The sequence below is a fragment of the Fringilla coelebs genome (genome assembly GCF_963513975.1).
Source record: "Fringilla coelebs genome assembly, chromosome: 1".
In the NCBI taxonomy this organism is placed as follows: Eukaryota; Metazoa; Chordata; class Aves; order Passeriformes; family Fringillidae; genus Fringilla; species Fringilla coelebs.
Window position 1 is genome coordinate 67661602 of NC_140028.1, and position 121896 is coordinate 67783497.

General features: G+C 39.0%; 2 protein-coding genes across 2 annotated transcripts; one reads left to right on the forward strand and one right to left on the reverse strand.

Annotated features, from left to right (window-relative positions):
- Positions 1 to 52612: 52612 nt before the first annotated feature.
- Positions 52613 to 58386, forward strand: RMP24 (ribonuclease MRP subunit p24). Its single transcript, XM_084226753.1, has 5 exons — positions 52613 to 52714; positions 52830 to 52852; positions 53622 to 53821; positions 56762 to 56970; positions 57377 to 58386. Exons 1-5 carry the CDS (start codon positions 52641 to 52643, stop codon positions 57528 to 57530), a joined length of 660 nt encoding a protein of 219 aa, XP_084082879.1. The 5' UTR covers positions 52613 to 52640; the 3' UTR covers positions 57531 to 58386.
- Positions 58387 to 59848: 1462 nt separating this feature from the next.
- On the reverse strand, positions 59849 to 103214 carry RPRD1A (regulation of nuclear pre-mRNA domain containing 1A). The gene is made up of 7 exons (XM_084217483.1): positions 102967 to 103214; positions 93466 to 93595; positions 92682 to 92788; positions 92505 to 92599; positions 91461 to 91587; positions 91187 to 91362; positions 59849 to 64458 (listed from the first exon to the last, which is right to left on the reverse strand). The coding sequence occupies exons 1-7, from the start codon at positions 103115 to 103117 to the stop codon at positions 64309 to 64311; spliced, it is 936 nt and encodes a 311-aa protein (XP_084073609.1). The 5' UTR covers positions 103118 to 103214; the 3' UTR covers positions 59849 to 64308.
- Between the last annotated feature and the right edge of the window lie 18682 nt (positions 103215 to 121896).

The following is a 121896-nucleotide window of genomic DNA, read 5'->3' on the forward strand; positions in this document are numbered from 1 at the left end:
CCAGCAGCAAGAGATTAGGTTAAGACTGCAAATAATGAAAGCATGACAAAAGCATGTGTTTTCTGCCCTTGATCCCTTTATTATTTTTCCTGGTATAAAAACTATAACCTGCCTGCTTCCAGCATTATCATTATTTTTAGAAGAGCTAGAGTCCTGCCCTGAATTTTGAGAGGATGACTTTGCAGTAAAGAGCCAAGGGGTTTATGCAGACCTCTTGAGGCTCACTGGAAAGGTCAGGAGGAGAGGTCTGTGTAAACCCATGAGGCTCAGGGTGGTAGGCCAGCAAGCTGGAGCTGAGAAGTACGTGCTGAGGTAGTCTTGTAAACATACCCATAAAGCAAAACAAAACAGGAGCAGAGCTGGAGTCACTTTGTTGAAAGAAGTGTAAGTGAAAATATTTTGCCAAACTGTGTGGGACTGCCAAACCCACAAATGATTAGAGACTCCCTCCCACTGCAGGGCTTGGAAAATGTATTCTGTGTTAAGAGCTACATGTGCTCCTAGAAGCCCATAGTTTAGCCTAAAAATCAGTCTGATAAATTCACACGCAGGCTAGGTGGGAGCAACAGAATAGAGATGGGGAAAAAAAGAAACTAATTAAGGCAAAATACACTTGGGACTTCTGTGGTGGTGGAGATACTGGGTGCTATTAACAGTCAGTGAGATTGATACTGGGGCGCCTTTAGAAAAGTCAGCAGATAATAAGAAACAGCATTAAGAACAAATTGAGGTGGGTAAAATTTACTGCAGTCTCCATTGAGACTGTAAATGGAAAATTTGGAGAGAGCTGGTGAAAATGCTAAAAGAGGCCAAACAAACAAATTCCACTAGCACCAGCAGAGTGATTTTAAATCATGTCCTTTAATAATCTACCATTCGCATTACTGTAACATGTCATTGCATTATTCTGGTCTGCAAACAATTGTTGAGTTCCCAACTTCTGCTGCTGGAAAAAATGATGACCTGGGGGAAGGAATTTTTGTAGTAAATACCTCAGCATGAATAATAAGATGAGGTTATTTAAGCGACTGCTCCTTGAAAAATTAGCCTAACTGTACTACATAGCTTAAAGAAATCTAATTTTATCTCTGCCTCCCACACAGTAAATCTCCCTATCAAATTCTTTCCTTGCTTCATTGCTATTTCTTTGCTTAATAATCACGTACTTAAAAGATCGGGGACAATATTAATAATGGGCAAATTAGATACACAGAAAAACAATGTTTTCTGTACTTTCAGAGATACCCAGCATGACTGTCATTAAACCAAAAGCAAGGCTTGAGGAGGGAGCACAGAATCGTAGGCAGGCAGCAGTGGAACAGGGCAAGGACTCTGGCTAACTTAGTGTTGAGCAGACAACATTAGTCAGCGTTGCAATGCTGAAATATTTAACAACGGGAGCGGCTCTCCCCTTCAGCATTTTTCTCCCATAAACTAATTAGGCTATAATATTATGAGCACTTCCTTTGAGGCTAGGCTTTCCTCTTAGCATGACTCTTGGCAGGCTGGGCAAAGCTGGGTTATCACTGTGATGAAAAAACCGGCACTACATTTTGCCTCAGTCTCCTTTATTATTTTTTTTCAAAGTTCTATACAAAGCCACTCACATGCCCAATGGCTCAATCTCACTTCCAATTAAGTCAATGATAAAACTCACATTGACTTAAATGGAAGCAGGTTTGCATCCCAAAGGCTAACAGTCAAGGCTTTTAACAGTCAGACTACTAATGGGGAAAGTAGAAAGAGTTAGAAAATGTCATCATCTCTTTTCTTAGGAGCAGTAATTCAAAGTGAATAGAGTAGGCATGTTCGATTCGAAATTATTTTCAGGGAAAAAAAAAACCGTGGTGAGTCTATTTATAATGCAGTGATTCAGCTCTTCTTATAATACTTGGGGATGGTTCCATGGCAGAGAAGAAGGCAGCACATTATTGACTCTCCCTTTAAATAGTTTGCAAGGACTTTCTTAGCCCTTACTATATTCAGCCCTTACTATATCACCTAGCCTGTGCACTGCTAATAAGAGGTTTTGGCCAATTAACTTGGTTATATTGGAGTTCACTGCTGAAAAAAGAGCAAAGACCCGGAGCGCCTCAGATGTTTCCTCAGCACTGGCTTCTGCAATGGACAGAGACCATATGAGGCCAGGGAAAAACATAATTTTGTTTTTCTTTTTATAACATTGGCAAAATTAAGCAAGAGGAAGATATCAGATTAACAATGGTTGCATTAATGTTAATTTTCTTGCTTGAACAAACATACTTTTGGAGCAGGAAAGGTAATCTATAAGTAAAAAAGCCTTTGAAGACAGCCAGGCAGAGATACCCAGCATTTAAATTTCCCACAAACCTTTCAAAGGCCAATAAATCCACTCAGCCTCCCCAGCCTCAGTGCGATTCCCGCTCCTCACAGAGGGCACAGGCACCCACACAAAAGTGCAGCCCTCTGGGAGCAGTGGTTTCAGTAGTGAAACCAACTTCTCATGCCTTCTCCCTTCTCCCCCATCCTGCAGAGGATGAGGGATGCAGGGGTCAGAGTGACTAGGCTGCAGTCCCCAGCACACAGGGGCTTCTGCTGGCAGGGAGTGAAAAGGGAGGACATTGCCACCAGGTCAGTGTGCTGCAGTGAGTCAGTCCCCGAAGGAGACTTAGCTCAATTCCAGCATGCCTGCAGCTGGACAGCTGCCACAGGAGCCCTGCAGCTCCCTGCCTGGCACTGCCCCAGTACACACAATGGAGGCATTCTGGGGAGGATGACACCATGGAAAGTTTGGCCAGCTAGATTTGGTGTTTCTTTAGGACACCCATGAAAGCCAGTTGTATCTGCACACTGTGTGTTAGAACAGGGAAGCCTGGCCTGGCCTGCCCTGCCACAGTGTTGAAAGTATTTTCTCATTATTCTGGGTATTGTTTGCTTGTCAGCTGGTGGATGTGTTCCACCTGTAGCTGTGTCTTTCATCTCAGTGCCTCTTCTACTCCTTGCTTTTCCCCTGCTAGCAGAGTAGAAGGAAATATGTTTGTCTTTTGCAATGTTTATTATCAAATTCAAACAGAAAACACTGAACTGTAGCGCTGCCTGAATAACCTGGTGTGATACACCCATGCAGGAGGGAGAGGTAAAGAGAACAGCGTTTGTGAATGACATTCAGGTTAAACTTGCAGGTTTGCAACTCTTCTGAAAAACTGAAATTACTCCTGCAGCAAAGACAGTGAGCAAAGTTTCATGACCCATTCCTTTCCAGGGAAGCCAGGTGGCTCAGCAGAATTTGACGGAGTTGCTCTGGAGGAACACAAGGGAAACCGGCGTCTCTGACATCGGGTCCCAAACATTTGCACCTCTTCTCTTCTCAGCCCATGATCTGGAGAGTACACCTGCACACACACACACACACACACACACACACACACTCTGTTTTTGTCTCCTTTTCTACACCACTCTCCATTTCAAACCTTTTTTTATTGTCATGGCTTCAAAATTCAAAATAGTCCCAGCCTCCTTCTGCAAATAAAGCAGAGATTGTGGCTTTGCATTTCTGTGCCAAATGCTGAAGGCCAATGGTATTCCAAACGTCCATAAAGTTGAAATAGTAGGTCAGTACAAGTACACACTGCAAAATCTGGAAGAGGAGGCAGTGCAGTCTTGCAGGATGTGGTTTTGGGTCTCCTCCTCTTCCTCTGTCCCTCCCTCCGCCTCTGACTCTTCCTCCTTCATTCTCAGCCCCCTTAGAGAAGAATGACTGACACTGGTAGCCTTTGCCCACTCACATGATGCCCTAATAGGATACCCTAATCCCAGCCTGATTCCATCCTGCTCCAGCTACACCACACAACCTACAGACCCCTCTGGGTCCATGCAGCTCAGAGCTCTTCCCAGCACAGTGATGGTGAGGAAAACGTACCAATGGCATTGTGCAGAAAATCCCAATTCTCTCTTCTGCTGCCAACTCCATCAGCAGTTTCTTTCTCCTTGGAGAGCAGAATCAAGGGAGAAAAGCATCAAAGGTGCAGTGAGGCCAGACAGGAGCCCGTGCTTGAGGTGAGAGCACCCAGCAATTGGCACAGCCTGGCACTAAGAGCATGAAGATCAGCAATGCTGCCACAGTGTCACTGCTCCAGCCAGGAGGAGGATGCATGAGGGTTCAGCACACGGCTTGTACTGCCACGAAAGCCGCTCTGTCTTTAATAAGGTGGGCAACTTTGAAGAATGTCCTCTCACAGCTAACTGGCTTTGCAGGCCAATGTGAAGAGGGGAAAAAAAACCTCCTTATTTTCCTGCTGCCACAGGCACCAGTCACTCACCCCATCAGTCCCACTGGGATTCTGTGTCAACCCTCTGTCGGATTTTCAGGATTTCTCTGGCAGACCTTGCCTTGCTGCCTTCCTTTGCCTGCAGGGAGGAGGCACGTACCCACAAGTGGCCTGCCTTGCCTGGCCTAGCCCCATTCAAGGAGCACCACATGATTGCCATGCCTTTTTGGCAAGGCTTAATTTACAGGAACAATCTCTTTTCTGACTACTGCAAGTTCACCCAAGGCTCTTAATGGATGTTTCCCCTGAATCATGACTACTGGTAAACATTCTTCATTAAAGTACAAAATTAATCTCTGCTGAATATATGTGATGCAGCCTGAAGCCCACCTCAATCTCCATTAACTGCGTTGTTCTTGCAGCTGAGATAAATAAGATTTATTTTAGCCAGTAAAGTGAACAAACACCACCTGTGAACCACTCAGGAAGCTGACCTGAGCTAGAAGATGACATTTTTACTGTTCCTTTTCGACTATAACGAAGGCTAATGGTACATGGATTATTATGTTTCCAGCAAAGCTGCCTTTTTCAGTTGAAAATGAGGTTTTTGTCAATTAAATACTCAGTGCATCAAAGACACATAGACCATACATATGATAATTCAATTTAAAAATACTGAAAAGAGCTTTAAAGAATGGCACTGTAAATGACAGATAAGATTTTTCTGTGGTTTGAGTAATTGCCACTTTTGTTCTCATGCTCTATATAGTGATCACAGACCAATTCAGCCTGCAAATATAAACAGGTTCCTTTGCTTTCCAGGAAAGTCGATGGCTGAAGTAACTTATACAATGCCACTGCTTTACAGATAAACAGGCTAAGTCAGTTCCTTACCCTGTCAATATGGAGCTCTGACAATCAGGAAGTTCCATGTTTTGAAGACAGATGGAGAAATTCTTTCAGTGAATTGCATGGGACTTTCAAAGCATAAGTAGAGCTCAAATGAAGACAAGGGAGGCTTTTTATTGCATGTCTTTTTCACAGTAAATGCAACTCCTTCAAAGTCCAGAGCCTGTAGAGTGCAGGTCTTTTCCACGGATGTTGCCAAGCAGGTTTCTGCCAGCAAAGTCAAACATGTATGTGCCAAGGAGACAATGCCTTCCTGCTTTGTCCTTCAGGATATACTGTGCTGGATTTCCTGCACATGGATGACAGTTAAAAATATAGCCAAGAATTACGTACTAGACCTTGCATTCTGCTCTGCCCTCTCTCTCCTGGGACTGTCTGAGGGTGTCTGAGCCTTAACAGAGCTTAATGACTTTAGCGCTCATTAAATCAGAGTATTCTGAGAGTATTTAGAGAAGGAGGAATAGGAGAACAGGAAGCAGAGAACAGATGAAATCACAAAAGGTTGAGGCATGGATAGGATAGGATAGGATAGGATAGGATAGGATAGGATAGGATAGGATAGGATAGGATAGGATAGGATAGGACAGGACAGGACAGGACAGGACAGGACAGGACAGGACAGGATAGGATAGGATAGGATAGGATAGGATAGGATAGGATAGGATAGGATAAACCTTTAGATTTTATGTTCCTCACTTGGTCTCCTTCTCTCACTGCCTGAGAACAGAAGATGAAATCAGAGCCATATGGGGAGAACTGGGATGATCCTGTTGACTTGTGCTGATCTGTGCAAGGAGTCAAACCAAATAGAAATCAAGAGATTCAAAACCCAAAGGAGGAGAGGAGAGGAGAGGAGAGGAGAGGAGAGGAGAGGAGAGGAGAGGAGAGGAGAGGAGAGGAGAGGAGAGGAGAGGAGAGGAGAGGAGAGGAGAGGAGAGGAGAGGAGAGGAGAGGAGAGGAGAGGAGAGGAGAGGAGAGGAGAGGAGAGGAGAGGAGAGGAGAGGATAGGAGAGGAGAGGAGAGGAGAGGAGAGGAGAGGAGAGGAGAGGAGAGGAGAGGAGAGGAGAGGAGAGGAGAGGAGAGGAGAGGAGAGGAGAGGAGAGGAGAGGAGAGGAGAGGAGAGGCTTTTAAAAGAGGTACTTTAGGTCTGTGCAGGACTAACAAATCTTGTGAAGCAGATAAATTATAGACAGTAAGATTAATGCTGTAGTGAGGATTGCTGTCAAAGGCACCTAACTCCTTCAGATTCCCTGGAAAATCCCTGCACTGCTGCATGTTTCACTGATGGAACTGAATATGGGCTCTGACTAGTGCAGGAAGAAATAGCACCCACCATTTCCATGCTTTATCCATGGTTTCCATAGCAGATTTGGCAACACCTCAAAGCTTCCTCAGCCCTATACCTATTATCAGTTACGTTATGTTACAGTGCTGCATTTTAATTGCTGGTTTTTCGGAGACAGAGGGAGCTGAATCTAAATATATCTCAAGCGCCAGCAGTGATATTTAGCACAGCTAGTGTAATCAAGCATTCAGCCACCGCCAACAAATAAAACTTCTCACTTGAGCAAATAGGTTCTCTGAAAAACACCTGAATGTTAGACAAAATTTCTTTTTCTGTTATTTTAATATCATTAGGAGGCTTCAGCTTTCTTGACTGGCAGGGTGTGCATGTAAACTGCCAAGAAATTACCCATTTTCAATCACAGCTCTTTTCCTTTTCTGAATGCAGACACTGACAGCTCTAACAAAGATGCTCAGCTAGGAAGCTTTTTCTCCAGTAAGAGAAATGAAATATTGCTGAGTTAAACCCACTAATTACAGTTAATAATAACAATACTTCTGGGGAAAAAAAATTAAACTATACTTAACTGCTGGGTTTTTTCTTTAAACTAGGGGTTTGGCTACAATCTGCTGGCTAACTACTTGTAAAACTCTACTCAGCTGGTACAGTCTAGTTGGCAGACTCCAGAGCAAAAAACTACACCTCTCCCACAGTATAGGCATATTTTTCTGTCAAACCATTTGCTTTGTAATTCAAGTGCAAAACATAATGTATGCAATAGGAAGCAAAGTATTTGAATAAAGATCACTGAAAAAACCCTGAAGTACGTCCTTCATTTTGAGTATTTTAAGAAGCTCTTGGAATTTTTGCAAGTCCATATGGGAGATTTTAGAAAGGGAAAAAAACACTAGGTAAAGTGCTTAGGCTGTAGTAAACTTTGCAGTTGCAGAAATTTAGATCCAGAGTTCTGTTCTTCTATCCCAGTGCATGAGCTCCTGTTCTCTCCTGAAGTGTTGACACCTCCAAGGCCTTCAACTGGGACAGGAAAGTTTTTCTCACCCCCTTTCCCCTCAGAAGATGTCCAAATGTGACTTGCATTTGAGAATACTGAAAGATGGGGCTGCTCTACCAAAATTTTTCAATTTTATCAGGTTTTATCCTTCAGGACTGAAAGAAGTGCTGGAGACAGACACACACACACTGATGCAAGAACTGGGCTTTTCAATGCAGTGGGAATCAGTGGGAAAATATATGGCATTGGACTATTGGTCTCTTGTGGGTTATTTTGCTAATTCATTCTGCTGACTTGCACCAAAGCTCAGGAGATCAAATAGAAAAGTATAAACGGCATTGAAAAGTCAGCCAGTGACTCAGGAGGCTACTTTCTTAATGAAAGCACTGTCTCTCATTTAAATGATAACAACACAAAGTGTGCAGGAAACACTGAGTCTGATCACAGACATGAAGGTGAGAATATTTATTTACACTTCTTAAAAGAACCCTTTTTTTCCCCCTGGGAAATAGTAATCCAAAATGGAGTACAAAAATAGAGTATTTTCCTGGTAAGACACTCTTCAAAAACCCTGTCTTGTGATGACCCAAGATTTACCTCCTGCTATTCTTAGCTCCTTGATCAGAGCTTTGTTTTGTGTGTCTTGTCACTGAAATCAGTCAACAGAGAATGGGACAAAGTCTGAGTGACCAGAGACAGTCTGGAACCATATTCTAAATTATTCAGTTTTTACATCAAAATCTAAATGTGTCTATTGACACATGAGGAGATATGTCTTTGCAGCTTCCTAAAAGATGTCAAAATGGAAGGACTGGAACACAAATATTTTTAATCACCCTAATTATGTTATTTTAATAGCTCAAAATACAAATCCATAATCTTCTTCTGAGTATTTCAGTATTTCAATATATATTTTAATCCATATATTTAAAACATTATATCCCAGTGTGTCCGATATAATGCAGCATTAAAAAGCATTTCAGTTGAGTACACTTTACTGCAGGGGACAAAAGGGCATGCAATGTTTTAAACAAGTGGCAAAGGTAAGCCAAAACAAAGAAATTGTGTTGCTGCTCCTACCCAAAATGAGGCACACTCTGAAGTCAGCTGCTGAAAAAAGTGAAAAATTTGTCCCAGTGAGAAATAAAAAGTTCAGTGCTAATCACAGGCATGCACTCTCTGCTTAAAATATGCAAGGATACTCATTCTAGCTCTATTTCTATGGAAAGCTCATACCTACAACAGCTGAAGTACAGATGCAAAACAGCTGGGTTTTCAAAAGGACATATCATGAGATAATTGCAAACTGTTTAGTGTTTAATTCAGCGATCCTAGTCAAATTTGCAGAAAAACTCTCCCAAAAAAATAGCAGTGTCAGTGGTATTGCAAGTACAGTAACTTTTACTACCTGATTCAGAACTTTCAATCTGCATTCAAGATCAGATAGAAATCTGACATCTCCTCTGGATCTAGGAGAAAGCTTCAAAGGTTAATGCCAAGGATAACATTCCTGTGTCTGCTTCTTTAGATGTTCAGTGAAGTCCCGTGCCTGTACCCGTCTCTCACTTTCTCTTTACATCTCTTTCACGTTGGTTTCTTCTCCTTATCTCAGACTGCTGAAAAGATGTGCCCCTCTGGCTGCAACACAAGACACGAGGGTTCAGAAAAGCTCCCATGTCCTGTGTTGTAGCCGGAGGTCTCACAATAGTTTAGAGCAAACCCTCTGGTGTGCAGGTTCCTTTCGCAGCCAAAGCTCTTTTCCTGCACTTTTCAATTCAACCTATGTGTCAATCTGTGAAAGAAAAGTGGAGAAGAATGGAAATCAGGTGCACAGATAACACTGTGTGCTGTTGGTACTGTTAACACAGCAAATGGAAAAAGCACCCGAGCAGCTGCCAACCTGAGGCAGAAAAGCCAAGTTCTGACCTGGAATCTAAAGCTGCCATTTAGTTGACCTCAGCAAAGACACACCAGCTCACAGCAGTTGGAATCAGCCCTACTGACTTTGCAGCATGATCTCCAGATCTTGATGGCTGAAAGTATTTCTGTGGCAACTTTGTCAGCACCTGTTCTTTCCATAGTAGATAAAGCTAAGCGAATAATTAGCAACTAATCATGTAGAAACAAATGCTGCCTTTTGTTTCTTGTTTGCAAATTGCCCTTACACGGATCACAACATTTCCAAATTTGTTATGCAGAATTATTTATGAATGCCTTCATAATTAATAATTCCAGGTCTGCAGATCACTCATAAGGAGTTGTGAACATTTGTAAATCACACTGCATTTCTAAATTATATAAGCCATGTAAACCTTATTACTGATGAGGTTAGTTGTCTCATTAACTAACTGACATTGTGGATATGCAGCTCAAGAAACCACTTTTGGTGAATATTCAAACTCACAAATTTAAAGGGTAGACATTTCTGAGAGCAGTTTCTGCTAATAAAGTTCAGTACCAAATATCCACAGCAAACAGCCCCTTGAAAGGGTTCAAAGAGTTAAATTGAAATTCACTTGTGAATCCAAGTGGATATTCACACGACAGCATCTTTTTTTACTGTTTGCTCAATTCAAGTCATAAATTAATGCTAACGAAAATATTCAGAGCTGTTGTTGAATTTCTTATGAGCACAGTATTTACTTCTATGTGTTCTTTTCCCTGTGGACTTACATTTTGTTCCCAACTGAAATGGTTTGAAAAGCAGAGCTTGAAAATCCCTTCATATACTTATGAATATATCTATATCTATATCTATCTTTATCTAAATTTATATCTATATACCTATATATCTATATAGTGTCAATCCAGTACAATGTATTGCTATGCCTTCTAATAAAGATCAGCACTTTGAAGCCAGGTGCACATGACAACATTATTGCTATCTCAGTTAAAAAAATCTTTGGCAGATTTATTGCTTTTTTGTGTCTGACTCTCCAATATTACTTTTATGTTGTTGCTACTTTAATTGGTACTTTTGCTTCTCCAGACAAACTTGAAGAAGCGGGCAAGGAAACAAAGTGTACTTGGCTGCTATTTTTATGAAGATGACCGACTGAATGCCTGTTCAGGCACTCTGTTGATAAGTACTCACATTAACAAAATTAAGCAAATTACATAAGCTGTTTGCTCTAAAATGTCAAACTTCTGTTCAAAAGATTTTTTTTTTAAGCTTTCCTATCTACTTCAAATAGAAGTATAAAAGTCACAGCTATCAGTTTCCTCATTTTCAGATTTATCTTGCATGGAATAAAGTACAGTTCAACTAGTCAGACCTCAGATTAGGCAAAGGACAAAGCTATGAATTAAAAGGTCTTTCCCTAAGAGGGCATCAAAAGGAACGCCATCAGTATTTTTGACAGCAACATGACTCTTAATGTTGCCTAATGATGAGTGCAACAGCTTTTAGCTATTAGTCTGCAACTTGAAGAATCCCCAAATCTTTTCATGCATGTATTCTAAGATTTTGCTACAAATTATATAGTTTATCTAGAAATTAGCTATTTCCAGCCATTTGCCTTTCATATCTCAGCTGCATAGTAAAAAAAATACCCAACCACTTTTACATTCAGTGTGAAAAAAAAATCACGTTAACCAAGCTCCATCTGTTTTACCAATTCCCTAAACTGTGCCTATATAGGCACTATAAGGAAATCAAAACACAGAGTACTAGAAACTTGGGACCCAGAATTAATCTGCTTTTTACAGAAAAAGTATGTTCAGATAAAACTAAATGATTCACGCTATCCCATTTCCACAGCAAGGAAATTCAAGGTTAGAGCTGAAATTGCATCCTTAAAGATTTGCTCATGCCCTGTGGAAAAAGCATGAAAATATTCTGAGTTAGAGAAGATTCTGCTTAATTATTCTGCACTTCCTCCTTTTGTGTTTCCTTGCTTTTGTTCACTGAAGGCATTTCTGAGAGAAGTTAGTATGAGCCCACAAGGCTCTGTGGAAGGGTCTCATTGTCTGCTCTGTGTGACACCTCAGACAGGAAGCAGGATGTATTAGCAAGCAACCTGCTGTACACAGAGCATCCTTTTACCTGTTTTTTACCACCAACAAGGATAAGTTGATTTATGGATAAATGGGAAACCTGCTCATTCCTCAGGGTTCCTTTTCCTAGTCTGACAGGGCAATCATCTTTCACTCCACGGCTATAAACTTTGAGTCATGATGAATACCGACGGAATGGAGGCAGAGATTTGCAAATCACCTCTTGCCTGGTGTTTCACTCCCCTCTTCCCCAGCGTGAGAGGAAGCTGGAAGCTGCAGTGAATGATCATTGAAATCTGGCCTCTCAGCTAAGCTGGCCAGTGTAATCCTCACAGCGAGTCATTCAAGAGCCATCGCTGGCAGATATCATTAGCCAGGCAGTCATTACTTCTGTGGTTTGCATAAGGAGCAAGAACATAATGTGTTCGTATGACCTCAGAGGTGCCCAAGGGGTTCTTACCCCAGGATGAGGAGATGCCATTCCATACCTGGTCATCAAATCAAACCCCTAAACTGGGGGTCTGAGAAGAGTTCTGACTTCCACCACCATGTCCGCACATAAAATTCGGTGGTGTGGCTGGGCCCAAAGTGAGAAGAAAATTATTTTCCAGTTTCAGAAACACATTACAGGAATACTGAAGCCACAGAATATGAATTTGAACTCAAGCCAGGGTGATTTTTCCTCATCTTCAAGCCATTAAATATAAACCAGCACTTTCCCTTGGATCTGATACTTTCTTCTCAGCCCATTTCTATCATTAGTTAAGAGAGAAATTTCTTGCCACTGTTGAAATCAATTTTTTTTTCCCAGCCTCCATGCTTTGTAACAATTTTTGAGTTTGTGACAAACACCCTTTAGTTCTAATTAAATTTCACATCTCTTTCACACCAATTCACGCTTTTCTTTGAAAAGGACATTTTTGCTGGGGCACACTAAAAATTTTGGTCATTTTATAGAAAAACAGATGTGAGTATGTGCTACAATTTATCTAACCACTGTGAATTAATTTGCTGTTTAAAGTGACACTGTGCTAATTACATATCAGCACATTAATGTAGCTGCAGGCTGTAATCATTTCCCTTTGAATGAACAGTACATGCTTCCAGCAAAGTCCTCAAGAACTGTTTTAAAATTCAAGAAAGCAATAATCAATTCTCTTATGCTGCTACTTCAATATAAAGCAAAGAACTGGCTAACTTTATCTTTAAGTAGATCAATCTCTATTTATTAGCAGTAAAACGATTTTGACAAACTCTGCCCTTTCATGAACACAAACCCTTGTGGTACTCAATAGGTACATGTCACCTGAGGCAGAATTTGGCCCTCGGTGATCTTAAGCACTCCATTAGCCTCATCTTCTTCTGATCTCTATCCACAGGAGGTTTCCCCTCATTCCAGACTCCAAAGTCTATAAGCATGCAGCTTGGGACAAGGCCTCTGTGGGTCATGCAGCAGTTCTGAGTTGACATCGCCATACAGAAGCATTTATCAGTGATACTGTTAAACTTTAACTAGCATAATTTGAGAGAGCAAAAGAAAGGAATTTTCTTTTAAATGTGGAAAGCTTTATATGATATTTTCTGAATTAAAGACCACAATTTAAAATAATCCTGTAAATTGAAAATCTATATCTGATGTGGCTGAAGAGGGACTTCTAAACCTAACTGTCTTAAATATAGATTTTAAATCAATATGAGTAGTTTTGGAGCATTACTGTTCAAGGATTTTGTGCCACTGCTGTAAAAGTATTATTAATTCATGCTCTTATCTTTTTCATTTCATAAAGTGTACGAGGGTTTTTTTCCTGCAAGTCTATTAATGTAGGAACTATAATCCATCTTTTTCTATTTTGCCTTGGTATTGTCTCCCCAGATCAAAGTTAGATTATAACACAGAGTGAATTTCATAAATTATTTTGAATTATTTTAGAGAAAAAGAAGGAAAGGGGAAAAAAAAGCAGGTTAAAGTCAGAAACACATCACATATCACACAATTTACCAAGAAGCAGTCAAGGCTGCTTGAGATAATCTGCTAAAACTCAGCAATAAAAAGTTTGTTTAATTTCTAAAGATGGCAGATGTCATAAAAAAATAGGCTGATGCAAAAATAAAGCCTCTGAGTCTGGCAGTTCTGTTTGGATGTCAATAAAAGATAATGTAACCTGTCAAATTTGCAAGCGTGTTTTATCCAACCATCATATTCTACCCTCACCACTCAAGCATTACCTTCCAAGAAACATCCGCATCTGCCTGATTATCCTAAAGTAATTCTGATGAAGAGAGCAGGCTGCAAATTAAAAGTGTCTTCCTCTGACTAGTTTTCTCTATCTCCCCTCTCCCCACTTTTTAATCCTTCATTTTTTACAGTTCAGCTAATTTTTTCTTGAAAGGTTAAGGAGTTAGCAATTATTTCAATGGCTCTTGCAGCTTTAAGCTAAGTGTCTCATCTGGCCTTTATTTTAAGGAGCTTCCCTTCATTCTTCATCCTCAACGTCTCTCAGGGAGCACTGAGATTACTGCAGAGTTGTGTAACTTGGAGCTTCTCTGCCTCTTCCTAGCAGAGCATACAAACTGTGGTATGGAGATGGCCTGTTGTGCTTCACACTCCATTGAGCTGGGGTTGCATCACCAGGCAAAATTCGAAGGGCTTCTTCTTGTTTTATGCTGATTTAGACTTATTCTCTCTTGGGATTTTTTTTTTAATCCCTATATCCACTAAGAATTGTCCAAACATTTTAATTTGTCTTCTATTAGCCAGCCTTCACTTTCTTTTACCATCAGTTCATACATCGTGACTTTGCACAGGTTCAGAGGTGCTTAACTTTTTCCACTATACATGATCAGTTCTGGAAAGAGGCTCAAAAAATTGCACAATCTCAACAAATTGAGGATTTATTTTGAGGCTTCTGCTTCCAGTCCTCATCACTGAACTGAGAAAGTTCATATCATATCCCCATGATATCTCCTCATGTTATGCTTGATAGACCCAATCACCCCGACCACTGTGTTTCTGGAGAATCTGTCCAAATTCTGCATCAATCCCTAAAGAAAGCCTGCAAGTCTAAAGCTCTGTTGCTTGTTTTCCAGCTGCAATGCATAAAATGTATGATTCAATTACAATCACAGCTATTTCAAGAGCTCAGAAGGATGGAGCACTGGGTCAAGGTGAAAATGTTTCACCTTGAATCATGTGCCATGATTCTCTGGCATCAGTTCTTAGCAATCCCTGTACAAGCATTCTCTCCTTAGGCAGAGCTAGTTTATGCTATGAGGGGGCTGCAGTTCATTCTCTAGAAGCTCGGGTGGCACAGAGAAAACTCATCTCCACAGACAAAACCAAAACTGAGTCAGGCATTTATTCCTAAAGAAAAAGTGTGTTTTTCCCAAATCAAGGAAAAGAGAGTGAAGCTGGCCCAGCACTCCCCCTCAGCACAGAAGAAAACCCACTTTCACCCCAGGATTGGCATCAGTTTGGGAGGAAGGCCATTGGCACAAGCTCTTGTCAGGCAGAGCTGTCCTCCCACAGCCTGTACAGCCATGCTCTCCTTGCTGGATATCCCCTGGCACGTGCTGCACACCCTGCAGTAGGGATGCTGTGGCTTGCACAGTTCAGGCTCCTTTGCCTCCCTGTCCTTGTGGGGTAAGGATGTCCAAGGAGACTGTCATGGTCATTGTGACAGGCCATAATTTTTTTTCCACTTCTTATTCAGCTGTGATTTGAGCTGTCCTTTTCCCATAGAAATGAGCTTGTGTAACAGCATTTGTGTCCTGCTTGTGAGTACTTAACATCATCTTTTCACTGCTTTTCAGGCACCAATTTACAAAGCAGAGTCAGGCAGTTATTAGAACGGACCTAATGAATTAAATGAAATAGTACCAAGGGAAGGCATGTGGACCGATACAAAAGTTTCATCTAGTGGTACCCTTCACAGATACAGCGACCCTCAGGCCAGTGTCTCCATGGGCTGGAGACAGTGCCACTGAATGTTGCTTCCTGGAGAACTGAGCAGCTATTGCAGGTACTTTACATCTGGGAGCTCTGCCACTCCCTGGCTTCTCTACAGCTATATGGAAAGTGTGGGCCAGAATTAACAGTGAAAACAAGATTTTAAAGGTGGAACTGAACAGGCATCTGCTGATATATATAAAAAACCTTGGCAGGTTTAGAGCTGGTGTCCAGAAGGCACCAGAAAATAAGGTTGGACACAGCGTGACTGGTGTGTCACACTGACACAGAAACGAGCCTCCCAGACACCATCAGGCACACACAGCACTTACCACACAGCTCCTCCCAGCCAGCCCTTGGAAAGCCTCTAACTTCAGCTTTGCAGAAACTGATTTTCATATTTACTGTTAAGCCACCATCAGTGTTGTCTGAGGTATGTAACTAAAACATGCCAGAGAATGGAGCTGATGATGGATTTAAAGATGATCTAAATTTGCCAGTCTGTAGGTGGTTTTGTCCACTGCTACTTCCTTCCAGTACTAAGAACTGACTATTGCTTCCAGAATTAAACACTCTATATGAAGAAATTTTTCCCACAGCACAACTGACAGAAATTTGAAATGAAATTATAATAATGTACCGTCCACTTGCTGTCTAATGTGTGTGTGGGATTGAATAGTACTTTGCAATACATTCCCTTCTTCCTGAATTACTCTAACTTCAAACTGAATTAAAGCACTTAGCTGTCACTTAGTTGTCACTACATCATTAAACTTTGATAGCTGGATGCATTCCAAAAGCTGCGACTGCAGTTGCTTTTCTTGCAGAAATTCACAAATAAGGGGAAAAGATTTATTAAAAAAGAGGGAAAAAAAGATAAAAGAAGCTTATTCCTCTGCTTCATTCACCAGTCTGGAATGTACAATTAGGATGTGAAGCATGTATCAGGTGGAAACACCCCACCCAGGTGAGGGTTGGCTGTGGAAGTGCTCCCAGTCTCTTTCCCTGCAGTAGCAGAGCTCCAGCTCTGGCTGAAGCTGTGTGTTTAGCTGTGCACCAATCGATACACTCAAGAACAGCATCTCTACTGGTAACTTCTGCAAAACCATGTGAATACCTACTACTGAATTCAGTGCAACAGCTTCCCACACTTAGCTTGTGTCCCTCTCCCATTACTACCAGTTATGCTGAATTGTGTGGGAACACACCAAACTATGGATTATAAAAATTTATACTAAATTCTTGCACTATACAAATATTGCACCTAGAATCCTACTTCCAGAGAACTGGTTAGCACCAGCTTAGCTGCTGCTTAGGCAACATAGGCTGTAGCTCTGCTGCTTCTGAGTCATGCACTCGGGCACAGCCATTTACTAAAGCATCTACACTCCAGCATTTGCTTTAGAATGGGTCCCACTGTACCACAGTGGTGAAGGAGCAAAGTCAGTAAGAAACTGCACTCACCAGGTCTGGTGCCTGTCTGCACAGCACAGACTTCCTGCTCTTGTTGCATTTGCCTGGTAGTGAAAGAGGTAGGCAGATAGACAGCCTGATGAAACTGGCTACCAGGGAATCATCCTGGCTGTGTTCTCTGTGTCTTTGATTACTCTTTAATTCAGGGAAAATTTTGTGCAAAGTCCTTCTGACTCTCAACAAGCATATGTATGTCCATTCCAGTTTTTACAAACATGAAAGACTATAAAAGATTATGTTACCATCCTGTACACAAATGCCCTTCTGCTACCCAGCCTCCACAGAGAACAAGTGCTTTCACTTATGGAAGGAATAACACACAAGGCATTTTTTGAAGTTCAGACTATTGAAGTACAATTTTTGAGCATTACTTCAATGACTATTCTTGCAGCTAACTGGAAAAGAAAAAGGACAGACGCCCAAAAATAGTAAGTAACTAGTCTGAGGTCAAACACGCTGTGACTACAGTGTCTGGCAAGGGTAGGATCAAAGCTTAAATATTCTCAAAACACAACATGTCCACTGTACAGGGGTGAGCCTGAAAGCACATCAGTTGTTACAGCTGAGGAACACCCTCCAGAGCATGTGCCCTCGCAAGACCAGCACATCAGTGCACGGCTTTCACAGCCTGCTCACACACATCCTCCACTGCCTGCCTCCAAGGCAGCTGCTGCAAGGACATGAGGGAGGAGGCAAAGCACATCACCCTAGCACCTACTCTGGACACAAACCCTTCAAAGGGCTCTACATTTATCCAAGACACTGGACTTGAATATGATTTAATGCTTTCGCTGTTTCCTCAGGGGCAAAGGTGCTTTAGGAAAATCACAAATTTTGGGCGACTTTGGAGCATCACAGTCAACACTGGAAATGAAGTGAAGAGATAACAGAACAGAAGGTTCCCACAGATAGCTATGGGGGTGAAAATGGGAGGAGGGAAACAGAAAACAAAAGAATCAAGCATTTATGCATTTATGACTGGAATCATTTGGTAGTATAGCCTTTGGTTACTCCAGATGCCAACAGCCCTTCTGCAATGTTGTTCATGAAAAGCAGCATACAAAAAGTACTTTGGCTAGATTTTGTATTTAATTAAAATTGCTTAGATTGATCAGTAAAATGCATTTACACAGAGTGCATGTGCCATCTGGGTAAAGTGTGTCTAAGTAAATCTAGATTAGAGTTTGTGGTCTGATTTTAATTCAAGTGAATCATCTATAAATTAATTTAAATACAATAAATGGTGACTAGAGCATGCTAAGGATACTTGGTCCAGTGTGAGTTGAGCTTCAGAAAAGATGCTGTCCAGTGATAGCAAACACAGCTGGATTGAATGCCAAAGGACATCAGGGAAGTTTTTGGTGGGACACGACATAAACTTGGAATGCTGAACAGTTTCTAAAGTCAGGCAGGTGAGAGGAGAGAGCTGGAGGAGGTACAAAGGCATGCACATTGATAGTGAGAGTCACTGGCAGTTTTCAGTGAGCTGCTTGCAGCAGTCTGGACTCTCTGTGTGTGGGAAGCAGCACGAGAGGACCAGAGCAGGTTGTGGTATGTGTGGTACAGGAGGGGAATGTGGTGCTGAGCGCTGATCCTTGGGATGGAGCTGGTTGGGACCTACACTGCCTTCATTTTGCCAGCACTCCAGTGCTAAAATCCACTGAGCACCAACCCCCTGCCAGCTTCAGCAAAAGAATATGTGCTTAAATTATCTTTGAGGATTTGTGTATCAAATGGTATTACTGCTGTCAGCCGTCAATCCACCCAGAGAATTCTTCATCTTCAGCTTGGAAAATGCTGATTAACAGAGGTAGGAGAAGGTAGAGGTCTGGGAAATTTGTAAAATAATATATTTGTATATGCAAAAAAAAAAAAAAAAAGAAAAAGGAATACTAGCATTCAGTAAATTAATTTTCTGAGATTCTTAAGGAGAAGTTTATTTCTCCTTAAGAGGACACAGACAGGTAGAATTATCCCCTGCAGACGTTTTAGTATTCAGACAGACAGATTACCTTTGTAGTCCTGCATAAAAGAATTCAGGTAAAGCAAAAAATAACTATTGAATAAAAACCCTTTCTGGTGTTCAAATGTTCAAAAATTTCTCCTCTGGTAAACACTGTTTTTGCAGCTCAACTCCAGGTCAAAAAAAAAAAGAAGAAAGAAAAGCAATCTCTATCACTCCGAATTATGCTCATTTAAGAAACATATACAGAGAAGATGCTCTACAACAAATCTCTGTGTCTTGTTATAAGCAAGGAGGCATCAAAATCCATAGTAACAGCATTTATAAGAGAAAGATCAATATGGCATCTGGTATTTCAAAGGCAGAAAATGATTCTATTAAATTTCTACTGGTAGAAAATGCACTAACAAAATATCTAAAACCCATGGTGCGTTTTAGCCTCTCACACTGTGCCACTGGATAGATCATAGGGAAACCATCAAAAATTCTTTGTAAAAGATGCAGTAGGATCTGCTTTACCTGCTTCAGATTGAAACAGCAGGTCTCCAAGCGAATATTGTGGCTCAAGACATCACTGACATCCTCCAGTGTGCATCTTACCAGAGCATCTCTGTTGTTACTGGGATGTGGGGGTAAAGCTTAAGATTTGAGGGGTTTTGCTTTGGGTGCCACTGTTCTAATATTGTCTCTCTCCCTGTGTGTAACTAATTCAGTTGTACTGCTGGAAAAACAATAAAAATAGTAACAAAGAATGAAATACTCTGATTTTGATTCCCATTTTAGATACACAAAAGCAAAACCTAATAAAGACTGCAGGGGGTTAGACCAAAGGTCTGTCCACTCCAGCAGAGTATCCCGTTTTTACAGAATTGACATTAGGAGATGTCTGAGCACAGTTTTTGCTCCTGGGACTGTTGACAATGTCTTGTTCTGATGTTTCAATGAAAAATACTGCACAAAGTATGGCCGTAAGTGGATGGTTATGGAATCATAAGAACAGGACAACCATATGTTAAAACTTGCTAATAATCTCTCTGCCTTTAATGATTTTACCACAGAACCATATTTCTCTGAATGTGGGCTTCAAGTATTTTGCAATGCTGAGTGGATTTATTTTCATGAGCTTCAGTCATCCCCTGTAAAATTTTAGAATCTACCATGTCCTTTGGTGAGGACTGTCACAAGTGATCTACCTGTCATGGGAAGATGGGAACAAGAGAGCCCTAGCCAGTGGGAAGTTACAGTGTCAGCCCACTGGCTGTCAGTGTTGTAATGTGCTCTGCTGGGGACTCACAAATGGATCTACAGAGCAAAACAGTTCTGAAGTGTGATGAAGAAGTAGATGTTGTTGGATATATGCAGAGGGGAGTCCCTCAGCATGAGAGACATCAGAGGAGAAAGCATGAAAGAGGCTGCTTGGGTGGCGTGGGAAGGACCAACCTAATGGGTTTCCTAGAGGGAGATGGTGCTCACGGCAGCCTCAGATTTTGCTGTGAATATTGTACTGAAGAAGAGCTCAGAAGAGCAATATAGAGTCACACTCTCCTTAAAATACAACACAAGACAGACACTAATAGGCCAGGAAGAATTCTAGAAAGTTGTATCTTTGTTCCTTAACTTTTATCTAAGTGATCAATCATACAGTTCATTCATTCTCCATGTGGAATGACTGCATTCAGAGAGGAGGTTAGACTAAAGCACCTGCTCCCCTCTTCCCCTTGGAACCTTTGTGAAGGCCCATTTGCTGCAATCACTGACCCTTTTTTCAATCAAACACAAATACGTCTATTCACGAGACCTGGAATCAGCTTCAGCTTAGAGTAACACTGGGTGCTGAAGATGGTGACAATTAAATCAAGCTAGAGACTGGATTTTTAGATGCATCTGAGATAAAAGCATAGTAACTGGTACAGGGCCTTAGGAATTTTTACATTGGTAGTAATTAATACCAGTCATTAACCTGGGAGCTACAAGGGCTGGTGGTGTCTGAAGGCCTCCAGTGGTTGCTAATAAATCCAGGCTTTTATAAAAGGAACAGAGCAGTTATGGATAAAAGCAGTAGGATGGATGTGACAACCAGCAATTTTAACTTATCACCTTGTAGCTTTATTTTTGAAAGCTTTTACTTCCCACTGATTGCAGGCTTCCAATTTTGTGTTGTCATGTAATAAATTACAAAAATTATCTTTTTTTTTTGAGTAGTTTTTTGAATAGACAAAGTGTAGAAAAAGCTTATTTTTCCAACAAAATGAGTTAAGTATTGCTGCCATGGTGATTATAAGAAGAAATCAGCCCCAAAAAGTAGCCTGGAAATCTAGATACAAATTAAAAATTCTCAGAAGCCAGGGTATTTTGGTTTAGTCTTTTCTAACAGGAAGATTTTGCTGTGTGCATGAGGGGAATGGGGGTCATTTTGAAAAGCAGATCTTTAACCCTTTTCCTGAAAGCAGAGGACTGTCTAACTTAATGATATATCTGTAGGAGACCTGAAGGATATCATGGCAGGGAAATGAACAGCCACCTCTCATCAGGGGTGTGAAGGAGAAGGCATCATCATCCCTGAGGTGGCTGTAAGGGTAACACCAATGTTAAGCTGATCACTTAAAAGCTTTCCCGTTTAATCAGGAACTGCCCTATTTAGCACTAGGGTAGTCTTGACTCTAACATTTATTAACATTCACTGCCACATTTACTGCTCACTGAATTCAAATTCTAAATAAGTATTCTAGACCAAAAGGTCTACCTGTCTCCTTTGTTGACAGTTCATATGCTGTGATCATAACCATCACAAAATGTCAGTAATGGATGCAAAGAGAAATTGTGAAGCTAGTAAATATGTTTTCAATATTTAAGTAATTATCTCCTATGCATTACCCACAAGAAGATGACAAAGGTGTTGGGGGTTAATTAGAGACCCAAGAGAACAAAGAAATAAAAAAATGCTTTACTCAAACCAGCAATTTTTCTACAGCAGACGTAAAACCAAAAATAGGCTGTAAGCACCTGACTAAAAGGTAAAGTCCTTGCATCAGAAAAGGCCACTGAAATCAAAGATGCAAGGGTTTTGCCATTAATGTCCCCCTATGGCTGGCTTGCAAAGAGAGTTGAGGGACAGCTCAAAGATCTCTTCCAGGGACACAGAGCTGGTCAATTCCAACTGCTCTGTTCCCTATCGGGTGCGGCATTTGAGATAGGTCACATTTTACAGCCAGTGACATTAAACCATTTCACAGTGATCCATACGCTATAAGTTATATTACTCAGAATATTTTAATCACCTAAAGTTCCGGGACCTCAAAGCACATATTAATTAATGCCTTTTTTAATTAGCTCTGCCTCAGAGAGAGGAAGAGACAAAACTGCGCAGCCTTATTAGCACTACACTCCAGATCTGTAATTAAATCCAGAACACACAATATAATAAGCATAAAGACTTAAAGCAGTGGAATATTGGTCACCACCAATATTCCAGCAGCCTCCCACTGTTATATTTTTTTTTCCTTAACATTATACTTCTTTCTTCCAGTTTCCACAAGGGAAAAGGCAAAAGCGTTCTGCTCCTCATGGGCCAAACTCAGCTCTGTTCTTGCAGTAACAACATCATCTTTTGTGGAATTATTCTATATTCCATTGTACTCAGAAGAAAAAACTATTATTATGAGGAAAAATCTTTTTGGCTACCAGCCACTGTGTATCTGTCTGCAGGCACAGAAACCTCTGTTTTGCTGCTTTCAAGCATTTTTGCCTCTTACACTGTCCAAGAATTGCTGAAGATGCTTTATTTTAAATTTCACAGCTGCTGGATTCTAAAAGGAAAAAAATGGGTTCTTCTTATTTTCTGTCTCTTCATGATAAATTAACTGTGGGCTGAATGGGCAAGTCAGTGTTCAAAGGTCATCCAGCCAATCAGTGGAAAAGCATCAATGCAACACCTAGCACTACCAATCTCTAGCCTTCTAGCCTTGCCAAATGACCAAGCTAGGAAATTCCAATTACTGTTATTTAAGCACCTTCTTATGCACATTAAAGACCCTAAAGACAAACAAAACTCCAATAAACTGAAATTCTAAGTCCCTCAAAGTCAGTAATGGTATTCCTGTTGACTCCAAGTCTTTTAGAATAAGACCTTCAGAGCCTAATTACAATACTGGGGAAAAAAAAATTATCTAGTTCTGTACTGGTACTATCACATAGCATTAGTTTGCTACTTTGTTTTGTTTGCAGCTCCTTAAAATTTACCAAATAGGCTTGATTTTCTTAGCAAAGTTCTACAGACACCCTCAGAGTGGTTCTCACACTCTCAGACAGGTATGGGTCATGCATTGGAAACATCTACTAAGGGGAAGCAAATGACATTTGTGTAAAAAATCCTAAAACTTTACCAGTAACTAAATACAGGAAAGTTTCGTTTTCTTTTTCTTATTTTGTAGTAATTAACAATATTTTTTTACTTCAAATTGCAATAAATCCCCTCAATTTCATTCCTCCTGCTCCATTCCATGGAATTTATCCAAAAATAATAATGAAGTTGAATAGTTCTGTTTGCAGAAATTGCTATTACTTTATCAATGCCTGAGCCAACAAAAGAATTTATCATGCACCTGCACAAAAGAGAAGGAACTGAACAGCTTTCAAGAAATGTGCTATATTTCAATATGTCCTAGTGACAGGCAGAAGTATATCTACAATTCTGAAAATAGTAGAGATGGAAGAATGGGTGGAGAGGGAAATTTTGACACTCATGCTTCTTTGTAATGAATTCACCATTATTAGAACAAATAATGCTGCTGTGCTCCAGGAACAGTTCTTGGCCAATAAATTTTGCATCCAATTTTAAAACATCATTTTAGTAATTTCTTAAATGCAAACCAATGCTAATTTTTCAGTATATTTTACATTAAAATGTAATATTTCACTTTATTATTTCTTTATTTGCATTTGTTCTTATTTTGATTTACTCTATTCTAATTTATTTTGCAATTTAAAACAATTTTTGGATATATTTAGTGTTTCATGAATTCTGATGGTTTTGTTAACTGAACACGACAGCATGTTTAGTGGATTGTAGCAGGTTTCCATCTACTCCTCAGCATCAAACTGTAGAGACATTAATGGATGCCCAAATTAGACCAAAGCAGCAAGTGAGTATAGACAGGTTTAACCTTCCCCAAAGTTTTAGAGGAGCTCATTAATGTTGCTCTGCACAGCATCTATAGTCTTATAATGAAGACATGATGCAATATTGCTTTGATACTTTCTTGCCAAGCTCCCAACACCTTGCAAGCAATTGACTTTTTATGCCCTGTTATTCTTACACTTACCAGGTTTTTTCATCACAATTCTTAACTTTGATCCCTCCTGTAAAGGCTCCTGAAGTCCTCCTTATATTTTGCAGGTTTATTAGAAGGACCAAGAAGAAAGGGGGAAACAAAAGGCCAGGGTGTCACTACCCTTATTCACGCCTATGAATAATGCTTTACTCCATAAATAATGAACTGAACTCACAGCATAAGGTACAGGTGTTTGTTTGCCAGAGTTCATAATATGTTCATAATATATTCATGAATATTTGGGAATTGGGAGAAGACTTGCTTTTAATTTGAAATTTACAAAAGTCAACCAATATTTTATGAAAACTGTTTACAATGAAAAAATACGCAGTTACATTAGTGCTTCAGTAGCTGAACTCCAGCCTCAGGACTCAGCTTGAGACAAAATCTCATCTCAGAATGCCTTGAATTTGGACAGATGCAAAACTTAACAGGTTCATGGAGACATCTTTAAATAGAGCATAACAGAGTGTTCAGTTTACTGGGGGCAAATGTTACAGACAAATTTCATTGAAAATCTACTTCATTTTTTTGCCCAGCTTCTGCTTTCTTGTTAATGCATATCCATGAAAAGATTGTGAAAGCCTAATGAAGATTTTAAAGAGAAAATCAAAGAGAAAACAAAACAAAACAGGTTCAATTCTCTCTGCAGAGCATTTGCAGAAAGACATCAGCCTAGATACTTTTCAGTTAGAGAAGAGCAGGGGAATGGACACAAAGACTGACTTTCCACAGAAAGCTGACAGTTGTTTTGGAAATACAGAAAAAAAAGTAATTATTTTTCCTCTCTGCCTCCAGCTTCTTTCTTCTTTTTATTCCTCAAAGAATTAACTTTTTTTTTTAACCATGAACCCCAGTGCATTGGGGTAACTTAACTTCAATAAATTAAGAAACAGCTGTTCCTTTTAGAATTCCAGTTGTAAAAATTGATTAACTATTAAATATGTCATCAATAAATTTACTTCCTGAATGTGTGCCTGCTGGAATGCAAAATGCTGGACCCACTTTTTTAGCTTTCTACACTCAGATGTTAGAGCCAGAAGTGGAAAACAAATGGAACATGGCAGATGGGTAGTCTGCTGCTTCAAAGAAGTCTCTGGAGCTGTAAAAGGTAATTCAGTCCAGCTTCTGTAAACTATGCTTCAGTCAAGATGACTAATAGGAATAATCATGAAATCAGCAATATAAAGGAAAATATAACTTCCTTCAATAAAATGAGAAAGGTGTTCAAAGACAGAGACAAACTGGGAGGTTGACTTTGCAACACCTTGTGGTAATGAGCAGTGATCAAGATTACAAAGAAGAGATTTGTGCCTGAAAGCTGGCCTGCTTCTTTCAAGCATAGCAGCTGATCTAATAAAAGATAGTATCTCCTCTAAAACTTTGCCTCTCTTAGATTTTTGATCAATTCTTATTAGACAAAATAGTGCTATTTCATTTTTCATTGGGGATTTTAAAGAGCTTTACAAAGAGGTTTATAGGTATCACTGGGATTCCTGATGCATGAAGTACAATGGAGTACATCCTCAGAGGCAGTCCATGGTGCTTTGACACTCCATATCCTGACTCAGACACTGATGTGCCGTTAGATGGGGACAGCCAGGTGCCTCAGCATGGAACACCTGGAAGGCCGATCTGATGAAGCTGGTTGAGTGATGCTGCTGGAGATGGAGGTGCCCCTCTTTCCCCCCCACCTCCCCAACACAGGTGCTATCCTGAGCTGGGACTTGCACAATTCACCATTATGTAGCGTCTCCTGAAGATGGACACTTAAGCCATCCCTTACTCACAAAATACAGACAACATCCTCTCCAAACATCATGGAGCTCTCACTTGGAATATCAAATTCCAGTTTCAAACACTTTAAATATGTGAAAATGTTTGGCCCCTTCTTCCCTATCTCTTGGTACAGTTCATTCATTCTCCACCTGGCATCCCACAATCCAATGAACATTTAATCACCTCCTTGAAACTGGAACAGCTTGAAACAAGGGAAGGACAATTTTGACTCCCTGTCCCATCACCCTTTCTCAAAGCTTACTCTGAGCCTGTTATTTAAGGTGCTTCCCCTGAGATGCAGAAAATGCAAATTCATATATACTTAGGCAGAGATGGGACTTGAAGTGGGAAGAAGTGGGATCTCCCAACTGCTGGATGAATGCAACTAGACCAGAACTGAGAGTACCAGCACCATACCACTGAATCTTGCATCCATTTCTAAGTTTGAAATCCTGACAGGTCTGAGGTACAAGACATGCTGAAGTGCTCAGCAGTCTCCAGGCTGGAGACACACTGGGCATGTTGAGGCTATAAGACACATCAGGAACACCTTAAAATTAGATGTTTACCTGATAGCCAGAGATGAGTGGTTCTGCCCATATGCGGTCCCAAGCCCTCTATATTTTCTTTTCTTGGAAATAAATACCGTTGCACTTCAGGAATGCCCAAGCACCACCACCTTCCAAATCTAGAACACAGAGCAGCAGACTATGAACAGAAGAGACATCTATAGTACAGTAATCCCAGCTTTTTTAATTAATAGCTGACTGGCTCAATAAGAGCTTGGATACTGTAGAAAGAGAGTGAAACCTGATGATGGTATGAAGGTGTGCTAGGACCAAGAAAATGTGGATAAAGCACTGCATACCTGGAGTCAAACTTTCCAAGCTGTCTCAGTAAAGTTCTGATTTTTTTCATATGGCAGTTTCACATGTGCACATTACCTGTGCAGCTGAGCACAGCTGGGAATGACTTCATTTGAATCCATTCCCATTCAAACTGCAGGCACAAACCCTGTGAAGACCATGAATTACACCCTGGACTATGCACAAATTTCTCTGTGTGAGATATCTTACATTCCTACAAAAGCAGGCTTTTAATATCCTTTGCCAGACAGCTACTGAAATTTCATGGGTGTATGAGACGGACACATTTCGTGACCCTTTAACTAATTATTGTGCCGTTACTACCTTCAGTGCTTTCTACATTTACTGACCTCAGACTAAACTTACATACCTCTCTTCACATGATTTCAGACTGAGTATGACTTTCCTCTCATATCCATTTTCATTTAACTCTGATCTGTCCCTTTTATGAAATTCTGAGTTGGTTCTCATAGAAATCTTATCTGAAATCAAAGCTCTGTTTCTATGTAATGCTTTGGGATACAACCTTATCTCAAGCCATTATTAAAAACAGAAAGCTCTTCTATTCAGGTACATTTTTGACCTCTGCTCTTCTCTATCTGGAACAAAACCTTCAGCTTCACGGCCAAGAATAGAAGCAGCATCATTCAGTTCCCAATTCTACACCTTAACTGCTAGATGATGCTTCCTGTGAGTATATAATATTTCATTTAAATGCAAAATCTCATAATGTTTGCTTACACTAACAATGTGTTAATATTACTTTTTATATCCTGCCTTTCCTTCACCTCCCTAGTCCTCCAGGGCTTAGCAGATTTTCAAGGTCCATTACAACAGTGGAAGAAGGTTTATGTGACTACTTGTCACTCAGCGTCTATGTTAAAGGTTCCCATAAAACAGCTGGGGACATTTATTACACCATAGTCAGCACTGTTTGAACAAAGGACTCCATGTCTCTGTGTGAACAAAATTTCTCACAATGCAGATATTTTAGGAAACAAGCAGAAAAATTTTGAGGATACTACCACCAGCCAGGCACTCGTATTATCCAAGAGTTCAGCACTTTCAATAAGTGATGAAATATCGAAAAGTCCTTTTTTTTGCAACCACATGTATAGAATGAGATGCATTCTGCTTAAACAGAGGATACTATATTTGTATAAAAATAGTGTTAGGACAGCCTCAATCCTAGCCCACCATAATTACAGTAAAAGAAAAACAACATGTGGTTCTGTAGATAAAGTTACCAGGTAACAGGATAAAGAGGTGTTGTTAGTATACAGTACTCTGCCAAGAAATTATGACTAACAAGCCATTAAGAAACAAGTAGAATTTAATAAAATGTTCAATAAAAGTGGCTATGTTGCAAATCAATCTATTGCAAAAGCTTTTAATAGTAAAAACTATGACTTTTTTGTGACTCTGGCTTATTATGTAGGTTGTGAAGATGCTTTCTGAGAAGGAAGGTAGAAAAACATTCTACGCTCTACAAAAGCTTGGGTTCCATTTAAAATTTTTTTCAACCAGAAATGGAGTATCTGAAGAAGAGCAATTGTAATAAGTCTCATTATCCTCTGAAAAACCAAGGCATCACAGACAATGTATTTGTCCAACAATACAACCATATGTTCATGTTCTTTTGATCAGCAGTAATATTAGCCAGCTAAGCTCCAAATCTGAGCAGCCCTTTAGTACCCAGTTTTTCACTGAGTTGGCAAACAGTCACAGTGAATGAAGTACTCAGTGCACTGAGAGATGGTCAAAATTGGAATTTCTGTTGTGCAGAAAATTCTGACCCTTCAAAATTTGATGATGCTCTAAATCAGAAAGAATGCCACTACTTCAGAATTTCCCATTAAACAAATGGCTTGAAGAAAAGATATTCAGGAATCCAAAACAAAAGCATTTTGGTAATGACAAAACAATTTATTTTGATATGATTAATGGTTTTAGTTTGATATGGTAAAAAGCTTTGCATCAATTGTATCTAAATGCTGTCTAAACCATACGGATTACATTTGACGTCATCAAAGTAACATGGTTAACATTAATACACAATGTAGAAGGACAAAATAAAAAGCTGAAAATACTAAACCTGAAGATTTTTATAGAACTGGAATAATTATTTCTGACAGTTCTCCATGAATATCTCCACTATATCTGTTATAAAATCTTAACACATGACTACCTTTCATTCACCAGTAATAAATAGAACAATCCTCCCTTTTCTTGCCCCAAAACAACTCGATTGAAAAATATGATTAGGTATGGCCTTTCTGAAGTGAGTGGGAGTTCTGGCACTGACATCAATTAAGTCAAGACTTTTTTCACTTATTTCAGAAGTACTACTTGTGTACTTGAAAACATGCGAACATAAATCCTGTATTGATCTGGAACCTTAACAATAAAATTTCAAAGGAAATGATCCCATCTAAATCCCAGCTGAGAGCATAGGGCAAGACTCTTAAACATAGTGCATAGACTCTCAAAAAAAGCAAAAGCATTGTCTAGCCAGATTCTGAGACCATTTTCCATTAATTTACATCATCTGGAACAACAGCAAAAATAGATTATTTCAAAATCAGTATGACCAGTCCACCAATTTTAAAGCGTCTTCAACCACAAGAAAAGACTGGCACTATTTTTATCACACACTTAGAAAAAAAAATCATTACTGTTACTGCATTATTAAAATCTGCATACTTATAAATAAGGTAGTGATTTCCAACATGAAGAAGATACTGTTCTCAACAGTCAATATAATAAAACTAAATCATGTGGTAAGATAAACAAGAGATTTCACCAAATGTGGACAAATATGCCTCAGGCACCATCTATTATGTGCACATCTGCCCACAGAGCAGATTGCTATCATCTAGCGTTATCAAAAGGCTCCATGTATTTCTCAGGAAACAAGCACAAACACTCTCAATAAATCATGGCGCTAAATACATGTTCCTCCGTCAGTAAGACATTGTCTTCCACCTTGGTTGTGCCTGAGAGAAAATGTTTCTTTTTTTTTTTGTGTGTGTGTGAATTCAGATAAAAAGAAGAGTGATTCTCTTCTTCCCTCCTGCCTAATCCCTTGAGCATGTGCTTTACTGCAGACTTGAAAGGTCTTGTGAGGCCCTTTTGTCATGGTACAGGCAGGACCTCATTGCCAAGCCCATCTACTTTGCCTGCCCCTTTTCTGATGGTACCTAGGAGACAAATTTCTTTGGATGTCCGCTGGCCTGGATAAAACATGAAGCTAAGATCCTTACAGATCCTTGTAAAGATCCTTACACAATTTTTGACCAGTATAGCCTAAAATATATCCCCCCTGCTGCAGCTGATGAAAGACTAACAACCATCTTCATCTACCTCCAAAATCAGCTGGTGCAAAGTAAAAGGTGTCTTAATTTCCAACAATAGACAAGCATATTTAAGGAAAGTAGAAAACAATATTTCAAACACAAATCATGCGACAAAAATTTTTGCCAAAAGGCATTGAAAATTTCAGAATGATCACTTAAAAGCCTCTTTGTTTTCTTTAGATGAATGTTAATTTTTGGTAAATTAACTCAGTATTTTTGGTATTAGTAGGTGGAATGCATATTTTAATTTAAACTTCCTAAGAATACTAGCCACAGCTTTGCAACTGCATTCATCTAAATAGATGACTGTATTTAATACTGCAGTATAACCTTGCTCAGTTTTCAAAATAAATATACAAAGGGAGTGGACTACTCTGAGGATAATCAATGTGATCGGGAGGGTTTTTTTTAACCTTGATGTTGTTATTTGAAACTAACTAAACCAAATTTGTTACCTTAAGTAACCTGGGAAACCAAATGGAATTTGAACCCTTCTTCCAGGTACAGCAATACAGTAGGAAACAAAGCTGTGCCACAAAGCAGATTAAGCAAAGAAAGTAGTTCTGTGAACCCTATTAAAACTGGCCAGAGTGACTGAACTGTGTTCCCAGACCGAATACACCACAGAGATGGAAAAGAAGCAGTGATCTCCCAAGTACCAACGTCTTTATTACAAATCCCAACCATTACTATGGAAGAACTTGCGTGGATCCCATTGCAAGCAGTCATTAGAACTATGGCAGTCACAAAAAAGACAAAACAGAGATGGGGAAAAAGTAGGCATCCACTGAAACATGAGGCTAAGGACCACCTCTCTGTGTTGACAGATGTGATATGCACCATTTGGACAATGCAATTCCACTGAGGTTCTTTAATTCCCATTTAAGTATTTTTGGATATTGTTAGCGAGTTTTCCACATGTTTCAAATGATCAAGGAATGATCAAGCACCTTGCTCTATCAATGCAAATTTTTATCTATTTATTAATTTATTATATTATTTATTAATTATGTTTATCAACAGCAAAAGCATGTAAGGTGTTTAACAGTGAGGAGAATTAATGGGAGGAGAATGTGCAAAAGGTTCACTAGAAACCCATGGCTAATGGCCAGAAGTCAACATTACCACAAGCATAAAACTAGAGTAACTGCAAGAATAATTCCAGGCAAATTAAGGTTCAGTAAACATTCAGCATCTGTGGGTTCCTAATGGTTTTTATTAAACCAGAATGAAAGCTTTATGCACATAATTCTGTACCATTTTTTTCCTTTATGCTTAAAATAAGAAGCTTCTCCCTAAAGGTCTCCCAAGGTCTGAATCTTTCACTACATTTAATCACTTTTGTTATCTTTCCTTCTTCTTGGCAGCAATTTTGCCTTAGTACTCCTGGGACTGGTGTTGCATTACAGATTCATCAATGATTTGCTGCTTACTCTACATTATCCCACAAGTGCTGAGGCAAACAGTTCCTTGCCAGGATCAAATGATCCTCTATATTTGCCTGCAGTTTAAAATCTTGTTAATGTTGACACATCTGACGAAAGCTTCACATTGACACTGGAATGTGTGAAACCCACAGGCTTTGGTGACTGCCACATAAACAGGTACCCAGGGCACAATGCTTTTCCTAGGTCCTCTATTTGCCCACAGGGACATAATCAACTTAAGCAACATCCTTACCAGAAACAACATCAAATAGAACAGCTAACACAGCCTGTCTTTCTGGAGGTGATGCTGCTGATGGGTAACAGAGAGACTGCTTGCTAAACCAGCATGTCTGAGGATTTTGCTCTAAAGTCAATTAACTTTAAGGGTAAGACTCCAAATTGCTTCAATGATCTTTGGACCAAGCTCAATAAGAACTAATTAGGTCTCCATTCCAAAGGTTAGCTGTCAGAATTATTAATGGATTTTTGTTTATTTGTTTTTAATATTGGACAAGAGGGTCTTTTTTAGTTATTTAGAGGAACTGACATAATTCAGAAAGTCTTAAATTAAAATACAGGTGCCAGAATTAAAAGAAATAATTTCATGTAAACAGACAAGTACAAAAATTTTACACCCTGTGCAAATGTGGTCCACTTCGTAGAGACAAAGGAAACACAAACTAAAGTTAGTGACACCTGTAATTTAGTTCTGTAGTATTTACTACACTTCACAGCCTTACCAAACTTTGCATGTGTTTAACATGAGTACAGCTAGGTTTACTGTCTATAGCTTCCAGTTCTGACAACAAAGTCTAGGACCAGGGCTGGACTTTTTCAGAACTCATCTCACTCCCTCTACGGAAAACTCTTGACACAGGAGAAGATTGTATGTTTAAAAAACTTACCAGAGGCGAGAACATACTTGAAGAAAGACTGTGATGGAAGTTCCTCATGTGGGAGTGATATCACAGCAAATGCAGTCTTGGCACTTTCCATGATTTATTTATTCTGTCAGTAGATCATCACCTGCAAATCAAATTAAGAAATACTCAAAATCTGAAAGTTACAAATTAGACCAAAGTAATTTATGTCATGATTTTCCTCCTACTTTTCCTTCCTTTCTTTTCCTGGAAACTGCAGGAAATACTTGAAGTTCAAAGTACAATAAATATAATCTAATCAAATTGCATTTATAGCATACAAGACAGGAAACAGAGATGTAGTTCTTCACTATGAATTGGTCAGAAAACAAAATGATTTAACTTGAAACACAGTGCTCAAAAAAAGACCTAAATTCAGTCTTTGGATACTGGAGTCCAATCCTCTCTGGCACTAACAAAATGTCATGTCATTTTCTGGAAGAACAAGGTCTGCACTTTTGCTGCTGAGCTCTGAAAACCTAGTTATAGGAGGAGAGCAGCGTCTGTCTTTACCGTACGGTGGAGGGGGTGAGAGAAAAGTCATAGTTCACCCCCTCACATGGTGCGTACAAAGGCAGAGACCCAAAAACCTCTTCCTGGAGACAGGGACTGCCCTTCCTTTTCCCTGATAGGGACTAACCCCTCTGAAATACAAGCGAGTAAAGGAGGAGGGTTGCTGCCTTCTGCTCCATCTCCCATCCACCTTGCAGTCACGAAAGGAATAAGTTCAAATGAATTCTGGCACAGAGGTTCTCCACAGGCTTCCCCGCCTGCCCCTTTGCCAGAGGCCTTGTCAGCTGAAACATGTGCCTGCTCTGTACCTGCTCCAAGTCAAGGTCACTCACTGTCTTTTAGCAGATGAGACACCAGGATACAATTATGATGTGCTGAAGGTTACTGGATGGAAGTCAGGGTGGGCACAGGAATATGCACACACATCACTTGTTCTGTGCTTGGACACAAACCCTTGGCAAACAGGTTTGGTCTGATGTGACAGGCTGAGGGCTGGGCTGCAGTTCACAGTCTCTTGCAGAGATTTAGGCTGACTGTGTTGCTCTGGTGTTTAGAAGCAGTGACACTTGACTTGAGCTGAAGACAATGAAGATGTGGGCAAACAGCTTTTCTGAAAATCTGTTTCTCAACAGTCACAGTCATAGACCATAGAATGGTTTGGGTTGGAAGGCACCTTAAAAATCATCAAGTTTCAATCCCTCTGACATGGGCAGAAACATCTTCCAGTAGACCAGGCTTCTCTAAGCCCCCATCTAACCTGGCTTTGAACTTTTCCAGGAATGGGGCATTCAAAACTTCTCTGGGCAAGGTCTTGTAATACCACTGAGCAACAGTTACTCAGATTTCAAATTAACAGACAGACAATAAAAATATTTTGGATTAATATGAAGAAAAATTGGAAGAGTTTAGATGCACTATATCTCTGTGCCAAGTCCAGACTAAAGTCTCAATCAGGATGTGTAAGCATCTTTGCAACCTGTGTGAAAAAAACCCAAAACTGGCATTAAACTATGCCCAGTCAATCAGAATGATCCACAATGTGGAAGTTTTTAACAAGCTGCTGCCCAACATATTTGACATGTTTTAAAACAACCCATCCTGATCAGCCCTGTAGAGGGGAGTGCTTCTAAACTTAATGATTCTCCAAAGAGGAGAAGGCATAAAGATTTAGCAACTCAGTAGACATGAGCTGCTAAACTCATATTTAGCAACTCATGTCTACTGCCATGAGTTGCTGCCAGCTTGGAAATGACAAATGATTTGTTAATAGAGAAGCTTTCTCTTTGTATTATTTTTTGCCAATGAAGTGAAAACAGAGCATTGATTAAGCAATCCAAGCTGAGAAAATACCATCCAAATTGGATGAGAGCTTTCAGACCAGCAGCTTCAGACAGGTTTCAAGGCCTTGAAATACAACTTCTGCTTGTTGCTGATGCTTAAAGATACCTATCCTGGAGCCACAGACAGTAATTGATGTCAAGCTGACACTGTAGTTCACAGATGAATTTCAGTCGTATGGGCCATGCCACATGCACAAGACTTGTGCGAAAAAATGCTTTCTGTCTCAAATGCTACGAACTGAGAGAGAGGATTAATAGAGACATCAACCAAAAAGTTCTCTGCACAAATAGAGTATGGCTGAAGAATACCAATAGCCCAGCATGCTCCTGACTCAGAATCATCCTTCTCTTCCACCTGACAGATGAAATAATTTGTACAAAAATTCAGACTGAGCTTTTCACTCACAGTACTAAGTTTCTGCACAGCTAAAATTCTAAACTTATATCCTGTGGAATAATTTTACCAAAATCACTGTATGTATTCAACAGTAAATAAAAACTAGCTGTCTAGAGGTAATTAAAAATATTTTCAGATTTTTTCTCTTGTAGAAAAGAATTAAATTTTCCAGGGGAGCTTTAAATACAAGCTTTGGTGCTCACAGATATTAAAGTTTGAGTGACTCGTATTCTCATTCCCTTGTGTAGCTACATTACTAGACTGTATTTCCCTCAATTCATCACAGAATAGGCTATGTACACAGCCATAAAGCAGAGATAGTAGCATGTCATGGAGCACTAAGTCCAAACAGGAAAACAGACCCCTATGTAGAACAGGAGCAATAAGCATCTAAATTGTCTTACTCAGAAGGCACTATGGAGACTTATTCAAATTAAAATATGTAATAAATGTTTAAGTTGACTGTTTGGTGTCTGGGGAGGAGGGGTTATTAAAATAAACCTGCAAAAAATGCCCTTTCACTAAAAATATTCTAACACAGCCATAGAAAACTGCTGCAATGAAAAATTTTCACCTTAATCAGGTCAGTTTATCTGGACAACTGCTGAGTAAATAGCTATGCCATTCTATTTGTATTGCAGCTCATGCTCCAGAGCTCGGAAAAATCAACATAGGCATATAAGCCAAGTCAAAAATGTGCTTTTTTTTTTTAACAGACAAGCATTGAAAAAATGGTATGAGGTTTTTTTTCAACTAGTGGTCTGTATATTTTACACATCCAAAAATTAAACCAGTTATTTTTGTGTCTCTGGATTTTAAATCAACACCCATCAATTTACAGCCTGTTAACAAATGGATTGTTCCTGATATAGCAGAATTACTTTCCTGAAAAGTTTATTCAGGACTACAAATCCTAAGGCTAAGATCCTTTTTTCTGAAAATATTGTTCAGAAAACAAGATACACAGATACAGGAAGGAGCAAATTTCCTTTACCATGAATTATCAGCCCTATTTAACCTATCTCCACATTCTTGATTGAAAAGTTTCCAATTGTTTGAATACCTTCTTCTTCCCTGAAAAACAAAACAAAACAAAACAAAACAAAACAAAACAAAACAAAACAAAACAAAACAAAACAAAAAACAAACCTCAAAACACTAAGAATAAGAGAACAAAGATTTGTGTTGATTTTTTTAGAAAAGAAACTGAGGAAAAAACATTATCAGTGATAAAATTATTTGCATTTTTTTGTTGCTGTTGAGATGAATTACTGAGTACAAGATTTGTTGGGTGAGTAACTGCAACACTGGTGCCAGGAGAGACCTTCTTGTAGGACTCTCTGCAACACTGTGGTGATACCTGAAATTCTATTCACAGTCTGAGTATCATCTTGATCAGATTTTCCTTGACATTCCTTAATATAACATTATGCAAGCACTTTAATACGATTTGTTGTTCTTCTTTTTGTAAATCATAGAATCATAGAATGAATCATAGAATGATCTGTGTTGGAAGGGATCTTAAAGATCATGTAGTCCCAACCCCCCTTGCCCTGGACAGGAACACCTCTGACTAGACAAGGCTGCTGAAGGCCTTGAACACTGCCATGTTTGTACTGCCCTGGACAACCTGTTCCAGTGTCTCACCACCCTGACAGCAAGGAATTTCTTCATAATTACAATTATACAAAAAACTATTTCTTCCTAAATAGATTACATCGTTTCACTGCCTGAGAGGGAAGTAATAGCTCTATATATACATGAAATGACACACTTCAAAACAGAATTCTGCTTCCATTTTTTTCTATGACCCAGGATCCTGCTTTGATAAGAAGATGATATATCATGCAAGTACTGCAACACATACAGATTCCTCATTAACCTCTCCTGAATCCTTCTGACACACACTCACAGAAGTGACATTCCAGCTGACTTTTATCGGTCAAGCTTAGATTCACTGATGCTGCTGAAGTAAATGGATGAAGTTACATATGAAAGAGATTTGAAGAAGGTTTTTTTTCATTCTCACAGAAAAAAGTAACACTACTCAAAGTAGTTGTGTCCATTAAAAATACCCTCTTTTTTCATTAACTCATTATTTTATATATATTTCATAATTTATTTGTAGTGGAAAAAGGATTTATAAGTAGGAACCACAGGAGAGTCATAATTCAGGTCACATTTGTGCAGCTCACCAGCTAATCTGAAAATCTAAATCTACTGAGACTTTCTGATACCTTCTCAGAATTGTGTATCATATTACTTATGAATAGACTCAATTCAAAAGATTTTAAAATACCAAAAAAAAATTTCTTCATTGTCATCTACTTCTTTGTTCAGCCTGTTCATCTCTTTTGCTCAATATTTGCAAATTAACAGCCAAATTGGGTTTTGACCCATCTACTACCTCCTCCCTGTAACAGATTAATGGCTAATGCATAATCCCTCTGGATTGGCTACAAAATGCAATGGCTGCAGTGGAGAACATACCACACTTTCTACTTTTACCAATTGTTTTGTGCACGGCAACAGATTATTAAAGTGAAACAGCAGGAAGATAAATGAAATTTTGTCTCCAGCATCCTACTGAAATTTCCTACTTCTACTAACAGCTGTAGTGGATAAAAATAGGAAAAACCATTCCTGCAGCTGAGAGATTGAGAAATCAAAGGGACTGGGTGCAGCAAGTGGTTGTGCCCCAGATGAGTGGCACTGGCTTCTTTCCTACCTTTCACAGTAACCATGAAAATGATGTTTGCTTCCTTTGGTGCTGAATGTATTTTACATATTTCAGCTGCAAGCTCTTTGGGGCACAGTCAGCTGCTAAATATGCTTTTCTACTGTTAGTGCAACACAGCCATGACACATCTTGAGACCTTACAAAAATCCAAGCAATAAGTTGTTACCAAAGATTTTTTCATGGAACAATTTAGTTCTGTGAAAGACCATTTTCCCAAGCACTCAGAACAGTACTTGTACATTTGCAAGTCACCAGCGTGCCAAAAGAAAATCTAATAATACTTAAAAGACAGAAATAAAACATGAGTCGATTGGCAAAAAGGCTATTATAGAAATACTGGGCACCTGAACAAATCCCTGCATTCTTCAGTTTTCAAGCAGTTTCATCTTCCAAAACATTTTGCATTCCTTTTGATACTGCATGTGTATTTCTTAAACAGCTTTTACACCACAGCTAAAAAAGCCACCACTGTGAAAAAATGCTGTACCTGGTGAAAGTACTTCAAGGAATGTAGACCCTAATCTGCAACCCTTTTCTCTCACAAATAATCTTCATTGCTTTGATTCTGACATGAGTAGGATTATTCATATAAGAGAGAAGAAAGGTAGGCATGGGAACTTAAGAATCGCACTAACATAGTAAAGCATTGTAAAATGACAATAAAAATGGCATTTAAACTCTCTCAAGTTATGCCTATTCTGTAGTATAGAAAAGAGACAGTAAATTGAACAAGTAGCTTTTACAAAACTGCAGCCAGAAGCCAAAAAAAAATGGAGGTACTGGAAATAAGCAGAGTTCACACAATGCCAAAAGTACTGTTCACAAGCTAGAAATGTCTGAGAAATCAGGAAGTACAAAGATAAAATTTGAACTCCCGTGAACTTAACTGACTTCTGTCCTGCAAAGAATATTAAAGCACATAGTAAAAGGCTCTTTGGTAGTATAAATAGGGGAAAAAAACTCACAAGGAAAAATGCTGTGCCACTACGGAGGAAGGATGGAAAAGAGATTAAAGACAACACAAGGAAGGCCTCAACTAAGCATATTCCCCCAGTTTTCAATCAGAAATTTTTAGGTTAAATTTACAGACAAAGATAAGGTGAACAATAAGAATGTGGATATGCAAATGGAAACTACCACAGCTAGCAAAAAATTCAATTCAAAGAGTTAAATGCTGGAAGTCTGATTAATCACCATCTCACACTTCTAAAAATTTCTCTCATGTGTAATGCTGGTCCAGTGACAAATATTTTTAATTGCACCATCTAGTTGGGATTGAAACTGAAAAATAGTAGATATGCTTTCTTTACTTACAAAAAAATCTGTGAAGAAAAATAAGAGGAGATGGCAGTTGAGAAATTACAAGCTATTTCATTGGACCTCATTAGTATGAAAGGCTTTAAAATACATTTTGAGAGAGACAATATATAAAGACACAGAGGTAAATGAAAAATGGGATAAAGTGCAACAGCAATTTAGCAAGAGGACACCATACAAATTATCCATATAGTTTTCTTAGATAAGGTAAAAGATTTTGTGAACAAATTAAGTGTAATAGGTCTCATCTTTCAGGATTTTAGTAATGCATTTGACATCGTGTTATATGCTATTAAGGAATCTGAGGACTAAGACATTTTGCATAGTTAAATAACAGCCAAAGGAGAAGCAACAGCAAGTAAGGGCCATTCAGAAGGGATGTATTGAATCAATTAAGATTAGCAGTGGGTCTTCAGGATCCATTCTGGAGCTACTGTTGTCCTTCCATAGCTCTTGACTACTGTGACCAAGGTAGAAGAGTACCTGCACATTCTAATGTCAGTAGAGTAGTGAAGCAATGCAAGTGGAGCGGCTTGAAGATGTGAGCCAAAGAAATGGGGTAGGCAACAAGGCCCTGGGCAGAAAATGAAAATGTAACCGGGGAGATGACCCAGTAAGGACAAATGAGGACTAGAGTTGTCAATGAGAGAGTGACAAAACATGATGAAAAAGTCAAGTGAGGCCGTATAACATGAGAGTGGGGATTTCCAGTAGAACCTGGGAGACAAGGAGATTTCCCATCCAAAGACACTAACAGAGCTGAGCTGTTTAGCAAAGCAAGAGCAGAACTAACTAAGCACATAACTGCTCCCTAGAAATGCCTTGAGGAAGATACCTCCAAGCAGAAGGTAGTATTCCCTAATTAAAGGAGCAACAAGAGCAATGCAAGGGAAGGCAGTGTACATGCCACACACTCATCTAGGCGGTACAGAATGGAAGTAGCTATGAGTTTCTCAAGCACTCTTCCAGATAGGAGAGTGGGAGCAAAATTACAGCCTTGGAGTTAGAGGTTAATACACAGCTGGAAGTATCACATGCAGTAACACCCTCTACAACTGCCTGGACCCACTGCTTGCATCCACTGGTCACAGAGTGTCCTTTAGCTCTTCCATCGTTAGTGTGGTACTGATATTATCACTGCTTTTATGTTACTGGTTTCATTTTGGGGGACATATCCAACACACCATTCCATTTTTCACATACACTTTTCATTACAAAATCCATGTAAAAGTAATTACACAGATAAAGGCTTTTACGATAATGCAGGCTACTTGCAAGTGAAAATAAATAGAAGAATGCAGAGCCCAAGATTATTTGAATTGCTAGGGCTCACACAAATATGATGTTAATAAAAATTAAGTATTTTGTTAAATAATTAATTGATAAGAATTGTTTTATGAAATAATTCACGGCAAACTGCAGAATTGTTCTTAAATTATTAGCTGCTTAGAAGAAGTATGTCATGGGTGCTCTAAAGGGAAATTTAACAGAAACTGTATTTTTAGAACTTGTGTAGAGATGCATTTCTCCTGAAGAGAGTGAAAATTTGGCACTTCATATGAGCAGAGATGATCTGGCCCAAACATTCATGTTTGCAGATGATGACTACTATATTATTCACTTTGTCTTGGCACAGTCAGTCAATAGAGAGAATGCAGCAGAATAAAAAGGCCTTTTCTCTATTTGCTGATAACATTTTTAGCACATTTCAGGAGAAATCTGAAGAACCATAGTGATTTCTACACCCTAGAAAATGTGTTGAGCAGAGAGAAAAGGACAGCGAGGACATCAGTAGTTGCAAAATACAAAACAAAACACAGAAAAATGTCTCCAAAAAGGGAATGTGAAGTAATAACCCTTAAAATACATTATAAGAATGTATTTGAAAGTACCTTTCCAGGAAATAGCATCTGTTTATACCCATTAAGTTTACACTTACTTGAAAACGAATCAGTGGATATAATACTAGGGAGGAATCTAATCCTTGTATCCAAAATAATAAATTCAAGCGATAAGCCAGGACAACAGCATTTTTATCAAAGAGAATTCATTTGTATCCATCCTCACATTACCAGAAAAGTAGCTCTCTCCTAATTAGCAGATCTTGAACATTAACCTTTTGTCTTGACTGCAATCACTTCGATTAGTGGTAATGTTCAGCCTCCTCAAAACTTCTTCGTTCATAAATTGACTATTCCCATGGTAACAGCTGCTACTTTCATTCTACAAACACCAAGAAAATGTGATTTCCCTGATATCAGTTGGCTAGGCTGGGGGTGCAACTTTGGCCTTTGTCAATGCTTTTTTCAGATAAAACTGTTTATTCCAGAAGAAGAGGAAACAGGTGCAAGCACAATTCAGGAAACTGTTGTTGACTAATCCACGAAGCAGGTTTGGCAATCCTTTGAAAGGAAGCTGTCAGACAGCCTACCTGCAATGCCAATATGTTCTGTGGCTGCATGAGGGAAGGACAAGTACATTCAACAAAAATAAATCAGTATTTTCCATGGGTTGTTGTTTGGATGGCATTTTTTTTCCTTTTTGCTTGTTTCTTTGGTGGCTCCACAAACAGTAGCAAGATATCAGCTTAATACCCCCGCATGAACAGTTGAGAAACGTAAATCAAGGATTTTCATTCAAAGAACATTGAATTTTAGCCAAAAAGAACATCAATTCATTGCTGAGACGCTGACACAGCTTTAATGATTGGTGTCTTCATCTTCAATGCTCACACAGGTCTATAAACAAAGTCCTAATCTCAGCTGAAGTGAATTCCCAAAGTAGCATCAACTTCGGTGGGACCAGCAAACATTCATAATAAAGGTACTTTTTCCCCAGCAACTTTTCTGAAAGTTTATCAAATCTGAGGCTTTTTCCAGAAAACCCATCTGTTGCATATGAACTCATCTGATACCTTTACCTTCTTTGAAACTGATGGTTTCCAAGTCAATCTGTCAGGGTGAGAATGCATAAAGTGAGATTCACATGTACTTCTCCAGCAATTCACTGAAATAATCAAGTTTTCCCTTAGTCACAAATGTAAGATTCTGTCAGAAAATAGAACTGTAATTTTCCAAACTTAGAATTGCATGTTCAGTTTCTTAAATTGGTCTGTAAAATGCATTTTTAATTTTTTTATGAAATTTTTAGCATTCACATAAAGGACTGGCAGACAGCAAAGAGACTGAAAAATTAAACAAAACTCTAGAAGCCTTTATTTTTTCCGTCTCCTTAATTCCTCATTAACACTTTCAGCACCAGACCAGGTGATTTGCTTTCCTTGCCTTACATACTTTTCATTCCAGGCATAACCAATCCCTGTTAGACACTTTGAAAATCTGAATACCTTTTGTCATCAGGCCTACTTTTTCAGCCAAAACGATCAAATGTTTGAGGACAGAAAAATCATGGATCTGCTTTTATGAAAGTGAACAGTTGCTGAAATTGTGCAACCCACATAAACTCTGCTCATTCCAGCAGATGTTAAGATTGCTTGGAAATGGACTAATTTCTCACCCTCATGTCTAACCATTTATCATGCTCCTACACCTGCAGGATTTGTAGCCATCAGAAGGTACCAAACCCAATTCCAACAGTAAAGGCCACAGCTTCTCCCACTGTAGCCTAAGAAGAAAATGTCACTAGGAATGAATAGGAGGCTGTAAACATATTACAAGCATTAAGCCGCTGTATTTATATTTACATGAGTATCACACTGCATGCCATTCAGACTAAAAACCTCACTGACACAAGATCATAATCTAAAAGGGGCCAAATTAAATCCCTCAGCTCTGGGCACACATAGGGGAACTCTGGGTTTGAGTTGGTACCCAGCATGTCAAGCTCATGTTTATTTTCACTCCAGCTCCAAAAAAATATTGGTGAATAATACAGAGCTGCTCATCCAGGAAAGATTCCAAAGGCTTGCCAAGTTCCAGACTACAGTCCATGGAAAAAACCAAGTGCACAGATTTGTTGGCAAAAGATGTCTCTATCCATGCTCAATTTGCACATGTTCTAGAGTGGTTCTCAAAAACTGAACAACCTTGGGAAAAGAAGTATGAAAGAATTAATTGAACCCGGCCTGTGAACACTATGAATACCCCTCAACTTTAATTCAAAGGAACACTAAAAAATAATTCAAGGTAAGCAAAGAAACCAAAAGTATTTAAAATAACCAAAAAAAGTAACCACAAAATTACTGCAGATCAATGAGAAGGAGGAAATGATTGGCCGGAAGGGTTGCCTGTAGGACTGGCAATATCATGGTGACAAAATAATTTTAAAGGACAACTCGTGTTCTGATGCCACAGCCCAGTTTTGCAGTCATGCTACGGGCCCAGGATTTTTAAGGTATTACACCTACATCCCACAATACTAGTCCACACCCTGTTTGGTGCCTTTCTCTGCAGTCTGGCCCATCTTCCCCCAAGGAGAGGGATGTGACTGTACCTGCATTGGCCCTGGAGTCAGGAGAGGCAGAGGAAGAAAGCAGTGCTCATTTTCCACTTTCCTCAAGGTTTGTTCTTTCTCTGCAGCAAAGCAACAGAGCAGAGCAGCTGGATCGGTATGTTTTACAAGGATTTGTGGATCACAGGGAGTTCAAGGACTGGGTAGCCCCAAGCTGGAAAGTCCCATACTGCAGAAGGATAGATAGAGAGAAGGGGATCCCAACTACAAGGCTTTCCAAATTAAATCCTTAGAGGGTAAGTCCCGGCTTCTCTCCCACCATCCCTGCAACAACATCAGCTTAGATCTCACAGGAAGCAGGCTAGGGAAGCGACCACTGTCCTGACCCACAAGTCCTATAAATCTCACTCACTCTTTTGGCTCAGGATTATTAATACAATTGCTATATTTAGTGTCTTTATTACACTTAAGAAAAATAAATCATTAATGTGGGGGATTCAGTATGTTGGTTTGTCTTCCCACTTCTTTTAAGTGTCTCCAGCTCCTGCAAAGCAGTGCATCACAGGCCCTTCTGACCTCATGCCAGGGAAAGATAAAAAGCACCCCTGCATTGCTCTTTGAGTTTTGAGGTTTTTTGCATGCTTTTACCATCTATTAATGAAACTTGTGCCACACCAATTGGTGAGCTAACTGCTGTCAAAGCAGATGGTAAGACACTCCTGAAAAAAAAAAAAATTGGCATCTTTATTTCATGTGAGGGGAATGTAAGAGGAAAATTATGTATTTTCCATTTCCTGACAGCTGAAACAAAAGTTAAAGCAAGCTTTTCTGATCGGCAGAATTTGAGGAACAATTACCCAGCTCCAGTGGATGAATACCTTGCATCTAGTTCTATCTACTTCCCTCTTCTGTGGTTTATTTGCCTCGTGGGCATGCCACGTGCTGGGGGCTCACTGACTGACAGCATGATATCGAATCTGCTCCAGGCACCAGTGCTCAGAGAGCACCATTGTGAAGTAATTCAAGATACCAAAACCAGGAGCAAATTCATAAGGTACTCATGATAAGGAGGTAACATTTTTTTCTATATTCCCCGCAGTTATCTTGGAGGGATGCTGAGTAACATCCTCAGTGGGAAACTGCTCCTCAGTGCTGACTTCCCAGTGTTGGCCACCTTACATATTCAAATAGAGATATAAATAGCACAGCATTATAAAAATTATCAACAGCACCAGAGGTCTGTATGAGGATCAGACCTCAAAACCTGACACTGCGGAAGAGATGCTGCATTGGAGCTATTCAGGCAGAAGGCTCCGCATTTGGAGAAGGAAGAAGAGCTTGCCAGTTGGCATTCCAGCAGTTAGTTGCTGGCCAAGATTTTCAAGGTTGAACTTTATACCCGTAGCTTCACAAAGGTCACACTTAGCAAACTGTTGGGGCTTAACAGAGCAAGGAGGCATTTGGCTCTTATTCCAAGGGCCTTTCCTTGATATTAATATTGATGACAGTGGAACAAACAGCTCAATAGCTGCACAGAAAGGCCAATGCACAAATGTGCTATACTCAACATATGGAAGAAGTCTGAAGCCTTTCAAACCACTTAATGAGAAAGCTGTGGATATCAACAGCAGAAGGAAAAATCTAAAATGAGAGGAAAAAGCCTGTATCCTACCATGCTAATTTATATTGTTTGAGAGGAAAGTACACAGCAATGTTAACTATGCTGAGGATTTTCAAAAGTTGCATTTATTTTTGGTTTTATTTCAAAAATAGTGTTTCAATGAATATGCATCATGCTGGGTTTGTGGCACTGGTAGTGTGTTGATCACCATGGCACCTGAGCACTCAAGCCAATGATTAACCAGCAGAGCAAATGAAACAGAAGCTGAGAGCCAAAATGCACAGTGACAAGCTCTTCACGGACCTTATGTATGCCACAGCATCTCTGTCTAGAATTCCTTTAGGCTTTCCACTGTCTTCCCGGCTCTTAGGATAACCAGATCTTTTTTCTAAACAGTGCTAAGGGATACAGAGATCTCAGACTGGCTCAGGAGAAAGAAGGAGATAAAAACACCCAACAAACAAACCAGAAAAACCAATACATAAATATTTTCATCAGGAAAACATTGCTTAAGCACACAATAAGGAAAAAAATAATTTTCATTTCCATAAATTGATTATGAATTGACAAACTTTGTTATGTCTGCCCAGCTATCAACCTAGTCTTTAAAACTACTGTCCTGAAGAAGGAAAACAAATCTTTGCTCACTAAGGAAATGACCTTTGAAGGGACCAATGCAGATTATACTTGAACACCGCTGTTAGCTTTATCTAATAATAATGAAAAGAATACATAAAAACATATGGCTATGGGCTTTCTTGAAAAAGACCAGCGATTGCATCAGCCCCTCTCCACACTCCAAATAAGCAACAAGTTAACACAACTCTGATGATGCTTGTTTAACATATGTGCATACAACTAGTGTGAGCTTTTTATAGCTTGGGATGTTTAAGCAGAGGCCTCTGGATTTAAAAAAAAAAGAAATCTTCTGCTGAATTACCTACCCCTGCTGTTTTGTTTTCTGCACAAAGTCTGTGAGGGGCACAGGAAAGCCAAGGGCCTTGCATGCCAACTTGACAAAGGTTAAATCCTTTCACTACTGCAGAATTGTGCAGCTATAATACAACCCTCACTGAAGAAGTTTCCTGTTTTCCATCACTAATCAAGGCAATGATACTGCATTCTAATTAAATTGATGCTGCGTGGAGTTTTTCCTCTTTACTGTATCTGGTTCACATTTAGAAGGTAGTTACATCCAGTTTATCCTTCAAAAGAGGAGTAGGTTTTGGGGACAAGGCCCCATTACCAGCAATGAAAATCCAAGTGCTCACTTCCTAGTGCTGTCACAATATGTTGTGCCTCAGCAACAGCAGCAGTTTTGAAGAAGATACGAACGAAGCACTGCACCATCCACCTATATTTGACTGTGAAACTCTGGATTAAAGCTCACTCTAAGCATCAGCCTGATTTTTTTATCTCTCCTGTGTCTAAATCATATCCATCACTGTCATCTCTAAAGATTCAGATCCTCTGTGCACTTCATCAGGCATTATAATCGAAGCTAATGAAAGACATGTTTGTTTAGCTGTTGTAAATGGCTTTGAAGATCTTGGTTTCAGCCAGGGTGATGAATTAAGGATGTCAGCTTGGCAAACAGTATAATTTGGAATGAATTTAGCTAAAATGGATTACTGAAAAAGAAATATGGATTTTTAAAATTAATATTATTTCACATACTTTAGCAGTAAATATTTCACTCCTTCTTACCATCTGAGTCACCAGGCACAGAACTGGAAGAATCAGCAATGACACCAGCTTCTCAAACATAAGACCAACTTAGGATACTATAAACAGGTGTGAAAAACCACTTTTCAACTGCAGCAGGGAGTACAGCCCTCTAACAGTTTATTCCTCAGCTGACTTCATTTCTGCCTAATAGCAATTCTGCTAAGTAGCCTGAACATGGTAATTAAAGCATTTTACAACAAAACTCAGAAACCAACAACTGCAAAGAACTATTCCATAACATTATTATTTATTAGAAGTACCTGGCTTTTATTTTCCCTGGTGCATTTTCAAATGAATAAAAATAATAACTTAAGGGGAAAGAAAATTGTCTTTAAATAGTGGCGGGTTTTTTTTTTCCTCTCCCAGGTAATTTGGAGTCAGAAGGAATCCAAAATAACAGCATGATTGTTGAAAATTACAGGGTAAGGTTGGAAACCTCTAGAGGTCATCTAGTCCACCATCATGCTCAAACTAGTGCCACCTTAGAACAGATCATTCAGACTCAGAAGGGAAAGGAAATAATTTAAAGCAAAAAGAAAAGAAAAATTAAGTCTTCCTCTACCCCTTTTTGCACCAGAAGGAAAAAAAAATGCAAGGAAATATTTTCTAGAAACATGTAGTTCTTCCGTGTTTTTGTAAGTATGACCAACCTGGAAAACAGATTAAAGCTGCCACCTTTGGTTGACCTAGTTCCCTTTCTGCCTTGATGCAGGGAACATTTAGCACAACGTGTGGCAAGCTCTGACTCAGTTGCCAGCACTGCTCTGCCACACTGCTGGCCAGAAAAGGCTGGGAACGCTGCATGTTCAGCTCCAGTGACAGGGAAAATGCTCCATATCATTCATTAGCAGTCTGCTCCAAGTTAATTAAGGAATGGCGCTGACAGCTGCTGAAGCAGGTTCCACCCCATCTTTTCCTGAGAAAGCGAGGCCTCCAGGGCAGGGCCTGGACTCCACAGCAAAGAAGAATAGGGTGGGGGAACCTTGCAGGATCGCAGCGAAACCCAGATGACTCATCAGAAAGTAAAATGTTTCTATTTTGGCAAGAGGCTGAAATAGCAGCCCTGGGTTGTGCTGCAGCGCAGCAATAAATGACCCTAAGTGCCTGGGACAAACTCCTGTGCACACTGATATTCCTAACAGCAGGGGCTATTTCACGTCTCATTAAGCAAAGGGGTTTACATGACAATCAACACATTAATTAGCAGCATCTTTTTCACAGGTGAAACTTTGGCTTGAGATTTCAACATTTTTAGACAACTGTTCTGTGAGTGAAAATTAAGGAATGGTTTATTATGACTCAAGGTAACAAGGACTTACCGGCAGAATTGGCACAGGAGTATGTTTGTCTGTGTACTGAAGGACACTGCAACCTGGCAATGGCCTTTCCCATAAGCTGCATGGAAGTAGAGCCTCCTTGTACAATCTGCACCCTGCCACTCGAAGCCTAACCCTTGGCATGGGCAAGGTGCCAGGATGGCCACTTCATGAGCTGACCATAAACAAGCCTAATGTACCACAAAGTCACACAGGGAAAAAGCAAGGCCTGGACTTCGAGGAGCAGCACCTTCCATTCCTCAGCCCCAGCCGCTGGCCTGTGTGGCTTCCCACTACAAAACTTCCTTTGACTGTATTTGTAGAGATATTACACCACACAGCAACCCTGCTAATTTCACTGAAAATAGGTATCAGTTATAAGGAAATGTTTACTGCCCTACAGCTTCACATCCTAGATACAGAGTTAATAGTTTCTACCAGAGACCACTTTAAAGAAGAGTTGGCACTATTAAGCTGCATGAATATTTCTCTTTGAGGTTTTTGTTCAATACCATCTTTAATTTCTATTATCTTTTGAGATAATGGATTTACAAGTATTCAAGAAGATATAGAGTACTGGAAATTGAATGAAAGGAAGAAAAAATTGAAAGCTGGAACTTGCAGCTTTCAAGATCAGGTGGATTCTGATAGTCATTTGGGTCCATTCCCTATCAAATGGATGTTGCCAACCCACAGAATATAGTGGCATGCTTTGTATACGTTATCTTTCACCTCCCTCACGTACATACTGCAAGGAAGCTTGTTCTAAACAATGTATAAACTAACAAAAACCACACTAATCTTTTACATGCTTTGGCACTCAAAGCATAGATAAATCACTGTGTCATAGCCTTACCTATGGTACCACTTACAAAATAAATCCAAGCTCAGGAGGAATACCAGATAACTTGTCATTCAATTACCTTTTAAAAGCTGATGGTTTGTTTCAGAATATGATTTATTTATTTTATTTATCGGCTTGCCTTGTTTTAAATGGGTACTGTCTGACTGACCTCTAGATACCCTTGCATTTGCTCTGTGATATCCTCAGAATGTCAATGCTTTGATTCTTCATCTTTCATTTCCCAAACATTTCTCATTGGTCACTTCTGGGAGTGGTGGCAGCTGAAGTGGAAGTTTATCTTCTGATAATCTGTACTGCTTTAATGGTTCCCGGCATCCTGAGGATATTTTCCAAGTGTTATGGTGACACCAGCTGAGATCTTGGCAATAGAAAAGTGTTTCACATGTTTATTTTCTAACTTAGTCTCTTGTATTTTTTTTTTTTTGCTTTCCCAGCCCTCTTCCACCCCCTTGATTTCAATGGCTTAACACCTTTTGTTATTACTGTGTTCTTAGTTATCACTTCTCAATATCTTTCTGACTAAAAAGCCTTTGAGAAACCTGAGGACATTCCCACTATGCATCCAAAAATCTCTTAATAAATTTCTCCAAACCTTCAAATCACATTTCTCTAAAAGCTGAGCAAAAAGCCCCTCTAAAAGGAGTAACAATAGTCACATTTTTAATATATTTCTCTGTAAACTAGAGTCTAGGAACTATAGCACATAAACCTTGTAAAACGATGAGCATGTTTCAAACAGTTCTAATACAAAATATGACACATAAAACAGGTCACTGGTTTTAGCATGTCTTCAAAATAACATATGCTTGGAAATGCTTATCCTTGTAGCATCACTATTCTCTTTTTTCAGTGAGGAAATGAATCATGCAGAAGCATGCCTGAAAAAGCAAAATTCTCATATAATTTCTATCACTCACTCAGTGTGTTCATGACTTTTATACAGCTGACTGAACATTTATTATCTCACGTGAAAGAGAAGCTGTGAGTTTGCTCACCTTTGTCACCTGCAGGATCTTTGAAATGCCTCCTCTCCTGTTTCTTCCAAAGAGTACGTTTCCGCATCTCCCAGTCCATTCCCGAGTCCACTGAACATGCAGACATCAATAAGTTCTGGCTAAGTTATCCTACGTAACTCTGAAGAAAAAAGGACAGACTTGCAGGTGCTGCAGAAGGTCTTCTCTACTCTCTTTGAAAATTTTGTTTTCTTGGTGGTCTGTCACAGTCAGGTCTCCGGTAGTAAACTGAACAACCTATCCTCCTGGCTCTTCTTTTCTTCTTTTTCTTTTCTGTAAACACATAATCAGGGCTTCAAATCCTTTAGGCATCACAAACTGTATTTCTCTATTGCCCTCTACTGACTGCTGGCTCACGCCGCCTTTCCGGAGAAGAGGCGAGCAACAGATACGCGGTACGCGCTCCCCGCCGCCCTCCCCCGGATCGATAATGATACACGATGACCAAAAGTCAACACAAATCATTCTATTTTTTCCTTTGTTACAAAACACCAGGCAAGATTTACAGCCTGTTGGCCAGCCGCGGTAGCTACAAACCGCTAAACAACAGAAGCGGGAAGCAGTTTGTAACATGGCTCTGCTAACGTGGGCTTTTTTTTTTTGGTGAACAAAAGCCAGGAAAAAGTAGAGACGAATGCGTTCTGCCTTGAAATGCAGATGAATTCATCCTACTGATGCCATAAATACTGTGCCGGGGATCTGAGGGTTGTCTGGTTTTAAGGATTTGGTCCTGCCAGCACTGGATGCACAGAAATACTGCCTTTTGATGGGAGTTCTGCAGGAAGGGGCTGGTAGAGAGCCATGAATTTGAGGCCATGGTTTGGTCCATTTCGCCTTTATCTCTAGTGCTTTGTTTAGCACATTCAGCACCTCACCTAACATGGGAAAGCCTCGTGTGACAGGATCCGGGACGAGGCACTGTGTGTGGATGGCACTGGGAGTGGCTGTCTGCCCTGCTTTTTGGACAAAGATGATCTATAATGCAAAGAGAATCTAGCCAACTAAGATTAAAAAAAAAGGAATGGCCCAGTGTTGTCTCAGGAGCAGAAGGAGAGAAACGTGTACAAGCATTTCAGGCAGACTGGAAGACACTGAGGGAGAAAAAAGCAGGGATATAAAGAGTGTAAAAGTGAAGGAGGAGGGGGGGGGCAAATGGAAATTAATCCTTTGCATTGTGTTAGTCATTGCCTAATAAGTACAGCCCACAATGGTTAATCAGGTCGCTCAGGCACTTGTTCTCACAAGAAAAAGTGAATCCATGGTGCTGCTGCAGATGCTCTGGCCCACCTGCACCACTCCAGGGGCAGGGAGGAGTCAGGTTCCAGCTCCAGGCAAAAGAAGAAATCCCAAGCACATTTCCCTTTATCTAGGCAGCAGCTGGGAAAGCACTATCTTGCCTCACCATTCTTCCTCCACAACCAACTTCCCTAGGGAACAAACGCGCTTAAAAAATTATAGACACAGATCCACACCTCAAAAAAGTGTTGGAATTATTTTTGCTTCCTTGTGTTTCATTTTCCCTCGCCAGTATTAATAAGTGGGAATATTTAATTTGCCAAAACATCTGTTGACTGATGGACACTGGTTGTGTTTTGAAGGGATATTACATAACATCTCTGCTCTTCCACTCAGAAAAGGTTGGAGTTCACTCAAAAGTTAGGATCAAAAAAGTCAGCAATAAAGAAACAAAAATATAACATTGAAAGGTAATTGAAAAAATTCGTTTCATTAAAAAAATAGAGTCAACAGAGGCCCTAATTGTACCTATTATGAACATTTCATTAACAAGTCAAGATTTACTGACTGTGCAGTAAAGCTGTCTTAAAGGAAGCCTTGAAATTTCTTTTTCCCTTTGCTTTTCTATTTTTAAAGCCTTTGGCTACTCCGTGTCAGAAAATAAGAAATAATTATATTTATTCAAATTCCTTTATCGAAGCCTGCTCAGCTGAATACCTTTCCTAAATGAACACCATTACCAACAGATCAAAGGATAAAAACGTCTAGCAAATGAGCATGGCTGAGGGAATTAATAAAACACGCATCAAACGGTGAAAAGCTGAGGGTTTGGTTTTGGGGCTTTTTTGGGGGGTTGTGGGGGTGGTCTTTTTTTTTTTTTTGTGTGGTTTTGGTAGGGTTTTTGTTTATGGTTTTGTTTGTTTGGTCTTTGGGGTTTTTTTGTTTGTTTCTTCGTTTGTTTAATGGGAGCTTATTTGCAGAGTGATAAAGTCTGCAGTCGCCAAAACCCTCGGAAAAGGCACCTCCAATAGAGAGCGTGACAGATGAAGTTCAGCACCGCTGAGCATCAGGCGGATTTCTGGAGCTGCTGCTGCAGATCTTTCACCTGACAAGCCCTCACAGAGAGATGTGTGGGGTTTGGGGGTTTGTTTTTTTTTTCTCCCACGGAATCACAAAAAATTCGAAAGGACCTCTGGAAATCATCCATCCAGGGTGCCCGGGAGCAGGTGACACAGGAACGCATCCAGGTGGGACTGAAATGTCTCCAGAGGACATTCCACGACCTCTCTGAGCCAGCGTAAGCGCTCTGCCGCCCTCAACGTAAGGCACCTCTTCCTCGCGGTTTTTTTTCCCTAAGGTAAAAGTTTCCTTCCCTACCGGAGGAACTCTCACACTGCCGGGGACACAAGCGGCTCCCCCAGGCGGGTGCCGCGCTCCGAGCGGGCTCGGCCCCCCCGCCCGGGCCCCGCGGCCCAGCAGCGCCAGCCCCGGCCCTGCCCGCGCCCGGGGCCCGCCCCAGCCCGGTACCCCGGCGCTGCGGCCGCGGTGCCGCCGGGGCTCGGCCAAGCGCTGCACATCGCCCGCCTTCCCTTCCCTTCCCACCCCATCCTTCCGGCGGGGCGGGCGCTCGGCGCCATGGGGCGGCGGCGGCTGCTGGCGGCGGCGGAGCAGCTGGCGGGGTCCTGCCCGGGACAGGCGCGATTCCTGCTGTAAGGAACCGCGGCGGGGCCGGGACGGGCGGTGCGAGAGCCCGGCGGTGACGCGCGGGATGTCCCCGCCCGTGGCGGCGGCCGTGCCCTGACGCTTTCCCTCTCTCCCGCGCAGGTGGATGCTCCGCAACTCCCGAGGCGAGTGAGGGGCCCCGGGCGCAGGCGGTGGAGCCGGGGCCGGAGGAGGGGGCTCCGGAGCCGGGCGCCCCGTGAGCCCGGCGCGCTCCAGCGGAGGCTGGTGCCGTGGGAGAGCAGCGCAAGGACAGGAGCATGGGAATGAAGGGATGGATGGATGGATGGATGGATGGATGGATGAATGCCGGCACGCCCTTCCCCTGCCTTTTCCCCTTGCCCCTGCGCTGCCCCCGCAGGGCCGTGTCTCGGGGCTGCCGGCAGAAAGCGGGGCCAGGTGGCCCTCGGGGGTTTAGGGAGAGACGCCCGAGTCCAGCTCCGGCAGCAGGAGATAATGAGGCGGATGCCAGGAGCGAGTCTCTTGTTGGGTCTGAAATTTATCTCAAAGCCTTTCTTCGTTCTAGCCTGAGATCGTGTCATCTTCTCACACTTAAAATGGGCAAAGAGCTTTCCGAGGCTTTGGTGTCCCTAATCTGGAAGAAGATTGTGCATACATGGCAGAATTGTGAGCCTCCTTTGCTAAAGAATTTTAGGAAGGAATTGCATTTTTTCAAGAAAATCTACAGTTATGTATCATGTAAACTTGTGCCACGCATTAACTTATTGTGAATTGTGCTCAGCTGAGCACATTTTGGTGCTCAGCTTCCTCTTGTGTTCTAGTGGTATCTTAAACACAGAAACATATACCGTGGTAATGTTAAAATTGAAACACACCATTTTAAAGTTTGCTTATAAAACATAGTTATTTCATTCTTTTGCCTTTATTTATCTGTAGGTAATGAACGTGGCTTAGAAAAGATATGTCCTTACTGCTTCCAGTTCCTGGTTCCTGATGGCTACCGAGTGCGCCTCAAACCAAAGATGAAAGTGACTCCACAGATAGAGAAGGTTCTTAAACGAGAGGCAAAGAATCATAAGCTTAACATGAAACAGACAAAGCTTTTGAGAAAGTACAGGGAGTCAAGAAGCATTCTGGTAAGGACAGTTATTTGAAACTGACATGTACATGATATTTCCCTAAATTTCATGTCCCTGTTTCAGTGGCAAAAAGAAGATACAGAAACCTTTCTCATAGAAGAGGAGCCCACACATTTCTTTTTCATGAGCATAAGACTCTTCCTTTCTTTTTGGAATAACTTCTGCGCATAAATGACATTTTTAAAATCTACCTTCCACAACAGATAGATCATGAACACAAGACCAGTAAGCTTTTCTGTCAAAAAAAATAGCTTGTGATCGCACATGTTAGAGAAGCTACACAAACATCTCATGTACTGCCTTTGTTTCAATTTATCACTTGTTGAGCACATATGTTTTGACACAACCTTTACTTCATGTATTTCACTAGCCTCTCATGGCTACATCAGATTAAAATTGCCATCTGTATTAATAGAATTTTTTAATTTGTCTGAATAATTATTGTTTATAGAAACTTTTATAACTAAACTATAGAGGTAATTTCAACAAGTTGATGTTTTTCTTGAGGCCTTAATTATTTTTCCTAAAAGTACTCAGGAATGTGACATTTAATTACTATTGGAAGAATAATAGTAAACATTTAATCTAGTGTTGTCAAAGTATGTAGTGTTTTTAAAACAGGTTATGTGAATGGTTGCTGTAATAAATGAGACAGCAGCTTATTGTGCCCAGTAGTTGCTGGCACACTTGGAATTTTCTTGGATAAGAGTCTTGTGGTTATAGGACTAAATTTTGTGAAACCAAAAATTATTAAAGAGTCAACGAAAATTTTTTAACTGAGGAATATATCACCAAGGTTTTTGGCTGTCAGGGCAAAATCAGATGCTTCATAAAGGCACTCCCCCCCAAATTGTAGATCCAAGTTGTGCTTCAGAAAGGACATCTGAAAAGGCTCTTCACCCAGAGGGTGGTTGGGCACTGGAACAGGCTCCCCAGGGAAGGGGTGACAGCACCAAGGCTGACAGGAGTTTAGGAAGCATTGGGACAACACTCTCAGGCACATGCTGTGATTCTGTATGTCCTGTGCTGGGCCTGGAGCTGAAATTTGATGATGCATGTGGGTCCCTTCCAGCTCAAGATGCTCTGTGATTCTTCAAGCTGAAATATTTGCTTTATTTTTCTGGTATTGCAAATGTTGAGGGTACATTAAGAAGTGTCCCTTTAAGCAACTGATGAACAGAGCAGTGTCCTATTAATTGATGATGGGCTCTTAGACTTACTGTGTAGCTGGAGAGTGTTTGTTAGGGACACACTGTGCATTTATATGAGTAGTTTAAAATTCAGTTTAAATAGGTCCAGTTTAAACTCTGGGTAATATTTTGATCTTGGTATGTAATTACAGTCTGCTGTACTTGTGTTTTGTGCAGTTTAAATTTGTCCTGTGGATTATGATTTAAGTGTTTCTTGTCTTAAGTCTTTAAAAATGCTGTCAGCAACTGGCAGCTTTCAAAATTAGCAATGTAGATCCCTGTAATCTAATACCTGAGACTTGTGCAAATGAAAATTCCAGTGTGGTTGGAAATTAATGCAAGCAGTAATGTGACAGGTTGAACCTCTGAGAACATTCTTAGGAAGTAGAACTTGATTTTAGATTGCTTCTGGCATAAAAAGGCATATAACATAGGGACTGTTTCAAGGCTTTAAAATTTTTTGGAGTTAACTGCTGATCCATATCAGGGAATGGAAGTTAGCTGTGAAGTGCTATGATTAATCCAGTAATTCCTGCATTGTAAAGTGGTCACCTCCATTTATATTCCATGCAGTGCTAAGTCACCATGAAATGCTGAGTTTGTTTCCCACCTGAATTTCATTTAGAAGAACTAAAAATATGTCAGTACCTGAGCACTAAAATAGTTAATGCTATTTCTTTCTTTGTTTTTAGTTTGTTAGGCTGACAAAATAGAATGTCTAGAGGAAGTCAAAACACTTAACTAAAAATGTTTCATTTCAGCATCTCTAAATGTAATTTTTAATAAACTGTCTGAATTTACACACTTTGAAATGAAGAATGATTTGGTGTAGATGTTTTCAAAACTGCTTAGACATTTTTGTGACAGTCTTTTGAGTATGTTATTTTTAACCAGAAGCGTCATGTAACTGTTTTTCTGTCAGTCTAATTGGTGCCTCACAAAGCTGTCTGGCTGTATTACTTTCATATATCTTAGTATGAGTAGTTGCCATGGCAGTAAGGGATATCAGGAATGCCTGACAGCCTCTGACTGGGTGATGTGATCAGTTCTGATGCACCTCTCAGCCTGGTGTGCTGCTGAAGTTCCCTGCAGCCTAGAGGTACAGAGAGAGAAGAGCAAGTGCTCTTTGTTTAGAACATCCTCCTTATTGTAGTAAGTACTTTTGCCCTAATACAAAGCCTTGTCTTTGTTCACTGAGACTTGCTGTTTTTAGTAAAATGGATGACTGGGTTTGAGAGTTTGGTACTTCAAATATTTTATCCCAAGATTCTCTGAAAAGTGTGCTGTATAATTTCATTGGGGGTAGAATATGCTAATAACTTTAGATGACACAGAATGTCATATTTTTTAGTCAAATTCCCAATGTGTAAGAGTATTCCAGTATACTCAGTGTATCTTGTACACTCAAAATATGATATGACTAGTTCAGGTGCTGTTTCATGTCTTGACAGGGTTCTCTGAATATCACTTACAATACAACATTCAGCAGTATGGGTCCTCTGAAATTAGTTTGTAGGGAATTGGAGTAATTTCTAGATAAACCCAAAGGATGTATTTGGCTTAAGAAGCCTGAATTAAAGTATGAGTTACAAAGTGTATCTTTGTACTTTTTAGTATCTCATGTTTCACTTAAGCAAATATTTAATTTGTGTCATGGTATTTGGAGAACAGTTTGGATAATTCTTCTAATGGCTTTATAACATAAAGACTGAAAGACAGCTTGATACTTCCTTTCTTCTCTCCATAGCTCGTTACTTGCAAATCTTGCAACAAAACAACAAGATATTATGGTAAAAGCAGGGATTTTCTGGCAGCCAAAACGCAAAATTGTGGCACTCCAGGTACCAAATCTAGCCTGAAGACACCAGATGTAAAAATTCAGTCTGCAAAGAAAATGACACCTGTAAGCTGCAGTAGGTTGGGATCTAAAGGGAACAGTCCCTCATCACTTTCCAGGTACCTGTTTCTTTCCTATTTGAAGCAGCCCTCTGCCAAGTAGAGTGTATTAAATCTTGTTGATTCTAGTTCAGCCATTTTAAAAAGTTTAAATTGATAACTTAGTGTATTTCTCAGTTGGTATGGTTGAGGAGATCAATTTTAACTTTTCAACTTTTAAAATCAAAGATTCTCATGAAAAGCCACTGTGTGCAAAGAATACCCAGTCACATTTGTGTCTTTAATGCAAAATGTCTGTCCTAAAATTTGCATGAGAAAGTACCGCTTCTGACTGCTCACTTGCACATAAAAATACACTATTTCTCTTGGATATTTTCCAGTCAAATTATACATGTGTGCTTTCACAGTTACTTTATGCTAATTCTGATTTCTCCCCTTTAAGACATTTGAATCTTTTGTTTTTCAGGACACATGGATCTGGACAGACAACAACCAACTCTGCTTCCAAGACTCCCCGAAATTCCAAATTTCACTTTTCTAAGCTAAAACGGATGCTTGACCTAGAAGAAAAAGAGAAAAACCAGAAGGCAGATTTCAGAACCTTCTTGACTTTACTTTAGTTATATATTATTTCAAGCTAATAAAGATTACAGCAATAAATATTGCTCCAGTTTTAGTAAATCAACAAAATGATTTCTTTAAAACTCAAGCTAACATCCTTGTGGAAGCATCGACCATGTTTTGTAGAAGGAAGGTCTGTTTCTAAAGGGGAGTGATGGTCTGCCAGAGGAGGATGTAAAGATAGCCAGTTTAATATGCTTGGGAATCTTGAACATGTTTTGCAGCTTCTGATGCCCCAAGAATTAAAAGCCAGGATTTATCCTTTGAGGAAGCTGATGATGGCCCCATCAGGACCATTTAATTGTCAACATTAAAGATTTTCAATTTATGTTTGGCACAGAGATGAGAAAGTATAAAGTCACTGTTCAGGACTGAGGTTATAGCCTGTCCGGTATACAGTCTGCAGTGAAAGTTCTGCACGTGGTGCTTCACATTCCCCCCTAAAAAAGAGAGCCAGTTAGTTAAAAGCATTTACTTTCTTGGATGTAAAGGTCTATATTTTCCTTTTCTTTTGCTAGTTTAATGAATAGTTTAAGTGCCTTCAGACTCAGTGAACACTGCTTAAGAAATAGGACCAGCAAATAACTTGGTGGACTGGGAAGCAGTCCAGGGCAGGGGAGAAGAGTTTGTTGTAAACTGTACTTAAGAGTCTCAGAGATTGGCATGTAACCTTTTTATATCTCCTGTACACTTGCACAATAACTGAAGGATTCACTGCTCATTGCCTCTTATGTATGCAGGATAAAATGAACTGCCACTCTTTAAATCAAAATACAAACCTTGGAGTGTTGCCTTTTCCAGTGTAGAACTTGGCATTAATTGACCTGTTGCTGTAATTACAATCCAATCCTCTGGAAAAAATACTTCATTTTGTTGATGGAAAATGTTCATTGCACAAAAGTATTTGAAAATACAAATTTTGCAATAAATTTTCTTACTAAAAGTGCACACATTAGGTATTGCTGTGCTTCCCATGAGGCCAGTGTGAAACCAGCACAGGCATCTGCTGTGTTTTAAGGTGCCCCAATGTTAATGTGTTTGTTAGATCAGAGCACGTTTCCCTGTAGTCCCTGTTTACAGTGCTTCTTACACAACGTCTTGCTGTCTCAAGAGTGCATTCTTTTTGCATAAAACTACAGAGAAGAGATAAAAGACCTGAAGGGGGGAGCACAACCAGTGTCCAGAGAAACCAATGGGTGATTATCCATAGGGTCAGAGGAGAGCTTGTCTAAACTGTGCAATTCAAAAAATGTTTTGTGGGTGGTAGGCACTGAGCTACAGGCATTCTGCACACCGAGTGTTACCTTTGCAGCACACTATTTGCTCCAAACATTTTTCTTTAGAATTACCAGAGTTGTCAGCTACACCTAGATGTGTTGTTAAAAGGGATTGTTATTGTGAGCTGTTAGACTTTATTCTGGGAACAGAGCGAAAGAAGTCATTCAGTACGTGCCTTTTCTTGTTTTACAAGTGTGCTTCAAAATGCTATGTAGAAATAATCTCCAATGCTTTTGTATTACTCCTAAGCCTTTAATAGTGTTTTTTCTGTTAACTGGACTTAAACAGAATTGGTGTATTGAAAGACACACATATGCATAAAAATATCTCTATACATAATATATATTGGTATATACATACTGACACATCAGAGGCTTACATGCAAACACATACTACACACATACATGCAAGTCCTGCACTCTTCCCTTCAGGACACATTACCTTCCTGTACTTGATCAAACACTGAAGGCTTTTGGCTGTGAGAGACTTGCTGAGTTCCCCTCAAAACCACTGCCAGGCCACATTACTGGCTTGTGTTTGAAGAGCTGGAAGAACAACTCGAGAGAGGAAATGTCTTCACTGATTTCAGAGAGACTTTGTAAAATGAGAGCAAGAAGCATACAGCCCTGCAAAGTGGCATTTGAATAGGGAGTGGGAGTTATTTCCCAGCTCACACAAATTCTACTGGGCAATGGTATCTATATCACTGGCAGTACTTGTACCACGTTGAAAATGTTACAAAAGTGTGTCTAAAAATAACCAGCTCAACTAAATTTACAGTTCTAGAGATAGAACCTCAGACCCTTTAACACACTGCTATCTCACCAAAAATTGTCACACAAAATACAAGGAGTAATAAACCTCAAAATTAGTATCAAGCATTTCCTCAGCATCATCACTGAGATGAGATCCCTATCCTGAGTATAGGGAGCAGCTGACGTTAAAGCCATTTCCCACCATGACTGAGAAGGCAAACAGGGAACAGTAATTTTCAAAGATGTTTTTACAACAATCTTTTATTAAATATGAAAGAGCGTACATACAGGTGTAATTCTGAGGACATAAATTACACAAGGATTACAGGTTCTGTCAGAAAAGCACAATAATGAAACATCTTTACATTTCAAACTTTTCTTGTTAGCTTTTAACAAATAAGTCTATTTCTGTTGCAAACCAGTAATGAGTGCTATTGAACTTTTTCAAATTCCCACAAAAACATCATGCTTAGTAGGATACTTCAACTATTGTAAATATGAAGTCAGAATTAGATTCCTAAAAAACACGATGGAAGAGATTTACTACTTAATCAAGATAAATGACACACTGAAAGAGGAGCTGAGACAAAATTGGTCATTCATTTGAAAAAAAATTCCACTTCAGACACTATGTTTGAGTCTGCTTTCTTTACTTGCAGGAATAATCACTGTGATTAAATGTAATGAGCAGAACTGGCCTAAATATTTGTAAATGTAACCATCAAATTTTAGATGTGCTGGTTTTCACTGATTTTCCCACTGAAAAAAACCCACACCCTCAGTTCTATTTCCTTACATTTCAAAAGGCTCTTTTGCAGAGGGCCAACCAAGCCTATGTATGATTTCCACATCCTCCATGGTCATCTGCACTGCTGGCTACTGCATCCACATACGTGTTTAGAGTCATCATCAAAGTACCAGACTGAGTTACCACTGAGATGTGAGAGCAGAACTAGTCTGTGCAAGTCTTAACACAATGGGTTTTTTTAAACTTCAGGTAAGCAGGAATGTATTTCATCATAATGAAAGCTCTCAATTTGACACTCAGAAGACTACTTGGATAAAATACATAATAAGCATGTGGTTTGGGTTGTGTTGCTAGGGATTAACAGAGGTGCTTTAATATATTAATACAAACATTAACAGAGTGAATCAGACAAGCTAGTATTACTGCAGGCTGTAGTGTAATTTCCAAAATAAGTCATGAAACATAATTTCTAAGAATGGCAATTTTTGTAACTAAGGTCTTCACATTTATTTTTAAAACCACAAAAGTGGGGTAGTATTCCTGATATCTTTCAAAACATTCTGCAAAAAACACAGTTTGAGCCTGCAAACACTAGAATATACATACAAGCAGTCCTAGTGACCTCCAAGGTAAGCATTCTCATATGGCAAAGTGCTGCAGGAATATCTTTGCTTTTTTTCAGAGAATGCTTAATAAAAGTGCAATATAGTGAAGCAAATAATCTAATTATAATGCCTTTATTATTAGATGAAAAATATTCAGATATTTTATAATTGTGCCTTTTGTAGGGCAGGCATTTGCATTGCCTAGAGCCAGACCACATTAGAAGAGGTAGGCAGGATATGCCCACACATTTTCTTTCCCAGGATGGCAACACCCCAAAGCAGTTCTGTGGTACAACCCCACCTACAGATAAAACATTGTGCTGCCCAGTCTCACACTTATTTCTGTTTTGACAGAAGTTGACATGTGGTTTGCTTTACTTTTCCACCCAGGCATGTTCCCCCTTTTGTCTCTTCGTCACCCTTCCCCACCCAGCCTATTTTCTTCCTGAGACGTCTGAAGTACGTACATTAAGCTTTGGAACCTGAGAATTTGGAGGTATTTTTTGACACTACAGGGCTGCATCTCTACTGTACCATTCTATCTCCTGCAATACTACTACAGTTACAGTATAAATCTCCTAACTACTTGATACCCAATGCCTTTCCCACATAAATAAAAAAACCCCAGCGTACCATTCGGCCATTGATATATGACACTAGCTCTAAGGGTGACCTTTGTCTTTCACATGCCCTCTTTTCCAAATAAATATTGAGGGATCATTTCCAAAACCCCAGCTATGAAAAACTCCTTGAAGTAAACAATTTGACAGTAAAATAAGGAAAAATATATCTAGAAAATAACACTCTCTCAAAATTAAAACTTATATACAGCAAGAAAAAGTTGAGGTTTTTTCCTCACTCTTTTATCAGTTCTACATTACCTATAGATAAGCAATGTTATCACTAGGAGTTTATGAATAGGAAAAACAAATCCAGTGAAGTAAATGTCATGGGTTTTTTTAAACCTTTGAGAGATCAATAAAATTCAGCAGTCAACTTTATTATTTTAACTAGTTCAATTCAGGCAGCAAAAGACTGTTTAAGCTTAATTCCCTATGATTCTGAGTATCCAATATAGATCTTCCAGCACAGTCTAATAAGCCTTGTCACTGCACTTATAATCACCTCTGGGCACAAATTAAGTTTTCTATGGATGGAATTCAACCATGAACTCACTGTTTATGCCTCTTGTTTTATGATTTGTTTTAGAATTCCTAATAGATTAAGCTGGTTTAATATTTACCACAAATTTGGTGCTATTCTTCAGCAAAACTGAGCTTTAACTGTAACTGCAATGCACATAAATGTGTGTAAGAATTTATGTGATGAGTTTAACATACTAGAACAGAAATATTTAAAACATTAAATTTGTATAAGCATAGTTTCTTATCAAGAATCTACACTGAAAAGATGTCAGTAAGTGTTATTTAATTTTGCATATTATACTTAAACTAAAGAAACTAAATCCTCTGGGTTCAATATAGCCAGGCTTTTTTTTCCTATGGAATGGAAAATTGCCACTCAAAACTATGAAATTTTTGGACCTGTAGTGAGCTCTGATAACTATTTTGCATGCTCCTATTTATCAGTCAGAATTTTTTAGGAAATCAGTATTCTACATTGCGTGCTATGGACTGCTATGTCAATAGCTTGTATTTCTATCTTTTCAGGCTTTTTCCCTACTTAACTGAGGTCTAATTCATGGTAGCTTCCATGAGAAAAGGTAAGTGGATTGAGATGCCTATGTCCAAGTGTATCTATTTTAAAGAGAGTGGTTATTCTCCATTCACATCCTACAACTATTCTAGTGATTAGCCCTGTAGAAGCCAGTACCAAGTGACAGATAACTACCTTGAGCAATTTCACTCCAGGACTATTTTGAATTGTTGTGGGTTTTGAAAAGAAAGAACAGCTTTTTGTAAAAAAATTTGATTTCATGTGGGGTGTATTTAACTTGTAAACTGTGAACTGAACTGGTACAAAACAATGCCTGCCAAGTGCAAAATCATGAACAAAATGCAATCATAAAACAGTCCTATGATATATCCAGCTCAAAACACTTGCAGCCCAGGTTTTGTAGGTCATGAAAATGCCAAAGGTACAGGTAGGTATTTTTTAAAATCACTCAATGATTACAGGGCTCATTCTGGTGAATTGAAAAGCTGTAACTTTCTGGCAATGTGCTAAATGCCTATCTGTATCTTTAAGTTTTTAAGTGAACTTAAAAGCTGATGCATAGTATGGAAATAAGGATTCTTCACAAATTCAGCTGTTCCCAGACAAATACCACATTTATGCCATGCGACAGAGTTTTTTTAACTGGGCAATAGTTTTCTGCTGTTTGAGTTATACATAGGCCTGAAGAGTCTCCTCCTGTTGCGTAAGGAAAAGACAATCGAGCTTTAGAAATATTTGCTGGAGCAGGTGAAGGTGGGGAGGTGGTAGCCCATGTGGGCCTCCAAGGTTTCTCAGTGGAAGAGGATGTACAGTACAGCTGTATCACCAGTTTGCTGCATGTATTGCTGGTACATTGTTCAAATTTTAATAATGGGCACTTAGCAACTGAGACAGTTTAGAGAATGACCTTTCAATTTAATTAAAACTGTAAAATGGCTTCACATTTCTGGGATTAACCTTTTTAGATGGAAACAGATGTTCCAGAACGGGATTAGATTGCAAATGAATGGTCCCTTGATTTAGAAACTAAGCAGCTGTAAAAAGCTACAATTTCAAAACATAATTAAACTGGTCAATTTTATAGTTTCTACATGCTGACTTCTAATGATACAAAAATATTGTAGTATTTTGAGTCATTTGAAGATCTGCTCGGTGTAACATGATTAATATTTTCCAATAGAAAATTGGTTGTTAGCATTTACTTCAAAAAAACCCACATTGTTTTGAGAGTGGGTAATTTAAATGTAATGGACAGTAAGATCACTTTTAACTTTTAACTTTGCATTAAATTGCATTGGCCTTCTTGCAAACATAAGCCTGTGATTTTCACGTTTCACTCTCTCACTAGCAACGGAAATGTCTCAAGTTAGAATTATGTTTGGATTATATATTGATCTACATTAAATACAGGGTACCATAAGAAAAATCTTAGCATGTTTTTTTACAGGGCACCCAACTAAAATCTTTACAAAAGATAATTATTCATTCTTCCATGTAACAGACAGAGATGCCACTTTTATAAATGTACCCTTATGTCCACTCACCAATAAAATAGTAAACAAATCAACTTTTTAAACCATTTTTTATAAATTATTAAAGTATTTTTACTGACACTCTGCAACAATATACAAAAATAATACTACAAGAGTACCGATCGGTCTGGCCTACCCCTCATTCCACAGAAAAGCAGAGGTTATGGGGGGATGTTTGGTAATCAATCATCGCTGTAGATGTCTCCTGCAAACGGTAGGTGTACGTGGCTGCCCGTGACGTTGGGAAGTCGAGAGAGATCAGGCAGGTTCTGGATGCGTGACCTGAGTTCTTTCCGTACTTGGGACACTCTGGCTAACTTGCGTTTGTACTCCTGTAATGCAGAAGAATTCAATATGAGGTTTCATTGCTATTACCATCCCTACTACTTACTGCACCTGTGATTTTCTAAACTAAGTATTCCTTCTGCAACTTAGGTAAATAGTCTTTAACAGGTGAGAACCCAGAGATTTGGGTATTTAGGCAAAGGTATCAGCTCTAGCATTTTCCCAGGAATGGACTTCAAAAACATAGACATGGGATTATTTTGCTTTAAATTCAAAGAACATAAATGCAAAACATGGAAGACAATCCCAGCTAACACAACCACAGGCTTTTCTCCATGTAACTAGGAGAATAAGATTGTTCTTAAAACTTAATTAAGGATAGTTGTTACACATATTCTACTATCAATAACAAAGGCTGGAGGGATAAACTTACTGATGTCAAAGAAGTTACTTTCATCTCACTCTGCTGAAATAATAAAAACCAACCTAATACCCCCTAACTAGTTCTAATAGGTCCCACCAAGCTGATAAATGACAAGTATTTTGTATTAACTTTTATATAAAAAACATATTTCCTCAGTACATTTATGGATTTAACCCTGGGTTTCCAGAAACTTTTTGAATTGGGAATTTAAGATTTCATATTGTGTTGGAATACAGCTCAAACCACTCACAATTGATATATTTAATGACTATGAGGTCCTTTTCATTTGAAACAACATTATATAAATAAAGTTTAACATTGTAAATCAGTGCACTAGAATACAGTCAGTGGTCACCTCTTAAGAACACGAGACATAATGGAGAAGAATACCAGCTTCTATAAAATGAAAAGTTATTCCAAAATATAAGAAGATTAATGTATATAATTCACAGAAATATTTGAATTTCAAATACTTGGAAACTGTGGAAAGCAGAAGAAACTAAGGACTATCAGACAAAGCAATGCTTCATGAAAAAATACCACAATTCACAACACATCAAAGGCAGATGCTTTCTAGTGTGGGTGCAGGTTTTGCAGCAGCCTGAGAATGGCTGGAAGTAACAATGCAGAGGTAATCCACAACTTGGATAATCAGCCCATGGAAAACCAAGATCTCATAACTATAACCACTTTTAAATAACAGTGGGGAAAAATTCTACATGATCCAGCAACAGTAACAAATACAAACACTTGATAATTCCAGCAAGTATAAAAACACTGTATAAATGTCTATAAAAGGTAAGAATCGGGCCTTTTCTTTACAAGCTCTAAACATAATTTTAAATATGCTACTATATTGTAAATAACACGGAGTAATGAGGAAGAATAATGAAAAGACCTTTTGGTAGTAGAACCAATGCAGTAGAAAAATGTAGTAAAGAATGTTAGATAACTGGGACATGATCAAGATTATTGGACAAGGTCCAACACAAGTTTAAAAGGTTTGCAACTACATGACCTTCTTATCAAGGGCAGTAAGAGAACCACGAGATACCTTAAAGAATCATTATGGGTAGCTAAAAAATTATCAAATCTTTACCTAGGAGAAAAAAAAAGCATCCCTGAACTAGGATCATCAATTCCTCGGTATCATTTATATTTCAAAATCAAATATTACATGCAGATTCTTATGAGATACTAAACACAGTGAAAATACTACAGATGCCCAGTCAGTAGAACTGTAAACACTTGGTAACAGTTCACAGGGTAAAGCAGCATTTATTTTAGGATACCAAAATCTTAGATGACCAAAGGAGGCTTGCAACGGTGAGTCCCTTGGTCCTGTGAAAACTTGCTTACAGTTGTCCAAAATTTTCTCTTCGGTGCAAGTGACTTCAGTACATGGCTGTGGAAATGAAGGTCTGTATCCTGACACTGTATCCCTATACTAATGCCCAAAGACCACAAATACTTCACTGTTTCATACCTGATTTTACAGCAGCATCCAGCGGCCTCACTGAGCAGACTCTGTGCAAGTAGTCTTTTTCCAGCATATAAAAGGCCAATCTCAGGCATTCTCACTATGCATTTTTGTCCAGGACGCAGAGACTCCTGACTATTATTTTAGGGAATAGATTTTACTGCCAGAGAACAAGACCAGCTTCAGGTTTCATTGTTTACTAAAATAACCATTTTGGTGCTACACAGAATAGTCGTCAACTAGAATCCCTATTTTCAGAAGCAGGATGCCTGGAGATTGCTCACTGGGTGATGAGGATTTTGAGGAAGCTAGGTGATCTTGTGTCCACTGTGAAAGATGTACTGCTATACAGAAGAGGATAAGCAGAATTGTAAGCAGAATCAATATACTCAAGAGACCTAAAAATCATAAAATATATTAACTATAAAATCCTTCCTGCAGATAATTCATTTAAAGAGCTGAATCCTGCCCAAGTTTATTCTCTATCAATGAGGAATGTAAAGCCACAAATTGGTATTCCTTCACAAGCTTGAAGCCTGAAGTTAGGCAAATAGACAGAGTCACTTAGCAACAGACCCAGCAGCTATATTCTTGCTAGACTTTACTCCAAAACCTGAAAGGTGCCTTATATTAGATTGTCAGTTCCCTGACTCCCTTAAAGTTCCCTTTAGCTGATAATAAATCATTTCCATAACAACATTGCATTTCTGACATCCAGCATTTTCCATATAAATTTGCCTGGGACTTGTTGCCTAGTGACTATCAGCTTGATCAATACTACTAACAGTAGGTTCCTTTTCCTCACTAAGGAAAATGTTCTCATAAATTGTGTCTCCCACATAACACAGTCATCTTCCTCTCACCAACATCTCTGGCGTAATGCACTCTAGGGAGAAAAAATTTGCTCCTTAAGCCTTCTCAGACATATGAAATTCTGAGAAAATTTGCTCGAAGTTTTTACTGCAAAACTAGAGTAAAAAAAAAAAAAAAGTAAGTAAGGTTTTATAGTTGATTATATTATTGATGCAGTATAAATTACAGAATGCAATTTTAATCCAATTTTGGTAATCCAAAGCATATGTGAAATCTGAAACTGCAGGTTAGATGTTCACAGCAATTCTCCTCCACAAAGAGAAAAATTATTCACCTATCCAGAGCACCTAATTTCCCATGACACTCCTGAAACTATTCTAGAAATCACCAGAGATGTCCAGTTTTTCAAGTACAGTGACTCAGCAGTTTTAGAGGCATTTTCACAGGAGCTGCTGTTCACAGTTTGATTCTATTTAAAACCACTAGTATCTTCTGAAAGGTTTGGTTGTGTATTTTTACGACTGTTATTATAGTCCTGGCATGACCTAAGTAGTCCTGGGCTGCTGGAAAACAAGCATTAAGTACTCATTATCAACAACACTCACTCTAAGTACAGCCTTTACTGTTTTATCATAATAGCATGCACATGTACCTACAACCTTTTTCCTCCGTGTGTATGTTGAGAGTGTGACAATGAAAGCAGGGAAGTGGGAACTGGGATATCTAGGTGCTATTTCTAGTATCATTACTCCATTAGAAATGCTGGACGTTATACCACCAAGTAACAATTTAATCCTGGTTTTGACACTTTTAACTGTGGAAATCCTCATGGAGAAATTCAATTTGATTGTCACTATGCCAATTTAAAGATAAACTTCCAATTACCCCTGTATAAATGAGGCAAGATTTGAGATATTTACTTCAGAGAGTCAAGGACAGGCAGAAGTATGATGCTTTATTTTGTTACACCAAGCTTAATTTGCATGTCTTCCTACCTATGGAGAACCTTACTTGTGGGATATATGGGCAACCTGATATTTGGAATTAAGGTCTCTTCAATTTCTCCAGTGGCTTAAGCCAACACTACTTTCAGGCAATATTTGTTTTTACTTCCAGTCATAAAAGCAGGTTTATGAGGTAATTAGAACTTATTTTGCTCATTAGAGTCCCACCAGTTATTACAATTTCCATTATTTGACAGTGTATATGGATATTTTGTGAAAGCAATGCTAATAACATATGGATTCAGAATCTAGATTAATAGTGATTCTCTATCAAAAAGTACCAGGCAAAAAAGCCATATAATTTTTGATTAGACATTACAGACATCATAAATAATAAAAATGTGGGCAGGTCAAAAGAGGTGTGCACTGCAGAGAATATATTCCCTTCCAAATAAAATAGATCTTTATAAAGATGTTCTGCAATAGGAAGGTGCTACAGATAAAAAACTTCATGGATATGCTTTCCCTTTATAACTATTATTCCCTTTATAACCATATATTGCTATGACTTTGAACCTTCATCTGATCACTGAGGCTATGGAATGCAACAAAATACCGTGTGGTAGAACATGTGTAGCAAAGCAAGAATAAAAGGTTTGCAGGAAAGAGAAGTATTTAATCTGCACCCTCATTAGCTACAGAAAGGTAAGGTGGAAATAAATACTTCAATACAGAAAAACAAAACCCAGATGTTTAAAAGGCTTTTAAGGTGTTGAGGGCATGTGTGTACACCAGTGTCCAGGGCCTGTATGAACACAGTATTTAAAACTGAGATCTCTGACTTTCCAGGTCCATTCCAACCTCCAGTTTCAGGTGCAGATGTCAGAGCTGCATCACAGAGCAAAGGCTTCTCCTGTACTGTGTCCAACAGTGCAGAAACTACTAGAATTCTTCAAAGGCTCAGATGAAAGCAAATGTCACATGATGGCCTGATATCTAGATTCTGAAGTTCAGAATCACATTATTTATAGACTCTTACCTTGCTACGTTGCTAGACTCTACCTCACCCAGTTTGGGTATTTTTCTGCAAGGAAGACTGGCAACTAGACTTAGAGGACTCAGGTAAGCCTCACTATCACCTTGGAAAACAGATCATCAGGGTTAAATTTTGCACTGTCTTTAAAAATATGGCATGGCTCACATTTGTCAGCAGTACAATTAGAACCTATTTACCAGTGTTTAAGATAAATGAAACCCTGAAATAACTATAAGAGACTGAACCAATATCCATAAGCTTCACACACGAGGTAGAAGAACTAAGGACAGTTATGACAAGCTTAGGAAAGGATGGACTTGGCTAACCTTCCATTGCACATTGTCTACTTCCTAGAAAAGATATTTCTGGAAGCAAGCTTCAACTTTTTAAATATGTTAATATCCAACTGTTTTGTATTTGGTCTTGCCAGGTTTTGAACTAAGTAAATAGCACTGAAGCAATGAGCATGGGGTGACTGCTTTTATTTTGTTTTGTTCTATGCACTGCCCCATGCATAACTCACTGTACACATTATTCTGTGCATAGATTTACTAATATTACGTTTTCTAATGGCAAGCTTCACCATTACAAAACACAATTTATTCTTCAGAAACCTTCTTTAAGCCGACAGATGAAAATGAAATGCATCCTCTAATTCCAGGTATCTCATTTTTCTTAGTACTTAAAATTTCCAAGAAATTAGCACTTCAAAGAAATTTCCTGAGTTAAAGTATTAGAGACCCCTCAGCTTGTCTGCAAGTGAAGCAATAGGAAGCAATCAACTGAGAAGTTTGAAAGCCACAACCCCAAAATTAGTGACTATCTGGGGAAAGCTTGATTATGTGACTTTGCCTACCATCAACTGTTATGCTGTGGTACAGACTGAAATACACTGCAGACCTTCAAACCACAAATTCCTGTCTGGAACAGTAGCAGATAGAAACATAGAAACAAAGCATTTTATCAGGACACTTCCCATCTGAAGTGTGACTGCCACAAATTACTTCCCAGTGGCTACAAATTATTCTTCCTATTTCTTGAAATGCAATTTTTGTCCAGCTCCTTCCAGCCTAAAACTGTATGTCAAATCTCATTCACTACAGCCTTGACTCCTGGTCTCCATCTCCATTCCTGGAACATTGCTCCTAGAACCAACCTTTGTCCAGGAAGGATGTTCAATGCCTCTCAGACTCCTATCACAGCCCTATTCAGACACCATACAAACACTCGCAACTGGGTTTTGCCTATCTCTTGCCATTTCTAGCTTTTCTGTTTCTGATCTAAATTTCTCCCTCTCCAATCTGGTCTCCATTTATCAGTCTCTCTACAGTTCTGGTTACACCTGTTTCTTCCCAGTCCTATACTTGGCCTGTCCCTATTCTCCACCTATATAATAACTTCATCAGATCTATTACCTCACATCAGTTTTTCCTTCCATTGTCTTAGTCCAAATTAATTCCAGTTTATTTCAGTCCTACATGGTATTACACCCTTCTGGCTGGTCACTCCCTTCTCAGCCAGCTAATCTCCTATTCCATTCTTTACTGTAATGTCTAGTCCTGGATCCTTTCTTAATCTTCACAGCTTCTGGTGCCAAGTTCCATATGAATTTATCCACGTTCTGCATTCAAACCCATTGGCTCCCATCTCCCCATTATTTGGATACATGGGAGCCATGCACAACCCACCCATGGAAGAAGTTCGCACATCACAGACAGCGAGTGGCTAGCATTGAGAACAACTGTGTATGGTTGCAAATGGTTGCAATTGCAGAAGTCTTCTTTAGCCCAGGCTGGAAAACTCTCTGGCAGACATCTTCACAGAAGTTAGCAATGTTTTAAATAATCTCTGATGAGCATAATAAAAGTAAGATTTTTTCCAAAGGCTCCTAATTTCATTAAATTGAAGTTCATTTTCATTAGTATATTAAAATGCATGCCCCCTCAGATAAAAGGATTTCCCCATTTCATAATAATTTGAGAAAAAAACATAAATTACTTGACTCAAAGCTAATTTTTAAGACTATTTTATTAATAAAACTTGTCTTTAGCCTTTCTGTTGAGAATTGTGTTGCCAAAAAGTTGCTGAATGTTTAGAAAAGAAAACAAAACAGGACTTGAAAGCCCTCAGGGAAGTGATGGAGTCACCATGCCTGGAGGTGTTCAAGAGGCACTTGGATCTGGTAGTGGGTGATGCGGTTTAGGGGTTACAGTGGTAGAGCTGGGTGGACAGGTGGGCTGGATTGGCTTGAAGGTCTCTATGAATCTTGATGATTCTATGAGTAAATTTAATTAGCAGGGATATTACTAGGCTGGCTTAGTTTATATTTATCTCCCCTCAATCATAAAAGGTCCAGGGTGATGAATATTAATTTATAAAATATATTACTATATAAAGACATTGATTTAATTAGTCAATTTCTATGGGACTATGATTTAATTTAATGCATTCCAGGATGGCAGATATGAGCAGCAGCTGAAATGAAAGATGCCTGCCTGAGGTTACACTTGGTCTACTTGTGTTTTATTATCTGATACAGCATTTATTTAGCCATTATAATAAACTCAAAGCTACACACTTCCAAGAGATGCTTAAATTATACTGAATTCTTAAGTTTCAAACACTAGCTGACAGAATGAAGCTTTGAAGAACTTTTGATGATAAGTAATCAAGTACTTCAGAACAATTGTGAGCAATTTTGCTCAAATACTCAAGTTGCTACTCTGCACAGGCACACAAGGAATAAAGCAGAACAGTTTTGAAAATAAGAAAAAAAATAATGGCTGGAGGCTTACAGATAGCTTCTTGAAGTTTCACCTATTCATGGAAGATCTACATGAAATCCAAATTAAAGGATATCAGTGTTTAATTTTAAAAGAATTTAAAATGGGTGAGGAATTTTGATGGTCTATTAGAAAAGCATGCCTTTAACAATGCATTTAAGAACAGCTGCACAAGTCTTGAGGCTCAAATATTTACTGTACCTAAGAGATGAACTGTAAAAATTCAGATGTGTCAGAGGCACATTCCTCAGTTAAAGCATCCCTTGCCTGTAGATCATTACAACAGTCTCAGTTCCAGCTTCAGATTTCACATTTGCAACTCTCTCAACCTAAACCTCTAAGTGTTGAACCGCAAAAACATGGACTGTGTAGTTCATGAATTAGCAGACACAAATGGACATCTTAACGTATGAAACTGCTGTAAAGCTAAGACTACATGTACTTATTTTGAAGATGGCAGTGAATCTGAGAATCAAAGTTAACACTGCAGGTCACTAGACAGGGATTTATCTATTGCTAGCCAGGTCACAACTCTCTCAGATCTTTATCAAAGACAGATCTACGTAATGTAGAAGCATAAAACCTAGTTTTATTGTAGCAAGGCTAAGCACTAGAAGCAGTCTAATCCAAGCAGCATAGAACTTAAAGCAGGGTAACATATATAGCTGTTGCAACTGCAGTATAGGACCACTCAGTGTTAACCTGTGGGCAAGAGAGAAAATGAGAAAGTATTCTAATGACCTGAGACTTAGCTTTATTTAGGGTGAAATAAATAAAGGCAGTGAAGATAGAGGACCCCAAATTTCTGCTACAGGTGAGCCCACACTGGTGACCTTCTTAATTTAAATAATCTATCAGTGTAGGGTCTATCTCTGAAAAACTGGTCTCAGACATTTTGAAGAAGTTCTTCCAACTACCTTTTTTTTTAAAAAATAATTCATGTCCATCTTTTCTAAGTTCATAAATTATTCCTACCCAACCCAAACAAAGAGCTGTGAAAGAAAGCCACCTTAAATTTCAAAACAGTCTTACTTTATAACAGCATGTGATTTTTAAAGATTTTTAATGATAGTTCTTAAAGGAAGTAAAAAAATGCTATGGGCCATCCAATATGTGTTTGTTTCCAACATTCTAATGAATTTTATCTGCTAGACAGTTTCATATTACACTTGTCAACTCATTCTCACAGCTTCATTAAGTAGGTTGAACTATCCATTTTAGATACCTAGATTCTCAAGAGGAGCATTAAGTTACAGCTCAAAGATAAGCATTCCCAGGCCTTATTTGCTTAATGGCAGTTGAATATGCTTAGTGTCAATTGATAACTGAAACTATAGTTTACATGAATAATTAGAGCAATTCTGTAAGACAAATTGTTGATACGCTGCATGGTGATTTCAGTGTTTTTATCTCATTTTGTGTGAAATAGATATTTCAGATGCTGTGTTCAGCAATGGGGATGGGAGCATAAGAAAGGTAAAGCTGCAAAGGAGAACTACACAGCAGCAATAGATTTTCTGATTTACTTGCCCCTCAAACACCCTGCGGGAGTATCTCCAGTAAAAACTCTACTATGCATGAAGCAAGCCAACAGCTGCACCTCTTCCATGATAAAGAAGAATCATAATCTAAATTTTCCAAAAATGCACATAGATCCAAGTTCTGTAATTTAAAAAATTTTAGAAAAAAAATGCTTTTAAAGAAAGTCCTTACCCTCAAGCTTTAAAATATTATAAATAATATTATAAATAAATAAAATATTATGACTAGAAAAAACTGCCTTAGAAAAGCGATACCAATAGAGAACAAAGAACAATTCCAAGAAAAAAATCACAATGAAAAGGTCCCTTATCAATCAACCAATTTCAGGCAGCAAATTTGGCACACCCATATTTTTTATGCTTTTTACCCAATTCCAAATTGCTCAAATAGCTGGTTTTATTTTATAATAAAAAAGGTGTAAAAAGAAGTTGTCAGGGAAGAAATTATGATAAATCAGAGGAAAAAAAGGTCTAGAGAGAGAGCAGAACACAGAACAAGTAAACAACATTAAAAAGAACACAGAAAGATATTTACAGTGTTTTTTGCAACTCTTCTTTCCCATCATGAACTATATTGTTCCCAAAAGCCTACAGATTGCAATAACCTGACTAATGCACATCTTTCTTTGATCTACTGATAAAACATGCATCCCAGGTTAGCAATCACAGAATTACAGAATTTGGGAGAGACCCACAGGGATCACTGAGTCCAACTCCTGCCCAGAACCATCCCCAAGAGTCACACCATTGTGCTTGAGAACATTGTCCAAACACTTCTTGAACTCGTCAGGCTTAGAGCTACAACATAATTTCAATCAAAAATATCTTAGCTTTTTAAAGCACCTTTCTTTCATTCAAACGACCTACAGTTCACTAAAATGATCTTTTAAAAGCATTATCCTGGTTTATGTAGAACTCTAGGAGTATCTGTGGGGGTTTCCATTCTGTATGTCTGTATTTCTGTCCAGTTGTGGATGAAATAACCTTGGAAGATCAGGTCATGAGGCAAACTTAGTAAGTTAAATGTTGTTACAGTAATTTACTACTAACAAAATCATGAGTAATTCAGTAAACTTGTTATTGGAGAGAAAAAAGCAAATGATGCAAGCAATTCCTTCGATGTTTACATAGTGTCAAAAGAAATAGAATTATACAAGGCAGTAAATAATTTAAATTCTGTTTTTTGCCATGTGCTTCTTGCATGTTAAAATGTAAGTCACTTAGGTATATTTTCACTAAGTTCATTACCCTGAGTTTTTTGCATGACAGACACTTCAATCTTCTCTCTTATTCACACTAAATCTGCTCTCACAAACTTGATACTGCTGTAAATTTGCACCAAGCGTTCTAGAGAAAACCTCAGGCTCTACTTCCAGTTGCACAGCCTAAAATAAGAACTGGTACAACCTCTCTTTTTAGAAGTTGGTTTTCCTGACAATATCTTAGAAAAGCAGGGTTTTAGCACATTTGTTATCCAAATTAACATCCAAAGTAAAGACATGTCTCATTTCACTGGTGAGCTGCTTCAAATTCCCTCAGAAAACAAGACCTGAAGTAGCAATGGAAACAGCACTCGTGCTGCAGAAAAGGGCTTACCATGGTGGCAAACTGAATTGAATACAAATCCAGTATACGTGGCTAGGTATAGCAATTTAAGAACTTTTTTATTAATTGTCTATCCCTACTTGCTCTTAAAACCTTTAAGGCTGGTCTCTGCATAGACTCATGCTTCCAGATCACTTGTAAATGTGAAGTCTGAAAAAAAAATAAAACTGAAGTACACCCAGCATCTGATGACAAGGGAAACAAAACCAACAGGTCTGAACCTGCACCTGATGTTCAGACAAGAGCTGGACTGACTGGCTGGCACAGCAAAATCTGCCTGTCAAGACCTGTTTAAGCTTTCTGGTGTGCTGATCACGATCTGTGGTAGGCTAGAGTGTGTGTTTATGAAGAACTACACAAATGCCATCTGGGTATATGTTTCCAGCCTGCCATGAGGTAGAGGGATTGATTATTAGGCCTAGGTGTGCCACTTTTCTGTTACTCTGCAATGCAATGTCATGGGAAAAGGTAACCTTTCTCCACTAGGGTGGGAAGCACAACACAATTACTTACTATTTGGCCGCGACTTACAAAAAATGTAAGTATTTGCACACAAGATACCATCTTAAAGAATAAGTCACCATGCATTTCAAATTTTTACCATTTTTTTAAAGGGCTTGCCTTATGAAGTAAAAGGTAGTTTCTCTACTGACACCCCTCAAACCCAGGCTAGCCAGGCACCACAGCCCGAAGGGCTCAACAGCCCAAATGAGTCCCTCAGTGACCCCCAGCCATCTCTAGCTGGTTTTTGATGGTGCAATAGCACAGCAGAGGAACCCATGCTGAAAGGGCAAGTAACTGCTGATGGAGCAGAAAGGACACATCTGTCCCCCCACTTCCACAGCTAAAAAAAACAGAAACCAAAATCATCTTTTTGCCACTGTTCAGGGAAAGTGACTTGCTCATAGCTATCTTATCAAGAAGAGTCAAGACCACAGGATCAAATAAAAACAGCAAAATAACTCTCCCCACAGTAATTCATGTGCAGGTGGAAAGTTGCAACTGTGCAGGGTGTATTTCATTATGTTTCCAAATGAACTGAAGTTTGGAGGAGAAAGTTCATTGTGCAACATGACACAAGCTGTCTGACCTTATATAAAAGCATGCTAGCTACTGCAGTGTTGTAAGAAAAAACATTGTTAATCACACATGCGCCATGAAAAAGTGAGCAACATGCTTTAACAAGTACATCTGTATGCAGCAGCAGAAGAGAAAACTTGTCTGCCATTAAACATTTTGAGGGACATGAAGAATGTGTCTCCTGAGGAAATTATTTCAGTGAGACTCTGGACCTCGCAGCATTCTCAGAATTGCACAGTATTCCTCCCTCCTACTGCAGCACTAAGAGCCTGCCTGCTGATCCTCACAACAGTTTGTCTGTGCATGTATGTTTTCCACCCGTAGCTTTGTTTTCACTGGAGCACTAATGAAATTCAGTATTTTCGAGCAACCTCCTCCTACTGAAATTTGGGCACTGGCTCGCATGCAGAAAATAAATATGTTCTAAGTCTTAAATCTCATAATACATTCATGACTTCTTAAATTAAAAATATATATTCTTAAATAGTAAGCCTTTTTCATTTGCATTGAAAGATGCAAATCTGGAGTTCGTACTCACCATTTTATAACTGAAGATTGTAAAACCTACATTATGAACATCAGTCTTTCTTGGAATATTTAAGTGTACCTTCTGTAAATTCTCTGGCTATTTTAGTTATATACCTAACTGGACATTAGCTATTCAGATTCAAGAAGACAATGAATACTTTCAGGTAAATCCTAACCTGAAGTTCAAGTGACCAAGATTATTCTACCGCCCACATACCCTCAGAAGCCTAAGAATTATTGCTTACTATTTAACAGAAACACAAGGTTGAAACCTACAGCTGCCATTGAGCACATAAAATTTTTCTGATCATGCTGCAAAAGAACATTAATTTTCCAATGACTACAGCAGCTGCTATTGAGCATGGCTTCAAGGATTTGGGGCTAGGATAGCTGCTGACTTATATATGCACACAGAGTGCAGAGGAGACTAATAGAATAAGTGAGATGCTCCTAGTCAGCAGTGAGAGGAATCCTCTCTATCTTAAAACTCTTATAGTTGAAAAAAATTATGCTAATAACAATTTTGTGGTTTACCTATGGATCAACACTTTTCAATTGACTTAAAAGCAGTTGCATGATCCAATATTAATAACACTGATTAGCCAAATAATAAAGCAGCATACTTCTGGGACTCAAGGACTAAGTAGAAAGCACAACAACTCTACTGGTGTGGGTTGGGAAAAAAAAGGAAGACCTTGGTGTTCCAGAAAAGTGGATTCTTCTCTTGGCACAAAGCAGAAGACACTAATCAGCCAGAAGGTAAAAAAGTTTCGAGGTGCTCTTTTCTAGAAATGCTGACAATGGGTACAAAACAGCTGCAGATTACATTTTCAATGACATTAGGATGACTTCCCCTTATAGGCACTACAGTAAGGGAATGCATTATCAATCCATATAAATTACAGGTGAGAAGCTAGCTAGGAAGCCAAAGGAGTAGTGTTTTAAACACTACTCTCTGGAGGATAGCCTAGCCATTTTAAATGTCTTGCTGCTGTGTTCTAAGACGGCACTATTGTACAAGAAGAAATCCAGAAAACCAGGAATTACTGATTCTTAAGAATGTGTTGTCCAAAAGAGTTCAAGCAGGTTCTCAAAACCAATGTGTAGTGACTGTACTTTCTGCCTTGGGTTTGCACCTGCATCACTGATTTATTCCACAATCTTTCAGCTTGAGCATAACACATCTGTGAGATAACAATGATTGAGCAAGAATGCTTGATTTCTTCCACACATAATATTATAAATAGGGACCTTCCATTCCTACATTTTCAGATAAGCTAAGTGTAGTAGTTGTGTTATCAACAAGAAAACAACAGGTATACACACACAGAATTTAATGCTCTTTACAGAAGCTGCATCTAATATCATCCTATGACACGTTTCTCTACTGGAAATGGCACTCTATTCACTACATGACCTGTGACAGCAAACACAAGAAATGTCTGGCTTTCAAGATGGCATGCTAAATTGTTTTGTTTAAACAATCAGTGTATAAAATACTAATTACAGTGGTACAGCTCCTAGATTTAAATCCTGTAAAACTAACGACTGTGTAATGTACCACCATTAAAAAAAAAAACAGCAGCAAAAATTCATCACAACAGAAGTCATGTCAGTGGAAGACAGAAAATGAGGAAAGAGGAAACCATGATCTACTGGCACTTATCCACCATCTCTCACACTGGTTACTATGGAATCACAGATGAGTAAGACTAAACAGATATGTCTGGAAGCTATGTGCTGAGTATCAGTTTAACAAAAACCCAGATTTCCTCTGGATGACAAATACTTCTACAAAGTTGATGATGGCACAGCTCGCCAAATTTATCTATCAAATATGCTGGCCTTTTGAGCTACAGCTACCACCTTTTGCCCACAGTTCACTACAGCTGAAGGATGTCAATTATCTCCACCAGAAAACAGGTAACTTAGTATGAGAAATTTCATGTTTCTAAAATGTGTCAAGAATTTAAACTTGGCTTCCCCTTTATACTCTGAAATCTTGGGCAATGAAGACCTCCAGCTTTCACTGTTGAGTCTGGATGTGTAGGACAGCAAAGACAAGGTGGAGGGATGCAGAAAAAAATGAGATTCTCTATGAATGCAATGTTCTCAGTGGTCTCTGGTTTGGTGCCCATCGTTTGAGGAGAATGCAGAATAAATTATAGCGCACAAAAGAAGAAAAAAATTGATGGGTCATTACAACTAGCAAACAGGAATGTGATGCAGAAAATTACTGATTTCATATCTACTGCCTTTGCAGAATCATTCCTCCTACTCTGGTAGCTACTAGCAACCAGAAATAAATTACATCAAAACTTTGTGTGTTTGAAACACTGCCAAGTGTAACACTCGGGGGAGTTACACCATCTGCTGTCTCCTGCCTTTCTACCTTCTTTGGGATCAAAGGGCTGACATTTACTGAGAACATGACAGTTCTGAGGCTTGTCTTTAAAGAAATTATAAGGAGCTCAGTGTTCCACATAAAATCTGAGAACTGTTTAAAGGCATAAATAACTGTGGTAAAAACAAACAATGACATCCCTCTACCTCCTTTGCTATCCAATCAACTATTTGGGCTGGAGTAAAATGAACCTTTGAAACTGACGAAAAACAAAGGAAGAAATATATAATTAGGAATGGAAACAACCTAACATTTGAGGAAACAGAGCCAAATAAGCAAGTACCTGCAGGACCACAGTCAGATGTCAGTCTTGGTTCTCCAGGCCTCTTCACATTTTACTGCAACTTTTGACATGTTCTACAAGTTCTATTTTAAGAACTGACCTAAAAATAATGGTCTTTTGAAGGACAGAACTCAAGGCACAGTGCTATCTCCAACTTTCAATTCTGTTCTTCAAATCTGTCTTTCAATGTACTAAGCAGCTACAATACATTTTCTACCCTAAATTCTGCTAGCAGCCAAGCTTTAAAACTGTTGCATGTGCTGACTACAAAACCAATTCTTCTCACCTCTACAGGGCAACATAAAAAATTTGATTTGGATGCATGGGGAAGAAGAAAAAAAACCCAACAAAATACAGAGGGAAATGTCTAACTTTTGGGAAGATAAAAAGTTAAATTTTACAGTGATTTCTATCTCTTGGTTAACATCAGGCTACACTTAAATCAGAGACTCACAAAATAGTTTTAAGTACTTCAGGATTTGTCCTAGATAATCCAATGAAATACTGATGAATATTCCAGCCCTCTGGTACACAGCTACAGTAACATCTACAATTATTTTAAAAAGCATGTGGCATTTCTCCTACTTCTCTCACCCCCATTTAAAAATTATGTGTATACTATGGAACATAAACTTAACTACAGAGAGAGAGCATCTCTTCTGCACTGAGAAATAATGATGCAGGAAGAGGCCTGGGGCAGATAATGTTCTTAACAGTCCTTTATCTCATCAGAGTCCTTATTTCCTCCACTAACCAAAATGTAACAAACTTGTCTCTGCCTAAAACTTCGCAATGTATTCCTCTCCTACCAATGGCCCTCAAAAATACCATCCTCACTACACTGACTTAACATGCATCCTTTCCAGTTTGGTAGTGTAGAAGTGCAGAAAAAGAAGAAACCAAAATTCCTTTTTGATACTAACAAAATGTTCCAAATGTTTTCATTTAAATATGTACCATCTCACTTCAAATTCTGAACATCTTATTCAATTTCAAAAAGTTGTAAACGGCAGTTTTTTCTTCTCATTGTGATGAAGGGAATGTACTCTTGTAGATAATAGGGTTATCATCCTAGAGTGTATAAGGTTGGAGGGTTTTATAAACAATTTGAATTCATAATATATTTCTAAATTACCAACCCAGTCAGAATATAAGAGGCTGCTGTGATGCTAGCTTCATAGATGAAGGAAATTAAATAAAGATGCTTTTGTGAAAAAAAGAAATGTAATACTGAATCAGGCAAGAAAATAAAACAGCTAGTGGTGGGGAGAGAACACCTCAAACACTGGTTCCTTAGATTACTTACTTTCAGAGAAACAATGTTTCAATGTTATTATTTCAGACAACTATTTTACACCCACAGTAGCTCCAAATGTTCTAACTCCATCCCAGTTTGTCTAATTCTCCATCATACAGTAGCTCCCAGCCAGTGTGCACCCTCCAACTCTCCCTTTTCCATGCCAATATTCCTTGATGTCTTCATCACCTAACTTAGGTTGTGGCAAAGAGCAGTGGGAAGTTATGGCTGGTTCCATGTTCCATAGGCTGTCTAGGATAGTCCTCTGGGCCTCTCTTCTCTTTATGTACTCACAGAAGTAATTTCGTCAAACTTTTAAGACCTAAATAATTAGGATTGTTTCCCTGCCAAAGGAAATAATTTATATGACTGGCAGCATTAATTGCAACAGTCAAGTCTCATAGGAAATTGGACAATACCTGTAAGCCTTATATAACTGCAACTCACTCTTTCCTCTTCTCTCAATCACTACCAGCAGTAACTGGGAAATACTACAAAAATGTTTTGCCCTCTCTAATAAAGTCAACTTTATGCACTTTTTATGTCAGAGATACATCTTCATACTATATAATAACATGAAATTCCAAGACAACATGGAGTTCACTTACAGGATTTATACATCATCCTGAGTTGTTTCTCTGCATTCTGCTCCTCCATATTTCAACCAATTTTAGCCCACAGCATTTCAAACTTTGGCAGTGGAAAAACTTTACCAACTACGTATTAGATTAATACAATATTCTTTACTTTTGGCAGAACTGAAAAATATCACAACTGCTTCAGTCAAATGCAAAAGTCATTGTACTGTGGCTATTCCTTTAGTTTAGAATAAAGTTTTAAGGCCTTACACACTTATCAGGTGGCAGTGAGTACTCCTTGACAACTTCCATTTCCTCCTGGCTAAGAAATAGTCTCAGCAAGAACAACAGCTGTGGGATACGTCATTTTCTCACTACTGCTAAACCTGCCTCAACTGCTCTTACATCACACTGCCCAGAATAACCGATACAGCTCCAAAGGAGTCAAAGAGAGCTGGTGTTTCAACATTGCCCTCAGCCTCAACTCACACTTTTAAGTTGTTCTCTCCATTCCACAGACACATGTACCATACCCCAATCAATGAGAGGAATCCAGGTATGACAAAAAATAACCCAACTTCTTAACACATTTTGAAATAAGGTGCCAGGGGAAAAATTAAACTACAGTTGCTACTACCCGAAAGGAAACATTATCCAAAGTTCTGTATTTCGCCAATGAGCTTTAACAGAAAGATAGTTTTTAAGAACTGGATTTTTCAGCACAGTTCAGCTAAGAATTATGATACCTAAGAGTTTTCATCTTTTCTCCTGACCTACTGCACCATGACGTGGCCTATTACTCTCTAAGCTTTTTAGGAATGAGAATAAGCTGGGTTTATTTTAAGTCTGGATATTTTGAAGTAAATTCCCCAGGTTTACTATATGAAGACATTAGTGTAACTGTGGTGGCTGGGTGGTTTTGACTTGTAAAATTCAGTTTCGCTGTGAGTCCTACTGAAGAGTATTTCTGCTCTCTACATTTAGCCTTAGCTGAAGAGATGGATGCTGTCTGCAACATCACAATAAATCCTGTGACTAGTTTAGTAGCACCATTACAGAAGATCATGATGATTTTAAACTAGGATAACAGAACAGCTTTAGCTCCTGATTAAAGCAGTTCAACTACTAATTCCTTCATTTTGATTCACGAGCTCAATTCTGACAACAAAATTATTAAAACTAAAAATTATTCTGTCATGAAAGATTCGTATGTATTCTTGAATGTTATTATTTCCAGTGATAATTAACCCATAACTGATGGACTTAGTAGTAGACAAATTTCAATCAAAGCTCTGGGCTTAAAGGAAAAACTAAATTAAAAAACCATAACAAAACTCAAAAAGTAACAACAAAAGCCAAACAAAAAGCCCACACAGAAAAGTGCACTGTTCTCATACACTACAAAATGTCACTTCAAAACTAGGAATATTTCACTCTCAATAATGCTTTTTTAAAGGCAAACAGGTTTTTGCCATTAAGATGGCACCTAGAATTCTTAGTCACTTTGCACAAGTTAACGTTTCTTACTTTCCCCTATGCTGACTTTAAATACAACATAAAAGGCCATACATTATTTCATTAATAGGCCCTGACAGTATTTGCCACCTCGGACCACTATGTAAGATGATGAATTATTTCCCTATGTAAATCTGAAAACAGTGAGGTATCAGCACTCTGCCAAAGATCTACAGTAACTAGATGCATATTTTCTGTAAATGCTATCTCACAGCTACTTGCTGTCCACCTGAAGACTTTCCTTGCTGTGTACATTCAAATTCTCCAAAAGGTATCAGCTCTGTTCACAACAGCATGAATGCCACTATGTTCTACATTGGATTTTACACAAATTTCTTCTTCGATGTAACACTGGAATGGTTTTGAGTGAAAACATCAGAAGTCTGCTGTAGAATAAAATCTGTTTTGTGTTGTTTCAGTAAGGCTGAAAAAAAGGAGGCTGATGTTCTAGCCATTTCTCTTCCTTATTGTCAGAGATTTCTACAAGCAGTTCTCATCAGCCCTTCCAGTCAACCAGGCCAAACATTATTAAAAATGCAGCAAAAAAAATCTAACTACTGCTATAGGTCATAGCGAAGTGTAACTTGAGCATGGTGCTTCTTCTTAACTTCACACAGAAGCTCATTAGCCAAAAAACCCCTCTATTTATAATAAAGTTTTTAGATCTTAGTGATAGCAGAAAAATTAAAATAAATAAAAAAATTCAAACTGCAAAAGCTGTAAAACAACTTTTGAATATCAGCCCAAGACAGATTTTAGTGCAGGCACTATTTACAGAAAACTCTAAGGAACACTGCTGTTGAGTAAACTGTAATTATCTTCAAATTCACATGGGCTTATTTTCCTATTATATGAAACTACAAGACATTAGCTAAAGCAACATATTTTGATTCAGCTTTTTCATACAAGTCCTCTCAAATTGTGAAGCAGAGCTTTCCAACATCCTCCCTCTTCCCTCTCCTTTTTCAGCCTTAACATGAAGGGTTTTTTGAAACTAGATTATGAATGCTTCCTTAGTAACTCCCATGCAGAAAGACTGATGTTTAGTCTGCCTAGAATGACTACCTAACATTCTGTGTGGTCTTATGTTCCTATTTAGAGCGTATAGCTGCTTCAACAAGTAATTCCAAGCGCTTCAAATTGGGGGAGGGATACAAGCAGGGTTTACAGTTCTGCTGACTTTGTATTCAAAATACAGATTTAAAAAAAAAAAATCAAACAACCTTTAAATTGACTAAGTCCAGCAACACAAAGATCAGATTTTTAACAAAAATATTTAAACAATAACAGTATTGCTGCTGGAAATTAAGGGTTGCAGAAAAGATAGTTTGAACTTGAAAAACCTCACTGCTACTACTGACATAAATACGCACTACAGTATCAGTATTTCCTACATAATTTTCTTATATCCAGGTTTTCTTTTTAGTCCAGCAAACTCCTGATCAAAGCAAAGGAAATATCTACTGCAGAATGCACTACAACAAAGTCACTTGCTAATCTACAGCTATCCTTCAAAAAACCTAAGTTAAAGCATTGATTATTCCCTTTACAATTTCCCATCATCTCAGATGTTTGCACAAGGTTTTACATACCTGCAAAACTTGTTCTTCTGAGGATGACACAAACAGATCCATTCATTTTGGTTAACAGTATGAAGTTTTTTGCTGGCAATAGCCAGGTACATTCTGGCTAGAAGTCTCACATACAACAGCAAGTACTACCTAGGCAAGTCCAGTATCTTCTCTCAGTATTTTTATAATGAATTCAAAACACACTTCAAGGGTTATAAAGTTCCTGGTATCTTGTGGTATCTCATACATATATACTTCCCCCCCCCCCCTTCAATAAAAACTAACACGTAAGTTGCAGAATGAAAACTAAAAAATCTCACCCTTAACAAATAATAGTGAAATAGATAAAAAATATAGCAGATGTAACATTTTTATTACCTTGTTTCAAAACCAGAATATCTTGAATGACAAACAATGCTTTAAAATGTGATGAACTGAAGCAAAAGGTTATCTTTATTTTACGAGGATGAGCAAAGTACAACCTACAACCTGCTCAATCTGTTAGAAAAGCCAGGATTTATATGCAAATATCTGATAAGTCAATTTAAAAGGAGGAAGCCTTCAAGTGTTTCTGCTGCTTTGAATGACAACACTGAGCTGTGAAGTCTAATCTTTCAGGTACAAACTGAGAAACTCTATACTATAGTATCTGAGGCTGCAGTTGGTAAGTCACTTAATGAGAAGTATATTTATTGCTTAAGTAGAGAGAGATTGTAAGTTTGTTATGAAAATGGGTCAAATTAGCATTATTCTCACAGAACGAGTATAACACAAGGGAACAAAATGCACTGACCATTTGACTTTGCTTTGTTGTGTTCGACATAAGGGCTGCTGTTCTCCACTAGTCTTGCAAATTCTACAAAACTCTAAAAGTTTATCTTCTGTCACTGAAAAAAGTGCTTATGGAAAGTAAGAAACCACATCTGAAAGATAGGTCAGCAACTTGTAAGAACACTTAGCAAGTCTACTTCCACTACAGGTAAGATATGCAACCTATGTCTTATTTTAAACACGTCCTCACCTTAACGTCTAACTAAATAAACCTTTATGAGAAACTACTATTTCAGTGATCACTTAATTCTCTCCAGTCACCTTTGGATTGCTAATTCAAATTACTGATCTTACTGAAATTTAGTTTTGATTTTTATAACACACAACCCCAGTGCTGGTATTCAGTAAAAGATTTGCACTGTGAAACTCTAATAAAGCATGTACACTACACAAACCCTCTCAAACGGCAATTCATACGGCCAACCTATAAGCAAGGCATTTCAACCAATCTACACAAATATCTAAACATAGTGGCCTGTTCCTGAATTACATTTCATTTTGTACACAGCAAGATAGGGAGAGCCAGAACATAAAGAATATGCCCATTAGAGATCTTTACCCTACATTTCTTTCCTGATGGGGAAGAGCTACACACATTTCTCTGAAAAACAGTGCAACTTACTTGGAACTGGGCGACTAGAGAAAGAAAGTAATTTTGGCAAAGGCTCTCCCCCCTTTATTATAAAAAGAAGAGATCCATAGTCATGTTCTCCTCAGCCCAAGAATATCTGCCTTGACTCAAAAGATTGCCTTCAGTAGAAGTCATATATTCTCTGAGCTGTAAGCTCTGCCAAGTCAGCTTCAATTTTTGAAGCTGCTATCTTGAACAAAAATGTTTCACATCATCAAGAGATCACACAATATGGTCTGTTTGTACCACTATAAGGTACTATTTCTGTTACCAAGCATGCATCAGATCTTAAAACAGTCTTATTGTGTTTGGATGAACCTTACTGACCACTTTCTGATACCTTCCAGTTACCAGTTCTGTAATCACTGCACTGTTAACTGCTCAGCTCCAAATCCAGAATAACTTGAGTTACTGTGCTATGCCACATTTATGGAATTGTAGATCACTTCCAATGCTGCAAACTCCACCACGTAACAAAAGGCAATGCAGGGCTCATCCTACAAATCAACCTTCAACCAAACTTCAGTAAAATAATTTAGATGCTCAGCTGCAAGGTTATGAAAAATGAATCCAAATTACCAGAAGTGAACTTGAAAAATACAAAGTATAATGGAAGATATTACCCTAAGTACTCTGTCACTGAGGAAAAAATACTGACATAGAAACATACTAAGGATGAATAAAGGGTTTAAAGAAAAAAAAAAAAAGCCAGCAAGGAAAGCATTGCACCCTATGATAACATGAAGGCTATGGTGAAGGCTAACAGTAGACAATAGTACCAACCCAGTTTGGTATTGCAAAACAAAACTTAAGGATAAGAGGGCTGTTATACCACTGCCAGCCCTAAACGTTTTGCTTAATATTTCTGTCTACATTTGAAACCATTAGGTGTGAACTGAGCAGGGAAAAAAAAAGTCTTTCAAATCCAGAGCTAAAGTCAAGGCTGATTAACTGCTTGCTGGTTATCTGTAAAATTCCAAGACAAAATTAAAACCTTTAGGAAGATAAGTCAAGCTATATGGAGCCATAAAAGCTCAATCATGAAATACAGGTGCATTGAACATATCATATTCTCTCAACATGCTAAGAAACCGCAATTAAAACCAGATGTGTGAGTGTAAGAATATGAATACTGCTTACAGAGCTGTAGAAAATCAGAAATGCAAGATAGCAGCATTAACTTTTTAATTAAATGCAAGCTGCTAAATGACAGCAGGCTTCCCAGAGTAGCACTTTCCTCACAAAACTTTGAATCTAGTGACAAGATATTCCCAAAGTGAAAATGGTAAACTGATAGAAGTATGCAAGAAACTGTATATCCCCTATATGGTAAGTGTAGCAATACTACATCCTTCCATAAAGTAAAAACGAAGGTGAGTTGGTGTCTTGTGATCCCCTACTTACACCTGTCCACAAGTCACGTAAGAGGTCCAACTATCAAACCTTTTATTTGAAATGTAGTAAAAGACTAATCACTCTATAATCCGGGAGACTGTGGGAGGGAGAAGTAAATGCAAAGAAACATGAGAGAACAATAAATCAAGTACTTCTCTTCTTCATGTCACTTTTAAGGCCACGCTAATTCTAGAATAACATGACAGTCTTATCAAAAGGGCATGAGCCAAACTGATACACAGATCTGGGTATCAATTTATGTACCCAATTCCTTATTCGTGTATAACAAAAATCTCATTTTATCCTTCAGTGACACCAAGAGACCAACCAGTGTTTTTGTTCAAAAACTAGGGGATGGGCAGGGAATAGGATGGAGATATAACATGGAGGGAAAGAGGGGAAAGGTCAACCAAAGTAGTAGAAAACAGGAATGGGAATGGTATTAGTCATCAAAAAAAGTGTTCAGAAAAAAAGTGTTCCACAAAAATACTTCTGTAAAAAATTCCATTTTCTCTAATAGAATCCTATCTAGCTAGAAATCCCAGCTGGAGCCACAGTACACTGAACCTTAAATATTTATACTGCTTTAAAACTCCCAAAAGTGAAGGGAACAGACTCCTTAGCACATCCTAAATTTGAGGGGGGTTATAAAGGGGCCTAAGTGCAATTATAAAGCACACCTTCTCTGTTACCTAATAAAGTGAAAGTTTTTTCTATTGCGCTTGGAAAGGAGCATTCATCACTTCTCATTTCTGATCATGTAAATCCAACAGTGTAAGTTAAAAAGCAAAAGGCTGAAAAAGTCCTGTTTTCACAGCTTTTTCCTTTTGAAAATGGCAGCTTCAATGCAAGCAACCCCCAAACTTCTGCATTGGGAATTTTGAATTATTTCACTGAAAGAATGTGAGAGTTTTAGGAACAACCATGTGAAAATTTCAGTCTTCAGGAAAAAGAAATGGCTGGATAAATACTTATCCATCTCAGGCATAAACTCAGTAATGCTTGTGAGAATATAGATGAAAATAGCAGAGATTTGGTATGAGTATTTACAGAATTCTTCCTCTTCAGGTTTTCAAAAACAACAGACAATACAAGATTTTGATTCTTAAATTTATTTTTAGCAGGATGTGTTTACTAATGGATGGTGACATCATTAGAAGATAGGTCCATGTCCACCACCTGCAACAGAAGCTAGACAGACATTAAAGAAAACAATTTAAGAGTTAAAGATGACACTACTTACCCCAAACATACTTAGGAAAGCCACCTACCAAGCAGTAGAGATAGCTTTTGATGCAGACATAACATTATTTACTTGTTATCAAAATTTCCTGTCAAGATTTACCACATACATTACCTTGATTTTGATGGGAATCACGAACTTCTGTTTCAGAAATAACTATTAGAGAGACTCTTATTCTTAAAAAATTAAGAAAGATGGAAAGATTGGTTATGCAAAATTACTTACCTGTAAATTATCTTTAGAAGATAAAAGATCTGCAAATTTAGGTCTAAAGCTTCAATCTAATGCTGAAAGCTACCGATAATTCTTTGGGACTTCCAATTCAAATTGTTAAACAAAGTTAACAACAGGTAACATTTCTAGATTCAACTAAGAATACATCCACTTGTTCCTTACTATACCTGTTTGGTTATGGTAAGGAATCAGTAAGGTAGGATCTCAGCATTATACTCACAGATTGGTGATAGTAATTCAGAAGAAAAAAAGACTTTCTGTTACAACTGAGAGATCATGTTATACTCCGGAAAGTATCAATAGCAAGAAGTCTAACACAAGAAACAAGTTTGTTTGGAACAAATTAATTTCCTAAGAAATAAAACTTGAACAGCAAAACCTAGGGACAGACAGTTTAGGGAAATACATTCTCCAAGAATTACGTGACAGGCCGTCTGCAAGTGCTATTTCAAATGAGAAGCCAAGAAGCAAGGTTCAATTTGAGACATGGAATTTCCCAAATCTGTAAGAACAGGGAGTCTTTGCTTCATCTCCATTTCTTAATCACCAAAATAAATGCTACATGTGCTAAGTCAGCAAGCTCTGCAGACAATATCACTAAGACATCCTAATCTTATATTTCAAAACTTCAGAATGTTTATCAGGCTCTAATTCCAAAGCAAAAAAGCACTACTGATAGTGAGGATGAAGTCACTTTACTCCTCACTAGTTTAATAACTTCATTTTAAGGTTCTTGTTTTTTGAAATCTCTTGGCTCAAACGCCTTTATTGGTGACTGGGTTAACACCATCCTGGCTCATAGCTCTGTATTAGGAAATCATATTTATGCCACACTAATCAGCCTAAAAACATTCCTACAGTGTAATTCAACATCCTAGGATTTCACCAGTTTAAAACAAGCTGCTACAGACACTGAGGACTGTCACCTTCTTTTAAAAGAAAGACCTCAAACTAGTCCAAAAATGAAACTCTGCTATATTAGAATTCAATTCTTCAGCAGTCTAAATAATTCAGCCAAGAAACCATGTGAAGGACCATAACAGCCCAGTAATATGCAATTACTTTCTCTCTATCTAGTAATATTGGGAAATTACACTGGTTTGTATTTCTTGAAAACAACCAACAAGGGTGCAATCTATTCACAGCTGTGCTACTATTTTAAATTTCTTTTCAACTGAGCTCTCTTGTTTTACAGAAGGGTATATCTGTCTGAAGGACTAAGTCACTGCCTTTTGAGCAACTCAGTATCCTGGCAGTCTACCATACCTACACAGGATATAACTGCTGGTAATGAGCTACATAAACAGTGCCTCTAGATAACCAGCCCTTCAATGAAATTGTGGGAACTTGTCCTTCAAACCCATTACACAGGCAGAGGGAAGATAGGGCATATGATGAAAAGCTTAAGGCTTCCTGTTCTTTAATCTTCCAGGTTCCATTATGCAGTTGGATCAGGTGCTACTGAAATCAGCACTACTTGTGCATGCCATCTATCTTACATGAAGCTGGTTGACATTCACCCCACAGGATAAACACAGTAAGGTTGATAGGAAGAACCTTCATCAACTGCTTTTCTGTGAGGCATAGAGGAAAGGAAGTAAGTCAGGAAGTAAGAGTAGGCTAGGAATGACAGAACTGATCTGAATGATGACTTCAAATACATTACAAACAGCATTTTCCAGAAAAAGAAAGCACAACAAAATCTGAATCCAAGTTAAGAAGCTAAGGGTAAAGAAACCACTAGGGAAAGAAAATGCTCTTGCCAGGCATTTTTGATGAAACCTGAAGAGTAACTAATGCTGGAACCATATATGCATATGCTGCAGTTACAGGGCATCATGATTGTTCAGACATCTCCCCTTGCAAAATGATGCAGTTTCAATTCCATTATTGTAATACCCAAGTTAGCACTGGGAAGCCATTGACATGAAATTATGAACATATTCTAAATATGTGGAACATTCAACAAGAGTAGATGGTAGGAAAGAAAAACAGATGATTGGTAATAGCAAAGAACAAAGTAACTTAAAGTTCATTTGCTAATAATGAGCCGCTCACCCTGAATTATTCTTTTATTATGATCTGTCTAGTCATGCTGGTGCTAGTGCTGATAACCAGCTGTGTTAGAGGCTGTAGAAGCTATAAGTACATTTCCCTGGTTTAATGGATGCTTGAGTCAGATTAAAAACTGGTGCTGATACCTGGAATTAAATTCTTATCCTTTAGCAAATACATAACTAAGACTTACAACGAATGAAAAGAGCATGGAAAGAAAATGGCACTATAAAGAATTAAGTTTGTAACATCAGGGATAAGACTTTCTATCTGCACTACTAAAACTAAGTCTGTAGGTATAACCAAGACTGAAAAGCAGAAAGAGCTGGTTTAGTAGGTTTAGAACACTAGAATCAAACAATGTGTTTCTAAAGTGCTGGAGGCAAAGACATAACAGTGGCAATAAAATATTTATCTTTGGAGAGAAAAGTTGTTCAGGCTAACTAAAAACATTTGCAAGAACAAGCTTTAGTGAAGAAGAGACTAAAACAAAATATTACGCACTTCCAGCTTATGTTCTTTCTCTGCAAGGAACTCTTTTTGACATCGCAGAAAGTCTGATAACATTCGAGTCAGCTGTTTTCTATCATCTATTTCAGCTGCCAACCTGCCATTGTAATCCGCCAGCAACATACATGCATCATCTACCATTTTGGAAAGTTGCTCTCCAGATTCCTTATCTAAAAAGCAAGCAGAGAAAAACAGGTAAAGTGTGATTCTATTATGTACCATTACATTCTTAGAAGAACATTTTGGTTACCAGGCCCCCAACCCTCACCTGTTATTCTGTCTAACAGGGACACATCCTGGACCTCTATAGGCAAGGAAGCTATTCTCTGGTGAACTGCTGCATCCCCAGAGGCAGCATTTTCTAGTTCTTGTAATGCTCTAATGAGATCTGTGGTCTGAAAAAAGCATGCAAGATTGAGAACTAGTTTAAATAAACAGATCCTTGAACAAAACAGAAGTATTTTAAAACAAGCTTATAGTACTGATTTGATGGCAATTTTAGCAGCATCTACACATCACCTTTAGAGTCAAACAAAGCAAAACCAAACCTTTAATCTCAGCACAATGTTGCAGTGTTTCTAGTTTTAAAGGTCATCTTTCTACAAGACCTTTTTCATTTAAATTCTTGGCATAGGTATACTTATAAACCTTTTCTTCTTGACAGTAGTGATTATTTTACAGTACCTTTCATTTTCTTATACATTTTTTAAAATTACTTTTCTTGTCATTTTGCTTCACTATTGCAAAAGACTGTATCAGTGCACTTCTTCTGGAAGTAGGGCTGATGTTCACAGAAGCCCAGATATCTGCTACAGAGAAACATACTAAATTGTGATGACTTGAAGACAATAATTCTTTGCTATAACAAAAATCCTTTTGAGATAGGGCAATACTGCAACCAAACCCCACAAGAATTAGAAGAGCTGCAACAGTGCAAGGTAGACAAGAACTCTTCACAGCCATCGTGAGTGAAACTTTGGGAATATTTTATCAATAAATCCATAACAATTTTACACTCTTAATACATGTGTTACTACTTCCCTGAAAACTGAATGAAAACTCAATACGTTGTAGAAACTACTGCTGAAATCCTGCCATGAACAAAGCTGGACATACAGTTCATACATCTGAGTTTAGTGTCAAATACATGAAGTTACAGCATACCCCGCTGAAAAACTATTAAAAGTTTCAAGTGTTTGCCCAGAAACAGCTCCTCACTGAAAAACAGAGACCATTCAAAAAAAAAGAGTAACCCAAAAACTCTATATGAAACCATATGTAAGTAGAGAATTTCATATAAAGATGCTGTTACCTGAGGAGGATCAGTGGGAGAACTTCGAGGTGAACAGTTATTTTCATCAACTTTGATCTGTTCATATGTGCGCTTCCTCACCTTTCTGTCTCCATCTAAATGAAAACAAACACAGCAGTCAGGGAAGTACTATTTCAAACATGAGACAGAACCTTCATAAACTCACAAAATACTTACACAAAGCTTGCCTAAGTTGTTCTAATACATCATTTTCATAAACAGACCTTTCTTCCCAGATAGACAGCACTCGGCCAAGGTGTTTCTTACAACTCTCATCAGACTCACTGTTACAAGGAAAAAAGCAAATATCAGCACTAGGCAGAAGTACAGCACTGCTTTATAATTATTTTTCACAGACCTTAGCAATATCCAAGCATCAGAAGTCAAATAACCTCAGAAAATAATAAATTCACATTTTAAAGAAAGCAAAACCAGTTCAGTGTGCCCTAGCAAGCAGATGGAGGAAAAAAAAAAAAAAAAAGGCCTACACCCAACTCTTTTGTTCCTTCAACCCATAAATCTGCAAACACTTAGATTTATGTTGCTTCAACAACTGTGTATCATTGTGAAGATAATCCTGTATCAAGACTCTAGCTTCCTCATGCAATGACATTAAAGGCTGCTGGGGAAAAACAAATCATGCAACACCCATTAATGAAAAATACCAAACTGCTGTAGCACATAAACAGACACTAAGCAAGTCTTAGTTTCTTCCTTCTTGGAAGGCTAACAGCCTTCCAAGGCAAAAAGGGACTGAATGCTGATGAACATACTATCAAACTTCATCCAACTGTAGTAAGACTATCCAAGATCACAAGAACACTGAATAAATGAAATGAAAGATTTCAAGTACAGAAATAGCACATGGAGACTAGATGGGCCAGAAGACATCAACTGATGACTTCTCTAAAAGCCCCTCAAATGCAGTGTGAAGGACACTGCACACACAAATTTACTGTACCTTGAAACATGCTTAAAAGCCTCCACTATTACTGGAGCAAAGTCTTTTGTAAATTCTGGTCCTTTCCTTTTGCTGTTCTGTATGACATCATTGGCCAAGTACAGGAATGTCAGCTTCCTATTCGGTTTTGCTAACAGAAAGAGAAATTTAAAATAATTAGAAATTTTATTTCCTTCAACTAATACTTATATATCCAGGCTCATACTGTATACAAAGACCCACTCCCTCACACGCAAGTGTGTTTTTCCCGTTTTCATTACTGCTTACACCATTTCACATTTTCAGTATTTTCACATGAAAGATTTTAGTCACTCATTGGGTTTTCTCTCCCTTCTGCTCTCTTTGTTCAAGTTCTTCTTCCTTCATAGTATGACACAGCTTCCATTTAGTGCTATCGCAAAAAACAAACAGAAAAAATCCCCAGATATTCCAAAGTGTTTTTCATCCCGAAGCCATTTTCAGGTGTTTTCCTGAGCCTTTTATGATTCCTGTTTGGCAGCCTTCATGGATTTCTTCCAAGAACTTCTGCTTTCTTATAAGCCTGCTTAAATTTCTTACACTCATGAAGTCTTCTGATGAAGCACTTCACAGATCCACAATCATTCATGTGAAGAACCTCCTCCTTTTCAGTCTGAATTTCACTCAGTTTTACATAACCATTCCTCATTCTTACATTTAAGCAAACTGAACAGTCAATCCCCTAGTCAGTGTCCCTGTATCACTGTGATACTCTCCTTCCTCACCTCTGAATTGTTAAAACACTCATGTGCCAGCAGCTGTAATAGCACAAAAATGTTTTCAAAAACCACTTTCACACTCCTGTGGTGTATCTCTTCTCCATGCACCTTAAGTAGCTCCCTGCACCCTCTCTCTTAACGTGCAAGCTTCTAATTTACAAGCTGCTTCTCAAAATCTATTCCATGTTTTCTAAATGGTCCTACCTGGGTATTTTCATTTATACTTCATCTAATTTTCATTACTCTACAAGTTTACTGGAGCTGAAACTCTTACTGTAACACTTCTACCCTTGGTTAACACCAGAATACCATTACCACCACATAATCTCAATATGTACATTCTGATTTTAAAAAGAGGTTTCTCTTGAGAGACAAGTTTTTTTCGGCTCTCTCAAGGAAAGCAGCACTGTGGTAATGACAATCCTGGATTTCTTATAATTTATGCAAGCAAATATGATTTGATTTTGGTACTTGCTACTCCATCGTCTCAAAAATGCAGAACTACCACCCTCACATATAAAGAGAAAATTCAATGTTAATATGCTTTCACTCTAGGGAAATGCTTTCGAGAATAAATTTTGCACTACAGAAAGACTTCTCTGAAGGATTTCTCCTTGAAGTACTGAATTCTTTCCAGTCTCTTGAACAGACATAACTAACAAGTTGGGAGTTCTGGATTGACAGGGGAAAAAACCCGCCGTTAAATGTAAAATACTTTGCTTATAGTCAAGGTAAACTAAAGAGTAAGAAACAAAAAAAAAAAAAAAAAAAAAAGCTTGGAAGTGGTGGACACAAGGTGGACTCAATAGTCTGCTCCAAACAGTGAAGCCACCACATGCAAGCACACAGGAAATTAATCTATTTCAGTCAAAATTTATGGCTAATCTATAATGTAGGTTTTCTAAACTCGTGCTGCTCAATTTCCATATTAAAACCTGATGGATGATAAAACAACACATCTATGTTTCACGTAAATCAGAGTTCTGACACCTAGCAAGTTTTGAATTATTCAAAGAGAGAATGTCAGAAAGCACCTTATCTCCTAGGCATGATCAAAAAGTAACTAAAGTTCACCAAAGATGGCCCTTCCCCCTCTCTCAGTTCATAAATAACTGAGAATTAGGATTCAAAATCTAATGAAGCAGACTGTTCCCTATCCTATATCCTCTGAAACTTCATGCAGGATAGGCCCCTATCCATCTATTTCACCAGAAAAAAAAACCACATCATTTTTTAATCCTCAGTGATGTTACCCATTTGTGAGGGACCCTAACTTTCTTCTTTCCAATAAACAACCAAATCAACTGGGCTGGCAAGGACATCAGATGGATACACAGTGACATGAAGTCAGGTAATGCTGACTCTCACAAAGCCTAGACTTTATCTATTCACTGCAGTAAAAGATTGATGTATCATATTTGGTAAAAACATCCTAAACCACAGAAAGTCACTTTCAGGCTTATTTCACTGAGTATTACCTTTTCAGCTTCCAACTACAATGAAACATAAACAAAGCCGTGCAGGATGAACAAAAATCCTATATTTTTATCCACTATTAAGCTATCTGTGCCTTTGGTTGAAAATTTTAGTGTTCTACCCTTATTATTCACAAGGAAAATTGTGAAGTAAAATTTAATTCCTCTTGCTGCACAAAATTCCAAAGATAAAAATTATGCATAGTCTTGAGAAGTGCTCCCTCTCCCTTCACAAATCTTCAAGACTTACATACTGGTCTACTGGCACTCTGCCTTACACAAGAGACTGAAGCACAACGTAACCTCTGGCAACCTGAGCTGAAAACATCCTATTGCTAGCATGACTATAAATTGACTAGTGATGTCTGAAACGCAAATTAAATTCAGGATCAGACAGATCTGTTTTGGAGAAAGAACTAAGTTAGAACATCTCTCTTCAGTAAGAAGTGAAACTAACTTTCCAGCCTGGGGCATTGATAAACCTCAGAAGAACAAAATGGATCGAACAGACAATTTTTGAAGGTCCTCAACACATGGCAAGGCTAATAGCAAAAGCATTCTTACTGTCCGAAGAAAATGAAGGGAGAAAACTTGTAAGAACCTAGGCTGAAGAAGGATCTGAAAGGCACACACTGCCAGAATGTACAGTGTCAGATGTAGCCATCTCTGTACCAACAGTAACCTCTGCAAACACAAGACTGCCAAGAAATCATCCATGTTGGATTTAGTCATCTCTTCAGAAGTTCTGTGCAGTGTTCACATCACTCCTCTGCTTGTTGCAGCTAAATTCACAATTCAGCCACCAAAGCAGCTCCCTGAAGCACTGGATTCTGAAGTATTTTAGTATGTCAACAGTGCTGGTTGGTATAAGAGCCATATAATGCATACTACTCTTAAAGCATCTTCAATGACACTACATGGGAATGGCACCTTGCAAATGAAACTGTGTCTGTACCAAAAATGTATCTGACAAGTTTAAATGCCAGATGAATGAATATTCTTCAGATAATAATGATATTTCACCAACAATCAGCATACTGAGACATCTGCAGTGGAGACAACATTATCAAGTTTTTGGCAATCCATTCTTCTCAGTAATGCATTCTTGTTAGCCCTGCCTAGGTATGCCTGGTTCTCTAACAGTTCAGTATTGATGCCGGACATTATCTGCTTTAATCCATAAGACTTTGAGAACTCTTAACACTGACAAGCCACCACTTCAGTGCAAGTAATTAGCAATTTACCCTGAAAGGCAATAAATCAGTCATTTTCACCAAGGTTAGCCCTGGCAATCCATGTCAGCACAATCACCTGTGTTTGTTGTCTCCAGGTTTACCTCCTGCATTTGAAACTGAGCTCCCATGAAGACAGCTAGAAACATGCCCATTAGTTTCATGCTGTTTTACACCTAGAGCCATGATATATTTGCTGTTGTAGATATACTAGAAGAAACTACAGAAAAGCACACAAGCATAAGAGATTTCACTTACATCCAACTACAAGTGTATAGACTGACTGAGCATCTGAAAATGATACATCAGGCTGTGGCTTTCTACAGGCCAGCTCTGCTGTGTCAACTAACCTTGAAAAAAAATACCACCTAACAAAAGGGTTTCAAACAATAAGCATCAGTATGTTAAAATCTCACAAAAGTTATCAGCCCAAAACATTTCATTAGCATACTTCTCTAGTATGGATTCAAATAAAGACTTTGCTAAATTGCTTATGAATTACTTTAGACTATACACATGCAGGAGAGTTTATGAGCGCCACTGCTCCTCCCAAAATCTCCTCCCAAAATCTCCGGGACACTTTCTCACAGCATGCCTCACACCTTTGCAAGAGGAGCTCGTAAATATCTCTGTAAATACCTGAGAAGCTTTCAAGCTTTTTATTACAAGACCAAACATTGTTAAGTCAAGCAGCACTGAAACTTGAGTGCAAGATCACTGATCCTTCACACTGCAGAGTGCTAACCTGGGTTTTAATGCAAGCTGATTAAGCAGAGCATCTTTGGTAAGAGGACTCTAAAAAACCAATTGAGAGACTGCCACCAGAAAAGACAGTTTAAAGACAACATAATCCATAAAAGGCATGTTGTACAACAAGCCCTTAACCTTAAAATTCATTAACCTTCTACTAAGAAAAGGTTAAACTAAGCATTCCACCTTGTGCAGTCACCTGGTGAATTCTACCAAGGTTTGATAATTGCCATGTTTTCTCTTCAAAGAAGGAAATAGGATTGCCCATTGAATGTGTTCAAGGTTTGAGGATCCAAGTATTTTGACTGGGTTTGGAGACTAGTATCAGAGGGAAGATAACACACAGCCACTGCTAGGAATAAGGCCACTAGCATCAAATTACCACAGGAATGCCAGAAAGCTGGTCACAGACCAAGGAAACCATTCCAACATAATTACACCGAAGAGGCTTCCCACTGCACTTAGTGCATCCTGAACTACCTGAACATATGAAACAAACCAATTCCTTTCATTGCCTTACCTTGCTGGTAAAATGCCAAGATGGATATGAATCAACCGCAACAAAAGCTCCAGGATAGTAAAAAGACCCTACACTTAAGTATTCAGAACCAGAATGGTAAAAGACACACAGGTTTGACACTACACAACCCAAATATAGTTGGTTTAAAAAAAAGGCTCTTATATTGACACTCTGCTGCTCCTAACTGCAGATCATTTTGTAAATTACTTACAGCAAGTAAGTTTCCCTAACTAGACTCAACAACACCCATTCATCTGAAGTTTTGCCTGTTTGTTGCTCTCCAAACCTTTTGGCATGGGTGAGAAGATTGATGTGAGAAGATTTACCAGTGAAATCCAAAAGCCATAGCTTTGCTTCTTTTAAATAAAAGAAACAAAAATTATTATTCTCTCACATTGGACAATGGCACTATACCACCACTAAGTAAAATAATCTTACAATCACCAGAAAAGAAAGATTCCTTCTCCTGGCAGAAAAAAAACTACACTACATGGTACAGAAAATAATTGCTTTAAACCAGCAACTTGTTTCCTGTGATCCACTTCCCATCTGCAAGGCAATATATTGCAACCACTTTTGTCTGTAATTGTGCTCCAAAACAGCTAAGTATTAGAGTAGTTCAGATGTAGTACAACTTTCAAAGCTGCTTGAAGTGCTGCCTTCTCAATTTACTTACTAAAATCCTCTATCTTCCAAATTTCAGCAGCTGCCACAAAAGCCAGTAGCTTCAGAAAAACATATTTCATCAATGCCAACAGCTATACTGGATGAGGACCCAAGCACCAGCATATGTCCCAGTAGCAGAAGCTGTAGACAACATAAATAAGCAAAAAAGATGTAGCTTCTTATACCACTGAAAGACTTCAACACCAGGAAAAAGCAAAAAAACAAAAACAAAAACAAAATAAACTGGAACATAGCAGGTGAACTGGCAGAGTCAAGCACTACAAATACATCTCCCTGTAGCAGCCCAGATGTACCTACACAACTCTCCTAAAGGCAATACACAATGGCTCTACTGACCTAGATAAGCTGTGCAGGGAAGACAGTGATCGGTGTGAAACGGGTGGGGTAACAGATGACAGCCTAAACAAGAGGTCAAACGATTAAGGAGGATGGGGGATGATCACCCTCAGTTTCTGTTACTGACTTATCATCTAGATGCCGTGTCAGGCCCTGAAGAAACAGATACTTGAACCTGAAATTAGGTTTAAAGATACAACATAACAGCATCCCATGAAGAACTAAGACTTGGACATGATGATCGCTGTGGGTCCCTTCCAACTCAGAATATTCAGTGCTTACTAAAATATCACTGCAAAATAAATACTTAACAAGTGAGAGAGCTGAACCTGGAAAAGCTAACAGAAAATGAGATGACAGGAAAAGATTCTTATGGACAACTAATTTGAACTCAAAATACAAGTCCCATATTACAAACCTTTATCAATTTTGGGTTTTTTCCTTTGAAAAAGAACACATTTTAACCAAGTACAGCAAACTGCACATTGAGCCTAACAACAGGCAGTTACTCTTCACCCTTGAAGGCAGATGCTTTGAATTACAGAAGTGAAATTTCTCATTTCAAAAAATGAACTAACATGTAGCAAACCTCTACAGTTGCAGAACATCCTGAAACCAGGGAGTAAGAGATGTATGCAAGCGAACACACCTGACTTGCAAACAACAAAAAATAATTCTCAAGAGACTTCATCTCAGAAGAGCCTATTCAAAGTGTTTCTTCCTAAGGGGTTTCCCAGCAGCCATTCAGTGACTGCAGGCTTATGCAACAAATTTGTATGTTAGGCCACTACTCAGTTTAAAAAGAAACCCTGTAAGTCCTTCCCTTTATGGATACACAAAGCTACACAGGGTTAAATGGGCCCACCAGTTGCCTCTTTAAAATGACTGAGGTAATCACAAGTTAATTAATTAGTACTACTTAACTACTTTAATACTGAATAAGCTTATAACTAAAGTAATTAACTATTTAACTTTGAGAGTTACATTTCATACCTCTGAAATCTAGCTGAAGCAGGATCATTTCCCTCAGCACACGCTTTGCAAGAAGACCTGTATATGAAGGCATACTGAACTGATGATCCATAGGGATGGCAGAATACAGGACCTGACCACTGCCAATTAATATATGTAAACAGAAAGGCACTAACATTTTATGCTAAGTTATATGCAGATTTGAAAAGCTATCTTTTGACCTCTACTCCAATGTGGCATAAAGAAAAGGATTATTTTAAATATAAAAGAAACAGAACCAAACATTTAGGAAAGAAAGATCTCTGATGTAAGGATTTGTCTTTATGAAGAGCTAGAGACATGTTCAGAAAGGCTCATGAAAACTCATCTGACGTAAATGATCTTTTACCAAAACTGAAAGCATCCAGAAAAAACCATAATGTCATTGTACTGTGTTCAACCCAACTAGTTATACAATGTTCCTGAAAAGCAGTAGGCTGGAGGGAAGGTCTGGAGAGGGGGGTGACAATAAAAAAGGGATACAATGAAAGGAAATAAAATCTAGAAAGGCAAGGTTCAATTTTCAGTTCGAGGACACTACTGACCAGCAGTAACAGCTGACAACGTCAATAATTTTGATATCCATATTCCCCCAATAGACGTAATTTTCCTCTCCTGTAGAAGACAAACCATGTTTCTGTGGTTTGAATGACAGGCAAGTCAGGAGCCTTAACCTTACTCTAGTTATGGCTTCATTGCCAATATCCTACTTTGTGGTGTTTTATGCACTTGCTTTACCACAGGACAGTTGTTTTCCTCTCATCCTTCCCATGCTGTCTGCTTAGATGACTACTTCCACCTTTAGGGACTAGGCACCATCTTACAAATCTGTGCAGCAATTAGCCAGAAGTTAGTATCAGGTAAATGCAAGCTAACATTTAGGAAGCTCAGATTCTGTAAGAGATGGAAAATTAAAATATATCCTGTACATATTAACTATGGCAGCTTCAAATGAAGCTTCCTATCTTCCAAAATTAAACACTTCACACAGGCCTAAAAGCCCAGAAGGGTCAGAACCTTGAAAGCAACTACTCCTAGCACAGGTAGAGTTTCACATATGCTTTCCACAGGTCCTTGAAGGCTGGCATCCAAAGAGAGGTCACAGCAAAATCTTACTTTGAAACAGCAAAAGCAGGACAATAACTTCACAAACAAAACAAACCCAATTATGGCAGCTATTCTCATCAAAAGCTCAAAAGAAGGTTGTTATCCTTGCCTCTCAATGCCACTTTCAGACACATAGCCCAGGTTTCAAAGATTTCATTTCTCCAGTTAGTCAACCAGCACAAGAGGAAAATTAAAGTTAAGGACTGCCCATTAATATCACAGATTACTATGAACTAACATTGTGCATGATAATTAAGATGAGCAACCAAAACTCTGCGTCTATTTTAATTAGTTTAAGATACCTTCCTGGTATCATCCAAAACCCCTAACATTCATTTTTCTTGATTAGAAGGCCCAGAAATGTGAAATGTTTCAGACACAGGTGGGAGATGCATTCATTCGCTCCTGGAACAAAAAAAGCAAGCCTGCAACTAACACAATGAAAATGTGTTTATGTCCTAAGATGGAATATTGTCACCAAGTCAGTCTTTCTTCAGCCAATACAAAAAAGAATATAACTCATGCCTCAAAGTTCGAAAGATAACAAATCCCAGAAAAAAAGTATTTTTATAAAACCACAGTAGCCATATTACATGAAACTCAGTGGTTCCTTCCTCTTTCATAAGTCCTGTCATGGCTTAGTACTGTTTTTCTGCTCAATCTGAAAGATTGAGACTTTAATTTTTCTCATTAAAGATCCACATATTAGTGAGCCTTCAAAGGAAGCTACTGCAAAACAGCATCATTTCGTAGATCGAAGCAGAGGTCCAGTAAGTGAGTTTTTTTTTCCTTAAATGAACCAACTTAAGATCAAGTTATTATCCAGTCAGGTCCAATGCCATTTCTCCCTTTCACTCCCTGGGCCACTGTCTATAGCTGCAAGCTCTTTCCAGTTAAACGGAACGCCACATTAGCATTTAAGTCTGCACACTGATCACAGCTAAAGAAATTCATGTTTTTATTATGTTAACATTGGTATTAACCATCTGGCAAAACCAGGAAGTAAAAACCACTCTGGATACATTACACTGCTCTTCCCTCAGTGTATTCACATCCTCATCTGCCCTTCAAAAATAGTTTCTGGCAAGAAAACCTGAGCAAACATGGAATTCAAATAGTATTACAGTTAACCATCACTACAGATGAAAATTAATATGCAAAAAGGCTCTGCCATGAATGAGCGGTAATTAATATTACCAACAAAAAGCCCTAAAACCCTGGCTCGCCGGATTCCTTCCGGTTTCCCACTTCCCTTTCTCCTTAAAAAACAGGAGATAAAACACAAGGGGCAGCGTCCTCAGAGACATCTCTTTACGGAAAGATGGGAAAATAGGAAGGAAAAGAGAAGAGAGAGAGGAGTGGAAGAAAAAAAAATGGAGAAACACCTGCCAGCCCACGGTCACCGAGAAACGGAGACCCGACGTTTAACGCTGGCCCCAACAGTTCCGCTCTCCCCAGGCGCTCAGGCCTATCCTCGCTCTCTCCCCGCTCGCCTCCCCGGCCCCGCAGGCCGCGCAGCCCCGCCGCCACCCGGCCTCCCTCCCCTGGGCCGCCGCACTCCGGAGCGGGGGCCGCCGCCTCCGCCTCCCGCCCGGACCCGCGGCCCCGGGGCGCCTCCGGCGGGCCCTGCCCGGCCCCCGGCTCACCTTTGCGCAGCTCCCGCTCCCACACGCTGACGATGAGCGCCGAGTGCTTGCGGTGGTGGATGAGCCACAGGCTCAGGGTTTGCACGCTCTGCTGCGAGTTGCTCAGCTCCGACAGCTTCCGCTCCAGCGCCGCCTCGGAAAATGCCGACATCGCTGCAGCGCGTTGGGCCCCGCAGCTTCGCCCCGTCCCGGCCGGGCCGCACTCAGTCCCCGCCTCTCGGCCCCGACGAGGGAGGAGCCGACGGGCGATTCCCAGCCCTTCCCGCGCCGGCGGCAGCGCCCGGCGCCAACAAAATGGCGGCGGCCGAGGCCCGTGGGGAGCCGCTGGCCCCGCCCCCTACCCCGCCTGCCCTCACTTCCGGCCGAGCGCGAGCTCGCGCTGGGGCGGGGCCGCTCGGGAACGGTCGGGAGCGGGATCCCTCAGGGGTGGGATCCGTCCCTCAGCGTCCTGCCCTGGAAAATAACATAAAAACGCATATGTCAATTTGCCCCCAGAAGGCAAGCCAGGCCTCTCGGTTTCTTTCACCCAGCAGGTTAAGAATAACAGAATCGTTTTGGGTGGAAAGGAGCTCTGGAGATCATCCAGTCCAACCCCCTGCCAAGGCAGGGTCACCTGGAGCAAGTCAGACAGGAATGTGTCCAGGTGCGTTTGAGATGTCTTCAGAAAAAGAGACTAAATTACTTCCCTGGGCAGCATGTTCCTGTGCTCTGCCACCCTCACCATAAAGCAGTTCTTCCTCGTGGTGGAACTTCTTGTGTTTCAGTTTATGGTCCTTGCTCCTTGTCCTGTCACTAGGTAACACCAGAAAGAGTTTGAGACCATCCTCTTGGTACCCGCTTTTGAGGTATTTGTATTGATGAGATCCCCTCTCTTTTGTTCAGGCTAAACATCCACAGCTGCCTCAATCTCTGTTCATGAGAGAGATGCTCCAGCCCCCAAATCATTTTTGTGGCTTCCACTGGACCATCTCCAGCTCCTCATCTTCCTTGTGCTGAGGAGCCCAGAAGTGGACACAGCAGTCCAGATGTGGCCTCACTAGGGCCGAGTAGAGGGGCAGGATCCCGTCCCTCCACCTGCTGGCAGTGCTCTTCCCAATGCCCCACAGGATCCCAGTGGCCCTCTGATGCCGGCTTATGGCCAACCTGTCACCCACCACGTCTCCCAGGTCCTTCCCTGCAGAGCTGCTCTCCACTGCTGGTACCTGGGGTTCTTCCTCCCCAGGCACACACTTACTATACACTTGGGTGTATGGTGTTTCACATCTGCAGGTAGACACGTACTCCACAAAGGGGTCTGGCCGCATTTCTAAAAGCTGTCTCCTTTATTTTTGATTTCTGACATTAACAGTATCATGTGACAGAATTCTGCTGTTCATTGACAAGATTGTGTGCAAAAATGCTTCATCTTTGTTTTTGCTCCTTAAAGCTTTATTGCATTCTTGCTACTTCTGCTACTTTGGAAATAGTGAATAAAAATTATTGTCTGCTTACCTTTATATGCTTTTCTAGATTTTCTGTTGTATCATCTTCAGTCATTTTTCAAGGATTCTCCAAACAAGGAAGGTACTCTGTGCTACTTAACATGAGTAGCATTCCTGATCTTGATGTGAGCATTTCTAGCCTTCCCTGCTGTCCATCTGAAAAACACTTGACATAATTTCTTACTTTAAACATTGCCAAGTGGCTGACAATTTCAGAGAGCTATCTGCCTTAACAACTACAGGTCTATCCTGAATCCTATTTCTGTAGCTAATAATTATGACTGCAGTTGGCAGTATTTTTCATTTTTCTATAAAATTGCGTGTGTATTAATTAGAAAAATATGCATATACCTTACTCTTAGGACATCCTGACAATGGCTAAGTATCCATCCTTAAAATGGAACATTCCTAGGCCCTTTTACACACCCAGTTTGTCCTCATCAAAAAGTGGAACACTAGTTATGAACAAAAATATTTGTGCAGTATTTCAAAGAGTCATGGAGTGGGTCAGGTTGAAGGAACCACAGTGGATCATCTGGTCCAACCTCTGTGCTCAAGCAGGGTAATCCCTGAAACATGACACAGGGTTGTGTCTGGGCAGTTCTTGAGTATCTCCACTGAGGCAGACTCCACACCCTCTCTGGGCACTCTGTTCCAGTGCTTGGTCACCTGCACAGTAAAGTTCTTCCTCATATCCAGGTGTGACTTTCTGAGCATCAGTTTCTACCTGTTTGCTCTTATCCTGTTGCTCAGCACCACTGAGCAGAGCCTGGATCCGCCTTTTTGACACCCTCCCTTTGGATACTTACAGATATTGATGAAGTCCCCTCTCAGTTGTCTGTTCTTGAGGCTGAACAGGTCAAGTTCTCTCCGCCTTTCCTCATAAGAGAGATGTTCCAGTCCTTTAATCACCTTTGTTGTCCTCTGCTGGTCCCGCTCCAGGAGCTCTGTGTCTCTCTGGTACTGAGGAGCCCAGAACTGGGCACAGCACTCCAGACGTGCCTCACCAGGGCTGAGTAGAAGGGCAGAATCACCTCCCTCCACCTGCTGGCAATGCTCTTCCTAGTGCACCCCAGGACTGGCCTCTTGGCTACAAGAGCACTGCTGGCTCATGGACAGCTTCTTGTCCACCAGGACCTCCAGGTCCTTCTCCACAGAGCTGTTTTCCAACAGCTCAGCCCCCAGCCTGTCCTGGTGCCAGGAGTTATTCCTCCCCAGGTGCAGGACCCTGCATTTGCCTTTGCTGAATTGCAGAATTTTTCTCTCTGCCCATCTCTCCTGTCGATGTCCTTCTGAAGAGCTGCACAGCACTCTGGGGTATTGGCTACTCATTGCAGCTTTTTTTTTTTTTTTTTTTTCATAAAGGTTTATCCCTATTTCATATCTGACATTCAGAGAAGGTGTCCCAGTGGATTGTTTTTGGGCAATTTTCCTAATATTTGTTCTCAGTGAAATCTTTCCTTTAAAACATAAAACTTTGGTGAGGGTGAGGTGGGAGTGTTAGGAGGTTTTAATATGAATTCTATTTACAAAAATCATCCATAGAATGAGTGATTTGGGGGGTAACTAGAAAGGATTTTGCAAAAATGCTTTTGATAGAGAAATTTAAATAAGATCCCTACAGAGTTTCTTATTCACTGCCTTTTGATCACCATGAACGAAAGAATCTGTAACATACTGCAATTTTTGCTTTGTACAGCAGAGGACACTCTGACATTAAATGGAACTGATCAGTGAAGTAAAATTAAGACAGAGCTAGAGAGCAAACATGGATGTACCCTTTAAAAAACTGAAATATGAATGGTAATCTAGTAACCAACACCAAATAGCATTTCTTGGAGTCATATATATTCTGATGTTACCAGGAGAAACTTTTGAGCAACTATGGAAAAAGAACTATTTCTTTCACACCTAAGACTAGAAAGTATGCATCAACAAACAGTAGAATTTACATGGTAAATCAAATTTAAAAAAGGAGGAAAAGAAGGAAATTGGTAGAGAATTTTAATAAAAATGTTTACTCCTTTGCATCTTCCCAGATTATCAGAACATTTTACAAAAAAGAAAAAAATCCTCTGAGATTGGGTTTTTTTTGAATAAATATATTTGAATACCGAGAGATTTATCTTCTGTGTTATATACTGTATAATGAACTACACTGCAAAATAGAGATTTCACTTTTCCCATAAATTTTTGTAACACATTTTAAAATTGTAATAACAAGTATTTACATCAGTAAGCTAATTTTAAAGCTATGCTTTATCCAGTCAGTGAACAGAAATCTGCCACGAGACTTCCTCAAAGCAAAGTGACTCTCCGACAGGAAGCATGCACAATGGAGAAGGTTCATTTGTTGCCGAGCTTGGAAAACCTCAGCTTTCATTCAGAAACAGGTCATACATTATTCACCTGCCTTTAAATTTCACCCACACCCACAGGGGCGAGCTGTCAACAGATGTCAAGTTTTCTCCCACCCATTCCTGTGTTCAGACTGCAATAGCATCTTCCCCCTGAATTCCTAAGAACAAAGTTCTGTACTGCTTCCCTTTTGTCGGGGTAGTCCACTGTGTTTTCTCCGCTCTGGGAGAAAGGAGCCACATGCAAGTGTAAGACAAATAACTGCAAATAAACGACTCGATTGATGTTTTTGTAGAACATGGGACACTAGGTAGTTCAGAGAGGTAATTATAGCCACCAAGAGGTTGTACAGCACTCTTACTTTATATGCGGGTTGCAGGTTTTTTGTTTCTTATCCTTAGTATTATTCTATGCTTTTTTAGTTTTTTAGGAACCCCTATTTTACACTACTACATAGAGCAGTAAAACAATCTGTGTATATACTGGTTTCCTAAACATTGCTCATCAGCTATGTGGGATTTGAGTTAAAACCAGCTCTTGCACCAGAACAGATCAAATCTTTCTCTGTATGAGTCTGGCCTTTTCTCATTTTAAACTTTGTTTTGTATCTCTTTTTCAAATAGTCTCACCCAGGAGATGCAATAATATTAAAGGAAAAATGATATTTCTCTAGTCATATTTCCTGAGAATTTCTACTAGTCAGCACACCAATCACTACCTGGATCTCAAAAATACAACACTGGCAGAGCAGTTCTTTTTTAATCTTCCAAGTGTCTGGTCCATCAAATGTAACCATTTCTGAAGTTTCATATTTAAAGTTTCACATTTTTCCATCTTCACGATATGTTTGTGCATCTCACAGCCCAGTGCTGTATAAATGTTCCTACTTCCTTACCCCAATAAGAACATGAAAAATGGAGAAATGCAGAAACAGGATCCTGAAGTATAGCTGTAAAGTGACTCTTGACTGAGTGATGATAATTCATCTGAGTAATTTATTTAGAAACACTAAGCCCCATTTTTTTTTACCTGAATAACAAGAGGACATATCCCTGACAGAAATTAAAAATAAATACATCCATTTATTTGAAAAAAAAAACCAAAAACCAGAACTGCCCAAAAACGAACATTAAGAAATCCTGTAGGAGGAGAACAAAAGAAAGCTTAAATGGAAGGAGGAAGCCTTCTGAAGTAGCTTAAAGGAGCTGCCTACTGAAGCCAAAAACCCTAGGGTGATTAATTGTGCTTTTACATGGGTTCCTGCCACTAAGCACTTCACCTTTTAATGTAATTCATTAAAGACAGGAATTATTTTCTATTTCAGAGATTAGCAAAAACCACTCTCTGAGATATGTATATGTGATCCCGCAAAGCATGCCCATATATTATGGGGAAAGATAGATTGAACAATCTGAAAAAATATGTCTAGCATTTCTATTATTTCTTTGGCCCTCTGTGGAAATGTAAAAATGTTTGTGGGAAGCCTTCCTTTTTCCCTAAGTTAGGCATTCAGCCACACAGTTATGTGCATCCGGCTTCTTCATCATTATGCAATTAAGTGAAGTCATACTATGTAAACATCCACTGTGATTAATATATGGATGCAATCAAGTCCCACTTTTTTTGTAGTAGAGAGTGCTGTAACCAAGCAGGAAAGCGCTCCAGGGTATGTATTAACTCAGGTTTGCAGAAAGGCACAAAACATTAGACTGAGTAATTTTTAACATCTGAACAATATATTAATGGATCATTAATATGTGCCCTAGAGTGCATATAGCTCTTAGTCACAGCATAAAAGTAAAAAAACCCACATTCTTAACAATAAATAATGTTATCTTTCAAGGAAAAAGAAAACACTGCAATATATTGACATACTATGTGAATAACCAACTTGAAATTACAAAAAATGCGAATTTAAATTTGACTTTAAATTATAGGAGATAGGCTGATTAACCTTTGTGATCCAGTGGAGGACCCAATGTTCCAGAAACTGTTCTGCTGTAGGAAGCAGACACTGTGTTTTTGTTACTGTGTACTCAGCTCATAGTAATGGAGGTGGTTGCTCCAGCGTACTGAGCTCTACTACCACAAGAACAGCCAGAAGGGTGAGGAAAACACTTACTCACCTTTACTCCACACTCATTCAACCATGTCTGGAATAGTGCATTCAGTTTTGGCCTTCCCTAGTATTGGAAAAATATTTATAAGCTTGAGTAAGTTCAACCAAAGGCCACCAAGATGGTCAGATGGTTGGAACACAGAAACCAGATGGGGAGACCATGGAAATTTGGCTCGTTTTAACCTAGAAAAGTGAAGGGTTTGGTGCAACCTAATAGCAGCTTTCCAGTACCTACAAGTAGGTAAACTGACAAAATGGAGTGATTCATGGACATGCATGATGAGAGGCTGACAAACAATGAGAAACTGAAATGGAAGTTTAAACTAGATAGAAGGAAAAAGTTCTTTCACCAAAGGGACAGTTAGACAATGGAACAGGTTGCCTAAAAAAGGTTTGCATCCTTTAGTGTTTTCAAGACTAGACTGGATAAAATTCTTACCACTGTGGTCTGATCACATGGTGGTACCTGCGTTGAGCAGGACAGTGTAGAATGCTCCAGGTTATGTTTGTACGCTACACTATTCACATTTGTGGCATACTTGTACAGCTTGGTTTGTACTTGTACGAGTTCAAGTTCAAGCTTGATGGGCTTCCATCAGTTGGATCCACATAGCGCAGTAGGCTGTGCAGCTGCACAATGTTACTGTCCTGTCATGCAGAGCCTAACCACAGGTTAACTTGAATGCCAGTGTCACCCTTCGGTACAGAGGGTGCTTGTTGTCTTCTGGAGTGTGCTTACACTCAAACTCCTACTGCAGAGTAGGATGGAAAGGTCTGCCATTAAAATTGTTACTACACAGCCATCAGCCATATCTTCTATGTTAGCCATCAGTTATATTGTCAAAAACATCAATTACTTAAGTAGGCATAGTTTTCTCGAATGCACAGGGATCCACATATAAAACGCAAATATTTTTTCATGCATACGTGTGCTTTCCTCTTTCTTAAACTGAAAAGACACCTGAGCACTGCCAGAGTGCTAGTGGCTGTTCTCAATGGAGGTTTATTTCTTCACCCTAAAACTGTATTTTTGAGCCCAGTTTTTGAGGAAAGAACAATAAATGAAGTGAGTTTATGAAGAAAGAAAGATTGTGCAGGCAATAGGAGCTTTTAGCTTGCTCTTGCAGCGCCTTCAGGAACATGACTCAGGCACAGTAATATTTCCAGTCATCGTTAATGGCATGGTACTTGGTCTCTGTGCCATTGTCTTGCCATATCTGACTCAAAACCAAGTCAGAGCTGGTGATGGATAAGCAGCTGTGTGCAGGAGTCAGCTGTAAATGCAATGGAAAGTCCATGTTTCTTCAGACATCTGCGGTTTATAAAGTGGTGACCAGACGCGCTGTCACTGTCTGGTAGTGGTCCAAGGCCACCATACACTTTTTTGCTAGGTGACTCCCCTAACGTGTCACATCTGGCACTGCTGCCTAATTAGAGTAAAAGCTCCTCATTTCTATGGAAATGAGATTCTAATTTCTCTTGGCAAGTGGGGAGCAGGGGACAGGAAAGTTTGGAAGGTGGATAAGGATGCTGTAGCTGAGAGCGCTGGAGCAATGCTGGAAAAATGTGGCTGCCCACAGTCATTGCCTGGTGTTTCCCCACTTCCAGCTGTTGCATACCTACAACTGTGAGCTGTGTCACAATACCTGCAACTTTATGTCCCCAAAAAGCATAATTTTCAAATGAGCACGTTTGCAAGGTGTTTTGCTGTTGTCCCAGAAAGGAGAATCTGATCTTTTCCTGTGCAGTCCTCCAGCGCTCAGAGTAGCTATTTGCTTTACTTTTGTTTTAACTTGAACTGGGCACAGTGCGAGGCCAAGGAGGCTCATTGCCTTCCCAGTACTCCGGTGTCCTCAGAGTACTGTAAGGAGGGCAGGTCTCACCAGACTTGACTCAATTGCATCTCTACTGCTTGTGAGCATAGGACTTATATGTGAGTAAGGTGGTTGCACAAGTTCAAGGTTCACACCTGAGGAGCCAGATGGTATCACCCCAGAGCTTTTCTGAGTGCACATCAATATTTACAGTGTGTGGACAATCAGGGCATCAGTCCTCAGAGAAAAACCAATGATGTAGCCAGACAGCACAGACACAGACATGGCAAAATGTCTTATAGTATCACTGCCTTTCACTGAGAGGCTGCACCTGCAAGCTCTGTGTTCCTTATTGAAGCACAGATTTAATGCACATATTTTTGTTGTCAGTGTCTATTTGTCTGGGGTTATGCTATGCAGAGCTTTGGAATTACCAATCCCTGTAGTGTTGCAAGTGCAATCAAATGCATTTTTCTAAATTGCAGTGTTAATGTAGCTACTGGTATTTTTCTTGGAAACTAGGTGTCACTAGTGGTTTAGAAATAGCAGATACAGTTTCATTCCTATGTGCCTATTTTTCCTGCAACTCATTTATAACCTCTCAGCCTCTCCCTGTGTGCATCAAAAGAGCATGGAGCTGCCTTCTCTGTAACTGAAGAGTGAAATTAGATGCTTCTGTAGCCTTCTTCTCATCAAGGCAAAGAAAGATAGGTCCTTTGTCTCTGTATCTCATCTTAATCATCTTGCTGTACCTTTGTGAAACTCACACAGTTTTTTCCTTTTCTCTTGCTACTGTGGGACCCAGAGCCAGACAGATCCAGGCACGATCTCCCACTTGCCAAGCAGAAGGCCCTTCCCTTGGCCTGGCCATGGTGCATTAATACTGCCAAGTATGGGGTGCTCTTCCATCCTCATTGTTCATGCCTCTTCCACTGTTCTGCCTCTAGGACTCAAAAAGTCCTGTCCTGCACAGTGTGGACAGTTCTCCTCAGCCAGTGCTCCACAGCACCAGGAGTCTGCAGCACCTGCATTGCAGAGTTCCAGGATTTCTGGCATCAAATGGCTGCCCTACCCACCAGTGCACGGAGTGCTTTTCCCCACCTTGCCGTCCAGAACCAGTGTGCTGTTAACTGCAAACTTGCTGGGGGTATGTGCTGTCTCCTTGCCCAGGTCATTCACAGGCATTAACCATTTTGATCCTGGTTTTGACCTCAGGTACCTCCAGTGGGGCACAGCAACTGAACATCAGTCGAATTCAACATCAGTTGAATTTTGTACCATTGATCACAAAATTCAATTTTTCACCACCCAGTAGCCAGCTTCTCTAGTCCTAGATCTCACTGACTCCCTAGAAAGATACTGTGGGATGCTGTCTGCTAGGTCTTCATGTTCCTGGATGCATTTTCCAGGAGTATTTGCTCCCTAAACTTCCTAGAGCCTGAGTTAGGCTGACTAGCAGGTAACCCATGGTTTCCCCATTCTTACCAATCTTGAAGGGATACTAATCCCTATCCTCTCATGGTAATTCCAGCCAAGATTGTCATCGAATGTCACGTTAAACCGCCACTATCCATGAGTACGGAATCCAGCAGAGGCACCTCCAGTGCTTGATACAAGCTGTATTAAAGAATTGCATCTAAATTCCATAAATTTCCTGAATTATTGCACCCTACTGTGTTGACCTTACAGTGGATACCCAAAAATAGCAGTATTCTACAGAGCTGAAAATAAAAAGCGTGATATAATACATTCTTATTTTCAAGATGGGTTATCAAAGATTGCTTGAAAATCAGAGTGGAAGGAATCCAAGACCTGCATAGTCCTTTTAAGTAAGGAACTTTTTGTGTAACCATTATGTATTAGAATTCCTTCACTAAGTTTCATTGTTCCGGCAGAAATTCATTTGTTTAGCACTCCTCAAAGAAAATATACAGATTCAATAAAATGTTCATATCAATGCTGTGGTCTGGAGAATTATTCTGTATGATCATGGGATGGGTGCACATGCATTCAGACTGTAAAGACACATACAAGCTGTTTTTCTTTGCAGAAAGGAACTCCACTGCTTTGAAATGCCCAAAGTAAACTTCTGTACCTCACAACAGCTTCTGCTATCACCCAGCCATAGTAATACACTGTGGCTCAGGCAGAAAATGGCAGAAGGATGTCCCCCAAGGGAAACTTTATATCAGTGATGTCAATTTAGCAATTTAGCAGTTCCTGCTAGCAAGTTTTCAGCTTGCATATAATGATGGTACCAATCATCAACATTCAGAACTAATCACCATCCTGCATCTGTTCAGAGGTGAGATTAAAAAAAAAGCATATATAAATAATGTAGAAGGCAATTTCAATATAGTTCTTGGATACTGCCTGGTATGTTCAATCAGACCCATTTAGTTGTGATCAAAGTCACTGTTGTTTCATGCATAAATGAATGAAACAATCCAGCTGTGACCTAGGAATCACTCAAAGCATTTTAAGAAAGAAGGATGATCAGTTGTATATTTGAACACAGTCCTCATGGTACAGGTAGATGAGATTTTCTGCAAATAAATACATATCCTTATAACATGAAACAATACTTTAGAGTGACATTGTTTTCAAAACACAAAAATTAATGACATAAATCAAATAATTTCTTTATGTTGAATACAGATATTGTTTTGCTTGTACTCAACAGACTGTATTTTCAGCATATCTTCCCACCCTATATATTCCATAAAGCTCAAGAAAGTTGTCTGGGCATCATGAGTATGAAAAGGAGTCAGAAGAACTTGTGCTATTGCATTGTGCATAATCTAAGACTTTCCAGAGGTTCAAATTACATCCAACTAACATCCACTGATTTTTTACATTTACCTTTGTTTTTGATGGTAAGCAAATATCAGTTTAAAATATATTTTCTGGTAGCCTTAGTATTACAGTCTATATATTGTCACTGTAAAATTGCTAGCAATGTATTTCTTCCAGTCTGCTGTACAAAGATCCACTTATTTTCACATCTTCTATTTGAACTGTAAAATTTATCTGATGGAGTACAAGAAACCAAAAGAAACAGCAATCAAGATGCCACTAACTGTATCAGTGCCACAGAACAGATTTTAAATATCAACTTTGAAATTAAAACTGACATAAAAGTAGCTGCCAGTGAAAGAATTTCTGGGGAAAAAAGTAGAGTGTGAAACAAACAAAAGAAGTTGCACAGAACTGGTGTAATCTTAAAAATGAAAAGAACAAGAGCAAAATACAAGCCAGGCAAAACAAGGTTATTATTTTGCAATTGTTTTCCCAGCTGATAAGAATAAAATCTGCTTTCCTGTTAGGCTTTCAACAGTGTCCAGAATATATATTCCTATTTCTACTCTAATTTTTTTAACAAATGTGTTGTGCTCTCTGTGTGTGTGTGTGTGTGTGTGTGTATGGTAAATGAGATGTTCTGATGATACATCTCAGCTAAATGCTTTGTGTGCTACCAAGTGTTACCCAGATAGAACCTCTGCCTGCAGCTCCCATATATCATTTGATAAGTTAGATGTAGCCACTGGATTTTATTTTCATTAAGGAGAGCTGGATGGAAAGTTGATGGCTATTGCTGGACTGGTTGGTATATAACTTTGTTCTGCAAATGTATGTTGTAATTTTTTGCTTACAATTAGCCTCCAAGAGGTAGGCTCGTGAAAGGTAAAAGTTTGATTTGAAAACTCAAAGGTAAAAGCCTAATTTGAAGGCTATCAGTTTATTCTTTCAAAAGGAACCACCCAGATACCATTAAGCTGCAGTGAGATAGCCATGTTAGCAGAGATCATGACCAGTAAATAATGAAGTTCCTTTTCTGCCATGAACACCACCTGTCAGCAGACTTGGTGGCAAGTGCCTGCTGAAAAGAACAGCAAAAATGTGATTTTTAAAAATTTTTTAAAATGTTTATGTTTTGGTCTAAGTGCAAATATAAAGCTAAACCTCTTTTATTCTTTCCACCAACCATGGGCCTACAAACCAGACCTTCCCTCTGCCTAGCAGTGCAGTGGGATTGTTGTGGTTTGGGATCAGAGGATCAGATCTACTGGCTGGGCATTGGGAGAGCACCTCAGGTCCTGCCCTGCCACTTCAAACTTACACACTTGCCTCAGGAGATGGCTTTGCTCTTGCCAGAGGCAGATTCTCCCTGGCAGGAAGATGGCCTCCTTAGACAGAACTGTGTGAAGTTCACTTTTCTTTCCCTTCTCTACCCAAGTGATTCACGTCTTGCAGTTGGCTACAGCATGGTATTTTCTCTTTGTTAAGAGAGAGCCTTCTCTTCCACCACTTATCCAACCATTTTGTTCAAGGCTATTTCTTTCTCTCCCCAGCACAAGCTTCACTGCTTAGTTCACTCTGGTCTGGATAAAAGGTTTACCAGGAATTTTAATACGAAATGACTTTCAGAAGAAGAGCCATGTGCTGCATGCCAAGAGAACAATTAAGGAATCACTGTTAGACTGTAGCCGAGTTTGATGCCGTGAACACGGAGTGCGTTTGCTTTTGCATGTCGGCAGAACATCATTAATCATGGTATTTCTGGCTCCCACAGCCTTGCTATTGTCCTGCTCCTCCTCTGCCTCTTCTGAGCAATCTGTTTGCTAATGAGAGCTTCAGTGGGAGAGGTTTAAAGGCTGAGAGGCTGAGATCAGGACCCTGACAAGCCACAGGCTTTTATCATCTTCTCTGGGCATTCTTTTTTGACAGTGTCTGTCTCTCCTCTCTTCTGTCAACAACTGATTGAGTTATGATTTGGGCATCTCTCTTCCAGCTGAAGTTAAGAATGATCCTCTAGGGTTTTCCCCTGACATCAGTTCTAAAAAAAGAGCCAACCCACCCCTGTTTCCTTGGTTGTGGTAGCTCTTACCCAGTTGCAATTTTTTAGGGAAAACAAACAAACAAAAAAACACCAAAAACAAATTGCCAAAAAGACACCCTTACAAAATTTAAACCAAAGCAGAACTAGAAAAGCAGGGAATAAAAATCAGGGTGCAGAAGTATTTTTCTCTTTCAATTCAGTAGCAAAAATGAAAAAAAAAGAAGAAAGGAAAAAAGCTATCCTCAAAAGTCAATTTTAATAAATATTTTCTATTAGATATTAAAAAATAGTTATCTATATAAATGTATGGTACAAAAATAGCAGTATTTGGTGTGAAACAATTTTAGGAACAACTATAATGTAGTCACAAATAGAAAATATATTTTCTTTAAATATATTAGTTTATTAGTAATTAGTTATATTAGTTAGAAAACTATGTGCAAATACCATTTCATTAACAAAATATTTCTAGTCTGAATTTATATCATTGCGTTCAATGGGTTTTCTCCTTGAATTTTTCAAATTCCTTTCTAAATCAAATTTTACTTTGATGCTCTCAATTATCCTGTAAAAATTAATTTCAGAGTTTAAGTCTACTCTGTTAAAACTTAATCCCTTTTTGAGTCGCTGATAACTTTAGTTAAACCCTCCTATATTGTGCATTGCAATGAACCATAAATAAAGACTTCCTACTCATTCTCTTTCTCCTGTGACTCACTGAATTCTGTTATCACCACTCTGTGATCACTTTTCAAGGCTGGCAAATCCTGGCCTAAATGTATCTGGTGCAGCAGGTTTTGTTATAAAAGCTAAAATAGTACTAAACCTCTGTAACATAAATAATTCACATTGCACAAACCACCTGGAAGACTAATTCTGATTAATTTACACTTGAGATCCTAAGTAATTTTAAATAAGTTGCTCCCTGAACAACTGCAGTTATTTAACCCTTCAGAATATGATCTCTTCTGTTAAAAAAAAAAACCAAAACACCAATGCCAACATCACCAAGGCCTGTAGTTCATTTCTGAATAAGAGCATCATTTTAGATGCTCACACTTGCTCCTCTATTGCTTCTCGTAGTACTCAGGACTGGTATGATGTACATTACAGGATACATCTGTCAGCTTGAAACCTGAAGAATAGATTGTACACAACTGCTATTTCAGACTTGTTAAGTGAGAGATATATCCTATCCTTGACCCTAAGATTTTACATACCTGAATGGATCAAAGTGTGACACAAAGATCTTTTGCAGGAGTACCTTTTTCTTCTTCGGAACCAAATTCTGCATTAGCTCTCAGCCAAAAAACTATAATTGGGTAATGATGTTGAGTAATTGTTCTTGTAAATATCCTTAGCTGCTTGTTTGTCTAGAAAATCATCAAGGAGAAATGTCAAGTGGAAAAAGACCACAAAATTTTAACATACTTTAAAAATTGTAGCTGTTTTAAATTACTGTGTTTTGACTGTGAGAGTTAATCCTCTTTCTCTCTCAATCACAAAATATTCCTCCTTGTGGTGGTGTAGTCAAAGTATTCTATAATTTACTCATGTGCAATCTTCATTTCAGTGAGACTACATGGAAGTGAAAAAGAAACACCTTTCATGAAGGAAAATTTCTATTATATGCTCTAATTTCAGGGAATACATCCCATCTTTGTCAAAGGTGGGCGTGCTTAGGGTAGTTATGGAATGTATTTTGCTGAACCACATTACTCATATGTGAATTTGGTATTACATGCATAGAAGACTGAGTGCCAGATCCTGCTAAGGTTGCTTATGTGAATTGTCTTATTTATTTCATGCCTTACTGTGCAAGGAAAGCTGGATTAACCCCCGTGTTTTTAGTGTACAAAGGAATTCTTATTTCTCCACTTCCCACAACCAAAAAAGGAATTAATTTCTATGGGTGTGAAAGAGCAGAGAGTTTTTAGAGCTATGTCTTGCAGCCAGTGTTTCTTTGATGGTAAGAAGAAAAGAAAATTCTGTGCTATCTGATTCTCCCAGCACATTTAGCAGTGCTTTCAAGTAGGGTCTCCCCAGGTGATAACTGTGCTTCCCTGTGTTATGGCCCACCCCCTGTGGTAGGGTAACAATTCTTGTTAATCCCTTAGGACAGAATAGAGTGAAGCTACACAGAATCACTAGTGTTTATCTATTTCTATTTATATTTCTATGTTTAATATGTATATGTATATGTATATGTATATGTATATGTATATGTATATGTATATGTATATGTATATATACACATATGGCAGATTCATTTTAGAAGAATTTGGTTGCAATGGAAAGGAGGTATGTAGCCCTTCTGGGTATTATCTATAGAAATATAACTATTTAAAGTATAAGAATATCACTTAAGAAAATATATAAGGAAAAAGCCAGAAAGAGAAAGAAAGGATAAAAGTAGATAAGGGAAAGGAAAGCTATCACCATGCATGGATCCAGTGGCAAGGCTTGATTGCTGCTATTTCCATGTCTAATGGTTGAATTGATGGTCACAGACTTGATCCATTGGAGACCCAGGGAAAGCCTGTGGAACACAAAATTCAGTGGGTTAATAAAAGCTCAGGTTCAGGTGGGCACACCAGGGACCTCACCTGGAGGGGGAGTTTAGCACTCTCTTTCTTATGCAACACTGTGGATCATGCACAGTCCTCTGGTGGGAGGGCCCAGAAATGAATCTGGCAGCACTTTGAGGGTCTGTGATGGTTTATGACACATTTTAATGGCGTGACAGCTGCCTCTCATGCCAGCGTAGTTGAGCAAGTCGTGCCCCATCAGACGGGATGAACACCTTCAGACCTAGGAGTGAATGCTCCTATATCTCCCTCAGGAGAAAGTTTTATGCCTGAGCCTTATCAGGACAGAGGACATTGGCATGATGAAAAGCAGTGTCCAACTTTGAAGGATCTGCCTTTCCCTTTCTTTGGCTCAAAAACCAACTTGTTGGTAAACAAAAGTCAGTTTGTTGTGGTCAGCCTTTGGTGGAGGGTTCACATCCGCTCTGCACCTTGGCTATTCTTATGGAGATCAGAGATTTTTTTACTACCCACCCAAAAACTCCCCTCCTCTCCTTCATTTTGAGGGTGCAAATCTGCCTCAGGAATGCACCCTCTGCTTTTGCAAATGGCTGATTATTTGAGTCATTAACCTTTAATATGTGAGTCTCTCACAGTCTTTCTTATTTTTCCTGTGCAAACCAGAATTGTCCAGTGGGTCAGAGCTGGGATGGGACAGTGACACAGCTCCACTCTGTCACAGTCAGGGTTCTGTCACATGCTGCTCACAACAGCTGCGTTCTGTACCGTGGTGCTGTGGGTTGTTAGCTATTACGCTGAGCTAGGTAAGTGGGATGAATCACTGTGTTCCCAAAAACTGCTCTGGCACAAGATGTCTTGTCACAAAATGTTGTTAAATGGACACTCAGACAGCTTGAAGCTGTCTGCCAGGTTCACCAGCTCTGATTTCAAAACATCACATCAATCAGCATTTACAAAGCAATTTTCAGAAGGCATTACTCAAAACAAACTGGAATTTGTCAAAGTCACTGATACGTGCAATGTTTTTTAAATATTATGCCATTTAAAAATAAATATTCTTTCAGCTTATCTGCCTTCCAATAGCTCCAAAGTATAATTATTTTTTTGATTTTTTGGTTGGCCTATAAAGCAGGATACGGTATTTTAAATAACTGTTCTCTTTAAAAGAATCACATTATTTTCATGCCTTGGCATCACTTCTCACATAGTGACAGAGCCAGGAATTTCCAGTGTAAAGGTCCAACCGATGATCTGACAGAATATTATCATGTCTTGTTGGAGTCACACATGGCTTGCTGTTATAGCTCTGTATCAACAGGAATCCAAATCCTGCAAGAAAGAGAAATAGGTTTATTATTCACAAGACAGAAAGAAGATTTCAGACAAAATTATTTGCACCAAAAGCCAGATTCAGCTTGTTTTGGTTTCTAGACTGTTTTGTTCACATTTTTCCATGGATATTTTTTGGTGTTACACACCATAATATTTTATTTTCTGTGGATTTCTAACAGAATAATGATAAATAACTGCTAATGTATTATTATAATTTATTTATATGCATTTTGAGTTTGTCCTATTAGTTCCATGCTCATGGAACGCTACTACCTGGTGACCCTTCTGAAATGGCAGAACTCTGAAACTGTTTTGGCAATGAAAAGGCATGATTAGAGGCATTCCTGCCATCACATATACTTGTAGCTTTCTGAAATTTACCTTGATTTAATCCTGCTGTTCATTCGTCTCGAAAAGCTGGGTGTAACAACTGTAGCCTACACACATTCTTTGGATTTTAATGACAAAGTTGATAGGACTTTTCATGCTTCATCAATTTCTCTGACTGTGGACAAATTAACAATCATGCATAGTTATATTTCTGCATAACTTTAATATAATAAAGCTCTCTGATTCCAAGTGCATCTTGGAGTGAAATCCTTTCTCCTCTCAGGCACATAATAAAACTTCCACTGATTCCTGTAAGTTTCATAGACTTCACCAGTGTTTGTTTTATTAGGATTGAACTGTGCAATTCAGATCTGGTTCTGGATTTCAAACACTGCAAAATTTGAGAAAATCTAAATCCCAGATTTAATGATTGCCTATCTTGCATGAACCTGTACTTATTAAAAAAAAATACATTTTGGGGCTGAATACAGACAGTATTAATTGTGCATTCGTGTTTGTTTGGGCAGGGTTTTTTATTTTATAGGGACTATCCAGATAACTGCTGTACCTCTGTGATTTAAAGTAAGAGTGTTTTAACACATTACTAAATGCTAAAATCCTTTTAAAAAAGACACTGCACAAGTTCCTTGACTGTTGCTCTGCCATCCTATTAACTTCTCTACACATAATGAGGTATAAATCATAGTATTACTCATGCAAGTTCTCTAACCCTTGAACACTGCTACAGTGGTTGACATGAGTTTTTGCCCAGAATTGAACATTTAGTCCTGACCTGGTTCAAATAATGGAAAAATAATTTTATGGAGTGTACTGTCATTCTGAAGTTTCTTTGTTTCTAAAGGCTTAAAAGTTGAGATTTTTTTTCCACCCACATGTTTGTGACCTTTCAGAAGAGACTATTCAAATGGTTATTTTTTCCTGTTCCTACTTTTTTCCTTTGACTGTAAAAAAGAACAAGGTTCAAGGTTTACTTTGGGTTGCTTTTTTTTTCCCCTGACTACTTTTCATCTTTGCTATCCTACAACTACTCAAAATTGCTCCAATTCTGAAGCAGTTATCAGATCATGTCTCAGATATTTTTTCAAAGGTATGGAACTGCTGAAAAATTTCTGGCACAAAGAAGAATATCTAAAAATAAAGGAATAGAGGAAAGATGATAGATAACAATTTCTTATATGAACAAAAAGAGGGGGAAAAGAAGGGGAAAAGGAGAGAAATTAAAACTAAGTTTAGTACTCTGAATATTAGGAGAAAATGGAAAAAAATGAAACAAATTTTTGATTAAAAAAAGATTTTTTAATGAAAAGTTTGACAGCCTTTTTCTTGGTTCTGCTGGTGATGACTCAGTGTCACTAAAGAGAGCTACCAGAACCCAAACCAAAGCTGTACATCAGCTATCTCTTAACTAATTTTCATAAACTAAAATAAATTGTAAGAGTTGAATTTTGGGGTAAGATATTTTCCACTATAACAAGGCAAAATTAACCACTGAAAAGTAAAACATCCAGAAGTGGTCATCCTGTTAGGAATCAGAAGACTTCTAACCACACCATCTCTCTAGGATTCCTTGTTGTTTGGAAGCAAGCCAGCTGCTCCTCTAGGCGCACATTATTCTGCTTTGATCTCCACTTGGGAACACAGAGGATCTGTTTCAATATTTAGTGATTGTACAAAGAATTGGGAAAACTAACATCAGTTTTGAGTACAAGTTGCCCTCTCTGTATAGTGGGTTCACTCACTGTAAGACAAGTAAGACTTAGCTGTGGTTACACCCTTTAGTGTGCTAAAGCAAATCTGAAAAATTCAAAATTACATTCTTATTGTTTTGCCAACATTATATATTTGTCATTAATAATAACAACAATTTTCAAGGCATTCTTGTTCAAATACTTTATGCATTCTTATCAGGTTGCATTAGAAGGATTAGGCAATGCAATAATTATGTTAGTCATTCCTCACACCTCTGAACAACCCCTTCCATAGCAAGGTGTTCCTTGCTATTACTTTTTCCAGATACACCTGGAATGTAATGAGGAATTGCAGCTTCTCACTCCTGCTTCAGAACATTACCCTGGAGATGAGATGG

Coding starts and splice junctions, on each gene's coding strand:
- RMP24 (XM_084226753.1), top strand. CDS start 52,641: ATGGGGCGGCGGCGGCTGCTGGCGGCGGCGGAGCAGCTGGCGGGGTCC. Junction 52,715..52,829: donor GGACAGGCGCGATTCCTGCT/GTAAGGAACCGC, acceptor TCTCCCGCGCAG/GTGGATGCTCCGCAACTCCC. Junction 53,822..56,761: donor GGGAGTCAAGAAGCATTCTG/GTAAGGACAGTT, acceptor TTCTCTCCATAG/CTCGTTACTTGCAAATCTTG.
- RPRD1A (XM_084217483.1), bottom strand. CDS start 103,117: ATGTCGGCATTTTCCGAGGCGGCGCTGGAGCGGAAGCTGTCGGAGCTG. Junction 92,600..92,681: donor ACAACTTAGGCAAGCTTTGT/GTAAGTATTTTG, acceptor GTTTTCATTTAG/ATGGAGACAGAAAGGTGAGG. Junction 64,459..91,186: donor AGAAAGAACATAAGCTGGAA/GTGCGTAATATT, acceptor TCTGCATTACAG/GAGTACAAACGCAAGTTAGC.